This window comes from Carassius carassius, chromosome 17 (assembly GCF_963082965.1).
Source record: "Carassius carassius chromosome 17, fCarCar2.1, whole genome shotgun sequence".
Lineage (NCBI taxonomy): Eukaryota > Metazoa > Chordata > Actinopteri > Cypriniformes > Cyprinidae > Carassius > Carassius carassius.
Genome location: NC_081771.1, coordinates 11,703,400 through 11,847,578, shown reverse-complemented (window position 1 = coordinate 11,847,578; position 144,179 = coordinate 11,703,400). Strand labels below are relative to the sequence as shown.

General features: G+C 38.9%; 4 protein-coding genes and 2 long non-coding RNA genes across 7 annotated transcripts; 4 read left to right on the top strand and 2 right to left on the bottom strand.

Annotated features, from left to right (window-relative positions):
* The first annotated feature begins 20,588 nt into the window (after positions 1 to 20,588).
* On the top strand, positions 20,589 to 25,544 carry rhcgl1 (Rh family, C glycoprotein, like 1). Of its 2 annotated transcripts, XM_059570911.1 has the most exons (11): positions 20,589 to 20,801; positions 20,923 to 21,115; positions 21,508 to 21,658; positions 21,740 to 21,887; positions 23,049 to 23,215; positions 23,288 to 23,425; positions 23,638 to 23,774; positions 24,080 to 24,204; positions 24,298 to 24,371; positions 24,512 to 24,585; positions 24,727 to 25,544. In XM_059570911.1, exons 1-11 carry the CDS (start codon positions 20,615 to 20,617, stop codon positions 24,746 to 24,748), a joined length of 1,416 nt encoding a protein of 471 aa, XP_059426894.1. In that variant the 5' UTR covers positions 20,589 to 20,614; the 3' UTR covers positions 24,749 to 25,544. The 2 variants fall into 2 exon arrangements, 1 of the variants encoding a protein (XP_059426894.1); XR_009438096.1 differs by lacking the exon at positions 24,727 to 25,544 and having other exon boundaries at positions 24,105 to 24,204; positions 24,512 to 24,576.
* A 1,935-nt stretch (positions 25,545 to 27,479) lies between these two features.
* LOC132160519 (uncharacterized) lies at positions 27,480 to 28,564 on the bottom strand. Its single transcript, XR_009438027.1, has 3 exons — positions 28,484 to 28,564; positions 28,317 to 28,407; positions 27,480 to 27,851 (listed from the first exon to the last, which is right to left on the bottom strand). It is a non-coding gene; the product is annotated as an uncharacterized LOC132160519 (long non-coding RNA).
* A 54,405-nt stretch (positions 28,565 to 82,969) lies between these two features.
* Positions 82,970 to 86,111, top strand: lrrc15 (leucine rich repeat containing 15). The gene is made up of 2 exons (XM_059570910.1): positions 82,970 to 83,153; positions 84,127 to 86,111. Exon 2 carries the CDS (start codon positions 84,133 to 84,135, stop codon positions 85,723 to 85,725), a length of 1,593 nt encoding a protein of 530 aa, XP_059426893.1. The 5' UTR covers positions 82,970 to 83,153; positions 84,127 to 84,132; the 3' UTR covers positions 85,726 to 86,111.
* Positions 86,112 to 86,387: 276 nt separating this feature from the next.
* LOC132161099 (leucine-rich repeat-containing protein 15) lies at positions 86,388 to 90,050 on the top strand. The gene is made up of 2 exons (XM_059570909.1): positions 86,388 to 86,671; positions 87,231 to 90,050. The coding sequence occupies exons 1-2, from the start codon at positions 86,580 to 86,582 to the stop codon at positions 89,221 to 89,223; spliced, it is 2,085 nt and encodes a 694-aa protein (XP_059426892.1). The 5' UTR covers positions 86,388 to 86,579; the 3' UTR covers positions 89,224 to 90,050.
* Positions 90,051 to 90,741: 691 nt separating this feature from the next.
* LOC132161120 (uncharacterized) lies at positions 90,742 to 120,733 on the top strand. Its single transcript, XR_009438101.1, has 3 exons — positions 90,742 to 90,871; positions 119,765 to 119,923; positions 120,055 to 120,733. It is a non-coding gene; the product is annotated as an uncharacterized LOC132161120 (long non-coding RNA).
* Positions 120,734 to 130,631: 9,898 nt separating this feature from the next.
* Positions 130,632 to 132,173, bottom strand: her6 (hairy-related 6). The gene is made up of 4 exons (XM_059570908.1): positions 131,808 to 132,173; positions 131,576 to 131,671; positions 131,379 to 131,466; positions 130,632 to 131,182 (listed from the first exon to the last, which is right to left on the bottom strand). The coding sequence occupies exons 1-4, from the start codon at positions 131,913 to 131,915 to the stop codon at positions 130,662 to 130,664; spliced, it is 813 nt and encodes a 270-aa protein (XP_059426891.1). The 5' UTR covers positions 131,916 to 132,173; the 3' UTR covers positions 130,632 to 130,661.
* Between the last annotated feature and the right edge of the window lie 12,006 nt (positions 132,174 to 144,179).

Sequence of the window (144,179 nt, the reverse complement as noted above, 5' to 3'; positions counted from 1 at the left end):
TGTGTGTTTCCAGGGCAACGCTGATGAGGCTTCGGGACACGCGTCACAATATATATATATATATGTCTGTGTGTGTGTGTGTGTGTGTGTGTGTACTTAAATAATAAAAAAGACACACACAAACACACACTTAAGTATATTCTTTCAAAGTGTATTATTTCCTTAATAAGTACCGTTTTTAAAAACTATGCTAAAGTTTTTCTAAAGTGTGTCTATGGAATGCAACCAGGACTCAGTGGCACAAAATAATGAGCTTGATGTGACTATTTTTGCATTAGCGTACTTAGTTTAGCACCTAATGACCAATAATTTGGTGGAGTGTGTTATGTGAATCACTGAATTGGCTAGTCTCACAGAACACAAAATGAGTCACATCCACCCAAACAAAATAATATTAAATAAAAAATACTAAATACAATCATTCTAGCTTTGTTAAATATATCTAATGTGATGGTCTCATCTCATTTCAGCCTAATGGCAAACCAGTTTTTAGACAAAGTTTGTGTACATCATTTTAAGTGGTTATCATATTAAGAGTACCAACAGCTAAGCAGTGCTGGTACATGCTGTCTTCCTGATTACAAGCGCAGCTTCAGAGGTGACAAAGTTAGTAACCTACTTCATCTGTAAGATGCTGCAATCAGTTTGTATGTTCTCAATGCTGCTTCCCCCTCACTCAAGACAGTGATTATAAAACATTAATCAGCTGCAGAGGAGAGATTTAAAATGTGATATAGACCATATAAATCAATGTGAGAACCTTCAACTGGGGGAGGCAAATTATTGGCCTCTCTAGGAAGCCATCTGGTGCGCTTCAAAGCTAGGTTGTGCAGTAATGTAAAATGTATAAATGGAACGTATGTTAGGCTAAATGTCACTTATATAATCTTTCAAAACAAACCAAATGTTCTAGATTTAAACTACGTTGTTAGCAGGGTAAATGGTTGTGAATTAGTCAACAGAGAGTATCTTGTCATATTTCTAGTGATGTGAAGTGTTTCAACAATTTAGAGTTGGATGTGAAGTTACAATGCTGTGCACATTATATAAGAGATCAATCAAAGTGTCCAGACATCTTTGTTGGCACAGAGCCAATAAAAGGAGGCACATGTGTGACATGTGTTTTCCAATATCTCAGAGATGAATCTTAGCACCTCAAGGGCGTAACCATAACATTTCTTCATAACAGAGACATTTAGGGAATATGAGGGCACTATTACCTTGCCAGCTTGGCTTCTTCTCCCCGAGAAGTCAATATGACAGAATATTATTTCTCTCCCTGTGTTTGTGCACTGCTATGTGACAACTACTGTGGGAGCATTAGATGCAACATATAGTAATTTGGTAACACTTTACAACAAGGTTTCATTTAGTAGTACGGTAGTTAATTATTATTCTTCGTTAATGTTAATTCTAAGATTCGGTTATTGTAACGTGTTATTGGCAATTTAAACTTAAGGTTTGACTTTGGGTAGTTAGATTTTGAGATGGAAAAATTATTAAATTAGCAAATAAAAACATAAATTTTATATATTGAGATGCACGGAATCTCATAATACCTTTAAATTCTGATTATTTTGACAGTCTTATAGAATAGAAAAGAATGCCAGCATGCAATGGCTGCTAGAATTTCTTGTCACAATGACAGCTTGTCCAAATGCCTTCCTCTGGCTAGATGGTCCGCTGCATAGCCCTTCATTAAATGTCCGACAGCTTAATTACGGGAATTCGAATGAGATCCCCGAATTGTACTTTGACATTTTAACTGCTTTGAAAGATTTTTTTTTTCCTCAACCGTGATTGTACCAGAAACATTAGAGCTCTTGGAAAGTTCATTATAAAGGATAAAGTGGAGAATTAGCAGTGTGAAAAAATTATTCTCATGTAAATATTATCTGCATGCATTTTTTATGATGACCCTAGCCCATAATGCAAAATAAATTAATTAATCAAATAAAGTAATAAATTAAATAAATTATTATTATAATAAAAAATGACAAACCATGTCATCAGAACAAATGTAACTTTTGATTTTCATAAAACTTAATTTGAATAAAGATTTAAGTCAAATTCTTATTATAATGCAACATTATGCAACATAGATGCAAAATTGTAAAAGTTTAGAGGGTCTAGCTTAATACAAGATCAAATATCTGACATTGGGGTCAGAAAATAATATTTATTCAAAGAGAAAATATTTTTTTTCTTTAATTGGGTATTTGTTCTTGTTTTAAGCATAAAGTCACTTAATTTTGATACTTTATATACTGTAATGTCATTTTGCTTCTCAAGTATGTGTCTTGATTTAAGAATCGTTATATATTTTACTGAAAAAAAAACAAGACATAAATATTGAGTAAGATTTATTTATTTATTTGCACTGTGTATACTTGCATACTTGTCATGCTGAAACATTAAGAACAAATGCAAATTGATCACAAAAGCACAGATAAACAAAATATTTGCAAAGATCTTGCAATTTATTCAAAATCAACAAACCTCTAGAGAAGGAATGAGTCTAATCTGAAATTACTGCTTAAATATGTTTAGATATTTATACTAGAAGACAATTAATATACTGTGTAAGAAAATCTTAATGAATTAAAAAAAAAAAGTTTAATTTTAAAAAAGGTTTTATCTATGTTATCAAGATTCGTTTGCTTTCCTAATGCCTTTGTTCTGTGCACTGCAGGGCCATTGCAATTTTTGAGCTTTGGCACTTTAACCAAAGCTTACTTGAAGCAAAATATAATTGAAATGTAAATCCTGAACAAACTTTACTTCTTTTTACCAGTCGGCTTCTTTTTAGTTGAGCCTAATGTTGTTACTTTGATCCTCATGACTAATAAGACTCAGAATGGATATTAGCAGTGATTTCACCCATCAACTAAGGCCTCCCTTAGAGAATTCCAACCCATCTCCAATGGCCTCCAGGTGCTTGCAGTCAGACTTGACACATGGTGTTGCTGGGCCGTGCATCAGCAAGCCTAGGGCTAACTGACTTATCACCCTGCTATCCCAAACTATTACTTTTAGGGACACTTGGTCTATCTACAGGCCTTACTCACATTTAACTTTCACATCGGTGAAGTTGAAGTGACTTGAGTGTCAACAACATATTAACAGAGTAACAGATGATTTCTTGTGAGGCTGGCACCTCTTGTGGCACAACATTTAGGATGTCGTTGCACTGTAAACAAATTTTCAAAGTTGTAAATAAAATAACAACAACCTTTTTCAGTTTTACTATAAAATTTCATGTTTAGTCCAATGTTTTTTTTTGTAATTGTTTGTAAAAATTCCCTAGCCATTTCTGAATGTCAGGAGTTTCTTAACCAAATGTTCAGTTATCAATGATAACGTTCCCATTCAGAGTAATCCACCTTTTCTGTCTTTTTTTATTATTATTTTATACAGCATAATGCACACTTCTTTACTGTGCAGTAGTGTAAAATACTGCCTAGTACTGTACAGTAAAAATTGAGCAAACTTCAAACTGCCATCAATTTAATACTTCACTGCTAATACATTATTTTATTTTAATAAATAATAAATAAAATAAATAATAAATAAAATGTTTGAAACTTGCGTTTAATAATTTGCTGATTTCTGATCTGATTTGTCTACACAAAGTATTTAATTTTTACATTTTTATTTTACTTTTTTTTTGAATAATGATAATAATAGTTAATAATGTAAATTGTACATTATAATTTAAACAGGGATATAATACATCTAATGTTAAAAACAGCATACATTCCTGCAAAGCAATTGATCAAATAAAACTATTTGTTTTACTATTTGTTTTACTATTTTGACATGTTTGTGCGCATAAGTCTGTATGTATTTTCCTTAATTTTAGAACCCGATGCTAAACTAAGGAAATGGAATGGCCCTTAGCAAAATCTTCATATTTTTCTTATCAGTAAACTGGATTATGTAACTGTGCCATTCACATGATCTACTGTATGACGCACTACTGACTGCTATTTGGCACATTTTCTAGTCCTATTGAGAAAAAGAAGTACATTTGAATAAACAATTTCGCAGTTTGAGATTTTCCAGTCTAACAAACACAAGAATTAGGCCTGACAGTAACAACCTGCCTGCACAACAGAGATGTCAGAGGCAAACTTAGGTGTTTCATCATCCCTTTAGAACAAAATCTGTTTTAGTTTACTTTTTGGATAGTATGTATTCCTCTAGAATTACTACTGTGTTTATTCAGGGATCAAATTATCTTCACTTTGATCATCCTTCTGATGATAATAAGCTTTTTCCTCATATGATTTTCTTTTCTCTTTAAACAGACAAAATTCACAGAACTGGGTGCGGTTACTATAGACAAACCAGTTCAGCCTCAGGTAAAAATTAATTCTTGTAGACACAGAGGCAGGCCTCCCTTGCATAACAAGAATGCAGGATGACTGTATGTCGCATGACTTAACCCGACACAATGTTCTTAAATGTGCCTATTGTGACATTTTTCTTGAACAAAATGCATCTTAAAATGCATTTATTTTTACAAATCTTCCCATATTCTTGACAACAAAAAGAATATGTAATTATGCAGTAGTCCGTATTTGTCTGTGCCATTACATGTTCACTGCTATTTGTCACTTGAAGTTTTTATTTGTAAAGCACAATGTACCGCTTCTGGATTGTGCCTATATTTAACCCCCATTTTGCCCGCTGTCATACTGAGTTTTTCCTTGTGCATTACGGATTTAATACAGAGGAAACAACTGTCTTCGAGGAGTATGAGACAGATATTCAGCATTAGCTAGTTCACTGTGGGACTGAAGTCTCTGGCTGCAATTTGCTATGGTAAAAGAAATACAATTCTTTGATTTTTATAAAATACACATGAAGGTTGTACAGAATGCGTCTTTCTCACTGAACTCGAGAATTAGGTGTAACCAGCCATATCATCAGTCACTTTCATTTTATGTTACAATATATATATATATATATATATATATATGTAAAAGAACCCTTGGATTTTCTTTACCGGAGTTTATAAGCACGCAGATTTGATTGGAAAATATATTAAAAACATACAGGCAACAGTTTGCATACTTTTAAGCCACAGAGGAATAGTCTAAACTAATAGAGAAAGGCACGTTGGCAAAATAATCAAAGCAATTTCAATTACTCTGTGCTATGCTAAATTGTTGGAGCTTGACATTGATTTTTCTGGTACCTTTCAGTAAGCTCACTAGAGATTTACAGCTTATATGAATATATCTATTGGATGCACATATTAAATGCATGTATATACATTACTTTTTGAAATTACATTACACAACACATCAAATATAAGCTAATTCTTTTTGGGAATCTGAAAAATGACACAAGATTTCATTATCTTTAGATAAACAGACTCCATTATGCACTAAATGATCTTGATATATTGCGATGGTTTAACAAATAGCTATTTGCAGTAAGTAGCTGTAAATATCAGTATTTGCCATGCTTCCCAAAAAGCAATCACCTAGCTATATCAATAATGAAGCTACAACAGTGGAAACAAGGTTATGTTTCTCAGTTGAGGTAAAATGACTGAATGGAGCATGTGTACAAAGAATATTTGGGCGAGAGTGTAGCCTGGAGTCTGTCTGACTGTTTGCTTCATTTGCTTGAGTTAGGGCATCTACTCCAGCCAGACAAAATATATGGGCCATGGGCACATATCTTAAACAATCTGTCATATAGGGAGGTCACTGTCAAAATGACCAGGTCCAATAAGAACTATTTCTGTAGTGTAAACCGTATTTTATTTAGACAGTCAGAGTATACGAAATGCATTGTGGCACAGCTGGCTACTTAAATTGAAGCATTAAATTAAAGCAACAAGACATTTTAAACAAAATAATAAATAATATGTAAAAAAAAAGTAAGATATTTAAACGTTTAAAAAATATATAGTATTTATTTGCGTATATGCTATTGACACTTTTTCTAAGTTTAAAATTTTAACAACACTGTAACATTTCGCTTCTGGCCACAAGTACACTCAGATTCCTTTTCACTTGATACTTTTTATAAACAGCCCACCAGCATAGTTATGTGAAGTAGGCCAAACAGCATTTCGCCTGCTGCTGTAGCTCTCTTCAGGTTTTTCTCGCTGATGGAGAAAAATGGCAGTCTGTGCAAACTGGGTGTGTTTTAATAATATCCTATACTGGCTGGAGGTAGCAGTGTGGGTAAATTGATTTAGGAAGTTCATGCATGAGACAGAGTTGCTTCCATTTCTGGCAGAGTCAGACTGAGATTTGTCTCACAGTTGAGCAACATCTGCATTCCCCCACGGTATGGAAGACAAATAGATTTTTATCTTTTCCAGCTTGTCAGCAGTGTGACAGAACATTATAAAACAAAATACAACCACTGAATCCACAGGATGTCTAAGGGTGTACCTCATTCCACTCTCTAGTCACCTATGATAAGATTCAGTATTGTAAACACGAATGTTGCCGCTAAATCCACTAAACACTTGGACACTGATGATTCAATTACCTGCGACACAACTACAAGGTCGGTCGTTAAAATCTAGCTATATAACACACCATGACCAATATCCTTTGTTTGTTTAGGGGATTTTGTGCATGCGTTGAGCTGTTAAAATTACAGTGCCATTTTGAAATATGCACTTGTCCTCTGATTCTGACTTTTATTAAAGCAAAAATGCCAAGGTTGTGCATTTAGCAAATAGCAATTGTCAAAGACTGAAGAAAAAGACTATTTTTTATTTCTAGATGTATTGTTAATGATGCATTTTGGAAAAAGAGAATTTTTGACATTGGGACATGACTAGATTCCCACAAATTCCCTGGGCAATGTACTGCTGATCTAGGGAGCAGATTGAGATGTACTCTATGTATCATATTAAAATAAAACAGATATGTTAAATATAATGTTAAAATTACCATTCAAAAAAAGAAATTTATTAATAGAAATAATAGAAAATTATTGTTATTATTGGATTTTTTTTTAATTATTTATTTTTTTTACCCTCGGGAAAAAAAACTGCAGAAAGAAATACATAAATGACTTAAATTACAGCAATAGCCTGAGGGTAAGTACATTTTCAGCAAATTAAAATTTTTGGGTTAAATATTCCTTTAATGTTTTTTTTTTTGGTGGGTGAAGGTTGGCATGAATGTGAAGGCCATTGTATTTAACAAAATTATGTTTAATGGTTTGTCAGTAGCAACCATGGCGACGGGACATGACGTCTCTGTTCCCTCCTTCAGGGAACGAGGGTTACCAAACATAACCGAGACCTTCCCTTTCAGATGGTCACTCTCTACATCATGTCAGTGACCGCAGAATTGGGATCCCTACCAAAGCACCATGGGTGCTGCCCCTTCCAGTGCCCTTTGCGAGCCGCCTGCGCCCCTATTCGGTGTAGGCCAGGGCTCGGAACAAGTAGTTCCGCTCACCATTGTCAAAGCATTACCTCACTAGGTGAGACTGGATAACACTGGGAAAATGTACCCGTTCAACTGGGAACAGTGAATCTGCAGAAGCCCGATCCTTCCTTAAGGAGTTTTAAGAAGCAAATACACATATAGCATCCATTTAGGTGTATATGGAGAAATTTGAGGTGACTAAAACCCTCTTGGAAAGGCAGAAGTCTGCCGGGGAAACACGGGCTCCAAAGCTATACCGTGGACTATACACACATGAGTACCGCTTAGGTCTCAATATAGAACCCAGCCTTCCATGGTTCTCATGGATTCATCATGAAGGCCTGGCGCCGGATGTTTCTCCATGTCCAGCTGCCAAGGGTGATGGAAGATCTCAACAGGGTCTACAGTACAGACACTCTGAAGCAGTTTTAGCAAGCTGACACTAACCAGGGCCTCTCAGTGCCAGTACCCGTTTGAGTTGAGAACACAGGAGTATACCGGCTCTACACAAAAGCTATAAAATCTATCGAACGTGTTGGGGGTTGCCCAGCCCACAGCTCTACAAATATCTGTCGGCGAGGGGCCACGAGCCAATTCCCAGGAAGATGCAACACTTCTAATTGAGTGAGTGAGCAACCTGAATGGGCAGGGCACACCCTGTGCCTGATAAGCCAGGGTTATGGTATCCACAATTTTCGGGGGTCTTCTCGGCAAGAAGAACACCACTTGACGAACAGGTTCCACTTCAAGCTGTACACGTGTCTCATAGATGGTGCTCTTGCCGAAGTGATGGTGTTCCCTACCTCCTGGGGTAGGTCACCTAGAACCTCCGCGTCTTGTCCACGGACCAGACATGGAGTTCCCAGAGGTATGGACATGGGTGCCAAATGGTGCCCCGTCTCTGAGTCAGGAAATCCTTACTCAGAAAAATCGGCCAAGGAGGGGCTATCACATGTAGCACTAGTCCGGGAAACCAGGTCCGAGTGGGCAGTAAAAGGTGCCAACCACGACTTATTGAGCTCATCATGAACTTCCGGGAAGAAAGGCAATGGGGCGGGGTTGGTTCCCTTTGGGGTTTGCCCCCACTGTAATCCTCAAACCACCTACGCTACTGACGGAAGTGGTTCTTGTCTGTCCGCCAGAATAAGCCCCAGATCGTGGCAGAGGCAATGGGACTCCGCCCCCCTGAAGGTAGCGGAGCCTGGTTCGCAGCTCAGAGGTGATCTTCTTCTCATAATGGGAACATGACGCATCCACGAAAGCCAGCTCAGCATGCTTGATGCCCAGACACGTGAGGCAGTGATCGTGACCATCACCCAGTTCCAGGTAAGGACTGCACCCAGAAACACACGGGTGAAATGGCATCTTTATAAGGACAATCCATTGTCTTTATAAAGACGCACCCATGGAGCTCTTTTAGAGGAAATTGCTCTTTAGGAACTGCTCTTTTAGGGCTGAGATGCACAGGGGAAATGGCCATTGGCAACTCAACAGGGGGTAGTGCAGCCTGAAGTGTGCAATCCACTTCACACTGGAATGACTGCCACTGAAGTGCCGTCTCACCAACACAGGATGCTTCCGAGAGCGTGCTGAACTCGTAGTTCACAGTAGACATAGTGGAGCAGAATGATACTGTTACTCGGCTCCGAAGCAAAAAGCTGGTATGCATTGCACCTGCTGCCTTCTTATATTCTCGCTGTGATCAGCGGCAGCTGGGTGCAATAATTGCATGCCAGTGTGCATTGGCTTGTTTAGTTTACACTCGAAATAGATTTGTCTATCGAAGCGATATCCCAGTTCGTCTGTCACTGACATGATGTCGAGAGTGACCAACTGAAAGGGAATGATGTTCAAAAGTCTGATACTTTCAGCAACCGCAAACATGATGAAAGACAGATTAACTGCAGGAACCAAAATGCTAGCATTATCTCCTAACAGAAGTTTAAACTTATTTTCATTGTTCACTGGCCAACACAGAAAATCTTGCTACCACAGTCTTTTCCATTTTTATACACTATAGTCTTAAGGGTGAAAACACTAGAGATACTATATTGGCTTAGACTCTCATTAGCCTGTGGAGCTGCTATTGAAGTGTTGGACATTTTCATTCTCACCTTTACTTCAACTGTAGAGTACAGTCAGAGCCCATGGGAGAACACACTGCGAACAGGCTAAGCACAGTGTGTCTAGAATGAGTGATGACCTAAATGCATGGCCTGAAATGGGCAATATCACATTGGAAAGCATGTGTTTCCTTGCCCCCAAGATAAACATAACTCATTATATCTTAGCAATGATATATTATATACGTGCAATAATGTGCTGTACTTTCTAACATTTGCATTCAGATACCATATTGTTTCTATTTCCCAAGTGTGACACTTTTAAAATATGTGGTATTGTTCAGAACACAGGGGATACATTCATTAAAGATTTGTTATAATAAAAGATTTGGTCATTGTAAGCAAAGGTGGGAGGGAAAAAGCTTTGCATGTTTGCAGAGAAAAGTCGGCATTGGTATTAAGGTCACATATGTAAACCTGACTTAAACACTTCTGGGTCCATGTGAACCTTAATAACAATTCAATTCATGGATGGTCTACTGTGCCAGCCAACGGAAGCATTACTGGAATCAAAGTGACCTAAAGGTCTGAAACTTTCATCCCTTGACAAAGAAATCAAGATTTAGTATGTAGGGCACACAGAAAGTAGGAAAGGAGAGGCCCTTTGCTTTCTTCTCTCATTGTTAAGGCCTTTTATGAAGAACCCTGCAATCCTTTTTATCTGTAAATTTCCATGAGATATTTTTGGCATGAAATGATAATAAGGGTTACTTAGCACGTAATGCAGAATAACAAATCAATTATGTCTGACTCTGTATTTTTTCTGAGTTAGTTTACTGTCTACATTTCCCAATAAATCAAATACACATTGAGAAAGTACCCAATCCTACCTTTGTCTTCAACAAACCTATTTACAAGAGCAATTTTTACATACTTCTTTGCTGAGTTTAATTGTCGCTGTGTGCTGGGGAATAAATATATAGATATACAAACACACAAAAATAGTTTCCTTTTCAGCAAAATATATGTATTGAAAGGAATACATACTTTCAATTAGCCCTAAAATATGAATTTTGTAAATCAGTAGTTCCCATTCAGTCTGTCACTCTGGACGTCACGTCGGTGACCGACGAAATTTTGATATTGCTCTGATAGACCAGTCTACTTTGAGTGTAAACTAAACGAGCCAATGCACATTGGCATGCAATTATTGCATCCAGTTGCCACTGATCACAGCGTGTGTATAATAAGGCAGCAGGTGCAATGCATTGGCTTCAGACCGAGCGTTAGTATCATTCTGCTCAACCGTGTCTTCATGCTTCATGTGTTGGCGAGATGGCGCAACAGCGGTTGGCCGTTCCCATGTCGATAGGGTTGCGCACTTCAGGGTCTTGTTGCAAGGGGCCAATTCCCCTGTGCGCTTCAGCACTAAAAGAGCATTTCCTAAAGAGCAGATTTCTCTAAAAGAGCTTCACAGGTGCCTCTTTGTAAAGATGATGGATCACGGCCCTGGGACAGCGACCCAGAGAGAGGTAGCTGCTTTCTAGGAGATGGTGAAGGCACCTCTCCCTCCCCTGGAGGAGGGCCAGGCAGAGAATCTGGTCTCGACGAGAGAGCGGTTTTCTCTATCTCTGGGTCCCAGGAGGGCACAGAGAGTTGCGGACGGACAAGCACCAGATCTCACTCATCCACCTCCTTTGCCAGATGGCAGCAGCTGGCAGTTCGGGAGTGTCAAACTGCCCTTACTCATGCACCCTCTGCCAACCTGTGGAACCAGGTGAGCCTTGCACCCCACACTCACACCCCTCTCCGGCCAGTTCACAAGTTGCCCGAGTTGGGTCCCTGTGTTCCACCTTGCTGCCCCACTGCGGGTACGGCTGTGGTTCCGCTGGTCCTGCTTGTACAGTTTCTGTAGCACCTGGTCAGGGCTACCCAGCTTAACTACATATCATCAGCCTTGGCTATGCAATTCAGTTTGCCCTCCAGCCGATATGAGGACGGGGTTTTACAGCCCTTACTTCAAGGTACCCTAAGAAAGGCAGTGGTTTGTGACCAATCTTAGATCTGTCCTTCCCCGAGATTGGTTTGCAGCGATCAACCTGAAGGATGCGTACGTTCATGTATCGATCCTTCTGCGCCACAGACCCTTTTCTGTGGTTTGCATTCAAAGGACAGGCATATCAGTACAAGGTCCTACCCTTCGGGCTGTCCCTGTCTCCCTGTGTCTACATAACCATATCTTATCATTTTTGTCTTATCACCTTAGACTGTCACATTTACTTATAATGATATTCTTATCTACAAAAAAAAAAAAAAAAAAAGTTTACTGACGTTAAAGAAGTCATATTGTGAGAAAATGATGAGATCTTACAGTAAAAGAGTCCATTGCACATATACTGCAACTTTTGGAACTCAAAACCTGTTTGCAAGTCCAAAAAGAATGTTCTATAAACTAAGCTGCGTGTTTTTAAGCTCCTCTTCACTTACGCCACTATGCATTGTATTATAGATCGTATTGACAGAAGAGTTGTTTGGTCAGTTGCTTAAATTCAGTAAAAGTACTACATGTTTTAACATTCTTGTTTTTCTAGGAAGGGCCCTGTTCTCCTTCTTTTTTTTCTTTTTTTCATTTATTTATTTATTTTACAGATGCTGCCAGGTATCATAAAACATTGTCCAAACTCTGAGCCCTGAAATACATCTTGCATGTATATAGTTGACCTGAAGATCAAGGCCACAATCCTACCAGCCCACAATCTTGTCCAAACCAATGGACAATAACTTAATAGCTGATATAATGTCAAATGTGCAGCCCAACATCACCAACCATGGAAAACTTTCATGTAAAAAGTTCTACCCTGCCCAATACTGTGCACTCAGCATGTTAATGGAGTACCTGAAAAACCTGTTACCAGATGATGCACCTACTTGAATGCAAAACAATCCTCTTGTGCAATCAACTTGTCAAAAATGCAATAGACAGTTTAACATAGCATCTAATTTGTTTGAGTACTTAATCCTAAAACATATATACCTTGTGCATGATACCATTTGAAATAAATTACATCACTTAGATGGCTCTGCTTAGTAAGAATGTACTTAGTCCTTACTTTTGCTGTTTGCAATTACAAATAACTGATTTTAATAAACTGCTACTCACTTGATTTCAGTTGTTGTGGTTGTTGTCTGTCGATTTCCAAGTATTTCGGAACTGGTTCGAGCATAATCTGCAGAGAAATAATATATACTAGCTCTCAACAATGTCATTAGGTACAGACAAAATATCTCAATGTTGTCAGATTAATGGTTAGATGAGCATCGCAACACAGGCAGGTAAAGGGACACAGATTTAAACTGTTGGGTCTCTTAGCCATCAACAATTACCTCATTATCCAGGATAAGTCTCTCAACAGCACCTTAGGTTTACAAATATATTCTTCACATGCTACTGAAAGGTATACCCCCCCCCCCCCCCCCAAAAAAAAAAAAAAAAAATAAATAAATAAATAAAAAAATTGTATCATTTCTAGAAGCTGATATGGTTCCTGGTTGAAGATTTTCTCGAGTCCAATATACTGCCCATTTATTTTGTAACATTGACAGGTACAGTTCCAGCAAGTTCAACTCCTTTGGTTTTGGGAGAGGCTTTGTTGTACCAATTTATCATTTTCTTTGACATGACTTAAGGTGAGATGCATTCCAGAGTCTACAGGTCATAGTGTATTTCCTTACAGGTTTTCATGTTAACTTGAGAGATAATGACATTGTATGGCATCCTATAAATTGGATCTTATCACGCATTTGACATTTATAGGGCTTTTTTCCCTACTTCATGCTCCGCTTTAGTCTTGTTGTATATGTTGTATGATCCAGTTTGTACAGATACAAACAATTCTGCCATGCCCTATGAACATTACAGCTTCTCATAATCCTAGGTTGGTATTTTCCTTTTCAGTTTAGAGGGGTTTTGCTTTTGCGTCAGCATGGGAGAACACAATTTTTTGTCTTATGTATAGACAGGGAAATATTGTTTTGTTTTGTAAACAACAAAATAATTTATGGTCATTGAAATACACAACAATAATTTCTGGAAATTATATTTTGAATATTTTAACTAAATTTATCTCAGATAAAATTCTAACTCTTGCAATCTATATGCAAAATTCATTGGATACTTCTGATAAAACAAACTTTACATAAATTGTGGCCATCTCAGTTTCATGGTAATTTGAATTTATATGTTTTGGCATATATTTTTTTTGTATAATCTCATAAGAAACAGTTTTCTGTCTGTTTTCATATGAAGTTCTTAAAAAATTGTTAACATAAAAAAATACAAACCTTTGAGGAAGAGAGCAATACTTGTTGTTATACACAGAAATTCTTAAACTTCCGCCCTAAGATCTGACATGTTCATAATACAACTGTGGGAGTTCAGCCAGATGAAACTGAAAGAATCACAAATTTCAATGGATCTTTAACCAGCTCACTAGTTTTGAACAAATAGGAAGCAGGATTTTCAGTTAATAATTCCTTCATTTTGGCCTCTCACTCATACAAAGATATCACACGCTGTAGAAGATTTGGAAGAGAGTAGACTGATATAAACTACTTTAACAATTCATAATTTGTCCTTGTTGGTGCTTGATAGCCCCTGTTCTTGTTTACTCTTGTTTATGGGAAAGAATACGCTGATGGTTTTGTGTGCGCTTGTGTGTGTGTCTGTTTGTGGGCATACCTGTCTGTGTAAAAGATCAATCATATGAGTGTCTAACAACATGAAGGCAAGTATATATCACCCTTTTCAAAACCCCCCTAACAAACTAGAAGGAGCAAGAAAGAGTCAATTAACTTCTATTTTAATTTAAAAAATCTTTTTGGCAATCAAAAACTGGCAAAAATAGATTATGATCAAATGAAAGGATACCAACTTCCACCCAATACTTTAGAAACTAAAAGCAGTGCAATACCGTGCCCAGGTTTTATAGGAACTGGTTTTATATTAGCTTATCATTATTACAAGGCTAATTTGACATTTACAATTAATAATATTGTAACTATGATAGAAATAATGAGGTCACATTACATAAATGCAGAAATTTCAATCTGATCCTATTGCGCAATACCATGTGGTGTTCAACAAAAAAAGGCTTTAATGGTGTGATCTAAGGGTGTCCGTTATCACTAATTGGTTGTCACTTTCATCGTTACTGATCTTGCTCTTAAAGAATTACTGGAATGCAGCATCAGAGAATACATCCTGTAAAGGCATCAGCCTGACCCTGAACAGAAACTATGTAGACTAATGGTGTACATAACACCTAACATAATGGTCTGACGTTCATTTCTTTGGTTGAGATAAAAGACATCTTCATCTAATTTTTTATTTCGAAACAGATGCTTCTGTATTTATACAGCAGCAAATGCTGTGACAGTTTTGAAAAAGAAACACAGAAAAGAAAAGACCATTTTAAATTAAAAAGTTAAAGATTTGTTTTATTTACACCCCTTAATTACTCTGAAATTAGAAACTGAATTATATTATTGATATTATTATTATTAATAATTTTAAAGTGTATGGTGGTTCGATGTTGTAAACACTACTGATGATGTTGTTGTTATAGAAAAAAAATGTTTTATTTAAAATAGAACTCTATTCTAATCCTGTTCTGAATTAAAAAAAAAAAATTATGGATAATAAAAACAAGATTTACAAGTATAATTCAGAGGATGAGGAAATCAGTTTAAGCCTGTTTTACCAGTGTTGTGATAATTATTTTAATTCACTCTACGTTTTTTAAATAAATACTGTAATAATAATAGTTCATAGCATGAATAGTTTTTAGTCAAATAACATAAAAAAGACAAGACCTCTTGACACTCTTTACGAAACGACCAAGAATGAAAGAGAACAGGCACCTTTGTTTATAATGCTATGTGTAGAACAACGTTAGCTGCATTTTTAATATTTACTAAATATTTTATTTTAATAAAATGTAAATTTGTCCCCTATTTGGGCAGGTGTGTTCACCTAGTGATTTCTAGATTTAAATCTACATTTAAATTCAAAGAGACGGTATCGGGAGTCTATGCATGACCTGGCATTTTATTCGTATCCAAAATGAGGAGATGTGAACATCATGGAGCATTGAACTCTCACATGCAGTGCATGTTTCATTCTTACTGGAAGCTGGAGAGCGCGCTCACGCAGAAAGTCCAAAACAGACCCATATAGAAGTAATAACTTCTACGTGCAGGAAATCCTTAATATGGACAAAAGGATCCAGCAATGCTGTAGCTGAGCTGAATAAAAGCAGAAACATTTTTACTGATGAAATGTGAAGACAATAAACACAAAATTGCAAAAATATATGGTCTATGTTTGTTTTTGAAGTTATCTCCAGGTAATTAATAAATAAATACACTATATGAATGATGCAGTACTGATATGTTATTTAGCATAGAAACTATAAAATATATTTCCTGCCTTATTCTGTGATAAAACTGGGAAAATAACTTAGCCTTTATAAACTAATCATAAAATTGTAATTAGGAAAATATTGAACAAAAATATTATAGCCCCTTGCTGCCTGCAGCTAACGTTACACACACCATAAACAACAGCTGTGCATGCTCTCTCCATGTCGTTCTTGTAAAATTATATTTATTTCATAAGTAAACAAGCACATTGCTCCTCTGAGAACTCCTCTGAGCAGCAGTGTATGTTATCTAAGGTATGTGATAGTGCTAAGTTACTAAAGGTGTCTGAATGTGGGGTATCATCCCGGATGAAATCATCAGCTGAATGGTCATCATGTGGATCATAAAAATTACCGCTAAATTATTCTTTAAAATATTAGCATTTTAATCTTTATTTATTTTATTATTTATTTGTTTGTTTTATTTATTTATATTTTGAAAGGTACTAATCTGGGATGTTTGTTGGAAACTCAGAGTCTGCTAATCTCAGAAAAGGGAAACTCAAGGTTTTCAGTTCCAATAAAAGACTAAACTAAACCTCTCGATAAATTCCATAGTTACTCTGTGAACCAAGCCTGTTAGGGAGCAGGTTTTCTTTGATAAACCCAGAGTTATCACAATTAATTTGGTCATCTTTATTTCCTACACATAAAAAAGCAACACTTATTATTTTCCCTGTTGGATTTTAATATTGGTAACTTGGCCATCTCCTCTTCATCTCTAAGTGATGCTGGTGCAGATTCTGCCCTATTTTATGAGTCTCTGCCTTCTTGCTATTGGCCAGTGGCAGCCCCGGGACCATATGCAAAAAAAATAAAAAAAATAAACACGTCCAGCTCGGTTCACTTCACCTAGGCCCTATTGTTGATTTCTGTGAAGTAAATAAAGTTTTGGGATCGTGCTTCACAAGCTGTTTTATTTATGGGATAAATGCTTGGAAATAACATTTAACGTTTTCAAGTCTATTCATTATTAGCATGCAAGCCACCCAATAATCGCAGCTTTGTGCTTTGTTACTACAAAGTGCCTGCGTTAAATATTATGATAAAATATATAGAATAAAAGTGTTTTTACACTCTTTTATTTGTAGTGAGATAATTCGCCAGTAGTGGCACATGAATCAATTATATTTTCCTTTTTAATATTTGCAACAAGAAATAAACATGAATGTTTGAATGCATGTTAAAAAAAAAAAAAATCTGAACAATTTAATACAAAGGAATGTCTCATGAAATCGATCAATCAGAGTTTAAAAAAGTCAATAAGTCTACTATAATATAAATATAATAATATATAATATAATAATATAATATCATAATTTTTACTGTATTCTTTACTGTGACTGTTATTAAGCCTCTCATCCAAAAACCACAACTTGACCCCAAAGAACTAGTTAATTATAGACCAATCTCGAATCTCCCTTTTCTGTCCGAGATACTAGAAAAGGTGGTATCCTCAAAATTATATTCCTTCTTAGAGAAAAATGGTATATGTGAGGATTTCCAGTCAGGATTTAGACTGTATCATAGTACTGAGACTGCTCTCCTTAGAGTTACAAATGACCTGCTCTTATCATCTGATTGTGGTTATATCTCTCTATTAGTTCTATTGGATCTTAGTGCTGCGTTTGACACAATTGACCACAACATTCTTTTGCATAGACTTGAACACTTTGTTGGCATTAATGGAAGTTCATTAGCATGGTTCAAATCGTACTTATATGACCGCCATCAGTTCAAAGCAGTAAATGAAGAGGTATCATATCGAGCACAAGTGCAGTATGGAGTACCTCAAGGCTCAGTACTAGGGCCGCTACTCTTCACGCTTTATATGTTACCCTTGGGAGATATCATCAGGAAACATGGTGTTAGCTTTCACTGTTATGCTGATGATACTCAGCTCTATATTTCTTTGCGGCTCGTTGAAACACACCAATTTGAAAAACTAATTGAATGCATAGTTTCAGAATGCTAAATTCTGAAAAAAACAGAGGTGTTAATTATAGGACCTAAAAACTCTGCATGTAATAACCTAGAACACTGTCTAAGACTTGATGGCTGCTCTGTCAATTCTTCGTCATCAGTTAGGAACCTAGGTGTGCTATTTGATCGCAATCTTTCCTTACAAAGCCAAGTTTCTAGCATTTGTAAAACTGCATTTTTACATCTCAAAAATATATCTAAATTACGGCCTATGCTCTCATTGTCGAATGCAGAGATGTTAATCCATGCATTTATGACCTCAAGGTTACCAGGAAGTATGACCATATTAGCACAGTCCTGTCAACACTGCACTGGCTCCCTATCAAACATCGATTTTAAAAAATTGCTTATTACTTATAAAGCCCTGAATGGTTTAGCACCTCCGTATTTGAATGAGCTCCTTTTACATTATAATCCTATACGTCCGCTATGTTCTCAAAACTCAGGTAATTTGATAATACCTAGAATATCAAAATCAACTGCGGCGGCAGATCCTTTTCCTATTTGGCGCCTAAACTCTGGAATAACCTACCTAACATTGTTCGGGAGGCAGACACACTCTTGCAGTTTAAATCTAGATTAAAGACCCATCTCTTCAACCTGGCTTACAAATAACATACTAATATGCTTTTAATATCCAAATCCATTAAAGGATTTTTAGCCTGCATTAATTAGGTAAACCGGAACTGGGAACACTTCCCATAACACCCGATGTACTTGCTACATCATTAGAAGAATGGCATCTATGCTAATATTAGTCTGTTTCTCTCTTATTCCGAGGTCACCGTAGCCACCAGATCCAGTCTGTATGCAGATGAGAGGCTCACTGCAGTCACCCGGATCCAGTACGTATCCAGACCAGATGGTGGATCGGCACCTAGAAAAGACCTCTACTGCCCTGAAAGACAGCGGGGAACAGGACAACTAGAGCCCCAGATACAGATCCCCTGTAAAGACCTTGTCCAGACGACCACTAGGACAAGACCACAGGAAACAGATGATTCTTCTGCACAATCTGACTTTGCTGCATCCTGGAATTGAACTGCTGGTTTCGTCTGGTCAGAGGAGAACTGGTCCCCCAACTGAGCCTGGTTTCTCTCAAGGTTTTTTTTTCTCCATTCTGTCATCGATGGAGTTTCGGTTCCTTGCCGCTGTCGCCTCTGGCTTGCTTAGTTGGGGTCACTTCATCTACAGCGATATCGTTGACTTGATTGCAAATAAATGCACAGACACTATTTAAACTGAACAGAGATATCACTCAATTCAATGATGAACTGCCTTTAACTGTCATTTTGCATTATTGACACACTGTTTTCCTAATGAATGTTGTTCAGTTGCTTTGACACAATGTATTTTGTTTAAAGCGCTATATAAATAAAGGTGACTTGACTTGACTTGACTGTATTCCTAAAATAGTACGATGTTAATTTTATTTTGTTATTTTTCAACATGCCACCTAAATGCTTCCGAAGGCTATATTTGTACTGAATGCAAATACACTTTTGGCACAGCAGCCTAAAACAACAACAACAAAAAAAGTAACAAATTAAAATAATAAAAAGTAGTGAGGGGATATTTGATTTATTTGTTAATAAACTAGTGTTTTCTGAGTCAGTGTCACAAAGATGAATTTGACGATCCTCACTCGCCATCTCCTTTAGAGAGTAATGTTTCTTTATGAATTACATTATGAATGAGTTTTTGTTTTCAATTTGAATTATTTAGTTTTAAAGTAGTTATTCAAAGCATTTTATAGATGTTTCATGTCTATGAGGCAAGTATTAGCTGAGTTTCGTTAAATTTTTGTGAAGCCCACCCACTCAAGAGACACAAAATGCGAATCCTTTTTTTTTTTTTTTTTTTTTACATTTTGTTGATATTGTGAGTGCACACAAAAGTAGACCCTTTGCAGCTCAGAATGACATATACTTTTACTTTTATGAGCAAAAATGACAGCATAAATTTTAGTAACCACTGTTAGAGAGAGAAAGATCGCGCTGGCGCCTCAAGCTTCCACTTTCCACAGTTTTTTTAATTAATATGGTGAAAAGCATGAAGTTTTTTTTTTGTCATAAATTTTATTTTAGGCAAGTTGTGTTGATTTGAGAAGAAGGCTAAAGTGATCAAACATATGCTCATTGCGCTTCCTGCCGCTGTCCACTTGGTCGTTCCTTAAAATAATAATAATTATAATAATAGGCTAACTGATTTTAACAAACACAAAATGTTCCAAACATATTTCTAAATTAACTCAATAAAGAAACTAAAAGAAAAAGGACCACTTTGCCATTTAAAAAAACAAAACTGAAATATTGTAATTGCTGCAACAGCAGCAGTATGGAGTGTGTATGTGTGTATGTATGTATGTTTGAATGTCTTTGCAATGTGCATGCTTATTTTGTAGCACAGTCACCACTGTACATAATCATTACATAAGAACCCAGATACTGTCTTTCCTTAACAAACAACAAACTTTGTGTCATAAATATGTGCGTGTCTTTGTAGGAGGTGCTGCTTCATGATGTAATGACACACCTCAAGACCGCACTATAAAAACATTATGACAAAAGGGGAATCACATGTTCCTACTGAATGCAACCGACCAAATTACGAAAGAAAGGAAATTGGCAGTCATCTCCAGAACTTCTCTTCAGGACAATCTGCAAGACTTAAAATGGCCAAAAACACCAATATTCGAATCAGTCTCCCAGCAGTCTGCTTTGTCTGGCAGATTGCAATGATTATCCTGTTTGGTGTGTTCATCCGTTATAATGAGCAGTCTGACACTCACTGGATCGAACACAGAAGAAGGAAAAATATTTCCACAAATTTAGAGAATGACTTTTACTATAGATATCCAAGTAAGTAACAAACATGCCACAATGTTTTGCTGCAACATTCTATATTTACTTATATAGCATTGTTTAATTGTATAAATTTTGAGGTAGCAATTTTCTCTTCTGTACTTTCTTTTTTCTGTAGGTTTTCAGGATGTGCATGTGATGATCTTTGTTGGTTTTGGATTTCTAATGACCTTTCTGAAGCGTTATAGTTTTGGTGGAGTTGGCTTCAATTTTCTCATCGCAGCTTTTGGAATTCAATGGGCTCTGCTGATGCAAGGCTGGTTTCATTCCCTGGATGAAAATGATGGAAAGATAAAAATTGGGGTTGAGAAGTAATTAATTTTTTGTATTCTACTTTATGAATTACGACATTATGAATCATCACTGGTATGTTCACCTACATGTTTAGGCCCCCTTTATAGCAGGGTCCCTCAAATCTTGTCCTGGATGGCCAAAGTGCTGCAGAGTTTAGCTCCAACCTTGATCAATCTCGCCAAACTGTGATTTTCAAATGATCATGAAGACATTGATTAGCATGCTTAGGTAAACTCTGCAGGAAAGTGGATCTTGTGGGCCAGATTTGAGGATCCCTGCCCTACAGTGTCACTTGACTGACATGCTTTTCTATAGGATACTGATTTCATGTTCATTTTTGAAGCGATGCTTAATATATACACATTTAATCTGTTTACGTAAAATTTAACTGTCATTTTTTTCAATTCAGCCTCATTAATGCAGATTTCTGTGTGGCCGGCTGTCTCATTGCATACGGCGCTTGCCTTGGAAAAGTCAGCCCAGTGCAGCTGATGGTTCTTACTCTATTTGGAGTCACCCTGTTTGCTGTTGAGGAGTACATCATTCTTGAACTCCTACATGTAAGTTTAAATCCACTCATTGTCTTCTTACCAACATAAGAAAAGGAATTTGTAATTTTGTATTATTTCACTCTTGCATAGGCAAAAGATCCTGGTGGTTCCATGGTCATCCACACTTTTGGAGCATATTATGGTTTGACCATATCTTGGGTCTTATATCGACCAATGCTATCGCAAAGCAAACATTTACAAGGATCTGTTTACCACTCTGATGTGTTTGCAATGATTGGTGAGTGAAGAATGTCTCTATCAGCTTTTCTTCATTGCATCAAGCAGGGTATAACAAAAGGTTATACATTTTCCCTCTCTGTCATTCAAACCACATTCACTTAAAAACATTTAAATAGCTACACGTGCAATGTTTTAATATATATATATATATATATATATATATATATATATATATATATATATATATATATATATATATATATATATGTATACTGTATATGTGTGTGTGTGCTCTTGTTTTTGTGACATATCAGGACACAACTCTGTATATTGACATGGGTATGACACAGGTATTACAAGGAGAGGGTAACTTATGAGGACATAACCCTTGTCCCCATTTTTCAAGATGCTTATAAATCATACAGAATGATTTTTTTTTTGGAGAAAGTAAAAATGCACAAAGTTTCTTGTGAGGGTTAGGGTTAGGTGTAGGGTTGGTGAAGGGCGAAAGAATATACAGTTTCTACATTATAAAAACCATTACACCAATGGGATGTCCCCATTTTTCACAAAAACAAATGTGTGTGTGTGTGTGTGACCCTGGACCACAAAACCAGTCTTAAATGTCAATTTTTCAAAATGATAATCTGAAAGCTGAATAAATAAGCTTTCCATTGATGTGTTGTTTGTTAGGATAAGACATTATTTGACCTTGAATATCTGGAATCTGGTGCAAAAAAATAAAATAAAAATAAAAATACTGAGAAAATTGCCTTCAAAGCTGTCCAAATTAAGTTCTTAGCATTGCATATTACTAATCAAAAATTAAGTTTTGATATATTTACAGTAGGAAATTTCCAAAATATCTTCATGGGACATGATCTTTAAATAATATCCTAATGATTTTTGGGATAAAAGAAAAATCTATAATTTTGACTCATTCAAGTTTTTTTTTTTTTGGGGGGGTTATTGCAAAAAATATACCCCATCGACTTAAGACTGCTTTTGTGGTCCAGGGTCACATATATTAAATTAGAGTTTGAATCAAATTTCACCCTTTTGACAATGCAAAAAGTGCTGGGTTGCTATTTGCTGCTTATTTGGTGTTTTGGAACAAAATAAGATCAAAAGTTCCCTTCCCTTCAGGGGGTTTTCCTCTTGTATAGATTATCAAAAGGTTCAGAATTATTACTAATTTTTGTCCCTCTTCCTTTAACAGGAACTCTCTTTCTTTGGCTGTACTGGCCCAGTTTTAATTCTGCTATTGCAGATCATGGAGATGGCCAGCACAGAGCTGTTATAAATACCTACCTCGCACTTGCTTCCTCAGTTCTCACTACCTTTGCCATTTCAAGTATCTCACAGAAACATGGAAAGTTTGACATGGTATCTAAATCTCTGGTTGAAAATCTGAGTCGATCTTTAATTGTTCATAAAATAACTTCTTGACTTATTTAGGTACATATTCAGAATGCTACCTTGGCTGGTGGTGTTGCAATGGGAACAGCTTCAGAGTTCATGATTACCCCTTACGGCTCTCTGATAGTGGGATTCTGCTCAGGCATAATTTCCACATTTGGATATCTCTTTCTGACTGTGAGTTTTGCTGTGTTTTATAGTACTGAAAATGTTCATAATAACGTTGAAGTACAATATGCATATTATTTATTGACAATAAAATTAAATTGATTTAAGTGTACTTTATAATTCACTGTTAACTGTCATACTTTTTTTTAAATGTCCAAATTAATTTAAAGTTAATTAATTTAAAGCAATCACTTTCTTATTTATTAATTTTTCTTTATTAGCCTTTTATGGAAAAAACTCTCAAGATACAAGACACTTGTGGAATACATAACCTACATGCAATGCCTGGAGTTATAGGTGGTATCGTTGGAGCAATTACTGCAGCTTCCGCCAGTGAATCGGTTTATGGACAAGAAGGGTATGTGTTTATATATATATATATATATATATATATATATATATATATATATATATATATGTATGTATATGTGTGTGTGTGTGTGTGTGTGTGTGTGTGTGTGTACATGTATACACACACAAATACATATGTATACACACACAAATACATATGTATACACACACAAATACATATGTATACTGTACACACACACACACACACACACACACACACACAGTCATAGTTGGCTTCTGTTTGTACTGTTGCAGGAAATAAAATAAAAAGCAAACTATTGTGTGACGTGTGCTACTGTGGTTTCTGTTCAGGCTGATTAATACTTTCGACTTTAAGGAAGCTGTTGCTAACAGGACAGTCAACATTCAGGGTGGTTACCAGGCAGCTGCTCTTTTTGTGGCAATAGCATTTGGCCTTGTAGGTGGAGCTTTGGTTGGTGAGTGCGAATAAAGTTAATCAAGTAAACTACTTTATGTGTTTTTTAAAAATATGCTTTAGAGATGAGATTTTATGTTGTGGAAATTTCCAGGTGGCATATTAAAGCTGCCAATCTGGGGAGACCCAGCAGATGCCAATTGCTTTGATGATGAAGTTTACTGGGAGGTAAGAAAACTACATGGTATTAAGTTAAACAGAACTGATACATTTGAGATTTTCTGTCAAAAGACTTTTGAGAATGGGAATGAAATGTTTGCTTTGCTTTATAAATTGGGGCAAATAGAAATTGTGGTGTTTATTTTTAGGTTCCTGAGGATGAGGATGAGAATATTCTCTCTAGACAGCCAAACATGAACCACGCAAGAGGCATGCCAGATGCGTGAGTATATCTGTTGTGAAGTTTAAAGTCACTTGATATGAAATTAATATCAAATTGCATTTAAGAGATTAAGAAATTGTGGTCTAAAATATTGAATGTAAATACTTTCTGTAAAACTGTTGTAATCTCTTATGTACACAGATATCAACGGAGTCATGTGTAAGAAAAAGAAAAAAAAAACACCCTGAAAAACTTCACTTCCTGCAGAACTTCAACTGTGAATGATGTTTGAATAAGAATTAAGAAGGGTTTACAGATTGAGACTAGATAATAACTCAATGGAAATGTTTAAGTCTGTCATGTGCTGTGGGTTGTACAATGTCATAATCCTAAAGCAATTTGTCTGTAGCACCTGACTAACCAGTGTTGCCACTGCTACTTCCAAAAAAACGAATCCAAACGTGTTTATTTTCTTTTTTAAATGCTTTATATTCCTACACCAATGCTCTGAAACATTCTTATCTTTCTTTGCAGTCTAACTATATACTGTATATCAGTTTAATATTAATTGCATTTTCTTTTTGCATTACTACTTATAATAATTAATCTACAGAAAAGAACAAGGTTGAGTTGTTAAAGCTATAGCCTACATGAAAAGTTAACTACCCATGTTATTTAACCTCTCTAATAAAGTCAGGGTTTGTTTGTTTGTTTGTTTGTTTTTTTGTATCATATATCAGTTTTGTTGTTTTTTGAGCACTGAAGGACTTTGACTCTACATTGTGATTGGCTTTGACAGGTGAATTTGCATATTTGCCTGAGTCCTTTATTTAAAGGAACACTCTGTGAGCAAATAAACTTCCTACTGTCATGAATGTTGAGAGCTACATATTCATCAAAACTGTTTGGGCAAAAGTCCAGTTCATTAAAATAATAAGTGATCATTCCCATTAGACACCATCAGATCAGTCTTGGAATCATTCTTTACATTTATTGACACTAAAATCGTTGTCTACATACATGGATAGTCTCTTGTTGTCTTCCCTTGTCTTTGTTAACAATTAACATTTCTAGCATTTTTTTTTCTTTTTCTTTTTTACACACCAGAAAAATTAATGTTTATGGATCAAATTAGGGATGGTGCAAAAACAAGCAAACAAAAAAATCATTGCAGAGCATAAAACTGAGAATAGAGAACAGACTCTGTGGACCAGATTAGCTACACAGCTGGTGTTTTTTGCACTAATTGACCTAAACTTTTCGCCTAAAAGGAAGCGCTTGGAAAAGTTGTAACTAGGGTGGGAGGAGCTAAGAAGTGAGGCAGCCTTTTCAGCCACAGACTTTTCGATTTTTAGTTGTACATTGGTAAATGCTCTGTGCAGACTAGATAATGTGTTGATGTCTGCCTTTGAAATTGACTGACACAGCTTCAAACTAAATCCAAAAGACTGCCCTAAGATGTTTTCATAATTAAATAAAAATATTTCAAGCAATCGTAACAGACATTAAAATAGGCTACTGTAGGCTACATGTTATTTACAGTTTTTAAACAGTTCACCCAAAAATTAAAATTTTGTACCTAATGTAATCAGCGTTTTGTTGCTGTTTTGTTTGTTTTTTATTTATGTTCAGTTATGTTGTCCTTTACGTTTCTTTGCATTGATTGTGTTAATATCCTTGCTGTCTATAGAGGGTCAGAGAGCTCTCAGATAAAAAAAATATCTTAATTTGTGTTCCAAAGATGAACGAAGTTCTTACAGGTTGGAACGACATGAGGGTGAGTAATTAATGACAGAATTTTCATTTTTGGGTGAACTAACCAAAAATAGCAGACTCCCTTTGTGTTATTTTTACTCTGTTTTACTAGTTTACTGAATCGTTAGCTATTTTGCTGACATGAAATCATTTATCAGTCTTCCTATTTTCTACATAGCCTATCTATTGTTTTTACATTTTCTATTTTCAAATGTGACGTTTAATTATTTTTTACATAATCATCATTATCTGCAGTACTATGGTATAACATTATACAGTCAGTTTACTTTAATGCAAGAGTTGCTTAGACATGGTCAGAAAGTGGCTGACTGGTTGGTGATAAACTTCAACTCTGAAAAAAAGGCTCTCATAGATAATGATTCCCCCTTTAGACAACCTTGTGATAATGCAAATGAATTGCTGTAATTTGATCCCTGTGTTATATACCAGAGCGGCAAATCTTCAAAGTGTTTGAAAATGAAACCTTTCCTCTTTAAAGTGATCAGTCTAACTTCATTTCTCTACAACTTTAATAAATAGTGTGTTCTTTGTTAACTTTTTGAGTCATCCTCTACTTCTTGTTATCATGTACTAGTGTCCATTCTCAAGTAGTGTATCGGGTTTTTACTGTGCCTCTTAGGTAATAAATGATGTATCTACAGTAGGTTATGCAATGTTTGCTTACTAGAGGCTTAGATGACTAAAACTCATGTATAATATATTTATATATATTTTATTCATTGCAACTGCTTATACTGCTTCTTACAAAAGCCTAATATAAAATATTAAGGGATTTTTAGTTATTAGGTAAGCACCAGAATAATATGTATATTACCGCCGATAGGTTCAACATTGTTCAACACTGAACATTGAATATGAAATATTTGTAACATATACTGGTAGCACTTTATTTTACCATCCTGTTCCACATGTGCATACTAATTCATTTTTATAGTAATAACAATAACTAGGTAATAACTAGGTACTTAACCCTGAACCTACCCCTAAACCTAACCTTATCCATGTGGTTACTTTATATTAAAATAATTTCTTAGGTAAGTACACTGCAAGTATATGTGGCAGTAAGTTTGAACACACCCAAATACAATCCGACTACGCCACCCCGTAAGGAAACGGGGAAATAACCAAAAATAAGGGACACAGGTTCGTAGGCTGAAGTAATCTGAGAGAGGCGTGTGAACAATGTACAAAAGACTTTATTCAAATCACCATAATTAGTTAAAACGTCAATGATAATCAATGTCAATTGTCAGGTCACCATCAAACACTGTCACAATCAGAAACTCTGTGTACTGGACAAAATAAAAATATCAATTTGAAAATACAAAAGAATAAACAAAAATAATAATAATAAAAGACACAGGCTTTCCAGTGGCAGGGGGCAGGCTAGATGGAGTGAAGACCCTATCTGTGGATTCGTGTAACACACACACGCACACACACACACAGTGAGAGGTGAATCCAAGCAGCACTGCACTCCACACAACTGCACCACCACCTGTAATACTCCAAACTAGCTAGCTAGCCTCCCAGCCCCGGGCCAGCAGTGCCTAGAATAAACCAAAACAAAGAAAACAAATTAAATTCAGTAATACAGTGGAAATATTTCCATCAAAGTAAACAAAAACATTTATCAAGAAACACTATTACAATATCAAACTTAAAATATTGAAAGTATACAAAACAAAATACTAATAAACAACAATATAAACAACACCCCACAAAAATGAAATGAATGCAACAGTCCAAATCGAGCAGGTCCCAGAATCAGCGTTCCCCAACACTAGCGTGGAAACACTTATCAGGGCACGAGCGATGACACTAATAATGCCCTAGATGTAAACCAGCCCAAAAAGCAGGGAAAGAAAAACAGCAGCGCATCCTCCTTTAACGACAGTATAAACTTCCGCCTTCAAGAAACGTGACGGGAGAGACAGCTCAGCACACTAAGAAAGAAGAACTCTTAATTAATTACTTGTCTTGCGAAAAAGAGGAAGCAGATTGATCACGCTTACCCAAAGCAATTCCTCGTGCCACACGAAGTGTATAGTCGCTCACAGCTCATAATGAATTAACATGCAGGAAGACTTTTCACTGATTTCATGGCTAAGAGTTAAACAGATAAGTAATCATCCGACGCCAAAATAACAGTAGGTAAAAAAAAAGAAAATCACGCACATACCTGACATGCAGTGGACAACCTGTGACCCAACCGGGCATAAAATGCACGTCTGCACCGGCACACTCAGTATGGGCGGTACCAGTCGTGACGCACCCCAGGCGATCTAACTCCAGCCTTAAAATACCATCAGCGCCACCTCCAATAGGCTATGGTAGGTGACAATCATGCACCAATGAGCCAATGAAACTAAACTACGTCACCCACCTTGCCACAATCTACCCCCAGCTCTTGAATCGTCGCCCCGCCGATTATTCCAATAACCCTAATCCCAAGGTCTAAACAATGCGGATATAGAACCGGTTGAGGCCTCAACAGCCTCCAAACCTGCCACCCTCCCTACAGCCCTAGGAAGATGGTTACGGTTAGAATGATGACCAGCAGTAGTTCGCCTAGTACGCCTCACTGCCCCATTCACATATGATGGACCAAAGGGACCAAAATCAGTCAAGGGTAACTGACTTACGGCGCCCTGCCCTGATGGTCCAGGAACCACAGGAGCCTCAACCTCCACATCCACCACAGGCTCTAGTGAACTGGAGTCCGCCAAAACGGGGCCCTGAGTCACTGACGCCATAGCAGCCGGCAAAGTCTCATGTACGACCCTAAAAAGGTCAACTTCCTCCATTGAGGAAGGATCCTCCAACAGTGGTTCCTCGCCAACCGACGCCCTATTCTCTGGGGGGGGTGCCAAGGGCTCCCGCCCTATTCTGGCCTTCAACAGAGAGCGATGAACATGCCTCACCCTACTCACATTGTTGACCGGGGCAATGGTGTATACTGAGCCTCCTATTCCAGGTGCTTTCAGTACCTGATACACCACTGCACTCCAATGGTCCTGGATCTTGTGACGACCCTTTAGACCATAGTTACGGAGATAGACTAACTGGCCTTCACTCAAGGGTGCGTCCCGGATACGAGAGTCATGCATCTCCTTGCGGTGCCCTGCAGCTAGACGCAGCTGTTCCCGGGCCCCTTCAAAGGCCACCTGCAGTCTAGTCTGATGCTCCAACACCCAACTGTTAACACTACCAGGACCCCTCTCCTGACCACGACCCAACAGATAATCTACAGGTAGTCGGGGTTCCTGTCCAAACATGAGAAAATAGGGAGACTCTCCAGTCACCTGATGGGGAGTAGTGTTATAACAGAAGAGTAGTTGGGGCAATGCAGAGACCGAGTCAACCTTCCGTGAACTAGGCAGGGTACGCAGGAGATTGTGCAGGGTCCTGTTAAAGCGCTCACACTGCCCATTGCCGGCAGGATGCCACGGGGTAGTGCGAGACTTCTCCACCTGGTATAAGTGACACAACTGCTGGATAAGGGAGGACTCAAAATTACAAAAAATTGTCTCCGCTCTGCTGGGAAAGGGGGAACACCTTGTCTCCAAAACTTTAGAATCTGACCAATTACGGGGTCGGCTTGCTGACAAGCGCCCATGTGCCCTAACAGATATTCGCAAAATTTTTCAGTCATGGCCCACTTGAGCACCAAAAACTCCAATTTCATGGAGCTATAGTTAACCATATTGCGCTCAGTGGGCCTAAGACTGCGGCTGGCATACGCAATAGGTCTTACTCTCCCATTCTGCTCCTGAGAGAGGACTGCTCCCAAACCACCATAACTAGCGTCCACCTCCAGGATAAAAGGTAGGGAGAAATCAGCGTATGCCAACACCGGTGCTGTTGTAAGCCTCACCTTTAATTCGTCGAAGCTCTGTTGGCACTGTTCCGACCAGGCATCAGCAAAGCTCTTACCAGCCCGTTCCCGAGGCATACCAGTAGTACACTCAGCCACCACACGATGCAGGGGGGCTGCCAGTTTCGCGAATCCCTGGACGAAACGGCGGTAATAACTGGCAAACCCCAAGAATGAGCGCAGTTCTGATGCCCCGGTAGGACACCGCCACTGTGACACCGCCTCTATCTTGCTGGAATCTGTGGATACGCCCTGAGCCGAAATCACGTGACCAAGATACTTGACCTCTTTCTGGAAGAACGCGCATTTTGCCAATTTGGCCTTTAAACCCTCACGCTCCAAGCGACCCAGCACAACCTCCAAATGCTCCAGATGCTGCGAAACAGAAGAGGAGAATACTACAATATCATCTAGGTACAGCAGTAACGAGCTACCCTGTTGGTCTCCAAACATCCGTTCCATCAGACGCTGGAAGGTGCTTGGAGCATTACAGAGCCCAAAGGGCATACGGTTAAATTCAAATAGGCCAAATGGTGTACAAAATGCGGTCTTCGATCGGTCTTTTTCATTAACGGGGACCTGGTTATAACCACTAGCCAAATCCATGGTGGAAAACCATCCAGCCCCCGTCAAGAAATCTAGCGACTCCTCAATGCGCGGGAGGGGAAAAGCATCCTTTCTTGTTTTCGCATTTAGCTGACGGTAGTCAACGCACATGCGTAGACTACCGTCCTTTTTCCTAACCAGCACAATGGGTGACGCATACGGGCTACAGCTTTCTCGGATCACGTTGGTTTCTAATAGCTGGTTAATATGAGATTTCACGACTCATATTCTGATGGCGGAATCCGCCTATACCTCTGACGAACGGGCACAGTATCCAACAGTGGTATCTCATGCGAAATCAAATTGGTGCAACCCAGATCACCGTCATGAGCTGAGAACACGGATTGATATCGCTTCAGCAATGCCCTGACCTCACCCTGCTCTCTCTGAGACAGGACTGAAAGATCAACTGCATCAATTGGTTCTTGAACTGGTGCAACTATTTCCGCAACCTGAGAACGCACTAAGACCCTCATTGGCTCTACCTCAGTTATCCCAGCTGGCAGGCTTACCACTTAAACACTATTAAGTGTTCCCAATGTCGCACCTGCGTACAACATTACATCTACGGTCCCCACATTAACCATGGGCAAATAAACTGTACCCCGAACCACTCTAACCAGCGCAGGCGAGGCTAGCAGGCCAGCTGGCAGTCCAGACACCGGAGGCTCGAACAACACGGTTCCATCCGCATATTGTTCGGAACAAGTAGCAGGCACTAGCTTCAGCATACCACCTGGAATGCGACACGACTTACAACCCCGCAATTTAGCCCTACCAATACGCACCACAGAAGGCTGGTTTCCCACTAGATGGCAATGTTGTAACGCCTGTAAGACAAATTTTGGGGCCTCCACGGAAGAGGGAGAATCAAATAAGCCAGGGCCATACTGTCCAAAGAGCTCCCGGAAGCATCGACTAAGAACATTCATTCCCAGTACTCCAGGAACTTGAGTACAGATGCCCCCAGGAGGATCCCTGACCACCAAGACCCCGCACTTAGAAATCAACCGGTTAAACATCTCAATGTCCAATTCCATGTAGCCAATATAGGGAATTGACAAGCCATTGGCTGCACGAAGTTGGAGCCAATGGCACGACTTTAAACGGTCTATGCCCCATGATTGGAAATGAGTTTGGAAACAGCTTTCGGTAATGGTAGATACCATTGATCCTGTGTCCACTAAGCAGGGCACTGGAACACTACCCATATGAACAAGCAGGTGTGGGCATGATGACATCAAATGGGATAAAATAGTACTGGAGCCATTTTCTTCCCCAACCACGCCTTGGATCTGCAACGCGGTGGGAATTAGTTTCCCGATGACATAGTTGAGTCAGGCTGTCCACTAGCCATTAGTGATGAAGCACTTGAAGGGAAACGGGCAAGTACGCGTTCTCCATCACACTCCCTAGCGAAGTGGCCCGATTTCTGACATCTACGGCACACAATCTGATTACGACGAGGGGATTGACTACGGGGTTGAGGGGCCTGTAACCGGGCGATACTTTGAGTCAGTTTACTAATTTGTTCTTGCTGCAACCGCAACATTTCTTTAACTTCCCCCAATTCGGACTCCTGAGAAGACCTCACGGTGTTCTCACGAGGCTCACTCCGCACCCCATACTGGATACCATATGCAGAAGGGAGTGAATGACTACGACCCCTTGAAACCCCTAGCATGCCCTCCCGTTCCCACCGAAGTGCCTCACAACGTACGTCTAAAAGAGTCAGAGTAGGTTGACTTCGTACCAACTGTTTAAGCTCTCGCCGAAGAGAATTATCATTCACGTGCTCAATAAACTGATCACGCAACAAAACTTGAAAATTTGGCATGGCATAAGGCGACTTTTGCTTCACTCGCTCCAGGAGGCCGATCAGAGCGAGGGAAAACTCCAACAAAGACTCCCCCTCCTGCTGCCTCCTAGAGAAGAAAGCCTCCTGCAAAGAAACATATGACCGTGAGCAACCATACAACTCCCTAAGCACCGAAATAATTTTTACTGGATCATTACGTTCATCATCGGAGCGGTAGCGAATCTCCTCCCTTGTTTCTCCCTCCAAATGGTCAAAGAGGAAGAATGCTTTATCAGATGCAGACATATAATGGGCCTACATACAAGCCTGGGCCTCCTCAATCCACTCCTCAATATTAAGACTAGACCTGCCACTAAATTTTGGGCACCTTCGATCTCGTGGTACAAAAACGTACCTCTCTGGTGGGGCAACGCCTTCATTACTTGACTGTGGAGTGGAAAGAGGGGGGCCAGAAGCCATAGCCTGCGGCCCACTAGGACCCGGATGAGCAGATGATTGCTCCTGCCGAACAAATGAGTTATAGTGTAAACCATTCATTATTTGTTCCCAAAGCAGATGGTTTCTGGTTGTGCAGGTACATCCAGTCATGGAAAGTTACTGGAAACTACGTCGGTCCCCATGCAGCTGAGTAAGTCATCATCTGAGAGAGCAGCAGTGAGTCAGCGGTCAAAACGTATTTAAAGTAAAATACTTCTCTCCCAATTGGATTTGTCAGAACAATAACTTATGTGCATCAGACCACCCTAAAAATAAATGACTAAGACCATGTATCAATATTAACAGAATATGGGGCATTTTTTATTACCTAGGTTGAAGAGGGACTCCTAGTTTTATATAATGAAAAATAAGTGCTAGCAAAATTGAAACCCAGAAGAACAATTACATTTACGCTAGAGAATTTAATAAGATGTTGTGCAGAAATTATGAAAACAAAACTATTGCGAGTGCAAATGTAAGTGAGATCTTCTTGTAATGGATGATAGTGTGCTTGATTAGTTCAAATAATTAAAATTAATTTGAATTATTTCAAGGGAAACAAATGAGGTAATCATTTATAATTATTATGTAGACTTGGATATACAGATTAAGAAGGATGGTCCCTTTTTAAGATGTCTCCTTTGTTGTAGACCTACACATGCTAGTCACATTGAGACCTAATTGTGGTTCCTTGTTTTGTAAAAGCTGACAGAAAAGAGGATTACATGAACAAAAGCCTCTGTGGATGGTTGAGGAGGATATCCTGAAGCCAACGGGATTTGTTTACATCATTGTATCTACCACAGAACTAACACGGGAGCACTAAAATATGCAAATATGCTTAATAACCAAAGAGCTGCAGCCATGAAGAGCACAGTAGTTAACGCCCAAGTCTCATCTTTTGGGAAGACATCTCTGAATGTTTTGTAAATGGGCTGAAAGTTGCAACACAAGGGGTTAGTTCAATATTTTTATTCCCATGCCAGTGAAGACAAAATCCCATGCACCTGAATTTCAAGGTTAGCCTTGTAATATTTTAGAGGTCTTTCAGCAGCTGTGAGTGAAAGTCTCTGGTCTCAGAGCAGTGGTCCAGGGGGCGACTGCAATCCAGCTGTGTTTTTAAATGAGGAACATCCATCTGAGCCTCTTTCCACTACTTATTGGCAAAGGAAAACAATCAGCTAGATAGAGACAGAGCTCCACGCTGTGGTAAGAATTCAACACACACACAGAGGGAAAACATGTGCTTCCACTTAATGAGGAAAATGAATTCAAGAACATGATGGATTTGTATTGCGTGTTTTTAAAGATGAATCTGTGTTTAACTTTCTTGAAAAAGAAAAAAAATCCATGGAAGAATTATAATTGTTGTTGTTGCATTATACTTTATGATTGAAAAGACCAATTATGAATTTATAATCATATCTTTCCCTTGTGCTTCCACTTGGAATTAAGTTCCTATGAACTGAGTGAAATCTATATATTTTGCTCATCTATTTGTATCTGAAATGGTACACAGTGCATAACACCTGCATATTATGTGTGTTTTATGAAAATTTCGATTAATACAACTGCGTTCAAATGCATTAATGTGTATTGGCAGAATTGAAATTCCAGAGATTTGTGTATTTGTCCACGTTTGTAATGTAATGGCTGTTCAAAGTGTTGTATAGCCATATAGTCATTTGAGCATGTCAGGAAAAACAAGGTTTGGAAAAACAACAATATTCACAGTTCATCAAAATAACTGCAGAACCTGGATGTTTTTTGTCCATTTGTTCTTTACGCTTAAGCTTTTATATACATAATTTATAATATTTTCATTGGTTTTTAAATTGATTTTGAATTACCAATAATGTACATACAGGTTATGTACTATAACCTGTGGGATAAAGTAAAAGAAATCCTAAGGCTGTTTGAATACAATTTTAGGTAAGGTAGGTAGGGCATTAGAACAATAGAACACTATGCAATGAAATAAATTTTGTGTATCTTTGAAAGCCATATGTTTTTATTTTTTTATTTTTAATTAAAATCAAACTTGTGAGAAGCCAGCTGCGTTGACTGCCTTCCTTTGTGTTCACAAAGACTCAGGGGATTCCTGCCTATCAGGTCAATCAGACTATGATGGTACTGTGGTGAGGGTGGAATCCAAACTTTCTCATCGAAACAGGAATCTTTTTTGCATGTTAATGAGTGAAGAGGCGGATGTAAATGAGATGATTTAGATAAGGAGCTCCCAATCCAGCTCCTGTCATAACAAAAAGTTAATTAAGAAAATAATCATTCTATTCAGCACACTCATTCAACTCTCCCCCACATTCCCTAAAGACGAGCAAAAAAAAAAAAAAAATTCTACTTTGTGTTTTTCTTATGAATGAGAACGCTGCATTACCCATTCAGTATGCAGTGAGTTTGGTGCTGCTTATTTAAATCAGTATTGCCTGTGGAAAAACCTAACTCAATTACTTTAGGGAGTCCCAATCGTCTATGCAAATATGCGGATGTATACATAGTGTTTACATACAGTGTCAGCCTAGTTTCCCTGGATATTTTCATTGACTAATATGCCTTTAAAAGGCTTCCTTAAAACTGGCATTTACCTGTGAACATTTACGCTCGGGGCTGCTTAATTTTCCCTTATTGCATGGCTCTCTGGAATACTTATTTTTGGTCAATTGCAACATTCAGCACTCTGATATGTATATTCGGGGAACTGAAAGCGTCACTAGCAGTGGGTTGTTCATAAATGATTTGTTTATTTTGACATACAACATACAACTTCATACAACTTTGAGTGTGTGTGTGTGTGTGTGTGTGTGTGTGTGTGTGTGTGTGTGTGTGTGTGCCCATTTTTGTGACACCAGGACAAATATTTGTATAATGACAAGGATATAACATAATTATACCATGGAGAAGGTGACTTTTCAGGACATTACCCCATGTCCCCACTTTTCAAAACGCATATAAATCACACAGAATGGAGTGTATTAAAAATCTGAAATTCCAGATTTCAGATGAAGTTTCCTGTGAAGACTAGGGTTAGGTGTAGGGTTGGTGTAGGGTGATAGAATATACAGTTTTTACAGTATAAAACATTACACCTATGGGATGTCCCCACTTTTCAAACAAACCTGTGTGTGTGTGTGTGTGTGTGTGTGTGTGTGTGTGTGTGTGTGTGTGTGTGTGTGTGTGTGTGTGTGTGTGTGTACATGTGCAACATACTTTTGTTCATGAATGAATGACTTTGATCCAAAATAGTAGTAGGGACTTGGGAGGTGAATTTCTGACTTTCTGGCTACATTGTAATGGTTTTCTAACTTAGAACATATTAAAGATCTGAACTGGTTATAGAACAATTTGTTTTGTTATCGGTTATTAGTCTGTATAAAGGTTTACACACCCCTTTTTAAATAGCGGCGTTTTGAGGTGTAAAAAAATTTATTCAAGTAAAATTGTGCCCAGTCTTTTCCACATTTAAATATAAGATTAAAACCAACAAAATTCACAGAACCAACTCAAAAAAATTTACTTTCACTTTTGCCAATTTTACTTAATCCATTCATGTTGTGATTACTTAAAAAAATTAATTTAACAATGTGAACTTAATTTAGTCTAGTTCATTCAACAAAAAAGTGTGTATTGTCAGCTTTACCTAAAAATTATTTGTTCAGCCAACGTAACATTGTTGCATAAAAGTAACAGATTAATAAAACCAATACAGACTTAAATCTCATTGGCTGAGGATTTGCAGTGTATTATGGGTAATTGTTGTTCTGTCACCCTCTTGCAGAAGTGTAGCACCATTAGATAGGTACGTGAGTAATAAAAAAATGTTTGATTTACTGAACTTGTTCTGATATATTTTAGAACAAGATATACAAACAAATGATTGGAAATGCAACATTGCGTTTCAAACATGTTTGTGATCTGTTTGATGAACTGTAATTAAGAGATGGTGTATATGTTGAGTTGTATTGAGCAGCTGCACTATTATTTATTGATTCAGTGTTATGGACTTATTAAATCATAATTAAAGGGGGTGGTGTTTCTGAAGTGGCATTATTAAAAAATTTTGTCATCATTAATTACAATTTTCATCTACAATTAACTCTGTTGTTTGTTGACTCTACTAAGGTTTGTTAAGTTTACTTGTAAAATGAACTAAATTATTGTTGGTTGAGATTACTTAAACAAATTGTGTGGAACCTGTTGACATAATATTTTTAATTAAAGCAATTAAATTTTTTTGAGTGCGGGTTTTATTATTTATTCTCAAAAAGCTGTGGTTTTAAAGGTCATCATTTACTCACCCTTAAGTTGGAAAAGTCAGTGGTTGCCATCAAATGTTTGGTCACCAAAACTCTTCAAAATATCTTCATTTGTGTTCAACTGAAGAAAGCAACTCAAACAGATTTGGAAAAAGTGGATGATGTAGTGCTGATTTATTGATACAAATGCAACTAGTGCAGTCTTGCATCTGTTTTTGACTGTATTGAAAATACAAAAGACTTTAGAGGACTTTTTTTTTTTTTTTAAGAAAACCTGAAGATAATATATGCTCCTGGTAAAATAATGAAATAAATTTAAACTCAAATATATTTCAAGAGTATGTATTCATTTATTTAGCAGTTACCAGCTGATTGTACATTATCCTTTATTTGTAAACTTTCACAAAGACATGAGATAACTCAATAACTGTTTCTTAGTTTGCTCATTTGGCTAATATACAACTTGCATGCATGAATGCATTAGTAATCCCACTCAAAGGAAGTCATATTTGTACCTTTTATGTAAGACTTGTGGTCTTATCTTCAGCCAGCTCAATGAAAATTTGATGCAGCTATCTGCTTATTTCAAAATCTGTTTTCAGATCTGTGGGATATGTTCACTAGCATTCCAACATCACATCAAAAAGACTTCAATCAAGCCTGTAAACATCTGACAAGATATTTAAGCATTGTGCATGCCATCTGTTGTCCTTGTCATCGCTTGTTATACACGCAGATTATTCTTGTAACAGTGACATCACAAATTTGCTTCCCCTCACTACTAACTAGAAAGTGAATAATTAAAAAAAGTTGAAAGACCTCATGAGATATGGCTTCACCAAGTTCATGTTCCAAGATTTCATAGTGCAAATATACTTATAACAGTTGGAGTGCAGAACCAAGGCACCAAAAAAACAAAACAAAGGAGAGCATGTGGACCAATTATTAGTCGTATAGATTAATGCTTGGCAATGTTCAAGTCGGACAGATTTTTGTTCAGAAATCCAATCCCCAGCTGAGCTGTTTGCTTCACAAGCAAATCCCAGCTGCATCGGTCTTTTACAACACCTGTTCAGGGTTTTTTCTACACAAGCTGCGCAGGTTCTTTCGCAGCTGACTCACAAATCACGTCAAGTGCGTAAGTGGGGTGGACAGATAGCCTTCTTTTGCACGCTAGTGTGCCATTCCTTCTGTCATCATGCATCCCCACGGCCCACCCTTAAACCTCCCAATTGGTTATTTCTAGTCTCGAGGTTTGCAATAGATAAATAAAAGGGTTCATTATGAAGAGTATGAAAGATTGTCCTAATAATTCAATGCATCATTCACACATTGTTTAAAAAACACACATTACAAATAAATATAAAAAATGAGTCACCTGCAGTCTTCTGCCAATATGTTTGTGCAGTCTTGTGTGAGATAGTGAAGTGCTCTGAGCATAAAATATTTCACATGCTCAGTATTTTAATGAACCTGCCTATGGGGTACAATGGAGATAAGGATTTTGATGAGAAAATAAATATCATAATTTGGAAAACTATCAAAATTTTTAGCCTGTTTTTCATAATACAAACCAAATACGCATACGCTGTCTTTCTGTTTGTGTTAAATTACATTTGAATGAGAGAAGATAAAATATTAATGAATGGTATACCCAGATTTACTTCCTTGTACTAAAGCTTGGAATTAGAAATGTGGATGACGTCGAAGTTTAACAAGATTTGTGGTTATTCTAATATCTGCTGTAACCTAATGCAATACAACACAGTTATACTCTCTTATACTGTATGAATGGTAAAGTTCTATCTATGTTCACAAACATTCAAAAGAAGTTTTTAATTTATTGTCAAGCCTTTAATCTGTATACTACGTTATATGATCAAAAGGTTTGACATAATCTCTGTCTGCTGGCATCTCGGTTTAAGACTAATTATTTACATCAGCTAAGCATCAAAAGACAGCGTGATGCATAACAGATGTCACTGACTTGAGATTTATGTGCATTTTGTTATGCTACAGATTCATACTTTTTAATATGAATTTAATTTGCTTTCACGTACCTGAGTAGCTTCAGAATAAACACTGCATTGCTATTTCATCTGAACGCAAACTGAGAAGGGCGAATCATTATGAAGTAATTTACATGGTTTTGACATTGGAATTTAATCATGCGGCTCTGATTCAATTATACATTTCTCCATGACAGAAATATGTTTAAGCTATATGCGAGTTAATGCAGAGTTCACAATCGTAATCGAACCTCAGCCCACTGCTAACTTTTGCAAATGATGTCAATCCCACAAAGCTTCATGCTGAGATTTTCTCATAAACAGACAAGTATGATTAACTGTGTTTATGTACAAGGATGATATAAATCAACTGTGCTTATTTATTTATTTGTTAATATTTTATTTTATTTTGATATTTACATATGTTGACTCCCTGACTTGGTTGTCAGTGCAGTGACCCAGTAGACTGAATGGTTAGTCTAACTGGGTGATTTTTGGTCTCAACCAACTGGCTGAGAGCCATTGCTTTAGCAGTTACTGTACCATATACTACACTTACATAGATAGGATGGTTCTCTGTTTCTAATATGGTTATCTATACTAGGTTGTCAGTGGCCCAATAGCTATACAGAAAGAAAGATGAGAGATTTTATTATTTCCACCTTTAATTTCAGATGTGCAGAGAAATTTCCATGAGAGTCATTATCTGTATTTATAAGGCAGATACCTGACCAAAGAGATATGAATTGCATGTGCCAAGTCCACAGATGATGGGGTCACTGACGCTGTATGATTTTCATTTCACGTGCAGCATCTCTCTCCCTCTCTCTCTCTCTCTCCCTCTCTCTCTCTCTGTGTGTATATTTAAGAATGTCTGTGGCTCTGTTTGAAGGTGGTTAAAGGGCAGAGGTTTGGCCTCTCACTCTCCCTCTCAGTAATTGCATTTATGGAAATGGTCTTGGCAGCCTTTGCCCTTTACTTCTTATTTCCTACTGCAAGAAATCATGGAAATTCATGACTTAATAGAGGAAAAATGCTCCTTTAAGACTTTAGTTAAGAAGATGGCACAGATATGTGGCATACAACTGCAGGAAATGGGAAAAGGAAAGCTGGGACGCCAAAGCACATATTTTGTCTTTTGTTGATTACTGTCAGTTTCCCCACAGTGATTTATGTAAAGCAATTAGCATGAGTAATGTGGGAGCACACGGTTCTGTGTTTGTTTGTTCTCCCAAAAGAGCAGTGAAAAATTAAACACCTGCACAGATCTATAACTAGGCTACGCATTCTGGAAACAAGCAGCTGAGCACAAAAAGGCCTATGACAGCATTTTCAATTACACCAGATTGGATATGCTTCCTATCACTCTTTGCATAAAAAAATACGAATTTCATTAATTATTTGTACATTTATGTGAATTAATGATAAGAAATACAAATATCATATCAAAATACATTTTATACTAGTGATGTGTACACTTTTTAACAAGGCATGGTGGTATATGTAAGTATCTCACGTGCATCTATTTTATACTACTTTACATAAATAAATAAATCAAGTATTATATTACTGTATAATAAATTATATTGGAGTTCTAAGATGCTTATACGTTGAGACTAAAGGAAAAGGAAACAATAAAAATATGTTAGCTTTTGCATTGCATTGCATTTTGTTCTGTGATTAGAATTCAGATGGCCTCCTCAGCACAATCAGCCAAACATCAACGGAGGCCAAGGACTTTGTCTTGCCCTGAAGTTGCATTCCCTTATCTTACTCAGTGCAACTGAAGGCAGCCTGTTCCCCTGGCAACACATCCTACTGAGTCTTTTTAAACCACCCCACTATCTTTTTCTCTTTGTTTAGTTCTCACTCTCATCACCATCTCTGTGGTACCCTTTTCTTGCACTGTTAGAAAATCTTAGGGGTTCAGTGGGCCAGCATATGTCATTTCCTCTGACCAATTGAAAGAATTCACAGGTCATGCTGATGGATCTTAGCGCACCTCTTTTCTGTATTTCTTTAGATCAGACACCACAGAGACCGGTTAAAGCAGAATTATATCACCAAACAGATCTTTAATGATAATCATATAACAATAGTTAGTTTCACTATTTTTTATATATATAAAGGTTTACTCATTAAAAATAAATATTAGCGATACAGACTCCAGTCATATCAGCTTAATAAAATTTTACCCAGAGAAGCCTCATGGTGGCAGACATTTTAAGATCACATGTATCCTGGTAATATCAACACTTTCGCTTTTTATGGATATAATATCTTATTTTAAGTTCTGTGTATTTATTTAATTGTTCATACATTTTTGTTAATACAGTAGAACTGGCAAATGAAATGTTCACTTTTACGTGATATTACATCCACACCACTAGGTATCAGTATAACTCCCAAGAGGACTACTAGATTTGTCAGTGCAAATATCATCCAAAATCACATACAGTAATCTCTGAGAAGGTACTACTTTTGACTAACTAGTTATTTGCAACCAAGAGAAAAATATGTTCTGTCATCTTCTCACTCATTAACATATTGACGCTTGGTCGGGACCCCTTGGAGTCACTTTTTGACCCTCAAGGTACCCCTTTAGTGCCATTTTCTAACAAAAAGGGTACCTCTTTAGTGTCACATTTGACATGCAATGAACTGACACATCACATCCACACATTATTAACCACGGAGAATTGGTGAGTTTTACCATAAATTATATAAATCTTGCTTCCTGTTTTTGATATTCCACCTCTTGGATCCCTTGGGATGTTCTTTTTGGAACCGTCAAAATATTTCTCAGATAAGGCTATTTCTTTGCCTAAAAAAAAATATATACAGTATGTAACTGCTGTTGTAAATGTCTTCTGGCCGTGTTTCAGGTGCACTATTGTGCATCAGGCAATTCTATTCTGAACTGAGGAAGAACTTCGAGACCTACTGTGCTTTTCAGGGCCCTCAGCTGATTTTCTCATGTTTCCCTCAACTTGTTCTGACACATTTTGGCCCAGCTGGGAATGGTTTTCTGTTCCATCATTCATTTGAATCATTAAAAATAAACAGTAACATTTGGACAGCTGTTATCTGAATTTTACAATTTACTATATTCAGTAACTAACCAAATATGGCACCAACTATCACCAATGCATTTGATTCCAGTCGCTCGCATCTAGCGTAAATGAAATGGACTGCATAATAGTCCAATTTAATGTGAATTTGGAACAGTATAATAAAACAAATAGCATTTGGGAGTTTGATTCTGCGATGGCCTTGCAGACTGTTGATAACGTTAAGCCTATGTGCCGCGTATGTTCTTGCCAAATAGTAGGTGGTACACAATTCAACCCATCTGTTCCTATATGCTTGTATAAGGCGAGAAAAGTACAAAAAATCACTGAGATTAGGCATATTGATATTGCATTTAAAATGGTAATATAAATGTGAAAGAAGGAAATTAAAAGAAAACCAATGCCACATGTGTAATGTAATCTGCTATACATAATACCTTGTTACATAAAACGGGGATTTGAGCTGGTCCTCTGTTAGGGTACACAAGGCATTTCTCTAAAACTGAAATCTGCACATTCCCTTGTTAAACACATACTCCCTTCAGAATCTCTCCTGCAAAAACATGTTCAGCATTGTATTAACTTTAGCATTTATTAATCCATGTTTTTCTTCATCTATGTGACCAATTTGCCAAACAGAATGGGAAAGACACAAGGGTCAGTTTATGTTGATAAGAGATAAACCTATAATCTAAATTCTGAAAGAATTATGCAGTTTCTCATAGAGGCACATACAGGATTGGAAGGGGGTCAGAGGTGATCTTATCTAGTTTGTAGTAAAATAATTATGGGAGGATGGAGAGAACTAGGTTATTCCAGGTCTTTAGGTCCAAACAGAATGTTCCTCCAAGGGACCCAGTAAAGATAAGACTGCTTTGTCCCCACTGCACATCAGAAATGGTTTTTGGTCCCAGCTGTGGCTGTGTGAAAATACCTCATAGATTAGACTCAGCCAGCAATAGCATTCACATAACATTTCTTCCAGTCTCGCACAGTGGAAAAAAAAAAGGTTTGTTTTTATCCAAATATCTGTCTTAAGTCACTCCTTTACTAGTGATTCAACAAACTAAAATAATGATAATAAACATTTCTTCCTATATTTATTTTGTGAGACAGACAGTGCAAAGATATGACAGGATGTTCTGAAAAAAAAAACTACATTCGAAAAGCTCTAAATATCTCGATGCCTCTCTCCTTGCTCTCCCTACAACTGTCCGAAATATCCACCTTACTGTCTCAAAATGTCCTCCCCCTGTCTTTCCTTCTCAGATCTCAACTATCAGTTACAGGCAACGAGACATTATTCCCTCTCTCTCATACTAATGATGACAGTGATGTAACCTTATCATGTATCTGTAACAATGGTCAAAATCCAGACAGGCATAAGCTCTAAGAAATATACTGTAGCATGGGTACTAGAGGAAATGCAATCTAATAGGGCCCTCTTGTGGTAGAAGAGTAATAATGAAAATGAAAACGGTTGACCAGGGCAAATTGTCACAGCTTGGCTATATTAAAAGGTAACACTTCAGTAAGTCCATTTTAGGTGTTCTAACTTTGCAACTATGTCATCTATCAGTCTGCTTAATAGCTTCGTACATTTTTAGACATTTTACTGACTATAAGTAACTTTTCAAGTACGTTAACTAACCATAACCCTAACCTATGAATAATCTAATCAGAATTAGTTGACATGTAGCTGCAAAGTTACTAATAGCTAGTAGAATGTCTAAAGTGGACTATCAATATAAAGTGTAAACTTATTAAATAATAATATTATAATACATTTTTCCAATATTATTTATATTAATTTATATTATACAATTTTGCAGTTGATATTAAAATATTCAGAGGTAATAATATCACTTTATAAAATCATAATAATTGTATATATATATATATATATATATATATATATATATATATATATATATATATATATATATATATATATATATATATATATATAATTACATTATTATACATTATTATATTATATTCAAGATATTTATATTTAAATTATTTGTTATTTTTTTATAATTTTATTTATTTAGAAATTTAAAAGGATAAAACTCTAAAATATAATGACAGTTTAAACTAGATGGCAAAAACCAACAAAGATACTGTTTTTTTAAGCAAACATTTATGCAACTGGACTTTTGACTCAAATTACAGATGTACAGCCATTGCCCAAATCTTTAATACCTAGGAAGTCAATTTATCATTTATAGGCAAGGAGTTCATTTGTATGAGAAGGGCAATAATAAACGTCATATTTTAAATACTAACAAGTGTAGTTAAATTATTTAATACTACTACCGATTTTCAGTTTAGATTGTTGTTACACCACACTAAAAGTATTTTAATAGACTGCTAATAATAGGCTTCAGGTTCGGAAAGGGGAGCTGTGATTCAATGCTGTCATTGCACTTCATGCATTATTATTTATTGTAACACAGGAAAGCAGAACACGCATCAGCAATTTCCAAAACCATTTGCAGTTCAGGGCTGACCAGAGGATGACTCACCAAAAAAGAAAAGTTGTTCCAGATACACAGGCAGTGTTGCTAATAAGTTCCTCTGACTCAAATCACATACCTAGATGACACCTTCTGTTGGCATAAAATGAGCTGTTCTCTCCTGGTATTGTGTATTCTTACCATTGGCCCATGCTATAAAAATCTAAACTAATATTCCACAAGTAATCCACATAAATCCAGTCCATCAAATAAGGTCAAACAATTACTTTTTTTTTTTTTTTTTTGTGGATCACTTGTGGATAATTGTGATGTTTTTATCAGCTGTTTGGACTCTTTTTCTGACGGCACCCATTCACTGCAGAGGATCAATTGGTGTTCAAGTGATGTAATGCTATATTTTTCCAAATCGGTTTTGATGAAGAAACAAACTCATCTTGGCTACCCTGGCTGCCATGACTCACTCACTTTATCTATATCTCTTTGCTCAAAAACTAGCTAAATTAGTCCGTCTCTTGAGCATTGTTGTCTTGATAACTCACTGATGTTTGAGCTGTCTACCTAGAATATTTCCAGTTTTCTTTGGAAATATATGATTTATCCTTTATAGGCTTTAAATGCTACCGAAAAGAGCCCTTGCATATGATAACACAGAATTGCTTACAAGCCTGGAAGCTCAAGAAGAGAAGAAAATGAGATGAGTGGAAATACGATAAGAAAGTGACAACACATGAAGAAAAAAAAACATCCATTCTTATCAACAACACAGTTATTTTTCTCTGCAAGAATATATATATGTTAGACTGTTTATACAAATGATCATTATGAAATTCCTGTAATATCTCATTCTAGCTCTGCATACTTCAGTATCAGGTGAGCTTCCTCTTATTATGGTGACAGTTTTAAAAACAAAGTCAAATATTATTCTGACGTTAAGTAAAAACATTCAACATAGGCTTGGTGATTGGGGATGCCTGTGGGGTGGTCAGAGTTTTAAAGTGCTTAAGTGGCATAGTGTTCATCTTTTATACTAATTCTTCATTTGTTCCTTCTGCTCACTCTTGCTTTATATCAGTAACATATCATTCATAGACAATTTTTATTATTATATGTAATTTATCTAATGGCAATATGGCCAGATTTCATTTATGGTCAGAAAATATATGATTTTTTTTTAATGATTTTTTTTTTCCCTATGGTGGACGAACAGTTGATTTAGCAGAATTATCAGTTAATTTCCCAAAATTTCCATTTGATCAAAAGTTTAGAATCATAAAGGATTTTTCTTCCTCCTTTATACTAATTCTTCATATGTTCCTTCTGCTCACTCTGACTTTTATGTCAGTAACATATCAGCTGTCTTTACATATATATGAATATATTTGTAGGATGAACAGCTAATTTCCCAGAATTATCCAATTGATCAAAAGTTTAGAATCATAAAGGATTTAACTTTTTATTATTAATAATATTTGTAATGATACAAACCTTTCATATTCATCCGGAAGAAGGAGGCGGGAACCGGCGGACAATCAAAATGAAGCTTTAATAACAAAATAAACACAAAACAGCGCACCAGCCCCTCACGGACGACTGATGCGCACAAAATAAAACCAAAACCTAAAATAAAGCCCAGGCCTGGTCCTCTCTCGTCCTTCACTGTCGTCGCTCCAGTTTTATATCCTTCCATCTCCTCCGTGGGCCTCGAGACCGGAGAGTCGAACAGGTGTAGTTCATCTCCAATCACTCCACCGGCCTCGCTCCCACGTCCCTCGGCCCTGCCCCACTCGTCACATACCCCCATCGCCCCTCGCAGGCCGGGGGGTACTCCTGAGACTGCGCTCTACTCCCCTGGAGAACGGTGCCGACTCCTCCGCTCCCTCATGGACGGCAGCTGCCCCTCCATATCGTGGGCGGCCGGCAGCGAGCTCGCCCGTCCCCGGCAACTCACCCCAGCCCACCGCCTCGAGCGTCCATGGAGGCACACTACTCGCCTGCTCGATGGCACCGCGGATTCACCACAGCGGCGAGAGATCTTCAGCAGCGCGTCCCTCCTTCTCCCGGGCTTCGGCACCACTAAATGTGCATCTCAGTAAATTAGAATGTCATTGAAAAGTTCATTTATTTCAGTAATTCAACTCAAGTGAAACTTATGTATTAAATAACTTCAATGTACACAGACTGAAGTAGTTTATGTCTTTGGTTCTTTTAATTGTGATGATTTTGGCTCACATTTAACAAAAACCCACTTTGGGTTGGTAGGTTTGTTAAATGTGAGCCAAAATCATCACAGTTAAATGAACCAAAATTTTAAACTACTTCAGTCTGTGTGCATTTACTTTATTTATACTACTGGGCCATTGAATGGTTGAATCTGATTGGCTGACAAACGTTCTGAGGTGTGCAATTATTTTCTGGGAAACGCACGGCATTACAGTTTCATATCACTTGGCATAGTAAACTGTAATAACGGTCACACAGTTTGAACAAAAAGGTGTTGTCAGCACTGCCCTGATGATTTCATCAGCCTATATAGTGTAACAACTTATAGGCTACGAATGACATTTCCCACTAACGAGGAGACAGCGCTGTTTAGAGACGCAAAGAGGTAGCCTAATTCACACAAGCTCTCTCTCTCTCTCTCTCTCTAATTACTTAAGTAATAACTGCATTAGAATGCTATCAATGGCTCAAGCATCCATTACCAGCGTTAAAATGACTTTTTGGTACTAGCAAAAGAGGCATTGGATGAGATGCGGAAGAAATAATCCTACTCACAATAGCGATTTAGGTACAAAAACCAGACAAATCCCTTTAATATATCATCTGATCAATGTCTTCAGGTGTGTTAACCGTGGTATTGTCACGGCAGAAGTAAGGACAGGAAGCAGTTGCAAGTAATTGATGTTTATTAAGAGAAGTATCGTCAGGCTCGATGATGGTGGGTGACGCAGGGACCTCAATGGCAACACAGACAGGTGAGGAGGGGATTGAGTGCGCTGGTGGTGGTGGTGGTGAGGAATCCGCGTGATGACTGGTAAATCCAAAAGCGACCGAACAGGAACAAGACACAATGAAGCAGAGCTGGTGGAACACAGACAAGAAGCACGGAGGACCTCGAACAACGATCTGACAAACAAGAGATGAAAGACAGGGCATTAAGTAGGCTGGTGGAATTAGCTGCAGCTGCCCGGTAACACCCACATGAAACAATCAACATGACGTAACATGAGACGAGCAGGAGACGGTGCATTCATGAACCGTGTCAGTACCCCTCCTTCTAAAGACGCCTCCTGGCGTCCCCAGACTCCCTTTCCTATCGATTGTAATCATCGATAAGACAGTGATCCAGGATGTCTCTAGCAGGCACCCAACATCTCTCTTCCGGACCGTAACCCTCCCAGTCCACCAAGTACTGAAATCCGCGTCCCCTCCATCTAGAGTCCAGAATATACAATTGACCGAATTCGTGGGTTCCCCATCTACAAGTCGCTGCAGGGGGCGGGGGGATGCCGGGGCAGGCGGATTAATCGGGGAATGAAATACAGGCTTTATTTTGGATACATGAAAGGCGGAATGAATTCTCCTGTACGCTGGAGGAAGTTTGAGGCGGACTGCCACCGGACTAATGATCTTGGTGACAGTGAACGGGCCAATAAAATTTGGAGCCAATTTATTAGAGACGGACCGGAATGTTCTGGGTAGAAAGCCACACTTTTTGACCCACGACATATACGGGAGGCCTAGACCGGTGGCGATCGGCTTTAGCCATCGTGCGCGCCGCCACTTGGAGTAGAGTTTCGCGGGCTCTAGTCCAAGTGCGGTGACACCTCTGGACAAAGGCGTGAACGGAGGGGACCGTGACTTCAGATTCCAGACTGGGAAAAATAGGTGGCTGGTAACCTACACTACACTCAAACGGAGATAGGCTCGTAGCTGATATTGGTAACGTATTGTGGGCGTACTCCACCACAGACAGTTGTTGGCTCCAGGATGAAGGATTCTTGGAAACCAAACATCACAACACCCTTTCAAAATCTTGGTTTGCTCTCTCGGTTTGACCATTGCTCTGGGGATGAAACCCTGAGGACAGACTTACAGTCGCTTTTCACGCCAAAATTTGGACACAAATTGGGGTCCCCTGTCGGAAACCACGTCTATAGGGAGGCCATGTAAACGAAAGACGTGATCTACGACGGTCAACGCTGTCTCCTTGGCTGAGAGTAATTTGGGCAAGGGAATAAAGTGGGCCACCTTCGAGAACCGGTCCACCATGGTCAAAACTACCGTGTTGCCCTGGGAGGGCGGGAGGACAGTAATAAAATCTAGTGTGATGTGGGACCAGGGCCTCGAAGGGACCGGCAGCGGTTGAAGTAACCCATCAGGGGGTCGATTGGAAGTCTTACTAGTGGCACAAACGGAGCAAGCCAAAACAAAACTGTGAATGTCGCAAGCCATAAGTGGCCATCAGAATCATTGCTTGACTAAGAATTTAGTACGGTTAACTCCTGGATGACAAGCCACATTAGAGCAATGCCCCCACTGGATGACGTTGGACCATCAACCGTAACGGTCAAAAATACGCGACAAAGAATCGGGTTTGATGTTCTTGGAACCCGGGCGGTACGAGAGAGTAAAGTCAAAACGTCCAAAAAAAAAGTGCCCACCGAGCCTGCCTGGAGTTCAACCTTTTGGCAGTACTAATATATTCTAAATTCTTGTGGTCGGTCCATACTATAAAAGGAACCCCCGAGCCTTCTAACCAGTGGCACCATTCCTCCAATGCCATCTTGACTGACAACAATTCTCGGTTACCAATATCATAATTGCGTTCGGCAGGGGATAATCGATATAAAAACGCGCATGGGTGCACCTTGTCGTCTGAGGGAGAACGTTGGGATAACACCGCACCTACCCCCACCTCCAACGCGTCGACCTCCACCACAAACTGACGTGATGGATCTGGGGTGATCACGATAGGGGCTGAAACGAAGCAGCTCTTCAGTTTGGCAAACACAGCCTCGGCTGTGTCTGACCACCTGAACGTAGTTTTGGGGGAGGTCAAGGCGGTCAGAGGTGTGGCTAGTTGGTTGAAGTTGCGAATAAAACACCGGTAGAAGTTGGCGAACCCCAGAAACCTCTGTAGGGCCTTACGGGAATCTGGCCACTCTACCTCAGCCTTAACCTTCTCGGGATCCATGCATATTCCCTCAGTCGACACGATATACCCAAGAAACAGAACAGACTGTGCATGAAACGCGCATTTCTCTGCCTTGACAAAAAGCCCATTCTCTAGAAACCTCTGAAGCACTCGTCGAACGTGCTGCACGTGTTCCTGGAGAGAAGAGGAAAAAATCAATATGTCATCCAGGTAGACATATATGAATTGATCGATCATATCTCACAGCACGTCATTGACGAATGCCTGGAAGACCGCTGGGGAGTTGGACAGCCCAAAGGGCATGACCAAGTATTAAAAGTGCCCCCTGGGGGTGTTAAAAGCGGTCTTCCATTCATCCCCCTCCCTGATACGGACCAAATGATAAGCATTACGTAAGTCCAATTTCGTGAAAATCAACGCTCCCTGCAACCTCTCGAAGGCTGAAGACATCAACGGCAAAAGGGTAAGTATTCTTTACCGTGATGTTGTTCAGTCCCCGGTAATCAATACAAGGTCGCAGCGATCCGTCTTTCTTCCCCACAAAAAAGAACCCCGCCCCCGCTGGAGAAGAGGAAGGGTGGATGAACTTCGAAGCTAGGGAATCAGAAATATATTTCTCCATAGCCTCCCTTTCTGGGACAGAAAGTGAATATAATTTGCCTTTAGGCGGAGACTTACCTGAAAGTAAATATATGGCACAGTCATAGGGACGATGCGGAGGAAGAGTAGCAGCACGAGACTTACTGAACACTTCCTTCAGGTGGAGGTACTCCGCGGGCACGTTAGACAAATCCACTGCCTCCTCCTGAAACACAGACATAGAAACAAACGGACAAGCAGACACTAGACAAGACTCATGACACTTGTTACTCCAGGCCAGGATGGAATTTAATTGCCAGTCTATTTTGGGGTTTTGCAGGAGGAGCCAGGGGTGACCGAGTACTATGGGTGCAAGAGGAGAGTCAAGGATGTAGAAGGAGATGGTTTCTGAGTGGTTGCCTGATGTGATGAGGGTGGTGTTTTCAGTGATGTGTGAAATGACCGGCAGTCTCTGTCCATTGAGGGCGTGAACCGTGATGTGGTGCATGAGGGGTCTGAGGGTAATCGTCTAAGGTTACGTATGTAACCCTGGTTCCTCGAAGGAACGAGACGCTGCGTCGAGGACGTTTGGGGAACGCGTCCAACGTGACGTCTCTGAATAATGTGTACAATCTGTCCCAAGGAAGGGCGAGACGTCATAGGCGGGTGATGTCAGAGACCAGGAAGCATAAAGCATGAGCGGCAAAGCCGGAAGTCAGCCTCAAAGGATGAAGCAAGCGTCAGCCAGAGATGCCGGAAGTGTGGCACTGCGACGCAGCGTCTCGTTCCTTCGAGGAACCAGGGTTACATACGTAACCTTAGACGTTCCTCTTCAGGAACTCGAGCTGCATCGAGGACGTTTGGGGAACGAGAATGCCCACGCCGCCAGACTTTCAAATCTCTGCCTAGTGTGGAAGAGCACAGCTAAAGCAAGAGAAGGAGCTTGACAGAATTGGGGGACAACCCGTCCAATGGCCAAACTTCAGAAGGAGTGAGTCTTGACCCCCAGGAGAGGGGAGATCAGAGGACTCAAGACTTAGGATAACATCCTGATCACCACTTAGCATAAGCTTCTTCTGGCCGGAGGCCTCAGCCTCAGCGCACCATAGAGGAAACATGTAACCAGAGGGTTTCTGCCCACTGACTGGCCACCGAGAGGGGCGCGGTAGGCCACCATGGCCGCCACATGGACCTTCATGGTGGAGTGGGTCAACCCTGCGGAGAGCCTGCAGGAACTCCAGCACTGTACCATATGGGCAGTTAACTGGTTCGAGCTGGCGGTCTCTGCATCAAAAAGTGAAAGGCTTCCACTTCAAGGCATACAGTTTCCTCATTGAGGGAGCTCTGGATTGGAGAACGGTCTTACAACCTTGGTTGAGAGACCGAAAGCTAAGAGCTGTGCCTCCTCAGAGACAGCACCTACAGCCTCTAAGCTTCATGCGGGGGCGCACCCTCCGCCTGCAAGAGGAGATCTCTCCTGACGGGAACCTCCCATGGAGTGCCGTCAAAAAGAGAAATCAGGCCCAGGAACCATACCTGGCCCGTCCAGAACGGGGCTACTAACAGCAGCCGGACTCTGTCCCGGCGCACTCTCTCCAGAACTCCCGAGAGCAGAGCAATCGGGGGAAAAATGTACAGATGAAGCCTCGGCCCTCTCTGTACCATGGCGTCCAGCCCCAGTGGAGCTGGATGAGTCAGAGGAAGCCAGAGGGGACAGTGCGATGTGTCTCGAGTCGCAAACAGATCCACCCGAGTCTGGCCCAACTCTCCAACTCTGCTTCATCACCTTGGTGTGAAGCCGCCATTCCCCGGGCCTTGGCCCCTGCTACAACAGGATGTCTGCTCCCATATTAAGATGCCCAGGAATGTGGACTGCTCTGAGCAAGAGGAATACGTCCTGGGCCCACACAAGGATCTGGTATGCTATTTGTATAAATGGCGTGAGTGCAGACCTCCTTAGTGGTTGATGTAAGAGACCACCGCTGTGTTGTCGGTGTGCACCAACACATGGTGACCTCTTAGGTCTGGGAGAAAATAACGAAGTGCACGAAGCACGGCCAGCATCTCCAGGCAGTTGATGTGCCATGTCAGATGGCGACCACTCCACAGACCGTGGGCAGGGTGGCCACTCATGACCGCACCCCAGCCGGTGAGGGACGCGTCTGTCGCTAGCATCCCGCGGCGACAAGGAGCTCCCAGCACCGGGCCCTGAGACAAGAACCAAGGCTTCCTCCACATATCCAAGGCACGTAGGCAGCGCCGCGTGACCTTTAGCATGCGAAGTGGGTTTCCCTTCGGGGAGAACCCCTTGGTCTCGAGCCACCAATGTAGGGGTCTCATGTACAGCAGGCCAATAGTATTCACGTTGGACACAGCTGCCATCAGACCCAGCAATCTCCGTGACTGCTTGACAGTCTTAACCCCAGCTCTTTCATGTGAGCGAGAACGACATCTCGGTGCAGAACCGTCATCTGCTCAGATTGAGCTGATATCAACCAATCGTCAATGTGGTTGAGTTGTGAAAGTGTGGGGTGAGAGTGCAAGGCCAGAGGAAGATCCGTATTGGTAGGCTTTTGCCCCCAAAAGCAAACCTCAGGAACTTCCGAAGAAGAAGGATGGAGATAAGTGCATCTTTCGATAGATTGTGACACACCAGTCCTTGGACTTGGCCTGTGCAGGCGTGCTAAACTTCAGTCCTCTGACTGAGAGGTTCAAAAACCACAGATCTAGAAAAGGACACAACACCTCATCCTTCCTTGGAACAGTGAAGTACCGGCTGTAGGACCGGACTCTGCAACCCAAGGAGGGACCACATCGATGGTCTCCGTCCTCAGAGAGAGTCTACTTCTGTTCCATTACCAGAGCCTGCTTGGGGCCCACCAGAACTGGATTCTGTGGCCTCTCACTACAGTGTGCAGGACCCACTGAGACAGCCAAGCTAGCTGCTCTGGAAACCTCCCAGGAGGTCACGAGCCTCTTAGCACTGCTACGTTTCCGGGCGGTAACTGAGAGAAGCGCTCGCTGGAGACCGCTGCACCCTGGAACACTGGCAGGGTTGGCAGATCGATCTCCCGAGGGCACTGAGGAGAAACGAGCACCGTGTAATGCGGTGTATACCGCTCTTCCCCAGAGGGGCCTGCCCTCCGAGGTCCTGAGCCGCAGCCTCAGGACTCTCGTAGCTGAAGTCTCCTAAAAACGACGTGCCTCAGACCCACGTCGTCTGCTAGGAAGACTAGACCAGAGCCTTCTCGGGGCAGGACCCCGTGAAGTACACTTGGCAGGGGCTCCCACACTCCCATGTGACCTCCTAAGGGAACCAGTCTCATGAGACTGGCCTCTGGTGTGCCTAGAGTCACTAGCTCGGTGTCCTGAAGCGGCGGACCAGCAGGGGACGACCATACTAGCTGCTCTAGATACCTCCGTAGAGGTAGCGAGCCTCTCAGCACCGCTACGTTTCCGGGCGGTAACTGAGAGAAGCGCTCGCTGGAGACCGCTGCGCCCTGGAACACCGGCAGGGTTGGCAGATCGATCTCCTGAGGGTACTGAGGAGAGACGGGCACCGCGTAATGCGGTGTACACCACTCTTCCCCAGAGGGAGCTGGCCCTCAAAACGTCCTAGGCCTTATGCGTCAGGACGTTATGATGAAGGCTATCCAGCGAAAACAACGGTCTGTAGAACTGCTTTCCACTAGAAGCCTTCGGCCTGGGAGCGCCACTCTGACTCTAGCGTCTGCGGAGTACAAAAGTGACACCCCCAGCACGAGGGGCTGGAACATGGTCGGGACTGCTCCGCCCAGCAGCCCCTGACCACCTCAACCTCCTCAGAGGAAGAGCGGTACACACGTGTTCTCACATAAGAAATTACATCCCTAGAGCCCCTGCACATCTAACTTCACATAGTCAGATAAATATTAATATATAGTAGTCAACAACCAGACGAGTCAACACTGTCTGGTGTAGAAAAAAAGAAAACTCACATAAAGATGAAACAATGTAATACACGCGTTGCCTCGGCAGCGTGCATGTTCTATATATTTTTTTTTTAATATATATATATATATATATATATATATATATATATATATATATATATATATATATATATATATATGCTACTCAGTCACACACACAGCATCAATCTCCTCAGAAAAGATGAATGCTGCAGCGAGCTCTGCCTCCGAGGACGAAGAAACCACAGCACGGGTTTTCAAGCCTCGAGACCGAGCTCTAGATCTAGTGAACACGGGTGGAGATAGGACGAGCCGTCTCCAACCCGTTCGCCAGATCATCTGCGATTCCCGCCATCGCGGTCGCCTCCGTGCATCAGCCCCAGCGCGACCGCAACTGCAAGATCGCATGTACGGACACACTCCTCGGAGCGTGCCCGGCGAGAGCGGAGCGCTTAACAGCGAGAAAAGCACAATCAGCCCCCCGAGAGCCGACTGCGCGAGCTCCACTCCTCATTAATGCTGCTCATTATAATATTAGGCATAATATGCTTCTGTAACTGGTGCTTGTGTGACTGGTGCTTGAACAACTGGCGAGCTCATCGATGCCTTTCCATATCAATCTCCTCTGAGAAAGACAGGCAGTGCGTCGCGCCCTCTCATCGGGGAGAAAGTACCACAAACGCGGGCTTCCGAACCCCCGAGAGCGGGCGCCGGATCTGGTGGCTAAGAAAGAAGATAGGGACTTGAAAAGACCCGTCTTACATTCCTTCCAGCAGATCCGAAAGCGAATCCCGCGAGCACAAGCACCGCTCCGTTTTTTTTTCTCGACAAAAGCGGGGCTGACACCACGAGAAATGCCAGTGAAAGCTCTCTCCTCAAAGAGAGCCTTCTGAGAGTGAAGCAAAGGCTCGAATTGCAGCCGTCAACTCCCTCGAGAGCTGACACTGTGCGCTTCACTCTCAAGCAGACAACACACGAGCTGCGTGTGTCCCTACCTTTTTTTTTTTGGCAGGGAAAACACAGCCTGAACGCTGCCTGCTCTCGCCCAAAACTTCTCTTGATTGAAGCTTTGACAATGGAGTTTATCAGTGGACAAACGACACTAAATAAGACTCACAAACAGATAGTGACTGACACACACACACACAGAGCGCTTGCTGAAGACACAAAGCTGACTTCCGGCTTTGCCGCTCATGCTTTATGCTTCCTGGTCTCTGACGTCACCCGCCTATGACGTCTTGCCCTTCCATTGGACTGATTATACACATTATTCAGAGACTGGACACGTTCCCCAAACGTCCTCGACGCAGCTCGAGTTCCTGAAGAGGAACTGAAGTCTGCGTGCTAGTGCATTGTCCATGAAGTTACCTTCAGCCCCAGAGTCCAGAAGTGCTTGACAGTCGTGAGTCTGTGCTGACCATCTTAGTCTTACCGGGAGGAGCGTAGATGATGATGAGGTCTTCTTGGCAGAGATCCCACCCGATAGTAGCCTCATACTTACTACCGGGCTTGGCCTTTTACCAGACAGATGTAGGCGTGATGACCGGTCCCCCCGCAGTAGAAGCACAGACCCAGGGACCTCCGCCTCTCCTTCTCCTGCCGGGAAAGCTGAGCTCGCCCTACCTGCATGGGCTCGTGATCGTAGGAGGGGCTGGCCGTGTCCCCGCCGCTGACTCGAACGTCCGTCTGAACTCTCGGTGTGGAATTGGGTAGGTTCCGTCGATCCACTCGTGTCAGTCGTGCATCTACCCTCAGAGCCAGCTCAATGAGTCCATTGAGTGAGGTTGGAAGGTCCAGGGCGTAGATCTCCTTCTGGATGCGGTCAGCCAGCCCATGCAGGAACATGTCCCACTGCGCCTCCTCGTTCCATCGACACTCCACCGCCAGGGTGCGGAACCCGATGGAAAAAACTGAAACGGATCTCTCTCCCTGACGTAATTCAGCTAGCATTCTAGCCACCTCTCTTCCGGCGACGGCCCGATCAAAAACCCATTTCATCTCGGCGGAGAGTGTCTGGAACGAGTCGCAGCATGGATCTTGATTCTCCCACACCGCCGTTCCCCATAATGCCGCCCTCCCAGTGAGCAGGGTTAACACAAATGCCACCTTGGCTTGTTCGTTGGAGAAAGTCCTGGGTTGAAGAGAGAAATGCATATCGCATCGTGTTAAGAAAGCTCAACAGAAATTCGGCTCACCCGAGTAGGTCTCCGGAATGGGGAGGCGTGGTTTCGGCTGGGAGGGGGTCTCCGGTGGTGTGGGAGGAACGGGCGGTGTGAGTGGCGCAGTGGGAGCTCGTAGAAGCTGTAGTTGCTGGGTAAGCTCGGACACCTGCGCCACCAAAACCTGAACAGCGCGACCAGTGTAATTAAGATTCCGTTCCTGGGAGTCCATCCTTCGAGCACTGGCGCTGAGGAACTCTTCCAACGCCTTTGATGGGTTACTCGCTGCTTCCATGGGTGGTCAGATTGTTCTGTCACGGCAGAAGTAAGGACAGGAATCAGTTGCGAGTAATTGATGTTTATTAAGAGAAGTATCGTCAGGCTCGATGATGGTGGTTGACGCAGGGACCTCAATGGCAGCACAGACAGGTGAGGAGGTGATTGAGTGCGTTAGTGGTGGTGGTGGTGAGGAATCCGCGTGATGACTGTTAAATCCAAAAGCGACTGAACAGGAACAAGACACAATGAAGCAGAGCTGGTGGAACACAGACAAGAAGCACGGAGGACCTCGAACAACGATCTGACAAACAAGAGACGAAAGACAAGGCATTAAGTAGGCTGGTGGAATGAGCTCCAGCTGCCGCTGATCAGATGATCAGCGGTAACACCCACATGAAACAATCAACATGACGTAACATGAGACGAGCAGGAGGCGGTGCATTCATGAACCGTGACAGGTATAAGCAGAATAATTGACTCCGGGCTGTTGAATTATTAGAAAAATATGCACACCTAAGGTGTAACAGCCACTCCACTTTGCGTCGTCAATTATTCTTTATTTAATACACAAGTTTCCAATTTGAGTTGAACTACTGAAATAAATGAAATTTTAGCTATGTTTATGTTTGGTTAATGAAAAACTATATATATATATATATATATATATACATATATATATATATATATATATATATATATATATATATATATATAATATATATATATATATTGTAGTTTATTTGGAATAGCCTATATTCATCTATCTCATAAAATAACTTGAGATTCACTTGTAAACATACATTACTTTTATATAGTCTAAGCAATACTTTTATATAGACAAATACAAACCATCCTTACACCATACTACACTTAGATTGCACCATACATTGAGATGAAAGATTGCCTATCATATTTCAAAATGTTACACTCAATTTCACACATTTTAGTCTGGAATTGGAAAAGTACAACTAGTAAATGTGTTTATGTCACAACACCACATTATTTAATCCAAATAAGAAACATTAGCATGACACATCTCTTCTGCTGGCTTGCACCCGTGTTCTGTTTGTGAGGTAAACATAAAGCTTATTCCTCTCAACAAGTCTTCTGAGGTAAATACAAGGCTTTTTACTTTTAGCCTCTCCTTCCAAAAACCCAAACTATCCGATATTAACATATTGCTGCTTTTTTTTTATTGTGATGTGAGCATTTACATGTTGCGTGTCTCATGTGGAGATTTATAACATCAAAACCATGAATTTTTCGCAAATAGCACGTGTGTGTGTGTGTGTGTCTGTGTGTGTGTGTGTGTGTGTGTGTGTGTGTGTGTGTGTGTGTGTGATCTGCTTTGAAATAGATCAGACAGGACAAAATGGACTTAATGAAGAGGTTGGAGTTGTGTGATGGTGTGCAGTAATGGGTCAGCAGAGTGAAGAGGAGGGGCCTCAGCACACATCCTTGGGGGCCCCAGTGTTCAGTGTGATGGTGCTGGGTGTATTGTTGCCGACCCGTACTGCCTGAGGTCTTCCAGTCAGAAAGTCCAACAGCAAGTTGCACAGCGTGTTGAGCCCCAGCTGGACCAGTTTGTAAATGAGCTGTTGAGGAATGATTGTGTTGAATGCTGAACTGAAGTCTATGAACAGCATTCTGACGTATGAGTCCTTTTTGTCCAGATGTGTGAGTGCTGAGTGAACGGCAGTGGAGATGGCATCATCGGTCAGGCTTGTAGTCCGTAATGGTCTGTATCCCCTGCCACAGGCTCCTAGTGTCTCTGCTGTCGCTGAATTGATGAGCTATCCTCCCGGAGTGCTGTCTTTTAGCCTCTCTGATGCCGCGGGACAGGTTGGCCCTATTTAGGATTTTTTTAATTTTTTTAATCATTTCATTTATTTATATAGAGTTTTTTTTTAGAAAAAGATAAAACTCATAAATAAAAAAACAACAAAGATACTTCTTTAAGCAAACATTTATGCAAATGGACTTTTGACTCAAATTACAGATGTACTGCCATTGCCCAAATCTTTAATACCTAGGAAGTCAATTAATAATTTATCGGCAAGGAGTTCATTTGTATTAGAGGGGCAATAATAAACATTTCATATTTTAAATACTAACAAGTGTACAGTCGTGGCCAAAAGTTTTGAGAATTACATAAATATTATTTTTCACAAAGTTTGCTGCTAAACTGCTTTTAGATCTTTGTTTCAGTTTTTCTGTGATGTACTGAAATATAATTACAAGCACTTGTAAACTAAATCGACAATTACATGACATTTATGCAAAGAGTCAGTATTTGCAGTGTTTGGCCCTTCTTTTTCAGGACCTCTGCAATTCGACTGGGCATGCTCTCAATCAACTTCTGGGCCAAATCCTGACTGATAGCAACCCATTCTTTCATAATCACTTCTTGGAGTTTGTCAGAATTAGTGGGTTTCTGTTTGTCCACCCGCCTCTTGAGGATTGACCACAAGTTCTCAATGGGATTAAGATCTGGGGAGTTTCCAGGCCACGGACCCAAAATTTCAACATTCTGGTCCCCGAGCCACTTAGTTATCACTTTTGCTCCATCGTACTGGAAAATGCATTGTTCTTCACCAAACTGTTGTTGGATTGTTGGAAGAAGTTGCTGTTGGAGGGTGTTTTGGTACCATTCTTTATTCATGGCTGTGTTTTTGGGCAGAATTGTGAGCGAGCCCACTTCCTTGGATGAGAAGCAACCCCACACATGAATGGTGTCAGGATGCTTTACTGTTGGCATGACACAGGACTGATGGTAGCGCTCACCTTTTCTTCTCCGGACAAGCCTTTTTCCAGATGCCCCAAACAATCGGAAAGGGGCTTCATCGGATAATATGACTTTGCCCCAGTCCTCAGCAGTCCATTCACTATACTTTCTGCAGAAGATCAATCTGTCCCTGATGTTTTTTTTGGAGAGAAGTGGCTTCTTTGCTGCCCTTCTTGACACCAGGCCATCTTCCAAAAGTCTTGGCCTCACTGTGCGTGCAGATGCGCTCACATCTGCCTGCTGCCATTCCTGAGCAAGCTCTGCACAGGTGACACTCCGATCCCGCAGCTAAATCCTCTTTAGGAGATGATCCTGGCGCTTGCTGGACTTTCTTGGATGCCCTGAAGCCTTCTTTACAAGAATTGAACCTCTTTCCTGAAGTTCTTGATGATCCTATAAATTGTTGATTTAGGTGCAATCTTAGTAGCCACAATATCCTTGCCTGTGAAGCCATTTTTATGCAACGCAATGATGGCTGCACGCATTTCTTTGCAGGTCACCATGGTTAACAATGGAAGAACAATGATTTCAAGCATCACCCTCCAGACATAATGATCTCCAGCGTTGTGCTCGTCAACATTCTCACCTGAGTTAACAAGACGATTACTGAAATGATCTCAGCAGGTCCTTTAATGACAGCAATGAAATGCAGTGGAAAGGGTTTTTTGGGATTAAGTTAATTTTCATGGCAAAGAAGGACTATGCAATTCATCTGATCACTCTTCATAACATTCTGGAGTATAAGCAAATTGCTATTATAAAAACTTAAGCAGCAACTTTTCCAATTTCCAATATTTATGTAATTCTCAAAACTTTTGGCCACGACTGTAGTTAAATTATTTAAGTACTACTACCGATTTTCAGTTTAGATTGTTGTTACACTACTCTAAAAGTATTTTAATAGGCTATAATAATAGGCTTCAGGTTCGGAAAGGAGAGCTGCAATTCAATGCTGTCATTGCACTTCACACATTATTATTTATTGTAACACAGGAAAGCAGAACACACATCAGCAATTTCCAAAACTATTTACAGTTCAGGGCTGACCAGAGGATGACTCACAGAAAAGAAAAGTTGTTCCAGATACACAGGCAGTGTTCCTCTGACTCAAATCACATTCCTAGATGACACCTTCTGTTGGCATAAAATGAGCTGTTCTCTTCTGGTATTGTGTATTCTTACCATTGGCCCATTTAGCTGACCCTTTCCTGAACCCTTAACTTAACTATTCTGAACTGTGAAAACTTTCACAATTCAGTTTTTGTCAGCTGACTCTTCCACGGGTCACTAACATTGCTATCCTGGACTGTGAAAGTTTTCACAGATCAGATTAGTGATGTTAGTGACCCAGGGAACCATTAACTGACCCTTACTTAACTGTGAAAGTTTTCCCAGATCAGAATAGTTAAGGGCTCAGGAAAGGGTCAGCTAACCCGTACTGAACTGTGAAAGTTTTCACTGATCAAAATAGTGATGTACATGACCCAGGGAGCTTCAGTTGACCCAAACTTACCTGTGAAAGTTTTCACAGATCAGAATAGTTAAGGGCTCAGGGAAGGGTAAGCTGACCAAAACTGAATTGTGAAAGTTTTCACAGATCAGAATAGTCATGTTACTGACTCAGGGAAACCGTTATCTGACCATAACTGCACTGTTAATGTTTTCACGAATCGAAATAGTGATGAAAATGAATCAGGAAATGGTTAACTGACCAAATTTTTAAGATCAGAATAGTTAAGGGATCAAGAAAGGGTTAACAGACGAAAGCTAAACTGTGAAACTTGGCAAATCAGAATATTGAAGCCAAGTACTCAAGCAAAGGCACAAAAAACAAAACTTTATTGTCAAACAAAGTACGGTGGCCTAGTGGTGCACAACACAACGACATTAAAAAAGCAAACATAAGCTCACAACAAAACGACATTAAGCCACAACACAAATACATTAAGCCACAACACAACTAAATTCTCACAACACAAATACATTAAGCCACAACACAACTAAATTCTCACAACACAAATACATTAAGCCACAACACAACGAAATTCTCACAACACAACGACATTAAGCCACAACACAAATACATTAAGCCACAACACAACGAAATTCTCACAACACAAATACATTAAGCCACAACACAACGAAATTCTCACAACACAACGACATTAAGCCACAACACAAATACATTAAGCCACAACACAAATACATGAAGCCACAACACAACGGAATTCTCACAACACAACGACATTAAGCCACAACACAAATACATTAAGCCACAACACAACGAAATTCTCACAACACAACGAAATTAAGCCACAACACAACGAAATTAAGCCACAACACAAATACATTAAGCCACAACACAACGAAATTCTCACAACACAACGAAATTAAGCCACAACACAAATACATTAAGCCACAACACAACGAAATTAAGCCACAACACAATGGAAGTGCTCCCGACCACTAGGGGGCAGTGTTGAAAGTTAAACACCGATATTTCATCGAGATGTTCTTTTTTTTTTTTTTTTTTTTTTTATTCAATTTTGAAAGTAACAATGACAATTTACATCAAACATAAGACAAACATACATTGGGGAAAACGTATAACAGATCTTACATTAGAAAGAATAAGAGTTAAATTCTACAAATAATTTTTTTCAACAAAAGAGATGTTTTTATGCATTTCTTATTTCTAGTGATTGAATTCAATGAGTCATGGAATATTTTAAGATCTTTACAAAAAAAATTAAAGGAGGGTGTTATAGACATTACTTTAGCTTTATGTATATGAAACTTCCCAAGAAGAATTATTAACTTTAATGTGTTATCAATTATATTTGAACCAGTATTACAGTCCAAGAAGAAGATCATAGCCTCATCTATTCTGATTATTTTGTAGAATGTATCAAAAACCATCATAGATACCTGCTTCCAAAAGTCTTCAGAGTGTTTACATTTATAAAATAAGTGTATAAGCGTTTCAGATTCAAGATTACAAAAACAACATTGTGGCGAGAAGTCTTTTATAAATTTACTAAGAAATACATTACACGGATAATACCTGTGTAATATTTTAAAATGAGTTTCCTTAACCTTATTTGGCAGTAAAAATGCATTACTTGCTGACCAGATTATCTCAATTGAAGGTATAGAAGAAAAATGTTGTTTCCATTTCAAAATTGCTTTAGGGTAACAGCTGATATCTTGATTAAGACACTTTCTGATGTAAGAGTTATTACACTTCATATCCAAAATATGAACACCCCCAATAACAAGTTTAGGGGTTTGCCGTAACACTGGGTTGTAGCTGAGATGCGCTTTCACAAGCTGAAGCAATTTAATGGAGATGTTTTTAACAACCACATTGTAATCTCTGCATGTAGATTCAACCCCTGAGAGAGCAAGAAATTGTTGATAAGTATATATCTCACCATTACAATTTAGTAAGTCAGAAATAAAAATAATTCCTTTATCAAACCATTCTTTTTTATATATACTTTTCCTTTTAGATAATATATGTTGGTTATTCCATATTATACACTTGTGAGGGGAGAAATTGTGTTTAAAGGCTATTTTCCATGCATCTAGTGATTGCTTGTGAAAATTAGATAATTTGATGGGAAGTTTACTACATTTGAAGTCACATGATAATAAAAAGTTTAACCCACCACACTTTTCAAAAAACAAATTGGGGATATAAAACCATATAGAATCATTATGGGCCAAGCAATGTTTCAACCAATTGATTTTAAAAATGGTATTAAGAGTACTGAAATCAAGAACATTAAGCCCACCCTCTGAAAGAGTTCTGATAATCGTTTTTCTTTTTATATATTCAGTCTTATTTTTCCAAATGAATTTAAATATGGCCCTATCAATATCGGAGCACATTTTAGAATTTACGTACAATGAGAGAGCCGGGTATACCAGCCTCGAAATTCCCTCAGCCTTGGAAAGCAGAACACATCCATGGATAGACAGGTTTCTCTGAGACCAGCAATTAAAAACCATCTTTGCTTTATGTAAACACGTAGAAAAATTATTTTCAAGTCTTTCATGTGGACATTTATTGATTATAATGCCAAGGTACCTAACCTTTTCTTTTACCTTAATTCCACATATGTCTGGGATAGCAGAAGGGTGAATTGTCATAATCTCAGATTTATTCTGATTAACAGAAAGGCCAGAGGCATGTGAAAAAAGTTTTAAAGCCTCTAATATAATGGGGACTTGACTTTTATCCTTCAGGAAGATGCATGTATCATCTGCCAGTTGACTGGTTAAAATAGTGCGGTCTGCTATTTGGATGCCTTCAATTTTCGAACAATTCACTACATAAAGATTAAGAAGCTCTGCAACCAACAGAAACAAAAAAGGAGAAATAGGGCAGCCTTGCCTGATGCCTCTCTCAATGACAAACCGTGGTGAAGTCCCACTAGACAAGGATACATTACTATTGATGTCTTTATACAGAGTCTGTACAGTTTTCACAAATTTTGGACCAAAGCCAAATCGTCTTAAGGCATCATACATAAAGGCATGCTCTACTGTATCAAATGCCTTGTAGAAATCTAAGAACAAGATTAGTGCATCATCATTAACCAACTCAGAGTAATCTAAAAGATCCAAAACAAGACGAATATTATTTGAAATGTGTCGACCTTTCATGAAGCCAGATTGTGTGAGAGAGATAACTTCTTCTAAGCAGGGTTTTAGTCTCCTAGCATATACTGCAGCTAATATTTTGTAATCAGAATTAAGCAATGTTATAGGGCGCCAATTATCTAAAAAATTTTTGTCTTTATTTGGTTTAGGAATTAACGTAATAAGACCTTGCTTCATCGATGCAGATAATTCCCCTCGATCTAAACATTCTTTGAAAAAGTCTAAGATTAAATCTTTTATATCACTCCAAAATGATCGATAAAATTCAAACGGTAACCCATCAGGGCCCGGACTCTTATTAAATGGGGTCTTTGTAATTAGAATGTCCAGTTCTTCCATAGTTATTTCTCCCTCACAAACAGCATGACTATCTTCACTTATAGCTGGAATAAAAGGATCCACATTCAAGAAAAATGTATTAGAAAATTCAGAATGAAAGGAAGAAGTATACAGTCGTTGATAAAAGTCAGATACAAATTTTGAAATCTTGCCTTCCTCAGAAGTGAGATTACCATTAATATTAAGGGTTGTAATCCTTTTTAATTCACCTCTTCTTTTTTCTAAATTAAAAAAATATGTAGAATTCTTTTCTCCAAATTCAAGCCATTTTGCCCTTGATCTGATGAATGCACCTTTGGCCTTTTCTGCATAAAGAACATCAAGGTCTTCCTTCAATAAATACAACTTCTCCCTGTCTTGTTCACTGGGAGATGGCATACATAAAATATTATTAATTTCTTTTATGATCGCAGAGCTTCTTGACTCCTTTGCCTTAGAAAGTTGTTTACCAAACTTTATAGAGAATTTTCGGGACTCATATTTAAAAAATTCCCACTTTGCAATAGCAGAATCTGAATTAACTTTACATTTTTCAATAATATTTTTAATACCTGAACAATATGTAGGAAGTTGCAAAAACGAAGTATTCATCTTCCAGTATCCTGGTCGTCTCTGAGAACTGTTACGAAGCTCAGATATTTCAAGATCGATACAGGCATGGTCAGTTAGAGGGGCAGGAGAAATAGTACAAGAGCTATTAAAAGAAACTAGCCGGTCAGATATAAGCCAAAGGTCTATTCTAGATTTTTGAGACATGTCTGCTTTAAACCATGTAAACGACGAGATACTGTTTCCATGGACGTGTCTGTAAGCATCCAACAAGGAAAGGCTGCTACAAAAATCACTTATAACTAAATTAAGGTGATTAACATTAAGTCTTGGAGGGAATCTATCTAAATGCAGATCAGGGGCTTCATTAAAATCCCCTCCCACAATGAATGCTGCTGAAGGAAATTTCAAATTTAAAGCAAGCAATTTTGTAGATAAAGATTGGAAAAGAATATGATTTAAGTTAGAACTGTTAAAACCATATACATTACATAAAATAATAACAGCTTCTCCAGACTGAACAACAGCTATTATCCATCTGCCCTCTAAAGAGAAGTGTGACTCAAGAATTTTACCACTAAAATTATGGTTAAATAAAATTACAACTCCCCCTGAATGAGTAGACCCATGTGAAAATAAAGTTTTACCTCCCCACTGTGCTGACCAAAAAGACTCATCATTAACACTAGAATGAGTTTCTTGTAGAAAATAAACATCTCTTCTTTTAGAATTACAAAATAAAAATAAAGCTTTTCGTTTAGTAAGATCGCGAATCCCCCGAACATTAAGAGAGAAACAAGAAAAGTTAAATGACATTTGAACAGAAAACAAACACACACAAAAAAAGAGAACAATCTGCCCTAGAGGGCAAAAAAGTTAACTATGCGAGAAGGAACAAAGTGCAAAACTTATCTCTTTAACCTTCCATATCAAGCATCAATGGATTAGAGAATATCCAAACCTATAAAACTAATCAGGCCAACATTCAAAAAGAAATGCTATGAGAAAAAAAAAAGGACACCATCTTAGCAAGAGTTTACTTTAAAGTCATACTTGTAACTAAGATTCAATGTCACTTTTTTGGCCAAAAAAGGATAGAGGCGTTAATATGATTCACATATTATCCGCTGTAATCTTCTTTCCATCAATAATGGCAGCCGAACCCTTGAATCCAGCTCGTTTTCCATCTTTCCTGGCTTGACTTACCAGCGGCCACAGTTTATTCCGTGCGTCCCTCGCCCGTTGTGTCAGATCTTCTGTTATTTTGATGCCTTTCTGTTTGAGGACTTCAGAGTTTTTCGCGTCCATCCATATGCGATCCCGATGAGTGCGTGACAAAAACTGCACAATAATCCGCCGTGGGCTCGCGCCTCCCGCTTTCGGCCCGATTCTGTGTGCAACATCAATGGAAGTCTGAAGAACGTCTCTCAATCCCGGCGAGATTTGAGAAAAAATATCCATTGCGATCATTTTCACGTTTTCTCCCGTCTCCTCCGGAATACCAGACATTTTCAAATTCCACCTTCTTTTATATGCCTCCAGTTCGTCAACTTTTTCCCACAGTTGGTTGTTTTCATTGATCACGGCCGCTACTTGAACACCTAGTTCGTTAGTTTTAGTTACAGCCCTCTCCGTTTTGACGGTCACTGAATCAACTTTGGTGGCGAGTTGAGATATCAGGTTCGAATTGGATGCAACAGACCTTTCAATGTCCAGTAACTTCTCCATGAAATCATCTTGCTTTTTTCCCAGCCTCTCAATCGCCTTCAGTATATCATTTAGTATATCCGTATTTAAGGGCTCGGATACCTGCCGTCGTATCTTCGGAAGAGGGCTGTTGATCGGGGTGTCTGAAGATAAACAATCCATGTTTAAATCCTCTTCGACGTCGGGAGTGGGTTTAGCATAACCATGCACACGCTTCACACTCTCCGCCATTCCTTCCATTTGTCTCAGGTTATGTTTCGGCAGCGCGAGTTTCAATCAACGCACTCTGCAGGCCGCGACAGACGTTCAATTCTAACAGTCCCAAAAGGCAAATATTTTCAATTCCAGTTTAAAAACGTTGTAGAGTCATTCAAAACATAAAGTCACTTGTAGAATTAACGCAAAAAATCAAGGAAGGAAAAAAAAAGATTAAGTTTTGCACAAAAGTTTATGCGAGACAGAAACGGTTTAGCTACACAGACGCCATCTTGGCGCAGACTCCTTTCATCGAGATGTATGTGTAACTTAATATGTGTAATCGATTTTTAAATGAAAAACGTGTTTTTTTTAATGTTTTGATATCCTGATAATCTTAATGTATTGCTTCATGAATCGAGCAAAAAATTAATTGATAATATCTGCTCTTGTACACAATGTTTTTCCTCAGGGGGGCTTATGTAAATCCGGTGCTGTGCGGGGAAACCGTTGCTCTTTCCGTAGAGCTTTCAAATTGACAAGAGGAGAAGATTTTTCATCTTACAAGAACTTCCCCTGATGACTGTAAATGAATTTCATCGCGCGGAGAAGGGCATTAAACGTTACATCAACAACTTTAGGGTGAGTATTGTTCTATCGTCTTCAAGCAAATCTAGCTAATAAGGCTGGATAACGCTGCTGCACTGACTTGATCAGCTCAAAAATAGCAGGGCTAAGTTAGAGTTTAGCTTTAAACTCCGTCCACCTCATCTTTTTATAACTCGTAAGAGATAGTAGAAATAACAGCAGGACTCCCGGTAATCCACGTTGATTTGCATCTGTGGTTCTGATAGGTGTTTGCTGTGATATAAACTTCTTCACTTGATATAAAGTATTTTAAATACTGTTGCCATTTTTAGATTGCCATGTATCGTAATAAATCTTAAAGGACCGTTCACACCAAACTATAAAGAAAACGATAAAGATATTTAGTTTTAAAAATCGTTCTCACTATTTAAAAAAAGAGTCCACACCACTATAATGATAAAGAAGAGAAACAATATCATTGGAATTAAGAACTATTTTTTTCCAGCTGATGAACGATTAAAAACATTGACAGCCAATCAGAATCCTGCTATAACGAGCTCGAGAATGTAAAGCAGCTGACAAGCGTGTGCGCGCTTAGAATAAACAGATTATATCGTTCGCTGCTGTGGACTCTATCGTTATCTTAATAGTTATCATTCATTGTGTGAACGGGGCTTTAGTCTGACAGTTATTGTTATATTTTCAAATTATATTATCTGTAACCTGAAGCTTGAATTAATTGTTCACATTTATATAACAGTTTTCCAGGGATCCCCAACACAAGCATGATAAAGCTATTCAGTAAAAAGCAAAAAAGATCAGAAATGGTTAAGAGAGATAGGGACATCCTTTGAAATATTACTGATCTCTTTACAGTCTATTGGCATGTTTGTAACATTATATAAAATATTAATTATTTGTCATAATTTATTTTAAATATAGAGTCATTTACAATGTAATAATTTAAAATGCAACTGAAAGTAATTCCAAATGTATCTGAAATCAGTTAAATATGTAAACCAATGTTATTATCTTCACAGATTATTTTAACGGACTCCCATCCATACTGTTGCAGCACTGTAGCAGACAGCACACTATTCAGAAGTGAGAATCAGTGCAGTTCCTCCTGTACAGAGCTGCACTGAAGGTAGCAGAGCTGGCACAAACCTAGAACAATGGTAAGTAAGAGAATTATCAAATTCTTAAATGTATGACATAATTAATAAACTTTGATTAATAATATTAACACGCCCCATTGGTATGCCTAGAGAGTCAAGCCAGGTCCTGTCAGTGGGATGGTGGTCCTGTTTTCAAGAGAGGAAACTCGCTGAGTGGTTAATCTAGGAGTAACGTGTCTAATATTGCTATTGATCATCTTTTCATATCTTGCTTTTATTCATAATGTATAACATGCCTATTTGATTAGCCCTAACAGAAAAAAGACAAAAACACAATCATAATGATTATGGCTCTATTCATTATGCATGCAACTTGTAATGATGGTGGAATTTTTTTCTTAATGGTCAATTTACACTATACCTTTGTTTTTCATCTCAGGAGAATGTTTACAGTGATGTCACCAGTGATCTGCCTGACCTAGCAGTCCTCCAAGTGGCAGAAGTGTTATAAAAATATAGTAACACACCATTACACTGTCATAGTTATTAGTATTTGTATTTTACATAACTATTAAAACTGTATCAAAGTTTAAAAAATTTAATTGTGGATATTTACATGTTTACACTACACTGGTGAGCAAGAAAACATATTAAAATTACATATATTTGCACTTACATAATATTTAATTTACATTTTATATTGTAGTCTGTACAAATAAAACCAAATGAATCCATCCCAAGTTTTTTGTGTAAGGCCAGATCTCTCTGTGGAAGATCGACTGAAAGTGGACCATGAAGAGGGGGAACTCATCGAAGGGCTGCAGAGACTGACACTGTCAAAATAAATGTTAAATAATTATGATACATGCATGTAATGTGTGCATCAAAAAGTGAAAATAAATATAACATTTTTTTTCTCTGTCACAAACAATACAATATCAATATTTACCATTGCATTGCTTGTTATTCCAACTTCTCTCCTCGCTGTAGCTGTCCTTGCTCTGGTCTCACGAACCATGTGGAATGCAGGTTTAATAACTCTCCAAAAGGCCATTAAATGGATCTACTTCTCAAATCTAGATTGGATGAGACATGTTTTCAGAAAATACACACCAAACAATGTAAAAAGTTTGTTTGCCTACACTGAACCTGAAGGATACTTAAAAATGTATAATGTATTGACATACAAGTGGAAAAAAGGTAGGTCTGTAAAAAGATTTTAGCTGGGGTTTTAGCTTATTCTCCCTCGTGACATTCTAAACTGTTCTGAATTTATTCTGTGGGGTCTATCTAGATAGCTGACTGACGGTAACATTATTTACAACATTTCTGTATGCCAATGAACAAAGCAAGCCATATGGGTTTACAGCAGCATAATGTTGAGTATATGATGACAGCTTTATTTATTTATTTTTGGGCTAATCATCTATTAACAGGTATTGCCTTGATCCACGGAAGAGGTTTTTAAACAGACAGGCAACCACAGCGACAAAAAATAATGACAATTAAAAAATTCACAATAGGCCTACATTGTGCTCGTTAATATAGTAATAAAGGTTTAGATCTTACCTACTGTAGATTCGCATGCTGTTGTCATTCTTGAAGAGGCGCCTGCAGACTGAAGTATCAGAAGTGATGTTGAAATCCTTAAATCTTACATTACTAATTTGAATCCACTTATTTCGAGTTTCTACATCCAGTGGAGAAGTGTGAAAAACCTTTGAGGAGCCTCACAAAACGGGTCACAGCAATAGCTGTGTAAACCACCCTCACAGATGTCTATGGAACTCTTCATTAAATAATTATATTGCTGTGGTATACTTAATTTGTCGTATTATAGCAAAATGTATAAATATTATGTAATATTCATCGTTTATGGATAAAAGTTTGCAGCTGGTAATGCACTCTTTTATTCGCCCTGAGATTTCACAGGAAATATGTAGTCTATTGCCCGTTTCTGCAGACCAACTGCCCCCTAGTGGTCGGGAGCATTTCTGTTGTGTTGTGGCTTAATGTATTTGTGTTGTGAGAATTTCGTTGTGTTGTGAGAATTTCGTTGTGTTCTGAGAATTTCGTTGTGTTGTGGCTTAATTTCGTTGTGTTGTGAAAATTTCGTTGTGTTGTGGGTTAATGTCTTTGTGTTGTGGCTTAATGTATTTGTGTTGTGGCTTAATGTCGTTGTGTTGTGAGCTTATGTTTTTAATGTCGTTGTGTTGTGCATTACTGGGCCACCGTAACAAAGTGTACAAGTGTATATATATACAGTACAGACCAAAAGTTTGGACACACCTTTTCATTCAAAGAGTTTTCTTTATTTTCATGACTATGAAAATTGTAGAGTCACACTGAAGGCATCAAGGGCTATTTGACCAAGAAGGAGAGTGATGGGGTGCTGCGCCAGATGACCTGGCCTCCACAGTCACCGGAGCTGAACCCAATATCGAGATGGTTTAGGGGTGAGCTGGACCGCAGACAGAAGGTAAAAGGGCCAGCAAGTGCTAAGCATCTCTCGGGGAACTACTTCAAGACTGTTGGAAGACCATTTCAGGTGACTACCTCTTGAAGCTCATCAAGAGAATGCCAAGAGTGTGCAAAGCAGTAATCAAAGCAAAAGGTGGCTACTTTGAAGAACCTAGAATATGACATATTTTCAGTTGTTTCACACTCTTTTGTTATGTATATAATTCCATATATAATTCCACATGTGTTAATTCATAGTTCCCCATCGAGGGAGAGACGATGCGTCGATAACGCTTTGGGAACGCATTCTGCGTGAGTGCGTCTGAAGCATCCATGTCAACTAGTCCAATGGCGAGAGTGAGCGTCAGGAGTGACGTCACGACCAGGAATTGATAAAAACCCCAACCGGAGCAACCGGTGTTAGCTTTCTGTGCCTCAGCAAGCGATCTGTGTCAAACCTGTCTGTCATATTTACTGTTGTCTTGTTCAAAGTTTATATATCATGGCGAAACAACTATTCAAACAGTGTGTTTCTCCCTGCCCGCGTTATTTAACGGGTGGGGATACACACGAGCTTTGTGTAGTTTGTTTGGGAGTGGAGCATGCGTTATCAGCCTTCGAGGAGACTGATTGCCCGCATTGTGAGAAGCTTTCGCTTCGCATGCTCCGCTCCTGCTTGTCACTCTTTGATGAGAAGAGCGGCGAGCCTCGCTTCTCAGGGTGCAGGACCCGCTTCTGCCGAGGCAGAACGGAGAATGCATTCCTGGGGTTCGCAAATGGATCTCTCAGCGGGGTTGGAGACGGGTCCGAGGGCTCTTTCTCCTCCCTTACCTGGGAGATCCATAGCTCAAACTCCGGTGTCGGAAGCCCGCCCCGCGGCTTCTTCTGCCCGGGGGGAGAGCTCATTGCTTCGTTGCTCTAGCTCCGAGGAGTTAGATGTAACGGGCAGTGAAGGTGACACAATCAGGGGGGAAGAGGATTCGCCATCTCTTTCCCCAGCATATGAGGAGTTGGTTGATGTATTAACACGAGCTGTAGATAAGTTACATATATCTTGGCCATCTGATAAACAGAGCGCTCGTCCTAAAAGCAAATTAGACGAGCGTTTTCTGTCTTCTAAAACATCTCCTACATCACGGGGTCTCCCTTTTTTCCCTGATCTTCACAGTGAGCTGTCTAGATCGTGGAATAAGCCATATTCATCACGTCTTTTCAGCCCTCAAGTGCGCATTTATTCTGATATAAGAGGGCTGAAAGAAAATGGTTATGAAGCGATGCCCCGGGCGGAACAGACGCTTTCTTTCCCCTGGTTCAGCGCCATCTATTAAGATCCCGACTTTGCCCACGAAGCCTTTAAAGATCACATCTAATTTAGTGGGTAAAGCTTACACAGCAGCAGGTCAGGCTGGAGCTTGCCTTCACTCGATGGCTTTGCTTCAGGCTTATCAGGCTGAGCTGCTGGGGGAGTTAGATAACAGTGAGGGAGTCAGCCGTGACGAAATTCGGGAACTTCGTCGGGCTACGGATTTATCTCTCAGGGCGACTAAAGAAACAGTACGTGCTATTGGTAGATCTATGGCTGCTTTGGTTTCTACAGAAAGACACCTTTGGCTTAATCTTTCAGATATTAAAGATAAAGATAGATCTTTTCTTTTAGACGCTCCCATTTCTCATGAAGGTCTGTTTGGTGATGCTGTGAATGAAGTGGTTGAAAGATTTCAAGAAAATAAAAAGCAATCTGAAGCTTTTAAAAGTTTTCTCCCTCGCCGATCTAATCCTGATGCTGCTGGGCGTGCAAGGCAGCCCCAGCCTTCATGCTCCTCATATCGTGTTTCTCAAAAAGAGAGTGTTGCGTCTCGCGCTCCTCCTCAAAAATCACGGGGACCGAGCCAGCACTCACAGCCAAACTAATCTAAGCAGAAGCCGGATCTGAGGACCGTTCTTCTCGCTAAGAAAGCTTCGGCTCAGAAGAAAAGGTCCTGACGCCAAATGGGTCAGACCTGTGAGGGCAGCCCCAACCGAGACGGTGCGGTGTACACCTCAGTATACGGTGCCCGTCCGGTCTCGGTGCTCTCACGGGGCCGTACTGCCAACCCCGCCACCCTTGGTGCCTCGGGGCGCAGCGGTCTCCAGCGGGTCTCTGGCGCTGTGTCTCTCAGACGCTGTGTCGGGCTCGCTCCCTCTGAGGGGGGTTCAAGAGCAGTTAGCTCTGGTGGTTCCTGCGTTTCGGCTTCAGGTCCCCACACTAGCTGTTCAAATTACACCAGAGGCCAGCCTCGAGAGGCTGGTTCCCTTAGTAGAATGTCTGACAGAATGGAAAAGTCTGCCGAATATATCTCAATGGGTGCTGCAGATAGTAGAGAAGGGTTACAGAATCCAGTTCGGTTCTCGTCCCCCTCGCTACAATGGGGTGTTGCTCAAAGTAGTGCATCACGAGCAGGCTCTGGTCATGGAGCAAGAAGTGAAATCTCTTTTAGCGAAAAATGCTATAGAGCAGGTGTATCCTCCCGACAGGGCATCGGGTTTTTACAGCCGTTATTTCATTGTTCCAAAAAAGGATGGAGGGCTGCGTCCCATTTTAGATCTTCGTCTGTTGAATCGTACAGTTCAGAAATTAAAATTCAAGATGCTGACACTCAAACAGATCGTGACTCAAATCAGATCCGAGGACTGGTTCGTCACGATAGACCTAAAAGATGCGTACTTCCATATCTCCATCCTCCCTCAGCACAGGAAGTTCCTAAGGTTTTCTTTCGGGGGCAAAGAATACCAGTATCGGGTACTTCCCTTCGGTCTAGCTCTCTCACCCCGCACATTCACGAAATGCGTAGATGCAGCTCTGGCCCCGCTCAGGCTGCAGGGCATACGTATTCTGAATTACTTGGACGACTGGTTGATTTTAGCGGAATCAGAACAGTTGGCGGTTCGGCATCGAGATGTCGTCCTCGCTCATATGCAGAAGTTGGGTTTGAGGCTCAATACCAAGAAGAGTGTGCTATCTCCATTACAGAGGACCACTTTTCTTGGGGTGGTATGAGATTCGGTCACGATGCGAGCCGCTCTTTCGCCCGCTCGTGTAGCCAACATCCTCACAGCCACATCAGAGCTAAAGCTAGGCCAGTCACGCACTGTAAAACAGTTCGAGAGATTGTTGGGTCTCATGGCAGCAGCGTCCAATGTGATCCCCTTTGGCCTGCTGGGCATGAGACCTTTACAGTGGTGGCTCAGGACCAGAGGGTTCTCCCCGACGGGAAACCCACTTCATACGATCAAGATCACGCGGCGGTGTCTCCGCGCCTTGGTCATATGGAGAGAACACTGGTTCCTGTCCCAGGGTCCGGTATTGGGAGCTCTTTGTCATCGGGTTGCCATCTCGACAGATGCTTCCCTTACCGGCTGGGGAGCGGTAATGGAAGGCCGCTCAGCTCAGGGTCTGTGGGAGAGCCATCATCACTCTTGGCACATCAACTGCCTGGAGATGATGGCGGTCTTCAAAGCTTTGAGGCACTTCCTGCCAGACCTGAGGGACCATCATGTGCTGGTCCGCACAGACAATACATCGGTGGTCTCTTACATCAACCGTCAGGGGGGTCTGCGCTCGCGCCCACTCTGCAAATTAGCGCACCAGATCCTCCTGTGGTCCCTGGGGAAATTACGCTCTCTGAGGGCAATGTATATACCAGGGACTCAGAATATTGGAGCAGACACCCTGTCGAGGCAGGTGCTGAGGTCAGGGGAATGGAGGCTTCACCCCCAGGTGGTGGAGCTCATATGGGAATCTTATGGCCAAGCAGAAGTGGATCTGTTTGCGTCTCAGTACACTAAGCACTGTCCACTATGGTTCTCCCTTACTCATCCAGCCCCCCTGGGGTTGGACGCTATGGTACAGACGTGGCCGAGGCTACGTCTGTACGCCTTTCCCCCTGTTGCTCTGCTCCCAGGAGTTCTGGAGAGAGTCCGCCAGGACGGAGTAAGTCTACTTCTCGTAGCTCCACACTGGCCGAGCCGAATCTGGTTTGCGGACCTGATTCATCTCCTCGACGGTCCTCCCTTGGAGATCCCGATCAGGAAAGACCTTCTATCTCAGGCCCGGGGGCACTATATTTCACCCCCGGCCAGAGATTTGGAAGCTTTGGGTGTGGCCTCTGAGGGGGCGCAACTCATAGAGAGTGGTCTCTCAACTGAGGTTGTGGAGACCATTCTTAGCTCCAGAGCTCCAGCTACGAGGAAACTTTATAGACTCAAATGGAATGTTTTTTCTTCTTGGTGTTACCAACATCAGTTCTTGAGTTTTTACAGGACCGCTTCACTTCTGGTCTGTGTCCATCCACCTTAAAAGTTTACGTGGCGGCCATTTCGGCTTTCCACGCCCCAGTGGGTGGTGCATCTCTGGGTCGTGACCCTCTTATCTCTCGTTTCCTTCGTGGCACCTTGAGGCTGAGACCTGCAACTCGTACTAGAGTGCCGGCCTGGGACCTGGCTATAGTTTTAGAAGGCCTTTCTAGGGCTCCTTTTGAACCCCTAGATTCTGTCTCTGAGAAGTTTCTTTCATTTAAGACTACCTTTCTCCTGGCTATTTCGTCCCTAAAAAGAGTCGGAGACCTTCAGGCTCTCTCGGTTTCTCCCACCTGCCTTGAATTTGCACCTGGGATGGTCAAAGCATTTCTCTACCCTAAGCAGGGATACGTCCCTAAGGTACCGACCATTGTTCCGAGACCTTTTGTTCTGCAGGCTTTCTGTCCTCCCCCGTTTGCATCATCGGACCAGGAAAAGTCTAACCTCTTGTGCCCTGTGCGAGCATTGGACACTTATGTTCATCGGACTTCTTCTTTTCGGAAATCCGATCAGCTGTTTGTTTGTTTGGGGTCACCTAAGATAGGTCTTCCTGCCACTAAACAGACACTTAGTAAGTGGATAGTTGGGGCTATCCTTCTTGCCTATGAGTCTTCTGACCTACCGTGCCCTTTGGGGGTCAGAGCTCATTCTACTAGGAGTATGGCGGCCTCTAGAGCCTTATTATCTGGGGCCTCTCTTCAGGATGTTTGCGATGCGGCAGGCTGGTCCTCGCCACTCACATTCGTCAGGTTTTATAGCCTAGACCTGGACGCTACTCCCGGGTCTCAGGTTTTTAATTCTTGAGCCGTTGGTTTTTTCTGGCTGACACTCAGGCACTTGTTATATGGCGGTTTGGGTATTCTCGTTCCCAAAGCGTTATCGACGCATCGTCTCTCCCTCGATGGGGAACGTCTCGGTTACGTCTGTAACCTCAGTTCCCCGAGAAGGGAACGAGAAGATGCGTCTCCCTGCCATACTTCCTTCATTCCTGTTATCGACTTGCTTCGGCACTGTCGAAGCTAACACCGGTTGCTCCGGTTGGGGTTTTTATCAATTCCTGGTCGTGACGTCACTCCTGACGCTCACTCTCGCCATTGGACTAGTTGACATGGATGCTTCAGACGCACTCACGCAGAATGCGTTCCCAAAGCGGTATCGACGCATCGTCTCGTTCCCTTCTCGGGGAACCGAGGTTACAGACGTAACCGAGACGTTTTGATGCCTTCAGTGTGAATCTACAGTTTTCATAGTCATGAAAATAAAGAAAACTCTTTGAATGAGAAGGTGTGTCCAAACTTTTGGTCTGTACTGTATATATATATATAGATATAGATATGTTACAATGTTTTTTGTATTCCAGCAGTCTGCGTGTTTGTTGGTAATAGACGTTAATTTCTTTCACATTCCTTACTAACAGACTTACAAAGTTTATGAACAAGAGCTTTGCTGTGAAAAAAATTCACAGATCAAGCTGTTGAAGATTACAGCGGTTTCATTCCTCAAGTGTCCAACTTTTGGAGCTATAGGCATTATAAAATTAAGTCGCTACAAAAAAAAATACTGATTTCGAAATTGTGAAGATTGATATATATTATTATGTACATTACAGCGCATTGCGTATTTATAGCCAAAAGAAATCTGAATATCAAACCGCAAACTAGCTTTACTGCGTTGAATAACCAGGATGAAAAATATTGGTATCAATTTATTATAAAGTTCTGTTATAAGTTATTTATAAATTATTTGTTAATGATGAACTAATCATTTACAAAACATGACTATACATTCATAAATGATTTATAAGTAATAAGTTAACATTTTAGTTATTTTATTAATTCAGTTATAAGTCACTTTTAAGTTATTGGTTAATGATGAACAAATCATTTACAAAACATGACTATATGGTCATAAATGATTAATGAGTGGTATGCTAATGATTTACAAATGTATTGCAAGTTATCTTTAAAAAAAAGTTCATGAAATCATGAAATAAATCAAACTAATCATTAGTAGATGTTTTATAACATTAGTTGATACATTATTTAGCACTTATAAATAATTGAAGTATTTATGTCAAAATTGTTTTGTATAATTATCTCAATAAACAATTGTTAATCATGAAGAAATTATGAACAAACCATTAGTAAATGATCAGTATATGATTTATTAATCATATTAATCAACAAATCATAGGGGTGTAGCGGTATGCAAAAATCACGGTTCGGTACGTACCTCGGTTTTAAAGTCACGGTTCGGTTCATTTTCGGTACAGTAAGGGAAAGAAATGCAAACATTAAACTGCAGGTTGTTTATTACTATACACTTTTTTTTAAAATACTTTTTAATAAAATATATATAAAAAATAAAAAAAGAAAAAGAAATAAAATACTGATGCAAAGTTCTCCACTAAATAAAATACTCTCAGTCTCAAACCAATATCATATAGTAAAATATAATGAAAAATATAAATAAATAACTATGATTACAGTGCAGCATTACCAATCCCAGCTTGTAGGCCTGCTTCACCAGAACCGTGCCGTGCCTGCTGCTGTAGGTGACAGGGAGACCGCCGACAGACCTTGTCTTCATGACAACAATATCTATAATTCATGTTGAGCATAAATTTAAAGCCTACTGATAAAGGACACCGTCAACAGTATTGACGGCAAAATAGACTATGTTTGACAGGTGCAATATTTGAAAATCGATAATTATTAATTTATTTTTTAAATTACATTTATATCTGAATTTATGTCAACCTATAGACTTTCAAATATCAAAGTGTCATGAATTAATATGTATTTGTGTACAAAATGACATATAAACATATTTCCTATTCTATTTTGCCTGGAAACGCGTGAAAAATAACATCTTTTACTGTTTACTAAAATTGTTTATTGAGATAATTATACTAAACAATTTTGACAAATACTTCAATGATTTGTGTGATAAATAATGTATCAACTAATAACTTATAAACCATCTACTAATGATCAGTTTGATTTATTTCATGATTTCAACTTTTTTAAGATAACTTGCAACACATTTGTAAATCGTCAGCATACCACTCATTAATCATTTATGAACATATAGTCATGTTTTGTAAATGATTCGTTCATCATTAACTAATAACTTAAAAGTGACTTATAACTGAAATAATAAAATAACTAAAATGTTAACTTATTACTTATAAATCATTTATGAAAGTATAGTCATGTTTTGTAAATGATTAGTTCATCATTAACTAATAATTTATAAATAACTTTTAACAGAATGTTATTATAAAGTGTTACCAAAATATTCATTAACGAACATTTTTTTCTGTGACTAAGATGAGACGTCGACCAGCTAAACCTAATATCTGATGATAAAAACTATGACGAAATTCATGCAGCCTCTTCGTTAACAGAAAAAGAAGGCACTATAATATTATTTTTTACCTCTTGTACACAATCAAGTCCAACTGATCTGAGGGCACGCGAGCTTCCTGGTGTGTGAAATGTGCGCGTGTTCTGGCTTAGTCTGCGCAAGCGCGGAAAGCGCCGGAAGTGATCTCTCGTGCGTGTACATCACTCATTGTTTACTGTTTACCACACGATACGCCAACAATCTGCACTGTCTGCAATATAATGCAGTAATTGTAATCAATTAATTGGTTTATAATGCATAATCCCTATAATCGTTGCGATAATAATAAAAATACAACACATTACTCACTCTATTGACAGCATGCCATTGGATCCCTCTGGCGTTGGACGTCGCCTCCAGTTTATAAGTGGCAAACTAAACACAACGTGCAAAACGCAGCGGCTCAACAGCGGAGAAAACTCAGGATCTTCAGTCAGGCAGGTGTGTGATGCGATACTGTCAATATCCTCGTCGTCGTCTTGTAGCTAGTTGTGGCATTGCTATGTTTCATTTGTGACAACATATGCTCTCCACTTCTGTTGGCATCTCACAACACTTGCTACTAAAACACCACTAATTTTGAAGAGATCTCTGTCTCTCTGAGGCTTTAAGACGTGCTGCTGCAGCGGATGCTTCCTCCATCGCTCTGAGTAGTTGATCTCTGTATTCTGGTTCAAATAAATATAGTTGTGAAAAAATTCAATGTTGTCTGTTGATAAATCGAAATCGTCTTCCATTGCGATTTCCTGTAAGTCTAAATGTGTTTAGATCTTCACAGTGAAAAGTAACACTTCCGAAATCTGTGTAAACAATGAGTGACATACACGCGTGAGAGACCACTTCCGGCACTTTCCGGCGCTTGCGCAGACTAAGCCAGAACATGCACACACGTCACACAACAGTTTAATTTAATTGTTTAATTTGGACTTCTCTGTGCATGCTCCTTGAGGTGGTGACGATAGACCTCCATTATATGAGTCACACACAAGAACGGTTTGACCTAAAAATATCAAAATGGAAACTACTGCAGAAACAAAGACACCTACATCTTGGATGCCCTTGAGGCAAGCTAAAACATACCGAAATTTAATTTTAAAGTGAACTATCCCTTTAAGTACCTATCCGTGTCATTAATGTTAACAAACAAAATATGTTTTAAATAAATGTTAAGTAAACCTACTGTATCAAAAAAAGAAAGAAAAAATGAGTTTAATCTTTTTCACTTTTTTCTTATTGTGCTTCTTTTTCAAAAACTTATAAATTACATATATTATTTATATTATATATGAACAACTATAATTTTTATATCATTTAGTTCACACAAAAATGAAAATTGTCATCATTTATTCAAGTTTTTCCAAATTCAGTTAATTCAAATTACTCATAAGATTAATTGATTTGGTCTAAAGAGAAAATAATTAATGATTATTTTAGTTTGAAGACTACATATAAAATAGCTACCAAAATAAATGTTGGTAACTGCAGTTTGACTAAAATTATGACTAAAAGTAATGACTAAAAGTTTACAAAAATGCAATGACTATTAACCATTTTCATCTCAAGATAAAAACTAATCTAAGACTAATTTAAGACTATATCAAAAATGCCTGTCAAAATTACCACTGTTCCATTTACATTTACATTTAATCATTTAGCAGACGCTTTTATCCAAAGCGACTTACAAATGAGAACATTAGAAGCAGTCAGGTCAACAAGAGAACAACAACAGGATGCAAGTGCCATGACAAGTCTCAGTTAGTCTAGTACAGAATGCATAGCCAGGTATTTTTTTATTTAATTTTTTTATGAAAAGACAAGAAAAGAAGGAAAAGTGCTAGTATTAGTTGGTTAAGTGCTGGCAAAAAAGATGAGTCTTTAGATGTTTCTTGAAGATGAGTAAAGACTCCAGTTCCAGGTCCCTTACTGTAAATACCCAAACCAAAACTGGGGAGATTGTTGTTGAATAGGATTCGATGACTCAAGGGGTCACATGTCACATGTGTACAGTACAGGAAGCTATTAAGTGCCAAGGAAAAGCTAACAGCCAAACTTTCCCTAATCACTCACATCCTTGTTATGATCTTTTCTGTTGCTGTAGGAATTAGCACACGTCACACTCTGACATTTAACATGAACATAATATAAATAAAAAATTACAATTAAATTTATGCATTTAGCAGATGCTTTTATCCAAAGCGACTTACATTGCATTCAGGCTAAAAAAAATTCCTAACATGTGTTCTCCGGGATTCGAACCCCCAACCTTGTGCTTGCTACCGCAATGCTCTACCACTTAATATAATAATATAATTAATAATATAAATTAATAAATAAAAGGGTTCATAATGTATGGGTAATAAACATTCAAGGTGAACTTTCACTGAACTGAGTATGGTGCTAATAAAGAGATAAAGGGAATTGGAGGTGAAGGGATGTGTACAAAAACTGATAAATCTCCTATGATCTTGGCCTTGAGGAATGTAAATCCAAAGTTTATTTTAGTTTTTATTATTTTACATTCTTAGTTGCCTGTTAAAATTCCTTAGTGGAAGATGATGGCACCAGACCTACATGATCCTCTTCTATATGCTTTTTTGTCTTGGCGCCCAAGGCAATAACAAGACTTATTTGTTTTCAAAGAAATCTTCACTATCCTCTTTCCAGAGGAGATGCAGATAGCAAAAATATTTTCTTACAGCTTCTGTTGATGTACAGTGTCAGTCCAGTGTGCAGGAGTGTTTTGAAAGTCACCGAAATCCCACTATTAATCTTAAATTCTGAATCCAGTTGACGTGTTCTTCTCCTCCTGTCGATGCGAAGAGTTGATTGCAACAGAGAACAGACAGAAATGATAAGCCCGATTAATATAGTGGTGGTGAACATCTTGACTGAATCTGGTTTCTTTCCTTTTCCCCTCCATTTTCTTGAATTGATTATTGCCTTTTGTAGAACTTCTTTATAGCTGAATCAAATTTGTTAACTAAACTGAATTAACATTGAACTGACTCAAGCTGGACAACAACACTACTGTCTTCAGTTGAACTGCTTATTCCTGAATTGAACTGGTTTTTATAACTTATTAAATTTACACAGTTATTGAACGGAACACTGAACTGACTGATGGTGAATAATGACACAAATGTTGTGTAAATTTCATATTTCAATCTGCTGTATAAAGCACTTTTAAAAAAGCTGACTTCATTGGATAAATGTAATCAGTCTGTTGGCATAAAATATGGGAGATAAGACAGCATTCACACACAGACAGTGATTCATATATGTATTAACCATGGGTGGAGGAAGATTCACTTCAACAAAATGAGCAGCACTTTCAAAATAAAAGGAAGGGTAGCAGTAGCAGAGGAAAATTCTTTTGAACTCATGATAATTTTCTATATAGTTGTTGCTTTAATAAAGTCACTTCTTGTCATCCTTGGCACAGCAGAACTTAAACTGAACCGAATACATTTTGTAATTGGTTCCATGTGTCCTTTGACTTCATTTATTTTTATGAGTGCAAACTGTAATCAAATCTGCTCCCATGCACATATGATATGCCAAAGAAAGAAATTTTTTACATATCATGTCCCCAGCTTCATAAATATAAATAAAAAAAATTCTAACAAGAGTTTATTTATTTTAAAATCACAACATCAAAACACCCAGATGGTTCCTGTTTGTGTACTTTCCTGCCCCTTTAATGAGCAGCACAAGGGTGTGGCCCCAAACCACCATTTCCCCACCAACTCATTCCCAAATAAAGCGGGTGAGTATATGAGAGCTTTTGAATAAAGCAGTGAAGTCAACGGTTGACTGTAAAGAGGATAACCAGAAGGACATGAGGAGGCAGAAAGGAATCTGACAAAGAAAACATTGCAGCTGTTTAAAAGAGAACGGGAAAAGCTCTTGTGTGACAGGGAGAACAAAGCACCGATATCTCTGACAAGTCGTCTTCTAGTACAAGGGTAAGATAATTTGTACTAAGTCATTTAATCTGGCTGTTAGTTTAAACTGATGTTAAAAAGAAAAAAGGAAGAAGAAAAACAGTATAGTGAACTAAACTAGATAGTAATAATAATGAATGTACTTAATTTAAAATAGCTGACAGTCATGCAACATATATGGCTGAAACATATGTTTTTAGTAAATGTCTAATTTTAAAATCACTTTTTTTTTAATACATTTGATAACAAATTCACTAATCTACAGTATTAGACAATAAAGAAACAAAAATGTATTTGACAAGCTATTGGATGAAACAAGAGAAATTACAGCAAATAATAGGTGGATTTATTTGAGAGACTACACAAGTTAAATGTCCCAGCTCTTGCAGACTGTGGTTTGGTTTTTCTGGAAGAGATGATGAAAACACAAAACATTTTCCATGTGCTTTTCAATTTTGTCCTGACTGAAAATTGCATGTATACTTCTTTCCATTAAATGTCTGTGCAAGGAGACATTTCTTTAAAACTTATTTTCTTTAAAAAGGAATATTTATTATTGTTGTTGTTATTATTTTATCTGTTCTTAACACATTTTGAAGCCCAATGCTGTGAATACTGCAAATGTGGTTATCTGTTTTTAAAACAAAGAAGATAAATATATTTGTGTTTGTGGGGGGTTAGGTCTGAGTAAACCATAAGTGTAGTTAGTTACAGTTCTGTGTCATATGGGTTGAGTAATGATTTATGTCACAACAGGAAGGTTTCCCAAGAGGCTTTCTCACATATAGCAACCATCCACTTTTGTTCTCTCTCTCTCTCTCTCTTGCTTCTATATGACATATTTAGGCTTTTTTGTGGCTTTGAGCTTTCATGGGTCCAATTTATTTATTTTTTGGTGAAAATGAGGTAACCCAGGGGAAAAAAATCTAACAATAAAAATACCAGAATTTGATAAGGCACTTTTTAGTTGACATTGTTTGTGCTTTCTTTGTAGGAGTCAATGGATCTGGTGTGGTTCATAATTATTGGCATGTGTGTCATGAATGGCATTGGCTCTGCGTGTCCAGAGAACTGCCAGTGTACGCCAAGCAAAAGCATTTGCCAAGGCTTTATAATAAAAGAATTTCCATCCTCCATCCCACCAACCACCCAAACCCTCTATATCTCCAACACCAGCATAGAATCATTAAAACCAGCTGATTTTGAAACTTTTGCAGAGACCCTCTCTGTGTTTTTAGCCAAGGATTCGAGAATAGCTGTGGTGGAACCTCATACATTTGACCAAACCAGAAATGTCATTATCTTAGGTTTCAGTGGGACACTGCTAACCTCTCTGCCACAGGATCTGTTTCAAAATCTCAAAGCATTATCAACTCTAACGCTGAATAACAACAAACTAAAAGTTATCCAACCATCTCTTCTAACCCCTCTTGTAGATTTGAAAAAATTAGACCTAAGCAGAAACCTTCTAACTTCTCTGCCAGAAATTGCTTTTCAGGGTTTAAAAAAGCTGGGAAAGCTCATGTTGCAGGAAAACGCAATCAGTAAGCTTTACAGCAGTACTTTTCAAGGACTCAATCATCTCAATTCCCTGTTTCTGCAGCAAAATAATTTAACAACTTTACCAGTAGGCATCTTTGATGACCTGGTAAACCTTGAGATATTGCATCTTCAAGACAACAAACTCACACAGCTACCAGCAAATCTCTTCTCAAACTTGCCAAAGCTGAAGAAACTCTACCTCTCCAATAACAGGTTATCATTGCTTCCCAGTGCAATCTTTCTGAATCTTCCCAACCTTACTCATATTTCACTGTATGGGAACCAACTCAGTAGGTTAATGCCTGGAACTTTTGGTCCAATGCCCCTCCAGGAGCTCTGGCTATACGACAACATGTTAACCGACCTCGAGGAGAATGTGTTTAACAACTTAACTGAGATTCGCCTTTTGGTGCTGAGTAGGAACCGGATTCAGCACATTTCTCCAGGTGCTTTCAATGGCTTGATGGAACTAAAGGAGATCTCTCTTCACACTAATGGACTCAGCAGTATTGAGGCTGGGATATTCAAAGGTCTTCCAAAGTTAGCTAACATATCTATAGAGAACAATCAAATACAGCACATACCCATAAAACTCTTGGATGGTGTGTCCCATTTACATCTCCTGGAGCTTCAAAACAATTCCCTCCCAAACTTGCCGAAACAATTTCTAGACTCTTTGTCCATAGTCGATAATATTATGGTTCATCAAAACCCCTGGAGGTGTGACCATAACATAATACCTTTTCGGGATTGGCTTGGACAGAATCCAGAGAAAGTGAAGAACCTTACTTCTCTGATGTGCGATGCTCCTCCAGCCCTGAATGGTAGAAATATAAGAGAGCTGAAGGAGGATGATGTCACGATAGAGGACACGAGTGGAGGTAATGCTGTTGGTCAAGGTCTGTCCAAAGACAAACTCTTTATCATTCTAGCCATTGTGTGTACTGCTGTCATTGTCGGTATCATTACCTGTGTGTTATGGAGAAGGAATAAGCGAGGAAGTCAAGACTTGGACCGTCAAAGAAAAAGAAAAACAAACTCAGTTATCTAAAATGTCTGTTAATCCCTCATTCAACAGTCTTCAATAGATTTATGAAGAACATTCTTTTTTTACTAATTAATTTTAACAAAGTTTATTATGGATACTTTGTTTCTTTCTTTCTTAGTTGTTGATGTATAATTTAATTGAAAAAAAAAGGAAAATCATTGCTAATTAGATATGATTTGAATGTTGTCACTAATGAAGAAATGTACTGTATTTTTCTTTCTTGCCACTGTCAAAGGTTATACACTTTCTGCAGTTCTGTGTTAAACATGTTTTCCTCATAGAAAAACCACTTTTATGTATAAAGCTTCTTTATTAAAAATAAACTATGAACCATTAGGGTGTTACAACTTGGGTGATATATTTTGGCACCATGGTTTCATTTCAAAGTAGTATTTTCAGTGCTTATGTTTCTATATCTACTACACAACTACATCCGCTTTGCCTATTCCATTCAATTTATTGAATTCATGCATTAACAACATGACATTTTGAGGCTGCCTATTAATTTAGTTTCCTTTCTAATGTTTTTGTTTGTAAAATACTACTAGGAGACCTTTAGCTGTATTTCAACTTTTAAAACACTCTTCACAGCCTTTACAGAGACGTAAACAAGAAAACTTGAACAGTCTAACTGCTGATACAATTTATATGTAATTAAGACAAAAAGAGAAGACTAGAAGAGAATGAATAGAACTGAGAAGACTCCCTAAATATGTGTACTATGTAAAAAAAATTTGCAAGTGAGTCTGCAACTTTTTATCTCTTCAAACAGAAAACAAACTGTCCACACCCTTTCTAATGCATTACGTATATGCAGTAAACACTTGGGATATGTAGATAAGAGTAGTGCACTACGTATGTTCCTTCACATTTGCACTACGTTCATCCTTACATTTGCTTTTAGGAACATCATTCTAAATGGTCATTCAGCTGCGACTGAGATGAGCAGGTAAGAGTAATTACCGTACTTTCCGCACTATAAGGCGCACCGGATTATAAGGCACATAGTATAGATGATACTGTAGTCAAATGTTTGACTGGGTTTGCATTATGCATCCACTAGATAGAGCTGTGCTAAAGGGAATGTCAACATTTTGACAGAGCGCCTTGATCCATATATAAGTTGCTCCGGATTATAAGGCGCACTGTCGTTTTTTGAGAAAATTAAAGGCTTTTAAGAGCGCCTTATAGTGCGGAAAATACGGTATTGACATTTAGTGAAAAAATAAATAAATAATGCAGGTCAGGAACATAAAAGGAAAACAATTGTTTGCTTGTTTTCAGTATTGTGTATTGTGGAGGAGATATCACAAATTTAAAAGCCGCCAAGTGCCAAACAAATAACTGATTTTCTGTAAATACAGTTACTTGCATAATACAGTACGAACAAGATATAAAGACATTTATTTATTTATTTATTTAATTTTTTTTCTATTATTTATTAAACTCTTTTAATATGAGAAAGTCATGGGAATTCAATTTGATTTTCATGTTTTATTCTTCAACAGGCATATGCATTTAAAAGTTACACTTGTATACATTTTCATACTTGTGCAGTTGCACTGGTGCTGCACTGAAGATATATGTCAACCAGGTGATGACTGCAAAAATCAAGACGTGTATGTCAAAAGTCAGACAGCAATTCCTAAAAAATTCAAAGATGGAGCCAATGAAATATTCTTTGTAAACAGTCAGATTCCTGTGATACCAAAAGGAGTGTTTTCTAAAAGCCCTCAATTAAAGAAAATTGAATTTCTCAGCACTTCAACTCACTCTGTAGAGGTTGGAGCCTTTGAGGGTTTGCCTGATATCACGACCATTGAGATATCTGGCACAAACTTGACGTCATTACCTGTGGGGGTTTTTAAGGATCTCAACAACCTTCAAAAACTTGTTCTAAAAAGCAACAAAATCCATAGCCTTGAAAACGGGTTATTTGATGATTTAAAAAAACTTCGAGAATTATATCTGCATATGAATGAGATCAGCTTTATTGAGGAGGGGACGTTTGACAGTTTAGAGAAACTCTCACTTCTCCATCTTGGAAAAAACAATCTTAGTTCTGTATCCACATCTCTTTTTTCCAAACTTAAGGGCTTGACCATTTTCAGGCTTTATGGGAACCAGCTGACTGCTCTACCCGATGGGATTTTTGATAATTTTCCTTATTTAGCAGAGATAGCCTTGAACGACAACCAAATCTCCCTTATACAACCAAATTTATTTCCACACAAAAGTAAATTAACAAAACTCTCTTTGGACCATAATCTTTTAACAGAACTGCAGCAAGATCTATTTGTTGGTTTCTCGTCATTAAAGACTCTAACTCTGCACAACAATCAACTCATCAGTCTTCCTGAAATCCTTTTTGGAGAAATGCCTAAAATAACTGAATTAAGTCTAAGCCATAACAATCTCACTCACTTACCAACTGGAGTTTTCGGGCCACTTAAGAAGCTCAAGAAGTTAGACCTTTCCTCAAACCAGTTTTCAACGATATCTGCAGACTTTTTTGAAGGTCTTGAGAAACTGACCAACCTGAATCTTCAAAATAACAATATAGAGTCATTAAAACAAGAGGACTTTGAAAAACTTAAGTCTCTTTCATCACTCAAACTGGGAAATAATAAACTACAAAGCCTTCCTGGTGATGTTTTTGATGCTCTTCCGAAACTCAGTAAACTGTACCTGAACAAGAACCCATGGCAGTGTGATTGTAACCTGTTGCCATTCTTTGAGTGGATGAAGAACAATGATGACAAGATTAAATCAAAATCTCCAGATGTTTGTGAGTCTCCGAAAAATCTGCAAAATCAATCAATCACCTCTTTAACAGAACAACTAATATGTCTCACGACTTCACCAACTACCACCCCTCTCCTTACAAGTACCATTCCCATGACCACACTGCGCACCACAACTGTCTCAACAATGACTCCAACAACAGCAACTCAACCAACTACAACACAGACAACCACACAAGTCATCAGCACAGCACCAACTACTCATCTCACAACTTTGATATTAACCACAACCGGACTACCTACCTCCACTGCTACAACTACAACTCCGACAACCACAACAGTCCCAACCACAGTATCAACAACTACACTACAACCAACAACTGCCCTCCTGACAACTACAGTGATCCCCACCACACCAACAACGACACTACAAACAACAACTACAACTACTTTAACACCCAGCATGACTACAACAACACCTTTTCTCACCACACATAGTAGTTTCTTCTGTACCGGCTCTCCTCAGCCAACTTTCTCAACACCCACTACCACTTACAAGTACTCATCATGCAAGGAACTGATGATATATTACACTACAATGCTACTGGTGGAAATCTGTTGTACTCTGGTGCTGGCCAGATTCTCTTATACATTATACTGCTCAAACGAGCAAATGGAGAGACTGCACATCCAGGTCAACTTGACCCACTACTCCTATACTAAGTACATTGATGAGACAGAGTCTGTAGCTCTTTGATGTTGTTGTCTTTTTGTTTTGCTTTGTTTTTCTCCTTGAACGTTGAGTAGCACCTGGTGGTGGTCACTTATAAGAGTTGACTGTTCCTTAAAGGAATGATTTTCCAAACTGCATATATAATTGATGCTTAATGGCACTTTATGCTTTCATTTCATGACTATGTAAAGTAGGGTCCACAAGTCTGAATCCACTGTTTGTGTTTTTCTAATAAAATACTTTTATGCTATATAATTTATTTAATAATATATTATCGGCATAACAATTTAAGTGAAGAGTTGAATTGAAATAAATAAATAAATAAATAAGTATGAGATAATTCTTAAATTAAATCGTATAAAGTGATCATATGCACAAGACTTGGATTAAACCTTTTTGCATTTTCTATGTTTTGGTTCCCTGGAATAAATGGAGGAACAGAAACCTCTCAGATTCCATTAAATAGATGTTAATGTCCGTTTTGAAGATTACCCAAAGTCTTATAAGGGTCCGTAAACAATAGACAGATTTTTTTTTTTTTTTTTTTTGATGAACTATCCCTTTACGTGTGTCGCAGTGTACATATTTAAAAATGGAGCACAAACATACATTTCAAGTTGTATCATGTTTGTATTTTTTACCTAAAAACAATAAAAAATTATTGGAGATTCATCTAGCAATAATAATGTGATGGAAGGGTTTTTTGTTTTTTTGTGTTTTTTTGTTTTGTTTTGTTTTTTTGCAATGGGTCATTTGAAAATGGTTTTGGTGTGAGTGATAAAAACAAGAGGCTAATTTACACAATTTAAATATTCATCTAGCTTTATATTTGTTAATTGCATACTAACCATTTTTTTGCATTTAGTATTTAATATGCTGTAATTACACTGTTTTTTATTAAAACAATTTTTTAGGGCTAATTTTTTTGTCAGGCAGCAAAATGTTATGCTTCAAAACTTATATGAATGCACGTCTTTCCCAATGTCAACCACTAGGTGTCAGTGTAGCTGCATTGTTTTAGTTTTGTCCAATAATACCTCTCGCCCAAACTCGCATACATAACAACCTGCACACAATGTCCTTAAAAAAAGGACCTATTGACCTAAGAACTATTAACCTAAGTGTGGTGTACATATTTAACAATGGATAACAAATAGAAAACCCACAAAAATGTACAAGACCACAAGCTGCACACAAAGAAAAAAATATAATTGTTTATTACTGTGTAAGACGTTTTCGATATTAGCCTATAGTGTAGCCTATGTCGTCGTCATCGTCGCTGCCATAATTGTGTAACCAAAGAAGACTTAATGGTCCTAAATATACTTCTGTTGTCAAAGTAATTCCCATAATGTTTTATCAAACGCACCACTAGATGGCGATCTGACCTGATGTCCATTCATGTATGGTGGCCTGTAAACATTGGTCTGTAAATGCTCAGCCATTCACCACAGCTTCGACACCACGACTGCCATCACATTTTTTATTCGTTTCTTTAATCCAGTTATTTTATACTAAACCCCTTCTCAAATCTTAGGGGGGAAAGGTAAAGAATCTAAGAGAGAAAAGGCCATGTCATCATTGTTTACAAAGCAAACTAAACACCTGCATGATTGATCTTCTGAAATAGGCTAGCCCTATATAAAAAAGTGCTTCTCTGGATGTGAGACTGGTGAGTACTCGTACTGTTACAAGAAAACTTGCTTGCAAATGCAATATTTATCATGACTGAATATTGCATAGCCTATTTTGAGCCAGTGATTTTCTCCCTGGTGTCAGAAATGCTAGGAACATTAATTTCATAATGACTATATTAATAAAATGCTATCCCTGAATCAACAAACAGAACTAACAAATATTGCTACAAGTGTGACTGCATCATATAATAATTATTAATTATTACTAATATTAATAATGTTCATCGTCTGGCTGACTACGTCTTGTATTAATTTTTCTGAAAAATCCTGTCAAACATGGACAAACTGACAGTCACCACTTATAAGCTATTACTAAATATTGTAGAAACATAATTTTCTGTAAAGTTGCTTTGTAACATTTTTTAGTGTAAAAATGCTATACAAATAAACTTGAATTTAATTGAATTAAAAGTGTTTAAAAAATAAAAAAGCTGAAAATATATAAAAAGGTATGAAATGTTTTCTATATTATATATATATATATATAAACATATATATAAACATAGCTTGGAACCCTGAAATATATAGCTTTATTAAAGAAAAGTGTTTTACCGATATGGGGTTTTCAGTGATTCCTTGATGAACCATCAATAATGAACATGCATATTTGGTCTTTGTACTGTTCTGTTTATACTTGAATTGCCTATTTAACTGGTGACTTGTTTTGAGCTGTTTAAGTGCCTTGAATATTTTTATTTATTATTATTGTTATTATTTATTTATTATTATTATTATTATTATTATTATTGTGCCTTGCCTATGATGGACAAAACCAAAATATTTTTAATATAGATCTGTGCTGTGCTAAAGGCAGTTGTCTGTCTTCTGGGATGGTACTAAAATGAAAAGTGAGATAATGCCATGAGTTCTCATAGAGCGAGAGGGACAATGTTACATTCAGTAACGCTATTTCAGTTCCAGAGAGACCACATAGAATTTCCATGGTGATGTATGGTGGTATTTTGCAGCCATGGTGATGGCTATATAATGCATATATTTTATCTAGCCATGGTGAAATGAAATGAAATGAAATGAAAAGAAAACAAGCTTTAAAGTCTCAGCTGCACCAAAGTTTAGTTTTTTTATGATGCAAATCACATTGACAAAGAAGCATTTCAGATGCAAAACATAAATTGATTAATTGAATTATTTCTAAGGTTTAGATTTAAAGCAAAGGAATGTAGCCCTCAGAATCTCTCAGGAGGACTTTTAAATAGTCAGAGAAAAACTTTGTGATAACTAGGATTTTAAAGACGATTTTCGTCTTCTTTTTTTATTTAGTAAAATGAAGAATTTATTTACAACAATCTCTTGATCATTTAGTCCATTCACATCAAGAACAATAACTACTATGATGATAAGCATACCGACACACAATACAGTGGATTTATCTAATCTTCCACTGTAAATGCTCAGTCTCTTTAAAGTAGGATGGATTTTGATTGGCTGTCAGTGCTTTAACCATTTTTTAGCTGAACGAAATAGTTTTGACAGTGCTTCCAAAAAAAGGGCCTTAAAAAAGAATATTGAACATCTAAAGAAAGAGAACACAAGCATGTAAAATTAATAAAATATATAAGCTGAAAAAAAAAATCAGGACATTTAGATTTGGCATTTGTTTCCCAAGGCCAAAAGAAGGAGGAAACAAAAAAAAGAAGAAGAAGTGTATTTGAAACAGTCTACCCAATTAACCAATTACCAGGCCTAATTGCAGTCTCCTGAGGAGAGGTTTAGTAAGAGCAATGTCTCTCTCATTCTCTGCCACCAAGCCCAAGGCCTAATCAAGTTATCATATCAACAAATCTCTCATCAGGGGCCCGTGTCTGACACCAGCAGAAAGAGAGGCCATTTGACGACTAATTTCCAGCAGCAGGGCGCTGGGACTCGCCTGCCAGGCGGGATGAAAAGTACCTGCAGACCCCAGTCGAGCTTCCCTCACCATCCCGCTGGGAGAGCGCTCATGCTGGGCACAACAGAGATTTTTCTCCCTGTGTTCCAACTGGAAGGGGGTGGTAGCATCATAGAGAGCTAGAGGAACGTTATTTGGCAACGTACACAAAGAACAGGGGCAGACAATGCAGTGATCATGCAGAGTGTGGAGGGGAACCGAGGGGCTCTAGGGTCAGAGGTTTTAGGGCTGGAGTGGTGCATCTCTGAAGAGGTTAATGTACTTGTTATGTGGGGTCAGGGTGCAGGCTTCACGGCAGTACATCACCAGTGACAGCCCCTCAGAGCCATGACTGAAGCAGAAGGCTCTGATCTGGGGTAAGAAGGCTCGTTTTGAAGTCTATTGTATTGTAACTCTGGGGTCAGATCATAAAGTGTGTGGTCAGAATGATTTCATGGGGTAGAATAAGATGAAGAAGATGGAAATGGCACTAGCAGACTTGTAATCAGGGTTTCTGTGGGCCAGGTCTTAAAAAGTCTTAATTCACCCTTCCGCAATTTAGCCCTTAAAAAGGGTAAAATCAGAGCGGAAGTCTTAAATTTATAAAGTCATGGCTTTAAATGTTGCATGCATAGAAATGTCTCAGTATTTTCGTTTTCCAATACAAATATCTAAGCATCTTAAAATTAAAAATAGATTTACTTGAGATACAAATTAATGTCCTGAAAAACTGAATGTATAGTTCAGAAAAAGTCAGATATTCTGAACTTAATAGCAAATATTTGCTCTAGTTTTATTCATAAAACCACTTCATTTTGATCAGTTTCACATTAAACAAGACTTCTTCTAACACTTTGCTTCGCAGTTAAATGTATTGTGATAGGTTATTATTAGGTTTTTTTGTTTTATTATATTCGCTTCAATTTATTTATTATTTTATTTGCTAAAGATATTTACCTTCATAAAAGCTACAGAAACGCAATTACAAGTCTCCTTTTTATTATAGGGAATATAAAAATATTGGTTAAGCATTAGTCAAAATACATGGCTTCATGACTACTTTGCAGAAATTCGCTGGTAATTTATACTCTCTTATAGACGTGCAGTGACTGATTATTCAGCCAAAGTTAAGCTGTGTGGTTCATTCCCTGGCTTTCACTGAGATGTTTATGTTCTGCTACCTGATGAGCCATGTGGGCATGAGGTTTGGAACTCCCTGGTGCTAAAACGTGATGTCAAGATAAGAAGGTGAAGGAGAGATCTGGCTTAAAGCATGACTGAATGTTTGACATATTCTGTCTTCAGGCATCCGCTATCCTGTGATGAAACGGCTTACATGTGCAGTGCACGCACAAAACACCATTTCACACTTTATAAAAAACTGCTGGAGCAAAAAGATTGCTGTAATGTCACAGTGGATTGTTCTGTTCATTGTCAGCTGTATTGAGGAAGGTGCTTGTAGCTTTTCAAGCCATAAGCAATTCATAATGTAAAGTAGTTAATAAAAGTAGTTGCACTGCATACTACCAAAGTACTATAATTAGCTAACTACTTTAAATTATATGGGTGAACTGATTAATTTACGAAGCTAGAAAACAATGTATATCAGAGGATTTCAACCTAAGACCAGTTTGTGAGTGTGTGTTATTTTGAAAGTGTATAAATCTGATGTTACTCTACTCGTGGTAAGGGGAAAAAACACTTTAAGCTTTTTTTTTTTATCAGCTAATTATAATATTATAACAATTTGCTTTTGTCTAATGACTACACAAATAGTGCTATATTCTATATTGCTTTATATATATATATATATATATATATATATATATATATGTGTGTGTGTGTGTGTGTGTGTGTGTGTGTGCATGTGTATACAGTTTATATATATTCTATATATATATATATATATATATATTGTATGTATATATATATGTATATATATGTATATATATGTGTATATATATATGAAAGTGAAGTGACGTGTGGCAAAGTATGATGACCCATACTCAGAATTTTTTTTAACCAATCCAAGTTCTCACACACAGTAGTGAACACACACTTGGAGCACTGGGTATCCATACAAACAGAAAATGGAAAAATACCACACATTGTATGTGTTGAGACTGAAATTAATAGGGAAAAAAACTTGTAGCACGTGCAAGACATGACTGCAGGCTGTTCATGTGATCTCAACATTGTGACCCCCATTTGAGGGGACTCACTCCATGTTAAGCAGCTTTTTGTGTCACACTTAATTGAAGGGGATCTCATGTGAGTGTACACCATTTTGAACATTTGTGCTATTAATTTTTCTTTTTTTCTAATGTTTAAAACGTTTTAATAAGTAAATTACTGAGTGTGCTTTCAAGTACCCAATGGCTAATGAAAAACTTGTAAATGTTTTGGCAACTTTAAATCCAGTTGTTGTGTGTCCTTTAGACTCACTCATGAGGCTATGCAGATGCTCTCTGAGCTGTTTTGGAAATGTTGAAAAGGCCAAATTGAATAACTGAATGGTATTAGCCTTCCTGGACAAATTCCACTTAGTGTTAGAAGTCTTTTTTCTTGATGATGTTTCTCTAGTTCTCGTCTCCTCTTGACCAGATGCACTGAAAGGGATAGGGCAGGTATGGTGAAAGCCCAGTGGGGGACTGCAGAAGTGGGGTGACCCTCAACCCTGGCACTCACATTATTCTTGCTGGACGGAGGCCACTGAGGCAGCCGGGGCTGCTTGCTGATCCCCACAATGCAGCCTTTTCCCCAGGCCACGGTTGGCAGAAAGACCCCCTGGAGCTCTAGTCACCATCTAAAGGCCTTTCAGCCTAGCCGGGCTGGCTAGGGCCAAGTACCAGAGCGGAGGGGCCAAGGCAAAGAAAGCAGAAGAGGGGGGAAACTGTGAGAAAAATACAATAACGAAAGAAAGTGAAGGGAAACAATAGGCTTTAAAGTCCATCTTAACCTACCACAACAGTGTCAACATCTGTAGTTTCTTCAGTGCTCTGCTCAAAGGATATAATCTATGGCGAGGAAAGCCTGTTTCTATGGGTTCCTCAGTGAAAAAGAGTACAGGTTTTTTTTTATCTTATTTTTGTCATTTAGAAAAAAAAAGAAAAGAAAAAAAGGGTTCAAAGCCTCTCCAGCGCAGTCCTTCGAGAGCAGTTAAACCACACTGTGATGTACGCCACATATTGTAGTGTTAAAGCAGAACAGAATGGCAAAAGTTCACAAGCTGGTTGGGGGAGATTTATGTCCACATTTATCAAGCAAGGTGATTTGAAATCTTTCATGACGCTCTAGATGCTTTCGAGTCTTCTGTGGCCTTGGAAGAGCACCACATGGTTTGTGTGATTGTAAACAGGGAACATGCAAAGCCCAGACATGTAGGAGTCAATTCTCACGGGGTGTTTGAGAGGGAGGCTGTCACTGCTTCTTTCTTTCTCTTTCAATCAGACACTTCTCTGCCTCTTTAATGCGGTACATTCCAGCCACAGGACGTGCTGCACATAAAGAGTCACTTCATGTCGCTGACGTCAACGTGAAAGGAATCATTGAGGTTCATGACCAGTTTAGATCCCACCCTAATTTATCAGTTACCACCAATTGGTTCTAACAGGGAGCCTGTGGAGATCATTTCAGCTTAGTTGTCCTTGAAAGAAACCGGCAGGATATGGAATGATGTGGGATGATATGTGTTGAGAAAGACACTTGTGTTGATCCGAAGGCATATGCAGTGTATGACTGAATTTATTTGCTTTAAAATGCAAATGAAAGCCTTTTAAATAGATTCATAGACACAGTTTAGAGGGAAGCATACAGTACTATGTATTTTAGGACACATTTCATACTAACACAGAGGGCTTTTTCATGTGCATTGTCTTTTATTGTTTTACATTGCGCTACATCTGGAGTGCATCTGAGAGACTGGGAAAGCAGGGATGGGTGTAACATGTTTGTGCTCATTTATTTAGAAAACATTTAGCCTAGAGCTTTGAATATATGCCTTAAGCATCACTGACATCTAAATTTATTATTTACTAAATTTACTAAATAAAAATCTAAATTATTTACTTCAGAAGTTTGATTTATTTTTGGAACATCCCTGCGGGTGCATTGTTTGTGAATTTGTTTATATATATATATATATATATATATATATATATATATATATATAGTATCATGGTTTCCAGAAAAAAATACAAATAAGCAACTGTTTTCAACATGGATAATAAAATATGTTTCTTTGTCAGCAAAGCAGCATATTAGAAGGAATTCTCAGGGATCTTGTGACACTGAATACTGGTGCAATTGCTGTTTAAAATTCAGATTTGCATCACAGGAATAAATTCCATTTTAAAATGTATAAATATTGAAAATAGTTATTTTAACTATTAATTTCACATTACTGTTTCAAATTTTTTTTTTAAAATATATTTGCTGAAATACATTCAAAAACTGTTATAACTATATACAGTACAGACCAAAAGTTTGGAAACATTACTATTTGTAATGTTTTTGAAAGAAGTTTCTTCTGCTCATCAAGCCTGCATTTATTTCAAAAATACAGAAAAAAAAAATGTAATATTGTGATTGTGGCGGGGGAAGCGTGGTTTAGCGAAGTCTGCAACGGGAGAGCGAATGAAGAGACGAGCGGTGGTAAGTGGTTCAGGTGAGAGACAAGTAACAGCTGGATCTCGTTGCAGTGATTGGCGTGGGGAACCGGTATTTAAGCCGCACGACATCGGGAGAAGGGCGAGTGAGCTGAGGACTCGTGGGGAACCTATTTGAGAGGACGGCCGAGGCGTGTGGGTGGCCGGTGGACAGCTGGCCCGTCCGGGTGATCCCACTGCTGTCGGGGGAGACCTAGAAGGCGGCACAACAACTGCCCGTCCCGAACCTCCTGGTCTATGCCGACCTGAGAAGAGCCATCCTCCAGAGGGTCGGCCTCAGCCCCGAACAACACAGGCAGCGCTTCCGGTCGCTGGAGCTGAGCGAAGCGGGCCGGCCCTTTGTGTTGGCACAGCAGCTCAGGGACTCGTGCCGCAAGTGGCTGCTGGCCGGAGGCAGCGACGCCGAGACCATCATCAACGCGGTGGTGCTGGAGCAGTTCATCTCATCCAAAGAAGACCGCCCAGTGGGTCCAGTGCCACCGCCCGGCGTCGTTGGATCTGGCCATCCAACTGGCGGAAGACCAGCTGGCGGCTTGCTCTGGGGTCGGCGAGCCCCTTCCTTCTGTCTCTCTCTCTCTTCCCCTATCTCCCCCTCCCCCCCTACCCCGAAATCTGTCCCTCTCCCTTGGTCCTGTTGGGTGGGGCCACCGAGGCCCGGCCCCCGCTGGAGGATGGGGATGGAGCCCGCAGCTGCGGCACGAGGCCCTGCGCGTGGAATGGCCGCACCCCAACGAGGGGGGACTGAGGAGCCCTCTGCTGCTTCCCCACGTCAATTCCCTGACCCACTTCCGGCCACTAGGGCGGCGGGGAGGCCTGGGCCGGCCTGCTGGCGTTGCGGGGATCCGGGCCACTTTGTGGATAGGTGCCCAGTCATGGAGGTGGGGACACTGGTCCGGATTCCGGACGACCCGCAGGCCGCCCCCGATCAAGCCGGGCTGTACCAAATACCCGTGAGTATTAAGGGGGGTACCTATCAGGCTTTGGTGGATTCCGGTTGTAACCAGAACTCCATCCATCAAAGCCTGATACAATCCGGGGCATTGGATACGGGCCGAATAGTTAAGGTGAGGTGTGTGCACGGGGATATAGTGGAATACCCCGTAAAGGCCATAGCCATTAAATTTAGGGGCCAAAAGCATAATGTGGAGGTGGTTGTTAGTCCGCGCCTCCGGCATCCGCTAATCTTGGGGACTAATTGGCCCCGGTTTCAGCAATTATTGGGGTGTTTAACAGTGGATGCTGTCGGGGGGAAGAACCGGCCGGGGGGCGGGGCGAACGCTCAGGTGGGAGAATCTGTACCAGGACTTAGCGGGTCCCCTTCGAGTGAATTGGTATGGACCTCATCGGGCCGTTAGAACGATCAGCACGGGGACATCGTTTCGAGTTGGTCTTAGTGGATTACGCGACACGATATCCTGAGGCATGTCGCTCCGCAACATCTCGGCAAAGAGTGTGGCGGACGCCCTGTATCGTTTAATCTCCCGCGTAGGAATCCCGAAGGAGATTCTCACGGATCAGGGCACCACGTTTATGTCACGCACGTTAAACGAATTGTACGGATTGTTGGGCATTAAAGCGGTGCGTACCAGCGTCTATCACCCACAAACGGACGGCCTGGTCAAACGGTTTAATCGCACATTGAAAACCATGATCCGGAAGTTCGTAAAGGAAGACGCGAAAAATTGGGACCGGTGGCTAGAACCCCTCTTATTTGCTGTGCGCAAGGTCCCCCAAGCCTCCACGGGGTTTTCCCCCTTCGAGCTTCTTTCAGCCTCTCCAGGAATGGGGGGGGGGGGGGGCTGCAGGCCGGATGGCTCCCCGGCCTGTGTCGGGTTGTGGGGGTATGTGGCGGGGGAAGCGTGGTTTAGCGAAGTCTGCAACGGGAGAGCGAATGAAGAGACGAGCGGTGGTAAGTGGTTCAGGTGAGAGACAAGTAACAGCTGGATCTCGTTGCAGTGATTGGCGTGGGGAACCGGTATTTAAGCAGCACGACATCCGGAGAAGGGCGAGAGAGCTGAGGACTCGTGGGGAATCAGTGCAGAGACGAGCTGGAGAAGCCTCGAAGCAGACAGCAGTAACGTAGAGTGGAAAGACGTTTGAACGTGTGCGCATGTGGCGCGACTTTATTTTCTATGTCATTTTATGTTGTTCAATAAATACCCACGAGCCTCAGAATGCCGACCCCGGTCTCCTTCCTCTTTGATCACTGAACCATGCTACAGTGATAATTTATTACAATTTAAAATAATTGTTTTTAAATTTATTATACTTTAAATTATCATTTATTTCTGTGATGAAAAGCTGAATTTTTAGGATCATTATCACATGATCCTTTAGAAATTATTCTAATATGATGATTAATTATCAAAGTTGGAAACAGTTCTGCTGCTTAATATTTTTTCAGAACATGTGATACTTTTTTAGGATACTTTGATGAATAAAAAGTAAAAAAATAAAATAAAAAAAGCTATGTTTTTAAAATATAAATATTTTGTAATAACAATATACGCTACTGGTCAGTAATTTTTTTTTTCTTTCTTTTTTTTTTTAAATAAAATCAATACTTTTATTCAGCAAGGATGTGTTAAATTGATAAAAAGTGATAGTAAAGAAAATATATTATTAGAATATATATTATTAGAATTTTTTTTTTTTGAATAAATGCAGTTCTTTTTAACCTTTTATTCATCAAATATATTAGACAGCAGAACTGTTTCCAACACTCAAATCAGAATATTAGAATGATTTCTAAATGATCATGTGATAGACTGGATGTTACATGTGACACTGAAGGCTGGAGTAATGATGCTGAAAATTCAGCTTTGCATCACAGGAATAAATTATTTTTGTAAAGTATATTCAAATAGAAAACTATTATTTTAAGTTGTAATAATATTTCACAATATTATTGTTTTTTCTGTATTTTTGATCAAATAAATGCAGGCTTGATGAGCAGAAGAAACTTCTCTCAAAAACATTAAAAATAGTAATGTTTCCAAACTTTTGGTCTGTACTGTATATATCCCTATATACCAAACTTTTCTTCTGTGTGCTGTTGCAGTTTAATTGCAGTGTGTTACTTAAACAAGTGAGAACATTTGGCAGGCAGGTGTTAATTTCCTGCGAGACACGTTTTTATGAAGACCTGATTAATCACATCCTGAGACGTGTTTCCAGAAATGCCAAGGTAGAGCAAAAACACAAAACACTAGCCACTCTACAATCTCCTTATATTATAAGAGCAGACCTCTCCAAAAGTGAATGCTTGTAAAATCCTGCTCAATCAAGCATGAGCCTTCAAGCCCTTTTGGTAGTCACTGCTGTGGCGTCCTTTAGCATGTTAGTGAACCAGGCCATAATGTCCATTACTCTTTCCCCACGAGGGTGAACCAGCTTACCTTTGTCCATTCCAAAAACCGAAACTACAATTAGAGATGGCTGACCTGAAGCCAATGTTAGGTTAGGTGAGAGGGGTGAAGGAAACCCTCTCAAACGATAATCTCTTGTATTACTCTCCCCGTGGTGCTCTTCATGTTCACTTCTCTATCAGGCGGATAACAAGAGCTGTAAGCTCCTTATTGCTGAATTACAATTATTGAAGGAGAATCACATCCCTTCTGACAAGGGGAGGCTCTCTGTAGTAGTGACCCCCTCTTCAGTCACAGCCACTCCTGATGAAGTGCCTTTAATGCATATATAATGAATGTTTCATTGATTCTCAATAGCTTTTCATCAATGAGTTACTTAAGACTGTGTTGTTTAATGCATTTCTGCTCAGAGGGTTAAAAAATTACTAATCCTTTTCTTCACGCAGTAGTGCTAAAATCTATTGTGGATAACAAAGAATTCTGGGTAGTGGCAAGCAGAAACAAATTGCAAAGCATTTTGAACATGAGGACCATGTGGGGTTTGATAAGAAAGTGTGTAAATTATCAGAGGCAAACCAACAAACAAATGCTGTGGTATTGTTAATTCTCTCTTGCCTTAAGACTCACATAAATTCTCACTATTTCCTGTCTGTACCATCATTTTCGCACCTGCTTGCTCATAAATTTAAGTCTGGGACCACAAACAGTCTCTTTACATGCCTTTAAACCTGAGGGTTTAGAGGCATGGAAAACCTTCTAGATCGTATGTGAACTCAGACATTCTTTTAAAAAAAATTTAACTGAAAATGCTTGTCTTGCATTAGCTCTGCGATGGGCATAGTCACGTTGGAAAGGTCTCGCATGATGTAGGCTGAAGTACCGACCCAGTATTTATAAAGCGAACATGCAAAGACTAAATCAAACGCCCTTTACAAAAAATAAATAAATAAAAATAAAATAAATAAACCAATGATGTTGGACGATTTTCAAGTTGGAGGAAAAAATCAGATGGAGTTTGGTACTACTTCTATATACAGTACAGACCAAAAGTTTGGACACACCATCTCATTCAAAGAGTTTTCTTTATTTTCATGACTATGAAAATTGTAGATTCACACTGAAGGCATCAAAACTATGAATTAACACATGTGGAATTATATATGGAATTATATACTTAACAAAAAAGTGTGAAAAAACTGACCCCAAAACTTTCTTCAAAGTAGCCACCTTTTGCTTTGATTACTGCTTTGCACACTCTTGGCATTCTCTTGATGAGCTTCAAGAGGTAGTCACCTGGAATGGTCTTCCAACAGTCTTGAAGGAGTTCCCCGAGAGATGCTTAGCACTTGTTGGCCCTTTTGCCTTCTGTCTGCAATCCAGCTCACCCCTAAATCATCTCGATTGGGTTCAGGTCCAGTGACTGTGGAGGCCAGGTCATCTGGCACAGCACCCCATCACTCTCCTTCTTGGCCAAATAGCCCTTGATGTCTTCAGTGTGACTCTACAATTTTCATAGTCATGAAAATAAAGAAAACTCTTTGAATGAGAAGGCATGTCCAAACTTTTGGTCTGTACTGTATGTATATATATATATATATATATATGTATATATATCTATATATATATATAGATATATATAGATATATATATATATATAGATATTTGAGAAAATGACTGATCGTTCTGCTACAAAAGACCCTTATTCCTCGGGTGGGATCATGTACAGCCCTTTGAAGCTGCATTGAAACTGCAATTTGGACCTTCAACCCATTGGTCCCCTTTGAAGACCACTATGTGAAGAAAAAAAAGGAATGTTTTCTTCAAAAATATTAATTTCTCTTCAACTGAAGAAAGAATTACTTGAACATCTTGGATGGCATGGTGGTGAATAAGTTTTGATGACATTTTTGTTCTAGAAGTAAACTCATCCTTTAAGTGACCTTTTTCTTTCTTTACTTCAGATGACTGCAGTGGCTGAATGTTGCTGATGACAGAGTCTGGCTGTAAGTGTCTGTTGACTGACCAGCTACCTTGTAAGGTATAAGTAGTGAAGAAAACATCAGTCTAAGGAAATTATATAAAATGTCTAATAAGATTTGGCATTTAAAGCATCAACGATCCATCTATCAGATAAAACAGGAGGCAAAGGCACTACAATATGTCACATAAAGACAGGAAAACTAATTAATTGAAGTGTTTTCCTTTGTATGTCCAAAAACCAAGCGCTTTTATTTCATTAAATAAGCGAATGACGGCAAGTGAATGGCTTGTTTTTATACATTGAGAGGCTTCTGTCTTTGTCCTCATTGGGTCTGTTGATATGGTGAATCATTATGCCTGGTGCCTTTCCTTTGATGGTCTGTTTTTCTTTTTTTCATCTGATCCAAAATCTCCAAGAAAAGAGAAAAACCCATTTTCTGTTGCAACCCTTTATGATGTCAGTGAAGTGAAGAGTGGTGACAATAGGAAATTGGCAGATGCTGGTCATGCCACTCAGACATCAATGCAAAAAAGATGATTCATGTCTGTGGTATCTTAATATCAGAAAGGACCATTGCATGGTTAGTCCCACTAAGATGCCCCTAAATTGAATGCGTGTGTTTTCCCTTCTCTAATTTATTTTTATATCTCCTTTCTCTGTTAATTGCAAGGCGTTGATTCTTTAATAGGATTGTCAACTACCAAGGAGTACAGGCTTTAAAGAAATGCTTTCCAGTTGAAATGTGCCTTTGAGCGCTGATTTTCCAGGGCTTTCTTGCTTCACTTTTAAGCTCGATCCAATTCGCAAGCTCTTTCAGTGTAACTGGGATACAAATCCATGCCATTGCAGCTATCATAGGCCCGCAATGAGCATGAAAAAGTGGCATTACATCTTGCTCTTTTCGTAGGGGCCTTTTTGGCTTATGGAGTGGAGGGCCCTTCTATTGCAATGCAGCCCACATCAGTCTGCCAAGAGTCTCCGTTACTGGGATTCGTCATAGAGGAGTCACAAAATCTCAGGCGAGACAATGCTAGCGGCCATCATTTTCATACCGCCCAGGCTCTCTCTATCTTATCACTGAAACGTCATTGTCATGCTAGCATCTGCCATAGAGCTCGCTCCAGGCCAGCCCTTAAAAACAAGGGGAAAAACTCTTAGCGAGTATCCACCAGGGTGATTTTCTAGTTAGCCGGCATGTCTTCTTTAATTTTTTGCAGTCCAATTCTTCTAGCGGAAGGTGCCAGCATTCTGGTGATAATTTTGTTTCTACCGAGTGTGGCAATATATGTGTGCGATAATCGTCCCAGTCAAAATCCGCCACTGTGCCTTGGCTCTCTTCTAAAGCTATGCTTACTCTATACTCCTGTAGGTTACCACAAAGGAAGCACATTTGCAAACTTCCCCTGCAATTTGCCTCTCTCTTTGTTCCAGGAGGGAAAATCACATTCTCTTGCTTCGTAGCAGAACCTGGAGGTTCTTTAGTGATGGTTCAGAAATAGACGGGCATAAACAGACACAGATGTGGAGGGAAAAGACACCTGCTAGTGGGGAAAGATACCCCATGGCTTCCACTTAAGCTTGTTAGAAGACCATATTATTAACATTACTGTATGCGTGTAGTGCCTCTTAAACTAAATGAGGACACTTGGCTGACCAAAACAAATTCTGTCTAAAAATAAACTATTAAATTAAATTGAGGTAGCAAAGAGGATGCAAAATTTCAGTTTAAAAGAAAGAGAATTAATACAATTAAAACAATTTAAAAAAAAAAAAAAAGGCTGAGGGAATGACAGCAAATTTGATATCGGAAGTGTGATGACTTTCACTTCCGATAACCCTGTTATCGCACTCCCCTCATCCTGTCATTCCAATTTGACTTCCTATGGGTCTGGCCATTTCAAATTTCAATAATATGTGCCAGATCTTCAGTTCTAAATTTTGCATTACCCTGGTAGTAGCCTGTTTCCCATTATTTAGACCAGAGCAGTGCACTTAGGGATGCACGTACAGTATGTGATGGGGAGCAGCCATACACTGTAAGTCATGTCATTTATCCCAGGGCTCTGAGGAAGACGGCAGATCCTGAGATAAGCCAATCCAGTGAGCTACTGCTTGTGCCAGACAATGTGCAACTGAAAAGGGGAAGCCCATAAAAAATAATTACAATTTACGAGCATATTTTCAAGGGTCTGCAGAGAGGGGAAACTATGTTTGAGATTTTAATTGTAAGCAGAAGACCCCCAGGCTTCTTTTTAGACCTCTAAAAGATATAGAGGATTCTATCTACCTCGAAGACCACTGCTTGTGAAGAACAATGAATGAAAAACATTTAAGATCAACATGATTTCCATTCAAAAGTTTAAAGCCACTAAAGCATTTTTTATAAATTTGAAATTTTATTGATCAAAGAATCCCAGGGGCAAACATTTTAATAAAAAATCATAATTTCCAGAAAAATAAATAGACAAATAAAAATTTAGCAGCACAACTTTTCAACATTGTTAATAATAGCACAATTCAGCATATATACATACATTTATATATAGATAGATAGATAGATAGATAGATAGATAGATAGATAGATGGTAAATGGTATGCAGAGGTATACAGATGAGGATGTAACAGTTTTAATCAAACCAAAATGATGAAACTCTGTGCTGAGGCTAGACAGCCTACATATGGGCTTTTCATCAAGTCAAAATGGTGCACCCGGTAAATGGACCTGCAGTCCTACAAATTTATGAGTTTTGCTGGCCAGTGTGTGCTGCAGCCTTTGATGGGACACCTGCAGTGAAACAGTATCTTTACTGCTGTATGCAGAAACTCGAGCCAGCCTGAAAGCTAGTTCCATGTTCGTGCGAGAAGATAGCTTAGAATGTGTGTGAAACTTTCATTAATACGTGTGTGTGGGCTGACAGCCAGACATGCCACCTCATGTCTTTGAAGATTATTATAGGTGCTGGTGTAGTCAGCAGAGCACGAGGCACTGGTTAACATTTACGTCATGCTTGTCTGTGGTGGTAACCGTGATATAAAGGTGAGTCACATTCTGAAGGGTAGTGATTACACTTCCCCTTCCTGTCATGCAAGTTTTGGCAACCTTAAAAAAAAAAAAAAAATGAATGAAATTTAGTTTTTACTGAAGCAAATCAGTAGCAAACATAATAAATAATTATTGTTTGTTCAGTTAATGAACAAACAGACAAATAAAAAATAATGAATTATTGGTCAAGGACTTGAATTAACATATAATGAATGAATGAGCATATTAACTAAAATTAATGATTGAGCAAGTAAACAAACAAATTAATGAGGGAGTGTGCAAACAAACGAATGACTAAACTAGTGAATTATTGCGCAGGTGAATGAAACTGAAATAAAACAAATAAAAAGAATGAATGAATGAGCATTTAAACAGAAGAAAAAAACATAAAATTACTAAGAAAAAAAGAAAATAAATGTTTTTTTTTTAACCAAGCTTAAAATTGTTTGTAATTTTTTATTCTTTTTTTATTTTTAGATATATTTTTTTATATTTCTATAATAACTTATAGCTTCAGTTATTTTATTTCTGTTTTGGTTATTTTAATATCTCAACTTTTAGAGATGTTACCTTAGCAATTAACTGATTTCTTTTTTATTTTATTTTATCTTTATTTTAATCACACACACACACACATAAAAAAAAAAATAGAAAAATGTCAATATTATTATTTTTTTTTCACAATAACAATTAAGTGATATTGATTAAAGATCTGATCACTGAATCCAAAAAAAAATATATATAAAAAATCTGTTTATGCGACCTTTATGCTTTCAGTGCCTGAGGTTAGAGTCTCTGTGATAAACACAGGGACCTGCTCTATAATTGGCTACATTGATGGGAAAAAGTTCCAAATTCCTAAGAGGGCAGAGGCCCTGGTTAGGGCATGCAGCATGTGCAGATGGCTGCTCTGATCTGGAAGTGAATCTAAAGAGATTTTCCTGCACAGGAATGCACCCTGTTAATCTGTAGCCCCTCTTAGAAAAGGACCATTAGACTGAGGAAACCATTTTGAGATCATAGCAGAGGACATGCAAACTTTTTGATTATTCCTGCAGTATCATAGAATGACTTTTTAATATAACTTATCTTAATAAGTCAGGAGTTGTTCACCCCTTAATAGGTAATTTCTGCGTTTAATACAATTACCAGTCTTTGAAATTTGTTTTTATAACACCCTAGTCTGAATGGAATCTACATGTACATTTAAACTAAGCAGCAATTGTATGAATCTCCTCTGGTTTCACATACCAGGATTTATTGATAATGCTGAAACATCTTAAAAACATCACAAGAGTTAACATGACTCATGAAATATTTCTCATTTTCTATTGGCTTATAAAGAGGGCACTTTTTAATACGGGCCCACTTTCACAGTTAGCTGGCAAAAGTGTGTTGAAATAATGGAAAGTTATTACTAAACTGACAATTCAGCTAAAGATGCCTGTGAGTGTGTCACTTTGCATCTCTTCAGGATAGTAAAACTATGGGACAAGACAACTTGGGAAAACTAAGGGAGACTGTTTCCTTCTCAGAGTAAAACATAAAACTGCTTGTTGAGTTATAAAGTTTAAACAACATAGGTCATACTGTGAGATAAATGTGCAATTATAAGAAATAAAATCTTAATTGCGAGATCAAGTTGCAGTTACCTTTTATTGTTTTGCTCCGAGGCAGAAAAAATAAACATTCATCCATTGCAAATGGCTTAATTAACAGACGAAAATAATCTTATTTAAATTTGAAAATGTAAAAAGGGTTATATAGGTTAATCCTAAAGTTAGCAGCTAGAAAATATCATTAGTTATGTGTAAAACTACCATAGACGTTAATGGAAGTCCCTGTCATGATAGCATAGTATTTGTTGGACTTTTTTTTTATGGCTGTGGTCTCCTAGAAGGCCTTCAGATCTAATGAGATTTAAAATATGCACTATGATTTGTCTGGAAAAGTTTAAGGCCTACAATTACTCAGGATATAATCACCGGCCTGGAGAAGGAGGACTAAGTAAAGGGCCTTGTGTTAAGCGACTGTGGGAACAGATCAACCCTGGACGACTACAATCCGGACATTAGAGAGCATTACCTCAGCTTCTCATGTTCGCTGTGTGACACAAGGTCGAAGATGGGCTTAACAGCTGTCAGAGCAAAGCTGAGAGGATGTATGCTGCTCGCTTGTATTTATTTTCAGTTAGTTATTTCAGTAGTTCGGCCATCCACATAAACTGGTGTGATTAATGTAAACATACTGTATTAATACAGATGTCAAGACGGTAAATCAAAAAGGGCTTCCCCATAACTCTGCTTATCTGTGTTGCTCTTGAACTCATTAGAGCTTAATACCCCTCACAGCTGCTAGCAGGACTGGATCTCCTGTCTCGCCAGTCAGACCCTCCCTGGGGCGCGTTCCTAAATTCCCACTGCCCGTGTTCGGTTTCCTGCCCCTGAATGGGACTAAAAGAGCCACCACTAGTTTTAAAACAATTACCAGTTTAAGAGCTCCAAATAAGCTGCTTCATGGAAAACAATATAATGACAGCAACTGTTATTTACTGTAATGAATTGACCCCTATTATGAGCATAGGGTCCTGTGGGGACTGCTTATTGAGGCCTTTCAATGCTCTCCCACTGAATACATGTCAGGAGACATAAAGGCCTCTCAAAGCAACACTAAGACTGTAGCCTTGATGATAAAAGAGTTGCGGTAAGATCATATTTACAAACCATTCACTAACATTTTAAAGCCTGTTGAGCCACATCCTATTTGGGTAAATAAAGGGAGTCTGTGTGGAGGGAAGTGTGGATGTATACTGTATTCTCGAGAGCTGGTTCAGAGGAGGACTTGACGCAGGCATGGGAAAGCAAATAAGTGGGATTATCTGCCTTCAAAGGTGCAGCTGAATGAATGGTAGGGCGCAGAACGCGCACAAAGGTGGGTTAGAGAGAAGTGCCCTAACATAGTGCCGATTCGCACACACACCTGTTACTCATCCATTATTTGTGTGTGTATTAAAGTGCAAAATGCATGTTCAGGCGGTTCTTTGTTATCAGATACACCTGCCTAAGTCTTAGTTCTGTTAGGGCTTAGATCATTAAGTGAGAATTTTGCCAAGAAGAATTATAATTCCTGCACTCTCTGAAAAAGGTACAAAAGCAGTATACCTTTTCAAAAGGTCCATCTTTGTACCTAAAGGCTCCATATTGGTATCTTTTGAAAAGGTATGACCTCAATGACAACTTTTTTTTTTAAGCATAATGTTGAATATCTATATACAAAACTGCAATGAAGACAAACTGAGATGTCTTTGAATGCTTGAAAACAAAAATAGTCATTTTACAAAGCATTAGAAAAAGAAATGCTTTTCTTTTGACATTTTATTCTCAGATTTTTAACATTGATAATAATAGGAAATGTTTCTTAAGCACCAAATCAACATACTGGAATAATCAGGTGACACAGATGGAGTAACTGCTGTTCAAGAATTCAGCTTTGCTAATATTTATTATTAGTATTATTATTAGTATTGTTATTATTTTAAAACATTAAAAAGTAATATTTAACTGATATTATATAATTTATTTATATAATTGTATTAGTTCAGTTTTGTTCTGTTTTGTTATATAATTGTTATAAATATAAATGTATGTAATATCAAGGTACTGCAATGTATCAATGTTCAACAAGTAAATATTGACATGACTTAAAAGAGACTTAAATCTGTGAATTATTCTTGTTTTAAACCAATTAATGTACAATTAATGTATTTTCTCAAACCAATTCACAGTAATAACAATAAAAACAACAACAATAATAAAAATAATATTGCCCAAAGCTATTTTATAAGAGAGCATGTTTGATTATTGCATTACATAGCAAAAATAACATCAATATAGCATATGTTTTATATAGGTTGACATAGTTTTTTTTGTCACTGCTTTTGTTTTGTTGTTTGTTGATGGAAAAGCTATTATGAGACCATTTTAAATACTGTCTCACTACAGAAAAGTGAAGTGAAGTAAGTAGTGTTGCTAGTTGCAGTCTAACAACATGTATACAGTATTCCTCAACAAATATATGCTGATGCCGCTGGACATGTCTTGAGTCAGTGCAGCTGTGTTTGAGTTTAACCATGCATACTGTTACTTCTTCTCTCAGTAATGTTCTGCATCTCAACAGCAGCCCACCATCTGCATTCTCACACATACAAGCAAGCAGACGTACATATATTACCGAGCTTCTCCCTTCAGGCAGCCTTGTAGAAAAATGATACCATAGCGCAGAGCATTTCGCACATGACTTCTCGGACAGTTCCCACACTCAAAGCTGTCTTGGGGTGTCTGACCTTTGCCAAGTGCACCGTCCCCCACCCCCTTCAATCTCTGCTCCTCTCCTCCCCTTCCCAAGGCCCTCCGGTTTGGACAGCTGCAGCCAAGCTGGCCGCCTTACTCATGGAAAACATCCGCCACACATGGAGGGCTTCGGTTTCAGCCTCTCTGCCAGAGAGAGAGAGAGAAGGAAGGAGAGAGAAAACGAGAGATGGGTGGAAAGATACCGTGAGTGTGTATGCGTGGGTAGCACTTTTCCCAGCCCTGTCACCCTCTCCCTGCGCACACATCCCAGGGTTCATAAGCCTAATCCCCTGCAGCATGGCTCCAATTTAAGGCCTCCCCACTGTCAGAATGTGGAACATAAACAGGACTGAGGTTACATGCTGCAGCCCTGCCTCTCCTTGCGCCCGTGCCTTGGCCCGGGCCCTCAGCCAGCACTCACCATCTGACATTCATTCACTTTTGAAGCTGGCTGCACTCCACTGTGTTTTGTTTTTGTTTTTTTTTCCTTCCTAGCCATTAGGTAGAGCAGTGTGAATATTTTTTTTATTCTTCCCTTCACCTTCCTTGGCTTCTTTATAGGTTTTTTTTTTTCTTCTTTCTTAAAGGGATAGTTCACACAAAAATCTAAATTCTGTCATCCTCATATTGTTCCAAACCTATTTATGTATGTATTTACATACTAACTTATAATTGTTTTGTATTATTATTATTGTTTGTTTAAATATTTTTTGTAATATTTTTTTTTTTTTTTTTACCTTTCATTTACTTTTTTTATTTAATAAAAGTCAGAATGGTCTAATATTATTTTGGACCCCATTGACTTTGGTTGTGTTGACAAAAATATAGACAGTTGAATTGTTACTCAAAATAAATTATTTTCTGTTCCACAGGGGGAAAAAAATAATTCAATTAATTAATATGGGTTTGGAAATGATATAAGGGTGAGTAATTTAATACAGAATTTATTATTATTGTTGTTATTTAATATCCTTTTTAACTCTTCCCAGAAACCCTCAAATTCATTGTTTGGTTCAGTTTCTTTACCCTCTCTTGTTTGTGCTGATAAAACTGGTGTGAATACAAAAGAGGATTACTTTGAGATTGAGGCTTAAAGCAGTACTTTATGATAGGAACCTTTTTGATGTTGCTATGACATTGCATCATATTTCTGTTTTGGCATTCATAACCTTGCAACAGTAGAATATGACAGTTAAAGGGAGTTACATTTTATCCTACGCAGCTCTATTGAGCTAACACAAATCTTGCAATGATTCCAACTCAAACATTTGTAAAGAAAACATTTGGTGATGATTGTTATGGTAAACTGTAGTATTCTTCACTTCATTTTACTTGGGAAGCAGTTTGTAAAATGATTCTTAAAGGGGTAGTTCACCCAAAACTTAAAGTTCTGTCATTAATCTAGCCACCGTCAGGCCTTTTTGTCCATGCAATGTAAAGCATTGTTATTTTGGACCCCACTGACTTACATTGCATGAACAAAAAAATCAAAATATCTTAATTTATGTTCCACAGAAAAAAGAATTTGGAATGACATGGGGGTGATGAAGGTATTAAATGAATATATCCCTTTAATTACTGAGCAGAATAAATTTAGTTCATGCTTTTGGATTTTGTCAGAGATATTATCATTACAGATAACATGTAAATAAAGATAAAATGAAAGATGAATTTTATTTTGTATTAAAAAAAATGTTGAATTGATTAAGGTTATTGCAGAGAACATGATCTACTGATCTTCTTTTCCAGTACGCATATCTTCTTTACTCATGAGACCCTCTGAACATGAATCTCAAGCAAACTCTATAAAAGATGTGCAGAGATAACACAGAGCTGCAAGTTGTCGATATAAAAAGATCAAAACAATGACTTGTGAGTGTTTTCTCCCCCGCGTGGCCCTTTCTGAAGCGTGGGTCACACCGCGTCGAGGATGCGGAAGAACCCAGTGGAACCTCAGTCTTACTTCAGATCACATACAAGCTGCTCCAGCCCAGGCACATCCAAACCAAACTCATCCTGATGCAGATTTCCTACACAGGCCCACCGGGAACCACCACTACGAGGTACTGCACCCCTAAACTCACCCCGCTCTGAGAAAAGGCCTAGAAAAAAAAAGTGGGCAGCTTTTTGCTCAGAGCTCTCAGCTTAAGCCTCCCCAGTGCCAAGAGCTTTCATGATTTAGAAGTCTGGCACTTGTTTCATACCTTCTGGCTACAAGCAGTTGAAACACTGCCCCTTTTTACTTTACTGAAGGCAGAGAAAAACTCTAGAGAAATCCATGTCCAGGTTTTAAGTTGCTTTATTGGTGTTGCTGGTCTTTCACTCATGCTGCAGATTTGGAGCTAAATAATATTTGTGATTATATAATCTCTAGTGATCTAGTGAAGTTTGAACGAGGGCATTATTGTGACCTTTATTGTGTATGCCTTCTATCATTGCTGTTGCACTTTTCCCAAAACTGAATATTGTTTTTCGTGCATGTATAAAAGAAGAATTGCCATGGTTAAGTGTTGTTACATTTTATAGGGTCACTAGGGTAAAATGCACTTGACCACTAAATTTTGTCTCCACACATTTGTTGAATAGTTATGCTCGTATTGATGTTGACTTTTCATTTGAATATCAGCGTTTGAGAGACTTCCTTCTGAACAGTTTTGAGGTTAAATAGGTTACATTTTTAAAACAATACATTTGATTAGGTTTTGTTACAAAATAGCGCAATAGTGATCTATGATGTTTTATTAAGCCGCGTTTCCACCGAAATACCCTGAAAAACCCGGAACAATTGTACCAGGAACTTTTTTCCTCCCAGAAATGGTGACATAGGTCTGCCCACATTTCTCAATACAAAGTATGCAAATTTCGGACTTGCATCCTCAGTAGTTCGGACTTTGCGAGTTCGACTCAGGAGTGTGATCTTCCGCTGACGGGATGACGCAAGTCCGGTAATTCTGCAAACAGCAGCGTACTTAATAACATCAGTCAGTACGCCTTGGCTACTGCAATTTTCCTCACTGTATATTTACAATAAGACAAAATATGAATTCAAACACCACTGCCTCCTTTCGTTTTCATTTAAACATATTAATAGCCACAGAAATGTAGTTCAGGGAAATGTGTAGGCTTATATAGCCTACGTTACAATGAAATGCAATATTATATCAAAACGTATTGACTCTTTTTGTTTTCATTTTAACATATTAATAGATTAATTGAATAATGACCAAATATTACCTGTTAGATTTACCCAAAGCGAATTATATTTTATGTTTAACCACTAAAGAGACATCATAGCCAGCTGCAAATGTCAGAAGGGCTAGCCGAGTCGAGACTGCTCTCGTTGGTAAATATGAGCACTGAGCTCCCGCTGATCGCATGGAGCTGATCGTCTCCGAAATTGGCGAAACACATTTTTAAATAGGCGTTGTCTTTATAAATAAACTGCATATTTGAGTTTTAAACAACTCCATTACTGCCTGAAATACTTACAATATTTCACAATATGACAACATAACAGTACTATTTTTAAAATTATCAGAATAAATAGTGGTTGAAATAACAATGCTTTGTGAACTCAACCAATCAGCATGTTAAGTCCCACCCACGAAAGATCCAAACCTTTGAAATAAGTACTACCTCGACAGCAGGGACTTTCTGAGGGGCAATTTTTTACCCCGAACTTAGATCCTGGTTCCTGCTGTGGAAACACACCGAGTACCACCCCAAAGTCCCTAGTTCCTGGGTAAAGTTCCAGCAGTGAAAACACGGCTTTAGATATTAAAGGGTTAGTTCACACAAAAATGAAAATTAGGCTTGTTTTAGTCACCCCCAATGCATCCAATGTGTATATGACTTTCTTCTTTTATAAAAAAAAAAATTGTCCTCACTATTCCAAGCTTTCAGGGGTGGGACTTGGGCTCTAAACATCCTGGTTGGTTGAGTTCACACAGCATTGTGATTTCAACCACCATTTATTGGGATAATTTTCAAAATATTACTGTTATTCTGCCATGAAATGTAATTTTAAAAGTATTTCAGGCGAGAATGTAGTTGTTTAAAACTCAAATCTGCAATTTATTTATAAAGACAGCGCCTATTTAAAAATGAGTTTTGCCGAGTTCTGAGACGTGAGCTCCACGCGATCAGCAGCCTCTACTCGACTAGACCTTGCCTTGCCTTATCTATATGTTAAAATAAAAATAAAAAAGGCAAATTGATATTATATTTTGTTTCATTGTAATTGCTGTATATATACACATATCCCTGAAGTACATTTCTGCAGCTGTTATTATATTTAAATGAAAACGAAAGAAGGCAGTGGTATTTGATATCATAATTCGTTTTATTGTAAATATACAGTGAGGAAAATTGCAGTAGTCAAGGTGAGCTGACTGATGTTATCAAGTACGCTGCTGTTTGCAGAGTTACCGGATTCGCGTCGTCGTGGACATCACACTCCCGAGTCGAATGGACAAAGTCTGAACTACGAGGATGCACGTACAAAATCAGCGCACCTTGTATTGAGAAACGCACGCTGACCTACGTCACCAGTCTATTTGCCTAATCTTCCTGGTACTTTAGACAGCGGTGGAAACGCCGGAAGCAACAGGTCTGGGGGGAAAAAAGTTCCTGGGGAAAAAAGTTCCTGGTACAAATGTTCTGGTTAATTTCGGTGGAAACGCCGCAGCATAAGTGTAAAACTAAGTGTCGGTATTCACAACTTCACATTATCTCATCTATGATAAATGTCCTCATCTATAGTTATTTTTTTCTACAGATAACTTGATTACCTTGTTTCTGCACAGCAGGGACTCGATGGCTCCATGAGAGCTGACCATCTGCTGGGGGTCTCTTTACCCCCTGGTCTGGTCCTGGAGCTGACATTTCACATGGGTGACTCTGATGCTAAGCTGGGTGCCCATCTCAAAAAGTCTGGGTTATGAGAATTTATGTAGATTGAGTTTGTAGACACAGTAAGCATAAGGCCATACAGATGGCCACTCTCTGTTAGGTATAGAATGAACAGAGATGTTCTGCATTTTTGTTATTTCCTTAGCCCTAAGATCCAAAATTCACATTTATTTGTATAACGTTTCTGACATTACTCATTGACAATACTTTCTGATTATATTTTTTGATTTAAAGCAACTTTACAGAAAATAAAAGTATTAGTGTTACAATTAGGAAGTATTCTTAGGAAGTAGGAAGTAATCAGCCCGAGATGATTCCAGTAAAAGTAATGTCCAAAATGGCATGTGTCCAGCTTGTGTTTGTATGATTACAATATACTGTAGGTAATATTTGAAAGTTTTATTTGTCAATCCAAGGTTGGCTTCATCTGGAGTCTTAGCAAGTTTTGGCATCGTCTGAAATCTTTGCAAAAAGCTAAGTCCAAACTGGTTCATAAATGCTGTTTTTATAGAAGAGGATTTAGAAATATTTTCCAAGACTCTTTGTATGGCTAGGGTGGCTACATTATTCCACTCTCACCTGCATAAAGAGCCTTTTTATATTGAAGAATATATTGAAGAATATTTCAACTTTTTGTACGTACAATGAAAGCCAATCAGGGTTGCAAACAAAATACGGGAACTCACTAGACAGTTTTAAAATGACACAAGGGAAAATAAATGCTGCCATTGTTTCTTCCAATTGGACGGTTATTTGAATATGTGTGTCATGCATGTATATGAGTACAATTATAGTAAAAGCATAAGACTAACTGAAAGTAAAAAAAAAATCCATGTTTCACCCTATAGTCCATACTTTATGTGTCCTCTTGATTTTTGTTTTGATTAATAGTCCATTTGGTCTCTGATACCTGCCACAACCAATAAGGCACAAAAACGATGGGCTGTGGCAGAACTAACTTAATTCTTGTCATCCGCCCCTTTGCAAGGTATGGGAAAAATAGCGTGGTCTGAAGTTTTTGGGATGAGAGAAGCTCTCTGAATGGGGAAAAGAGAAAGGAGCTGAAAGGGAAAGGAACTCAGTCAATGGAAAGGGGCTGAAATGGATGAATAAACCAATACCCCCGTCCACAGTGTTGATATTTCCCTCAATGGCTTCTTCTAAAGTGAGCATTTTAAGCCACCCCGACACACTAAATTTGCTCATTGTGGCAGGAGAGGCCCCTGCCTCTCGAAAGACTAGGTAAAGGAGGCATTGGGGGCAGATGGAACCTGCCTATCACCTCAATGGCGCCTTTCTACCCCTGAGCCTATTCCTCCCTGCTATTCACTAGGCCTAGTGGGAATGTCCCTGGACCTTGCTCTTTGGTAGCATCCCCACACAATGAGTCTCTCTAGCGAGGTTGAATGTGGCCCCATTGTTACACCCAGGGCCATTAAACCACCTCCTGGGCAAACAAGAGCGTCCCTCTTCCTTTATGAAGGCCGAAGAAGCAACAAAGAGAAGAGTCATCGAGACAGAAAGGGGCTGGCCTTTGTTTGGTGTCTTTTCTGAAGGTCTTCAATAGCTGAACTGGGAAGGGGAGGCTTCTGTTTGGTCTTTAGCCTGCCCATATTGCTGGACACTGTTGTTTGGTAAAGCGGAGATGTGAAGTTAATTGACTGAATGGCCCCTAAACGCCATGCCACAAATAATTCGAGAGGGCAGAAAAAACGTATTGTGTACCAATAAGTTCCCACTTCTCTCACATGGGAGAAACTCTAGCTGGATTCCCTAAGGGTCAAGAAACATGAATAGCTGTTGAGAGTGTTGAATATGTACAGTCCAGGGGAAAATAATACCACGGTGGCTATGAAAAAGGACAATATTGACTCTCTTTGTATGCCAAATGTACTTTATTGGATACAAAGACATACTAATTAAATGTAAAGGAATGTTCCATCTTTAATAAGATAAACTCATTTGACCCCAAATTTGTAGAAGTATTTACAGTATAATCTTGCTTCATTTCGTGTTTTGAGATTACATTGAGGCACTTACAATAGTAGGGAATTTTTGGAAGATTTAAAAGCATAAATGTGGAAGTTATATCTTTTTACAGCCATTTTAATGCTTATGGTGTTGCATTGTCAAGGCAACAAAGTTGTAAAATTAGATTTACTTTCACAGAGAAAACTTTTTCACATTAAAAACATGCTAATACGTATAGTTTACATTTTGTGGTTGTACTATTGCAATAGTGAGCAAACATTTTTCATTTTAGCATTGCTAATATAGTATGACCCCTCTATTACCTCTGTTATCCAAGGATTACCTGCCTGAGACTGATGCTGTCATCCAGGCGGCACTAGATCTGAGGTTGCTATTGCTAAGTAGAGTACTGGCTCTCTGCCACCTTGCCCTCAAGCCCAAGGCCTAATCAAGTTATCATATCAACAAATCTCTCATCAGGGGCCCACGTCTGACACCACCAGAAAGAGAGGCCAGTCGACTACTAATTTCCAGCAGTACCTGCAGACCCCAGTCGAGCTGCCCTCACCATCCCGCTGGGAGAGCGCTCATGCTGGGCACCATGCTGGGGCTGTTATTCGATTAGCTGCAGCTCTAAGTGGGGAGCTCCATTCTACATTCTGAGAGAGCAGCTAGCCTCCCACAGGGCTGACGCTCTTCTCAACTATGAAGAGGCGAACGCGGATACAAGGCGAATCAAAGGGAGTGTGAAACTATAATCTGAATAAAAAGGCTGTCTGTGATTCTGTAATGAGCGGGTTCTTGACGCCAAAGACAGCTACGGTGCGGCTTTTATCAATGACTGCAAAACAGTAACATCAAGATCAAGCCTGCCATTTGAGATTTTAGGACTGGACCCTCAGTGCTGCATCACAAATTTTACAATTTTATCTTGGAAGCAAAAGTGCATAAATAAATTATTGAACTTAAATGTAAAAAATTTAAAACATAAACGTAATATTTATTCTGACATGTAATAATCAAGCTACAGTACTAATAAGCAAAATGCTTGATTCTGAATGACCTCTCATCGTTTTGCTCTCTTACAACAGTGGTGTACAGGTTGGTTTCTCTAAGTATGAGTGCATGAAGAGAGGTGGCAAGTGGGGGCCCTCAAGTTGACCTGACACTCTTCTGCTACCTGCTGTTTCACACAAAGGGAGCCAATCCCAGAACTCTTCAGAAGAAAGCCAAGCAGATAATGAGAGCACTACGGCTTTTGCCTTTATTCGCCCAATGGCCACTTTGTGTGCCATGAATAAGATTTATACTCCAGGAGTCATTATTCGCCAGACTATTTTTCTTGGGCTCATGCTTTTTGTAAAAGTATTCCCTTTCTCTCTCTCTCTCTCTCTCTCTCTCTCTCTCTCTTAAAGTTGAATCACAGAGATGCCCATCAAGCATTGCAAATTGATTATAGTCTTAAACATTTATTAGATTACCACGGCCAGGGCAAACAATCAAGAGGGTGAGAGCTGTCAAGTGGTCTGGAATTCCACTATACTCTTGTCATTGGTTTCAGCTCTCTTTCCTGGCTATAGAATTGTACAATTCTGCAATATCAGCATCTTTTAATCAGGTTGCTATAATGCTATAATGATATTCTTATTAATTGCATAATAATGGTAAAATATTAAAATCATATGCCCAATTGGCAATTTTGATTTTTTTTTTGAACACACACACTTTTTTATACATTATTTTCAATAGTTGGAATTTTTTTTTTTTTTTTTATAAGTATCTTATACTTACCAAGGCCATATTTATTTGATCAAAACACAATAAAAACAATAATATTGTGTTATATTATTGTCATTTTGTGAATGTATTGTTTTCAATTTCAGTATATTATAAATTATAATTTAATATAATATAATTTAATATAATTTTCACCAGCAATTTCTCCAGTCACGTTCATTCAGAAAACATTGTAATATACTGATTTGGGGCTTAGCGAACATTATATATATATATATATATATATATATATATATATATATATATATATATATATATATATATATATATATATATATTTTTTTTTTTTTTTTTTTTATCTATATATTCATGATTCTTTATCTCCCTATACCCTATAGATTATTCTTTATTCTAATCTATATATTAATGTTCTTCAAAAGAACAGCATTTTGATTTAACTCTTTTGTAACATTCTAAATTGTATAGTCTCCTTTTGTCAATGAATGCATCATTTCAGAATAAAGATATTAACTGATTAAAAAAAACAGTTATACATGTATATATTTTAGATTTAATACATTTAAATGTTTAAATATGTTTTGAGTTTATATTTATTTAATGTTATGTATATATGATTATACTGTATTATATAAGGATTTATGTTGATATTGTCTAAAATTCCATTATGCCTAAGGCATTTCCAAACTTTTTGAGTCAGATATACCACAATAATCATTGCAAGATACAAATGAATAAATGTTACATAAACTTGAATGCACACAATCAATTATGTAGTTTTTTTTTCTTTTTCTTTTACTCTTATACCCTCACACACTTTCTGTGACACGCCAGTGCAGCCATAGCTCTCAGTGGCTTGCTGAGTGAAATAGATTTTTCTCCCTCCATTATCCACCATTTTAATCCCATTTTCATCTCTCTCCTGTCACACAAAGAGAGCTGGCATGGCAGGAGCTCATGGAGTTCTCCTCTGAGCAGACATGCCATCAGGGTTATGATTAGAATGTCAGAGCGGTTGCGAGCCGGGCTGGTGTTCAGTGGTGGACTAGCATACACTGGATCTAAAGTCTGAATTCTCTCCAACATGCTATAAGGTGAGTACTCTTAAAAAAGGCAACCAAAAAAATATCTAAGAGCACCCCCACCTCACACATTTAGCTCAATCCTAAAAAAAATGGGGGTGCTCAGATGTTCTATTCTTTTCAAATGTGATTTTCAATCACAGTGCAGTGATGCTGAGGCCTGCAAATCTGCCACCTTGAAAAGGCCGGGGGAAATGGATGGAGGTCTGTTTGAAAGGACTGTTCACAGAGCACATGGAGAACTGCTCCATCAAAAGGTGGCACTGCCAAGACTCAGGACAAGGCTCTTGGAGTTAATCCCTAATTAGCTGAATCAGCAGCAAAACAATAAAGAGCCAACAATTATTAGTTTAGAGAGTTTGTGGGAATGCAAAGCAAAGTCCAGAGGGAATCGTTATACATTGACTTTGGAGCCAATGAGTCACACATAGTTCAACAGTTAAGAAATGGCAAGACCAAAGATAATTAACCCAAACAAACTATTAATTTTCGAATGAGACAAGGGGGCAGGCCCGGGAATGCTGAATGAATGAACCACGATCATCAAAAGTCTTGCAGCTGTCTGGCTTAAAGAGTGAGTTTCCTTTCTTGGTGGCTTTATAACCAGTTGCTTGCTAACAACAAAAATTCCATCTAGGGTATGTATTTAAGGTGCCATGTTTGGCACTTCTAGCTGTGTTTTAAATAGTCAAAGATGTGGAAGATGCTTTAATTCCATTTTTAAGGTCAGAATTCTGTGTAAAGCAAGTCAGACTTTTGTGTCATGAAAGAAAAGACACAGAATCAGTCTCTGACATTAGCGTTTAAACTTAAGCAAGATATTTAACCCTCTGGGGTCGATTAACGCGGATACACGTTTTGAGTCATTTTCTCCTGATAACCCCGATAAGAACTTAAATTACACTTTCAGTTTTAATCGTACAGATAAGAGCAATACATCAATCGAATCTGTAAAGGGTCTACTTTTTTTTGGATACAGACATAATAACAACAAAACTTTGTGAACTTATAAAATAAAGATAACAAACAAGGTGTGCTGTCTGCAGCCTTTGTCTGCGCTGATCTTCATTTACAAACACGTCATTAAAATGTACTGTAACTCCATTTGCTGTAGCTTTTGTGTTGAAATAATGGCTAACCATGTGCTCAAATTCTTCAGGTTGGCTGTGTTTATGTTAAGAATAAATAAATATTAATGAAATGAAATAAAGATAATGTCTAATAGAACAATGTCAACACAAAATGATTGATTTGCTCAGCTTTCATTACATTTATATGGTCTGCAAAAAATAAAAGCAACTAATCCAAAATCTTATAGTCACATTTTTTACACAAAATTTATGCAACTTATTTAATGTTTTATTGCATTAAAGTAATATTAAAGTTGAATATTTTTTTCAGTAATATTTAAATTGATATTTGTTTCAAGAATGTGTTAAAAATCCTGTCTAAGCAGTTATCAGACCACTTGTCACTTCAGAACCTATAGTGTTTAAAAACTCGAGGGCCTTCAACTCTTATGGTTCAGAACACAAAGCTTGGAATGTGCCCTCGCCAAAGGAGAGTACATGGAAGGACTTCGCCCATATCTGTCGCATTATGGTATGGGGTGAACACATTTGTCTGCCGCTGGTGGGAAAGCTATGCCTAGCTTGGCGTGGGGCAGGAGGGGGTGCGTGGGGGCTCTTTGAGTTTTTGTATGGGAATGTGTGGTTACTCAGTGAGACTGCTTTGAATGTGAAAGAACTCCCACCTCAGAGAGACAGCCCAGGCGGCCGTCCCATGAAAGACAAGTTGGCAGCTGCACGGCACGAAACCAATGTGACTGTGAAGGGGCAGCACGGGGAGCATGCAGTATGTGGCAGAACCCTCCTGGCACCTCACGCCAGCTCGACTTTCCACGCCACTCACTCTCCACCCTGGGACCTCCACCAACAACCCCTCCAGACTCTGGCCCGCACCCTCAGTAATCCCACAGGAAAAAGAGGACTATGCAGGTGGTCCCCTTTGACAGCCCTGACTCTACGCGTCCTTGCCTGCCATCGCTCTATCCGTGTACAGCTGAAGCAAAGCAATGGGATGGTTAGATGACAGATAAAACACTTTTTCAGAGAAGCGGCTGAGGGAAACATGACGCTCTACACCACAGGGATTTCTTCTGCTCTTCAAGCTCCATTAGTACCTGATGCAGAGCCTTTTCTAATTGTGCTGGTTCTTTTGTCTCTTGCAAATCTTGTCTGACTGGGTGAAAGGTTTAGATGTTGAGGTTAAATAGGCATTATTCTCTTGGTGCTCTCCTAAAAGCCTAATAAGGGTTCTTCCTTTCTGTGTAGGTCCCTCTGGTAGTGGTCTTGAGAGAATTTCAGAGCCATTGAGCCATCTCAAGAGTTTACACATGATTATTTATGATCATGCGCCTCTGGAGAATTTGAAAAAGACTCTTTTTGTTCTTGTTAAATGATGAGCAAGAAGAATGTTGTTCATATTAAATGGAAATGAGGAATATTGGCGCCCAATCATAACCAAACCAACTAATTTATTTATAAATGTAAAATACATAAATACCATATATAAATTACTTAATATTAACAATTAAAATTCTGTATGCCAATTTGCATAGGCAAGGTCTTAATGATGTCATGATGTAACATGGGTTGTTAGTTGACTCTGTGTGCCTGTATACCTTTATTGCACAGGAGAGGTTTGTGAGGGAGGGAAAAGAGACCGTAAGCCTGCATCCAATCTTTTTTAAAACGTCCTGTGTTAGAGAGAAACGGCACACTACAAGTGATGAAAGGAGCTCATTGTCCCAGTACGAGATCCACACGGATTCTTCAGGCTCACTTAAGCAGAACCATACACACATCCCGCTGTCAGTCCAACATGATCAAATTCACAAAACTTCCAGTTTATCTCACACCTGAAGCATCTGCTCCGAACATCTCGCATCTTATCTTAAGGTAGTCTGTCATTATGACTCTATGATTACACAAAAAAAAATTGCGTTCTGAGGGGAAGACACATTCATGCACACACCAAACCCACAGATGACCCACACTTTGTTTAAAAAATCCTGGTGGTATATGTTTATACTAGATTTTTATTTTTCATTCAGAGCTCTATCAAAAATAGAAGAAGAAATCTCAGTTTTTAATGTAATCTAGTCTGACCTATTGTCTTAATGGAATAACTGCTTTGTACAACTGTGTGCAAACAGATGCCTCAATCACTGACTGACTATCTATGTATCTTTCTATCTAGCTAGCTAGCTGTTTGACTTTCCATCCATCCATCCATCATAAATGTATCTCTTATGGAAATCTGTGTTTTCGTCTAATGATTTTTTAAAATAATTTATTGCTCACTTTCTGGCTTCAAAGGGGATGTAGAAGTGGTTCATACAGTTTGTACAAAATAGTTCAATTCTTCTGAAAGCACATGATAGCTTTGGGTGGCAAATCCAGACCAAAATTAAGTTCTCAAAATTAAGAGAGAGATTTTCAACGATTTTCAGAGAAAAAGTGAACACAATTTGTGTGCGCCACTTTATGTGGATTTTTTAAATTAACTTTCAGTTGAAAAGAGTACTAGATATTCTGTAAAAATTAATCTTTTGTGCTCTAAGAAAGAAACAACATGAGTGTTGTTGGAGAATAAATTATGACAGAATTTGAATTGTGAGAATTATTCCTTTCAGTGGAGTCCTACAGTTGTAGGGATATTTCCGTCAGAGTTTCCCAGGATATAAGGACTTGAAATATTTTTGAGCTTCCTAAGGAACAAGGCAGCAAATAACCCCTTGGGCCCTATCAGTGAAATCTATACCACAGAATGATTTCACATTCTCTCTCTCTCTGTTTTCAGTGACCACCTGTTTAGCTTTCTGCTGAAGACTGATCTGTGTCCGACTCTATTGTAGAACTCCAATATTCTTTACATCTATTACTCGCCAAGAAACTAAAGCCTTTTCCAGTTTCTCCCCATCATTTTATGGAGCTTTACTATCATCTCACCATGGTTACGTGTCTTTCTTCACCATTTAACCAGACAAGCAGTGCAGAGGAAAAAAATCTTGTTAGATTTCTATATGTCTGCACGGCTGTCTCGTATAGCACGACATGCTGTCAAAGAGAATTCTGGGAACTACAGGAGTTTGCTGCTGCCACTACAAAAGGTTTGGATTTACAGGGATTTTTTTTGGAGATGAGACTGCAAAATGGACTGTAACACTGAAACATTTATAGAAGGGGGCTTCAGTTTTAAAAGTTTGGTTTGAAAGAAAGTTCTTACAAGCATGTAGATTCCACCGAATGTCTATAAATGAATGCAAGAAGGGTCTTTATTGTACAGCACATCTACATTTTTACTGCAGACTGCATTGATATGCAAGACACAAGACGTACAGTGTAGAGCCAAAGGGAATGTCCATATAGTGAATGTGGTGTGTTTATAGGTGTTTGCTTACGAAACCCCAGTAGACTGTAAAATAAAGTCTACATTTCCTAATAGAATGCAGAAGACCTCTAAAAATGCACGGGTGTTCCATGTGCAGCATCACTTCTTTTATCACTAAACGAAAGTGTAGGCACCGATTGTATATGGCCACAATGTTTAAGTGGTGAAATGTAGAAACAATTGCATCTTAATCAAATTGACCCTGCTTTCAGTGGGCATCATGCAGTCTTACACAGAGATGGTAATACAATTTGACTATTATTAATATTCTCCTAGGCCTCATACATAGAAATCTCACCTAAATTATGCTAATAAAGGCAGATTTTGACCTAAAAGGGAATGCAAACTGAATACCTCCAATGCCTTCTTGAGACAGGCCACTGCTCAAAGGAGGATTATAAAAACATTAGTCACAGAATCCACATTTCAATGACGCCACATATTTCAAGTCACTGCTGATTACTCTGACACCATTTGTAGAGGGTTCTGGCTTACAGGGGTAAAAGGAAGCTGCATTGAGAAACATGGGAACAGGGTACTCGGTCTCCCTCCCTCCAGTGCACTTTAGTGAACTGTTTCAATAATGGATATTTTTAGACTGATTAGTGTTTTGCTCTATGGATGCCCCATAACAAGTTCCATTTTCACTGGTTAAAAATAAAAATAAAATTATGAAATCATTTACTCACCCTCATGTCATTCCAAACAAAAAAATGTTTTGACTTGTATTGGCAAAAAACACACATTTATCAGAATAAAAACTTAAAAACTTTAGCATTTTTGTTTTTAAGTATTTTTTAATGAATATAAGTATTTTTGTCAGTCTAGTGTGTTAGATCAGCAGGTTGCTAAAAGTTAAAGTTTAAAAATAGTTAAAGAATTGTATGAACTATCAATAAAGTAATTAAAAGCTCTCTGTTGGAATTTTCAAGGAATGTAGTTTGAAATACATCACAGCAATGCGAATTTTCTGCGCTTGACCAAGATTAAATTCAGTCCCACTCCAGGGTATGAAGGTGATCTGGAGGCCGTCAAACATCTTGAGTTTCCACCGTTACTTGTGCACCTCTGAAACAAGACCACATTTCAGTGAAGGCCAGGTGAGTAAGATTGAACTGAGAATTAACATTTTGCACAAAGAATACACTGTAAAAATGTTGAACGACAACGACGAAGTGTGAAAAAAAGTCATATGTTTCAAGTTAGTTTTCCCACTTGAACCATGTACACTTTTAGATTTGCAGTATGACTTTGAAGCCACCAGGGGGCATTAGTAGATTCTGATACAGGACTCAATTACCTTTTGAACATGCTCAACTGTCCTACAACTATCTTTTGTAAGAAAGAAAGAATACAAACATAACTAACCCTCTTAAAAAATGGACATTAAAAAGATATGACACACGTGATGCAACCTTAGTAGCCCACCCCTACCCGTCTCATTATGTCTGATGCAAAAGAGCATCGGCAGAACAGCAGCCTGTGGGTGTCAGATCAGAGAACCTTCCCAGAGTGATCACTGGCAAGAATAAAAGCTCTGTGGTGGATCTGAAAGACAAGAATGTAAATAAACACACAGACAGTACCGCACTTTAATGGCTTGTCACACTAGTGCACTATCGCACTGCCCAGCGATGTAGCAGTCCCGTCACTGGTTTTATACAAGAAAGAGGATTAGCCAGTGGCCCACGGAAGCATCGCTGCGGCTTAAACCATTTTGCGTGGACGGTGTGAGAGGAGGTGGGATAATGCCATTTCACATCCCTGTGTTTCAGAAGCTCATGGAACCTTTAGCATGATTTGAGCCTCTCTATCTGGTACCGCAAAGTCCAGAAGAATGACAATGGGAACAAAACGTCAAAACGTGAGCGAAATTTCGGAATACAAGCACCACCTAATCTTAAGAAAAGAATGTAGACTGAAGCAGACAATAATTTCACTCTAGGATTAAAACAGTGTGTGTTCTGTAAGATTGTAGTACACAAGTTGAAAAATGAAGTAAGCTTTAAAACATTTCCTAGAGCTGATATCGGACAAGTTATTTGAAGTAGAAATACAACAACAGCCACAGAGTTGCCTTTTATGTGTTTTGTCTCATGCATATCTCTGTATGTGTGTCTGTGTGTGTAAATATACATCCTAGGAGATTCCCAAAGGACCTGACGGACATCACTCAAGCCTATCACAAGAAAAACGTGTCTCTTGAAGTTCATATCCGTCTCTCCTTGACCAAAAAACCTTGCAGCTTTAGATTAAAAAGAAAAGTGCCGGTAAAGTGTCAGTATTCACACAAATACAAAACACCAGAGACATTAGACATCCAGAAAGGAAATGTATTGATTGTATTGTAAATGATTTACAGGAAAAGAACTACGAAAGTAACCAAAAAGTGCAGGAGAGCTCCTGCAACTGTAAATTCAATATTATGGAACTGGTCGATCCATTATTATTTAAAAGATTTAAAATAAAATGGTGTATACAAGAGTAACAAACTGGATTCACAGACTGTTTTAAACCCTTATTATATTCTATTATATTTTATGTCTTATGTTTTATGTACATATTTGTCTTTGCTATGTAGATGTTTTTAGTTGAGAGGTATAGCTTAAAGATAAGCACATACCTTAATATATATATTCACACTGCCATTTTAAAGTTTTGGGTCAGTAAGTTTGTCTGTTTATTTGTTTATTTATATTTTTATTTTATTTTAAGGGACTTTAATACCTTTATTCATGAAGGACACAATTCAGATTTGCAATCACAGGAATAAATTCCATTGTGAAATATTTACAATAAAATACTGTACAATTTTAATATAATTTTTAATTGTAAACAATTTTCCCTATATTACTGTATTTACTATAACTGCAGCATTTTTAGAGCTTTTCCAAAAACTGTAAAAAATCTTAGCAACCAGAAACATTTAAACAGCAGCGTATTTTAGATATTATGTATTTATAATAACAAGCCACATTAAGCCAAAACATTTCAATACTAAGTGGACTGTCTTAAGCTGTACATTTTAAAATTATACCTTTTTTGCCATACAGGCAAAATAAATGTATTCCTTTATTCTTTTGAAAGATTTTCCGTGTATCTATATAGTGTTAATTTATTTGTTTTCCTTCAACTTTAAATACTGCAGAGCCTTTGCCATCTCCTTCATCTCCCGTGCCAAAAGTGTCACTTTGATTACTCATTGGTCATTCACATTAATCCTTATTTGCTCCTGTCAGAGTGAAAGCCCTTGACAATTGCTGCTCATGTCTGAGAACTTGAAAAAGTTGTTTAGAGGCTCTCAATCTCAAACCAAGTTACGCTTTATGTTTATACAAAAGTGAAACAACCCATAATAATTAAACAGACACTTTTTTGGCTTAGTGATCATCACAAGGTAATAAATTCAAGGGTATATCGAAGTGAATATTATAAATGATATAATAATGAATTTGTTGTTCTGCATTTGCAACTAGTTGTAATCGACTCTCCAGGTACAGATAAAAACACTTAGTGCATGTATAACCTCTGTAACTATATTTAGAGAACGTGTTCTTCTTGTCATGGCTTTCATCATTCCATCCTCTTTCCCATCCCCTGCTCTTGTCCTCATGTAGGCCATACCTCTGCAGTCTAACTACCCACATACTGCCCCAATCATCTCCGCTCTACCCCCCTCAGATGGGCCCTGTGCGTCAGCGCTTGCTGGCAGGCAGGCAGGCGGTGGGGTGTTTGGGCAAGCAGCGGGAGAGTTGATGCGTGTGTCAGAGAGACGCTCTCCCACATTCCCCCGGCGGCTGGCAGTGCGCCGGCTGTGGGAAGGGGGTTCGCCTCTTTCTCACGACCTCTCAGGTTCCTCAGCTCATCTGGGAGCTATTCATTTCCTGCCAGAAAACAGCCTTTCCCCTGCAACTGCAGGAGAGGGCGAGAGAGGGGAAAGGCGTACGAATGGGAGAAAGAGGGCTGCATAGTGAGTCCAGAGCTTGGCACAGCAATCCCTGTGCTTAAATCATAAATCCCAGGCTTGTCAGGGCTACAATCAAAGACAAGGCGGTAATGATGACGAGTTAAGAGAGAGAAAGAAGGAGAGAGAGAGATAGAATGAGAAAAAAGAACGAGAGAGGGAGAGATCTTGCCATATGGTAACACTTAAGAGCCAAGGCAAAAGCAAAGAGGGGGCTTTCGTTTAGTCCTTTTTATTTTTCTCCCTTTTTGCCCCTTCTTTCTCCTCTTGAGCCTTTTGCATTTGCACAGAGTGTGGGAAAAGTTCATTGACATGCATGCTGGCTAACCCTCTGGTCATGTTGTGACATGTGCACAGGCGCCCCGGCACAGTGGTCAGCACACCAGTAACCTGAGCCCCTCGTAAAGCTGTCCTCCAGAGGCGGGAAGGGGAAAGCACGTCTGAAGGGGGTCGGGTGGTTTTTCTTGGGTTGTGCTGCTCGCCTCTGGATCCAGCTGTAACCTTGGTATAAACAGGAAATGAATGAGTGGCCCGCCACAACATTGTAAATCTGTCGAGGTGGTGGTGCGCTCAAAGTTAAGGTTGGCAAAAGCAGGGTGACCATTTCAAGATGAGCGTGTCCTCACAGGTTTTCCTCTAACATGTGGTTTCAATCTCTATACTCTCTGCACCACAAAAGGTGTGATGGAAATTCAAAATGATTGCACTGATCCACACTTTGTGCCTCAAAGCAGGTAATTGCAAACACCTGCAATGCCCCCTTCAAAGGCCACACTGAAATAGCTATAGGCAACAAACAACTGGGAAACATAGGGATGCATAAAGGAGGAAACGTTTCATCATGTCAAGTGTTTTCCTGTTTTAAACGAAAAAAGCAGTGTGAGTTGTGTGTAAATATTTCTGCATCCTTTATGCACACTGATAAAAATGCCTAAGCGTATTTAAAATGTAGCCCACTTTTTTTAACTTAATACTTTATTATAATCATCAATTGTTGAGTGTGGTAATATTTATAAAGAGATATATAAAATACAAAAATTGTCATTATGCAAGTAATATGGATAGTTCTTACCAAACAAGTGTCCTAAACTTTTAAACTGAGAGTGTTGACCAGTCCACTCGGTGGCTCTGCAGATGTAGTTCATATTTGAATTACTAGATGGCGCTAAATGGTCGTGTAATAAAAATCGTTTGCAGGCGTTCTTCTCTGCTGCTGAACTTTGCATTCAGCTTCATCCTCTTGCAATCTTCTTCTTGCACAAAACTTATAAACAGCATTCAGTAGTAGGATAATGTTTATAAACTGCCGGGAAAAAATCCTTAAATGTCTGTAAAGCGATATAAAGGGTATTAATTAAACCTTTTTCCAACAGGTTGCTTTTCGTCCTGTCATCGGAAAGGTTCTTACCTAATTATAGTTGTAAAAAAAAAAAAAAGTACATTATTAGCTTTTTACGAGATTATTAATTTAATTAGCTAGTTCTAGCTTTATATAAAAAAATGCTTTTAAGCGATAAGTGAAAAATAAAAATAACTTGTTAAATGATAGCCTAATGATATACATTTTGAATTACAATTTGACACCATTTACATCCTTACAAAGTCTTACTTTATAGAAAACTTGATATAGTTTTTAGCCTATGCTAGTACTCAGCTAGTAGCCAAAACGAGGCTACAAGTGATAGATGTTGCTACATTTTGATAAGTGGATTATAATGATTTTTGACTTTGCCTTCTTTCCATGAAAAGCTAGTCGCAGAAAAATACTTAGAACGACTTTTGGCAACCCAATGAACGAAGTGTAGACCTACATCCACACTGGAGGCCGTGTAATGTGCTCCGCCACTTTACACAAGTTTTCCTGAGACTGTGATATTCAGTGACTATGAGAAACACTGCAGCATATTTAGTCTAAATGTGCATGTGATATGGACCGAGATGTTGTTTGTTTTAAGGTAAGAATATTAAAAGGCTCACAAACTGTGAAAACGTAGAATAAAACTAAACACGGAGGCAAAACGTTTCATTTTTTATGTAATTTATTTATCTTCCAAAAAGAAGAAACTTGAAAGCGCATTCAACATATCTTTGGCATCACAACGTGGAAAAGATACCGAAAATATAAAAAATGCATTCAACGGAATTCAACAATACAAAACTTATTTCAATATGAACTTTTCTCACTTTTGATCTATACAAATATAGTGCATCATCTCTTAAAACACATTTTCATACAAAAACAAAAAAGTAACGCTGAACAAAGAAAACAAGTGTCATTTGTCTTTTAAGAGTCTTTAAGAGTTTTTCTTTTTTTCTTTCTTTCTTTATAGTCTACCAAGGCCGCCAAACGGAATCTGACGTGACGGACGGTGCTCCCGGAGACACGGCCACCGGAACAGGTGTGCTGGAATTGTTGGCATACACTGGAATAACGGGACCGTTTGGAGCAAAGGCAGCGTTAGGAATCAAAAAGGCGAACTGTCCGTCTGTTGCCGGCACAAGCTGGAAGCCTCCGTATACTTTTGTTGCGTCAGAAGTCAAGTTGGAGGAAGATCCGCTTTTGCAGGGGACTCCGCTAAGAGGCACAACGTTGGCTTGCTGATTCGCGCTGGGGATCTGAACCATTGGCTGACTGAAGGATGGGTGAGGAGGCCCGGCAGGTATCTGGTGCTGTGTTGGATAATTCATGGCGTTGATCTGTGTCATGCAGCTGGCTAAGTGACCCAGCAGCCGGGTCCTGACCTCGGTGTTAACCCCTTCACAGGTGGACAGGAACCGGGTCACCTCGTTCATGCATTCACTGAATCCAGCTCTGTATTTCCCAAGAACGGTGGGATCCGTGTTCAGGGCAGCTGATGGGAGAATGAGGTAAGACCATCGGTCAGATCAGTTTCGAGTCATTTCTAAAACTGCTTTCAATCTAGTTGAATTCAATAGAGGAAATAAATATCTCACAGCATTTAAATCAACTGCAGAAAGCCGAGTTCCTGCATGGAAGTTCTCATAAAACTAGTTATTTTCTGGTTGTTCATTAGACTGGCGACTTACCGGTCATTTGCACCCGCTGCATATTTCTAAGATGTTTCACGGTCATCTCCAGGATGTCCGCTTTCTCAAGTTTAGAATGTCTGGAGCTCTGTGTGAAAATAGGGGTTGATTTAGATATAGGCGGCTATGTGATGAGGTTCATCAGTATTCTATCCAGATTTTGTAAGAATCAATCAAACATCCAGTAGGTTACTTACATCTTTTTTCAGAGCATCCAAGATTAGCGTTTTCAGCTGACCCAAGCTTTCGTTGATTCGCGCTCTTCTTCTTTTCTCCATAATAGGTTTAGAAGACTAAAATGCAAAAGAAAAAAGTAAATATACAAGTCAAAGCGTCTAACTACTTCGGGAAGTATTTCTCAATGCATCGTAGAGCGCATATGCGCGCTGTTTGGAAATAAATATGCTACAGTTCAGAATCAATACAAACCTTTCTGTGCTCAGAAGCAGTTTTGGGTTTGTCAGGTGTAGTGTTCATGCTCGCCGGAGTCGCGGCAACCGGAGAAGATGAGTTTTTTTCCATGATATCGGCAGGCATCTTCTCTGGGAAGTATCCTTTGAGATCTGTTTAAAAAGAAATCTTCCTGTGTCTTGTACTAGACTGAACGCTGTAGGCAGATACAGTTCCAGATATGAATGGATATCCGCACGAAGTGTCCCGAGTTCAACTGGTGCGGCAATGATGTCACAGTCTCTGATTTCACCGTTTGCCAGCGGTCGTAGCAACTGTCTGTCTCAGCGTCGTGTTGGTCTTATTTATATCTCCGACTGCACGCGAACGGCTCGTGTGAAACTTCCCAAACTTTCTTTCCCACAGTAACTTTCTACCAATCAGCGTGAGGGACACGCGGCCAGAGGGGAGGATGGCTCGTGGTCGGCGCCCCTCCATTGGTTGTTTAGCGTTTGAGCGGGTGTCCAATGGCGCGCGGCCGGGTTTATGGCACAATCGGGACTGCCTTCAATCATTCAGTTTACATATTAACACTTAAGAGCCAGTCTCCGCGAAGACACAGCAAACTTTGTAATCATAATTCAATACCCATATAGATCCATTGAAACTAAGTACGGATATACAAATATACATACCCTGCTCATTATAGAATGTTTAAGACGTGAAAAGTTTACAAGCCTATTGCAATAGTAATGGAAATGCATGTGAGTTTGCCTTTTGCTACTACCGAAAAACTGCCTGCTGTTAAGACCGGAATGTGTTACAGCGTAACATTTTAAGTGGTCTTAGTTTTAGAAATCTGGGGAAAAAATAAAAATAATAAGACTGTTTTACTTCCTCTGTCAAGTTACACTTTAGGAAATCAGTTAAACTTTTCATTATAACTCAATTTAAAGTGGTTTAAATATTTCTATAATTATCACTGCAGCCTAAAGTTTTGATTTAACTTTAAAAAGCAATTAAATGTAGGCTTTCCATTTTGGTGTTTTAAACATTTTACTTTTTAGTTCATTTAACAAGGCAGCAGTGTAGCTATTTCTTTAAGCGCGTCGCTGCTGTTGGCATTTTGACATCTGTCGGCTCACGAGCGCTATTGTGAATGTGGAGCACGTGCCAGGATGTTTTATTACCTCGGTGGTTGAGGTTTGGCTGGCGGGCTAGGGGTGGCGGTGGTGGTTTACATTAGAGGGAAGGTAAATAGCAGCTGCTGTTCTAAAAGCCTGGGAAAACCACGCCCACTGAGAGCTCGATCGGGCTTATCGGAATGCGAGCCAGTGTGAAGATATTTCAGATCGAAAGCGCGCACTGTACGCGTCCTTGACAGAAGCGACTCTAATTTAGGTCATGGTTTTATGATACTCGGATGAGTTAGCAAACAAACGCCACAAAACACTGAATTCATTCATGCTTTTCTGTCTGTACTTCGTCACTTCTTTATGTATGCTATGAAAACGCAAATAGCAAAGCAAGTACATTTTGCTCTTGGTGGAAATAGAAACTGTTGAACGTACAGTTTCAACACATTGCATGAGTTGCCATCTATCATAAACTAACAGACTTGTCAGTTAGTGGTCTATCATAATCCACTAGGAGTAAAGACTGTGCTTGGAGTGTGTGGTGTGGGTTGGCAGCCTTCTGATATGCACATTTACAGGGGTGAGAGTCTCCAGCTGCTGCAGACCCCGCGACACGTGGCGCGCAAGCGGCGGGGGAAGGCGCTGCTGCTGCCGGCTTTGCGCGCGTCTGCGGGACAGAGCGCCGGTGGTTCGCCTGTAGTTCATGAGTGTGGTATATCATGTCATGCTGCTGAACGATCTGCATTTTTATATGTGTTTCTAAGCGCATCTACTCAGTTACTGCTATAAATTTTTTTATAGATGTTGATATTAGTAAATTACTATGGTAATAAATAAATAATATACATATTATTGCAATCATATCCACAAAACAAATTCAGTTGGATCATTACGATTTTCACTTCTGCTTTACAGTAATGAACATTGTATTGCACCTTTTTTTTGGTAAGAGAGACAGCTGTTGGAGTTCAATCAGTTTAACCAATTAATGTTAATGACTCTTAAATTTGGAGACTGAAAGAGAATATTTTCTTGTTTAATGTTATAGGCATTTAAATAGGCATTTCATCTGCATATTAAAAACTGGTAGAAATATCATGGCTGACTATGGCTTCTATTTTAGTAGCTGTTAATAATTAAAATGTTTCCTATTTGCATATACTTTTGAATAAGAATGCTTATGTAATGGGGGAGGTGATGGAGGGATGGCATAACAATCATTTTGAACAAGTAAATTAGTGCTATAACCCACCCCACCTACTGTTACAACCCACCCCAGAAGTAGGGGTAGATTGGAACAGACAGCACTCTTTGTGCTTCACACTTATATAGTTTAGGGTTATGTATAGTAGATTTCTACTGTTCAGTTTGAAGCAGGTAAATATGGGAATATTATATTGACGTTTGAGACACAAAACACTGAGTTTTAGACCAAATGTGTTACAATAAAAAATACAAAAAATATCTTTTTTTCCAGCTCTACACATTTTTAATAAATGATAACCACTCCAAGTACTCAATGTTGCATTTGTTTACACTGCGAAACAGATTCATTGCTCTTTCTCACACTTGTAAAGGAATTGCAAAACAAATGTATTGATGTCAAGTAGACAAAGACTGGTATATTTCAGAAAGTCTCCGCATGAGTAACTTTCTCATGCTCGTGTTGCACAAGGGATCTAGAGGCTGCATTGAATTACGGGCAGGTTGCGTTGTCCCCCCCCCCCCCCCCCGAGCACCTGGACGTTGCCAGTCCTGTGTGTGTTTTTCTGTAGTGTTACCTTTTGTGAGATCGTCGTTATTGTGTCTATATGAAAAAAAATAGGCTCATTGTTACAGTGTGTATGAATCACTGACATACTGAATTGCAGTAATGAAGAAAAGCATACATCTCTGCAATTAAGTTAATTATGGCTGTGTAAAAAGTCCATATTATTTTGTATCACTCTGTTTTATTGGCACTTTTATTGACATAAGTATAGTTAAAACAATACTTTCATGTCTTAGCAAAGTCTTTGTCACTGCTTCTCTTTCTCTATCTCTCGATCTTGCTCACTCACGTACACACACACTCACACACTTCCCTCTTCAGCCCCTTTCCACCCCCTCTTCTCTCTCTCTGTCAGAATCATATCTTTATCAAGGTCTCTCAACCATGGCTGTCCACACACAGCAATAATGTAATCAAGACTAAAGTACGTGAGAAAGTGTGAGATAGCATGCTCCCAAACAAGCTGAGCTGCAATTACAGAGCCTGTGTAAAGTTAATGTGTAAGCCACTGATGAATGCCAGCTGCCAAAGGAAAGTTGCTGTTGATGGCTCATAGGGATCTCTTGAAGGGGTTTAAGCAGCCAGCAGTGAGGGTGTCAGGGTGTCAGCCTCATTCAAGGAGCTGTCAGTCACATTTGACAGCTTACTGAAATGCAGAATATGGCATTGGCAGATATCCATATGTGTAAACAAAATGAATTTTATACTAGAGTCTTTATCTGTGGAAAACTATTCTTAGATAAGATAGACAATGCTAAAAAAAAAAAACTGTAAAAATGTAGTTGTTTAATTTACTTAGAATTTCCAAGTTCTGAGAAATCACAACATTCAGTCTCAACATTCAGCACTGCAGCATGAATTGGTTGCATTTGAATATTTGCCCGTTTTTCTTTGCATAGTTGTTGGTTTGTTTGTTGTCATGTTCAGTAACCTGTAGTTTTGTGTATGTGATGTTTTCAGTAGTTGAAACCAACAAGCACTTTGGCCTCTATGTATTTACCGTTATACCGATATAATAATTACCGATATAATTACCGATATAATGGTGTAGAATTTAAATGTAACTGAAGGGAAATCTTTTTAGGATGCTACAGCTTAAAAAGGATCGTAGAATGGGTTCATTCTGTAATTTTTTACTCACTCGATTGTCATTCTAAACCTATAGACCAGATGCCATATTGAATTGACACGGATGAAAACAAGGCTATAGAAGATTGAGTTACAATCTTTTCAATGGCACACACTGTATAAAGGTCCTAGATCATGTCATTTTCACAACTAAAAACTTCCAAAACAGTTTTATGGAGTTTGTGTCTACTGACAGTTTATGTTTTTTGTTTTCCAGAAAGATGCTTTGTCAGCTAAACATTCAGTATGTTTTTAAATAACAGTACAATCTATTGAATCCACTGTACTCATATGCCTCACAACCTTGTTTGTTAAAAGTGAAATATGGTGCTACACTGGCTAAGGTCTCTATTACTTTCTTTCTTCTACGTAACACAAAAGAAGGTATTTTGAAGATTGTTTTTGCCCGTGAAAATGACAGTGGACCTCATTGACTTTCCCTGTATAAATAAATAATAACTGAAACTTTTTTCACAATATCTTCTTTTGTGTTCAACAGAAGAAATAAGTAATACAGGTTTGGAATAACAAAATGAGTTCAGTATTATTATCAAGTAAATTAATTAAACCAAAAAAGCCATGAAAAAAGTTGCCTCCATCGTTTAAGAACTAGTTTGTTGCACAGTGCATTTGTATAGTCACTTGTGTATTTCTGTGTATTCTGTTCATCGAGAATGATTAATATAGCCTGTAACCAAGATATAAGAAGACAACCACTTGCTAAAGTAAAAAATGTGAGAGGGTGCTGAAGTTTCTTCCAGCACCAAGACCCTTCAAGTACAGAGAGACAGGGAGAAAGGAAGCGAAATAAGAGGTGGGAGAGATGAGAGAGGGGAGTGCGAGTTGCTTTGGAGACCCTCCAGCAGTCTTCCCACGGAGCAGACGCAGCAGCCAGAGCGAGTGCTGGAACATAGGCGCCACATACTTACACACAGCAGCAAGGCTCCGAACAGCACAGCCTCCAGGGCCTGAGGGGATCAGAGGCAGGGGCGTGATAAAGCGTTGATTCATTTCACAGTACTCTTCACGCACATGCATACGCACACATGCACACACCTACATGTAAATTCCCAGAGACCAAAACACACCTTCATGCACATACACACAGATCACCCGGGGTCACCACCAGCCTCGCAGTCATTAGCGCTCTGTTGTACTTAGCCAGGGCTGGGGAGCTTTTCAAACAGATGCCTAGCGCAGTGGTGATTCAAGCCTTTCCGGGCTCACTTCGGCTCCTGTTGCTGCTTCTTCTGTGGCAGGGGAGAAGCGTGTGCCTTAGGGGGGATCTTTAGTAAAGCTTAGCCAAGTTCTGTCTCCCATGGAGCGGCGTACCAGGGGCTGTGTGGAGGAGGCAGTAGAGACTGGGTCATGGGTCACTCACTACGTGAGCATGAGTATCTGGCTGCCAGGCTCAACTGGTTTGGGTGGTGAGTGAATTAACAAGCCTAGGGGCGCTATTGCTAATGACAAGCCTTCCAACAGAGACAATACACCTCCTAGCTCAAATAAATGCATGGAGCTCTTGATTGTACATTAATGCATCAAGTAACATTTGGTGTGCATGTCGTTTAACTTAATTTAGTCATTCAAATGAGACTTTCTCAGAATGCAAACACCGAAAACATTCTTTTCAAGTTTAAGATAGCTGATTACTGATAGCTGTGTTTCACTGTTGATGGTATCTACCGAACCCTGAAGATAAAGAAATATTTTACACACAATGGCCAAGCAATGGGTTTTTGTTTACGTAAAGGATCTTGATCTTGCTGCATTTGAATTAAAGGTGAATAAACTGTCCAGTTTCCTCTTCAGGGAGTCCTATTGTTTACAATAGATAAACTGTTGAAAGCAAAGGCCCACTTTAGTTCTCTTGCATAATTATCTTTAACAGGCAGTGGGAGAGAGTAAATAAACAGCAGGAATCATTGAACTTACCTTTACCTTCACCTCTCAATTTACATATTCTCAGTTGTGTCCTGCTGCTCTATTATTTTTGTAATGATTTGTTCACTTTTCTATAGGCCTATAACATGAAATGTATTTGTCAATATTTTGACAAATGTTCATTTGATGAAATTTTCCATTTGTAAATATGAATATATATATATATATATATATATATATATATATATATATATATATATATATATATATATATATATATATATATATATATATGAGGACCTTGCTTAAGTGATATGATTGCAAGTTACAATTAAATTCTTCCAGGTGAGTAAAACTCAATACTCACACTTTTCATTCCTTGTCCAAAAATTTGCCATGGGAGAAACCGCTGTAATACTTTTGTATAAGGACCAATTCTGACTATTTCTTGTTGCTTAGTTATTAGCAATGCTCTTATTAACATACTGGCTGGTTATTAGTTCCTATAAACACATTTAAAAATAAAGTGTGACCAAAAACGTATATAAAAATGAAACGATTCAAGAAGATTCCACTGCCACTGAGAGGAAGGTCATGTGTGACTGAAACGTTTGACTTTTGAAATGCACTGAACACTGCATTTTGCACTTTAAGTAATAAATGGAGGTTGCTGCTAGTATCTCAAATGTAAACCTTTAAATTAAATTAATTAAGTAAAATTTGACACTTTTAGAAAATTAATTTTAAGTGTGGATATGGCTTTTAAATGAGCACAAAATGCACATTAACTAAACACTGATTTTTTTTAAGTTAATTCTCAATGTCTTTGTTTGCACAGTGTACCACCAGTGTAATTTTCCTTTTACTTTAAGAACAAAAGTACTGAATGCAATTTTAGTGTCCTGCATTGATTCAATCTTTATAAATTTGTTATTCCCATATCTGACTTCTACTTGGCCTTCTTGAATCGGAGCAGATGTTGAAAATGTGTAAGGGTCACGGTTGCACCTCCACCTCAAGCAAGGCCAGGTCCCTAGATAACAGCCCCCTGGTTCATGAGCTTTGCTCCAGCAGAAGATTATAGTTTTGTCCCCCCACCCATTCCCTCCACCTCCATCCAGCCCAGCCACCTCCCCTCACTCCACCACCTTTCCCGTGGGAGTTTGCAAAGCCAGGATAACCTTGAGACCTCCGTTGGGTCGCTGCCAGGAACATTAAAGAGCTCTAACCCCCTCCAAGCATGCCCACCCAGTGCACTTCTACCCCCATTTCTAACATTTCTACACTTTTTGTCTAATTTTACCTTTTTTTGGACTCATTTTTTTTAACTTCTCTTTTTGTAACCTCTCTCTTTCACTCTCTCAACCACAAACACAGACTCTCACACAAAATGCTGCCTCTCTTGCTCTCTTTCTCTCTCTATCAAGTCTTGGACAAAAAAGGGGGTAAAAAAGCACCATTCACATGATCTCCTGTGCAGTGCTCTATTATCTGTAGATTGTCGAGCTGCCTATTTCAATTTCGCCGCCCTATTATCAGGCCTTGAAATAAACGCCTCATTTGAAAAGTAGAAATCAAACTGTCTCTACAGGAGGGATGACTGACGTTGATTGCAAACTAACTATTTGGTGCCATGCTGCACTTTGTGTGGCTTTTGTCTCTCTCCGCTTTTTTCCCCCAGCTTCACGGCTGTCATATTCCTTTAGTACTGGAGAAGGTCAAGTGCCACTGTCTGAAAGATCTGAGGAACTGGAATCGACTCAGCGTCTCTTTCTCGGCCCCATTCTTGTCACCGCAGGTTTACATATTTTCATTTCTTTTAAGATTTTCCATTTCTTTTTAAAGTCCCAAAGCATTTTTATTAAATATACTTCAAAAGTTAGTTGGAGACTGAGACTTATTTGAATGAGAATATAAGAGGATTGTTTATATCATGATGTTGCCAATTCAGAAATTTCAAAATATCTAAATGTTCATCTCAGTAAAAAAAAAAAAATATATATATATATATATATATATATATATATATATATATATATATATATAAATAAATTCAATTCAACAACTTTATTTGTGAAAAAATAGTTAGTGAATCAGTTTTTTTCAATAAATCAGTTAAACTTGGCAATATCGTCTGAATGATTCATTCTAATCAAAACCATTTTTCCACCTTATCATTTCACAATTACAAAAAAAAAAAAAGATTGTAAAATAGTAGATTTATTATTTTTAAGCAGGTGCTGAAAATGATTCAACTTTGATCCATGTTGATGCACTGCCATAAACACAAAGTCTTTTGAAACATCTCACTGCTCTCTCTCTATCCAGTAGCCACTCACAGGTTCCCATGACATCATATGCCGCCTTTGAGTTCCTGGCCTGTTGCTCATTGTAGCCAAGGCTATTCATTGCATCTCACACAGAAACACTCACACACACATGACCTCATCGCTGGCACATTCTCCCCAGGTTTCACCTTGCACCTCCCAATCGCATTCCCTTTTCCCTCTGGCCGTATTAACACTGAATCTGGCCTCTTAGTCTCACTCCACCCATTCAGGGTCCATTGTCTCCCCCTGGACAAAGTGGTTAACTTAGCCCCGCCGAAGCATCAACTTTCACCCTCAGAACTTACAGTCCCATTGCTGGTACAAGACTGATGCCTGGGAGCTTATAATTGGTTTCAATTGTAGTTTCACCCATAAGAGGGTTTAAGCCTAAAACGATTTGACTTGCAAGCATACAGATTATCATTAGTTATGCTCTATTCATTCTGACCAGAAATGTACAATTTAGGTCCCCAAACAAATTATTGGTATCAGTTTTATATCAAATAAAAGGCATGTTCGCTAAAGAGTTCGATTTCTTTCTCCATCACTGGCCTGTTTTTAGTTTATGTTGCATAATCTATGTCACGAATGGAATGCATCCCTTAAGGTAAGATACCTGTCACTCTAAACCTTTTTTTGTTGTGCTTTTTGTTTAAACAAGCACACTACCGGTGTTCCGTGCATCACATTCCCTGTCTCTCCCTTCTTCTTTGTATAAATATAATTGTTTGTTGTACAGATTTTGCCTCAGGCAACCTTGCATTTCCTTTTTTGCGTTTTCTGTTTATGCTTCTCCTTTAGACCACTAATGTATGGATTTTCAGCACAAAATAAAAAAATAAGGTAATTGCAATGATTTATCTCACAAATCAGACTTTTTAAAATCTATACAAAATATTCTGACTTTTTGCTATTTATATCTCACAATTCTGACTTTTTTCCTCAGAATTCTCAGAATGTATTTTTTTTTTTTTTTTTTTAAAGAGGCAATTGCGACATAACTCACAATTCAGCCTTATTTTAAAATAGAAGATACTTTTTTTCCTCAGAATTCTGAGTTTAAATCTCATAATTGTATAGTTTTGTGTAAATAAAATATTGTGACTTTTTATCTATGACATTTTTTTTTGCAAGAATTGCAAGGTTATACTTCATATACTTCATATCTCGCATACAGTACATTTACATACAGAGCACAGAGCTCTCAGCTGTCCGTCATTTGCCGTTACTGCAAAAGGAAATATATTAAAATTCATCTAAGGCTTATAAGGTCAGCATGAGGTCAGAGGTTCAGTATGCTGTTAGTAGTAACCTCTGCCTTCTTATCCCACGTCCTAAAGCAAGATATAACTAGATTAAAGTGCATCTCTTACAGATCAGTCTGGGTGACAACATCTGTCAAATTGGGTTCTTCCGTAGATAAGGAGGTGTTCCCTATTTCAAAGACCATCACAGATCCCCCTTCCAGTCATACATATATCCCTACAGCCTTTCCCTACAGCTTGCTATCGGCCAGAATCCCCTCTTCCTCACGCTGGGTGAATGTTTTATTTTTGGGAAAACAAGAAGTTGTGCTCCACATGATGTTGAGTGTCCTGCGTCTATTTCATACTTTGCAGGAAGCAAAGAGCCAACTGGACATTTAATTACTCAGTCGTTTATTAAAAAGACGGCATTGCAAGAGCTTTGCATAAATTATAGAGAGAAGTAAATGTGCAACTGAAGTTATTTTTTTCCCACAGATTGGCCAATTATACCCTTTAGGAAAAGGGGTAATCCTGGTCCAATCCAGTCTGACTGTCTCTGGCCAGATTGTGAAGGATCTCTTAAATCTTCCTTCCCTGCATCCATTGCTCTCTTTTTCTTTCCTTCCTTCATTTTATTCCTCGGCAAACCCCCTTTTTTCCTCTCTCCTCCTAAGTAACTTTAATTGTCCTGGGAAAGCCATGGTTGGCCCCCAGGGCACAAAGCTCTGGTTTCTAATGAATGTTCCAGTGAGTGGATTATGAGCAGCCATGGGCAGTCTTGATGTAAGAAGTTGTGACAGAAAGGATGATGATTCTCCTTTCTGATTTGAGTGATAATGTAGAGAGTAATAGATAAACATTGAGGGTTTTTTATTGATTGATTGATTGATTTATTTATCACTTTTATATATTCCCTGGGAATCAAACACACAACCTTTGCATTGCTAGCAGCCATGTTCATTTCTTGCTTCCTCCCTTTCTTCCTAATATATCAGATATTTTTTGAAAGAAATTAATACTTATTTTCAGCAAGGGCATATTAAATTGATCAAAAGCTGTAGTGAAATAATTTATAAAATGATAAAATGCTATACTAAAGGTGCTGCTTTTTAAAACTTTCTATTCATCATAGAATTCTGAAAAAAAAATGTGTCAGATTTTCCACAAAAATATTAAACAGCAAAACTCTGTTCAATATTAATAATAAGAAGGAATGCTTTAAGCACCAAATCACTTAAGGATTGTGTGACACTGAAGACTGGAGTAATGGCTGCCAAAAAATCTGCTTTGCCATTACAGAAATACATTTAATTTTAAACTTATTATTATAAGATTTAAATATAAATCAATCATTTTAAATTGTAACATTTCATAATAGCAATGTGTTTACTCCTTTGATCAAATACATGCACCCTCAGTGAGCAAAGAGACTTCTTTCAATAAACATTCACTTCTATCAAACTCGACATTCGCTTTACGTAATTAAGGAAGCATGTTCGGCAAATGATCCTGATTAGACGTGCAAAGTGAATTGCTTAGAGTCTTTTACAGGGTGTTTCTATTTACATCACATTGTCAGCTCTTTCAAAACGTCAAATTCATGCAGTGTGTCAGTGTTTGCTGTCCGTGTATTTACAGGAGTGTGCAATATGCCTTTGAGGGTTACTGAAAGGATCAGATCATGTCTGGGAGAGAGTAGGAGACTATAAAACAAATGAAAAGTAAGTATAGAGAGTAAGCAGAAGAATGGTGTGTAGAAGGAAAAGAGTGTTCTTCAGCAGCAAGTCAGATCAGAGCAGAGATTAGCCATGAGCAAAAGCTCCATTCCATGGTGCTCTCTGCATCCTGTTCTGTGCTGGGCTCCAGACAGCCTGCAGGGCCCCCCACGCAGACAAGCAGGAGCTTGTGTGTAAGAGAGGGAGGGAGAAATGAGGGGCATAGCTGAGCATCGTGCAACAATCTGTGTGGGTAGTACTATAAGCATGTGTGTACAGTATGTGTTGTGTGTGGGGGGTGATGTGGTTAAATTAACTTCAAGTTGCTAGTGTAAGTGCCTGTAACATCTGTGATGTTCGTACAGGAATGTTTTTTCCTTTTTTTCACTCTTTAGTTCGTTAATTTGTTTCTATACTCTGTTTATGTGTTCCTTCCTTTTCTTTGTTTCTACAATCTATGTTTATTTGTTCATTCATTCATTCATCGATCATGTGTTCATTCGTTCACTCATTGTTGATTCCTATATTTGTTTATACATCCAGTCTGTCCTTCCCATCTTTCTTTCTTTCTTTCTTTCTTTCTTTCTTTCTTTCTTTCTTTCTTTCTTTCTTTCTTTCTTTCTTTCTAACAGTCTTTTATCCTATTTTCTTTAAATCTGTTTCTTTGTTTTTTGTTTATTTTTCTTTTCTTCCTCCTCTCCTTTGTTATTCTTTCTTTCTTTCTTTCTTTCTTTCTTTTTCTGGTTACACATCAGTTGCTTCTATCATTTCTTTCTAACGTCCTACTTCCTTTCTTTCATGATATTCCATCCTTCCTTTCTTCTTCTTCTTCTTCTTTCTATTGTATGTTTCTTTGCTCTTCTATCTGCCTGTCCATTGCTTCCTTTCTCCCTTCTTTATTGATTTTCTTCATCTATATTTCTTTCTTTCTTTCTTTCTTTCTTTCTCTCTTGTTTGCCAATCAGTCCCTCCCTCCTTCCCCCTTCCTTCTTTCCTTCCTTACATTCTTTTGTCTGATCTTCCATCGTCCCTTTCTTCTCACTTTTCTTTCTATCCTTATTTCTTTCTCATTTTGTAACTGGGTTTAACAGTGAAAGGAGAACAAGGAGAGTATCGATCCTCCCCAGCTGTGGAGGCAACCATAGCCCCTGGAGGAGACAGAAGGGCAGAGAGATCTTGACCCAGAGTCTCGTCAGTTCT

Excerpts from the sequence above, each read along its gene's own strand:
- rhcgl1 (XM_059570911.1), top strand. The coding sequence starts at position 20,615 with ATGGCCAAAAACACCAATATTCGAATCAGTCTCCCAGCAGTCTGCTTT. Across the intron at positions 20,802-20,922 it reads CTTTTACTATAGATATCCAA|GTTTTCAGGATGTGCATGTG; the intron begins GTAAGTAACAAA and ends TTTTTTCTGTAG. Across the intron at positions 24,372-24,511 it reads ATGATGAAGTTTACTGGGAG|GTTCCTGAGGATGAGGATGA; the intron begins GTAAGAAAACTA and ends GTTTATTTTTAG.
- lrrc15 (XM_059570910.1), top strand. The coding sequence starts at position 84,133 with ATGGATCTGGTGTGGTTCATAATTATTGGCATGTGTGTCATGAATGGC.
- LOC132161099 (XM_059570909.1), top strand. The coding sequence starts at position 86,580 with ATGTTCCTTCACATTTGCACTACGTTCATCCTTACATTTGCTTTTAGG. Across the intron at positions 86,672-87,230 it reads GCTGCGACTGAGATGAGCAG|GCATATGCATTTAAAAGTTA; the intron begins GTAAGAGTAATT and ends ATTCTTCAACAG.
- her6 (XM_059570908.1), bottom strand. The coding sequence starts at position 131,915 with ATGCCTGCCGATATCATGGAAAAAAACTCATCTTCTCCGGTTGCCGCG. Across the intron at positions 131,672-131,807 it reads CTGCTTCTGAGCACAGAAAG|TCTTCTAAACCTATTATGGA; the intron begins GTTTGTATTGAT and ends TTTGCATTTTAG. Across the intron at positions 131,467-131,575 it reads TGGATGCTCTGAAAAAAGAT|AGCTCCAGACATTCTAAACT; the intron begins GTAAGTAACCTA and ends ATTTTCACACAG.